The sequence below is a fragment of the Excalfactoria chinensis genome, chromosome 2 (assembly GCF_039878825.1).
Source record: "Excalfactoria chinensis isolate bCotChi1 chromosome 2, bCotChi1.hap2, whole genome shotgun sequence".
Lineage (NCBI taxonomy): Eukaryota > Metazoa > Chordata > Aves > Galliformes > Phasianidae > Excalfactoria > Excalfactoria chinensis.
In genome coordinates, this window is record NC_092826.1 from 12,330,691 (window position 1) to 12,452,586 (window position 121,896).

The 121,896-nt window shown below is 42.0% G+C and overlaps 1 protein-coding gene across 1 annotated transcript; it reads left to right on the top strand.

The window, feature by feature from the left end:
• Window positions 1-18,256: 18,256 nt before the first annotated feature.
• Window positions 18,257-121,690, top strand: SNTB1 (syntrophin beta 1). The gene is made up of 7 exons (XM_072329752.1): window positions 18,257-18,872; window positions 68,844-69,060; window positions 84,485-84,692; window positions 109,952-110,091; window positions 116,348-116,544; window positions 117,943-118,133; window positions 119,204-121,690. Exons 1-7 carry the CDS (start codon window positions 18,347-18,349, stop codon window positions 119,294-119,296), a joined length of 1,572 nt encoding a protein of 523 aa, XP_072185853.1. The 5' UTR covers window positions 18,257-18,346; the 3' UTR covers window positions 119,297-121,690.
• Window positions 121,691-121,896: the final 206 nt, after the last annotated feature.

The following is a 121,896-nucleotide window of genomic DNA, read 5'->3' on the forward strand; positions in this document are numbered from 1 at the left end:
TTGAAATGAGAATAGTGATGTTTTCATACCAGATGATTTATAGCTAGTAATTAAAGGGATCATTAGCAAAGACATGTACAAAAATTCTTAAGTCTCCCATGATCAGGCTGCCTTCTGAACAAGTTGAATTGCCACTTGTGTCACCATGTTTAGTGCATGTTGTTGTTTCAGGTATATGCAATCTTTTCTTTCTACATGCAAAAACATCAGCTGATCAGCTCTGCTGTCTCCCCACATGGCTTGAGAATGAGGCCATCCATACAGCTGTATAGAGGACTTGCTCATTTAAAACTTTGGGTAAACTATGCATTTTCTCTGCTCCAGTACAGCATGATCAGTCCCTTTCTTCTTACTGATCCTTAGTGTGTGCAGAAGAAACTATTCCAGACGGAAACGTTCTCCTGAAAGTATGTCCTGCACATAGCAAATAGGTGTTGCAACATAGCCTGGGCCTCCAGGCACTCCTGCAATACAAACAATAATAACTGAACAATCTGCTGATGTGATAATAACAGTGTCTGTCATGTTTGCTTTAAACTAGATAATGATGGCCCTGTCCTGTGTGAGTGAGAAGGGAAAGAACAGCCACAGTATCCTTATCTGGAGGAACACTCCTGTGTGTCCTCATGTCTTGCTTTTTCAGCAGCTCTTCTGCCTTCTGAGGAGCTGGGAAATAATCTGGCTCCAAACCTGTTGAATTTTGAGAAAACTACTATTAATTTTGTCCAGACTCTTCAGTGTGGTTAAATGTGGAAGCAGCCACACCAGCTCTCCCCACCACCATCTAACCTCTCAGTTGACACATTGACACTGAGGCCACCAAGGACTGTCAATGCTCAAGCATGCTCAGGAGCCAGGATACCCACCAGGCTTGCTGAGCACAGACCTAAATTCAGCAAGGTGTCAATTCAGGATTTATTCATCTCTTCGAACAAGAGCAGTCTTTGTCTCTAGCTATGTTTTCATTCCTGTCCTCTCCTCCAGGCCTGTTGGGTCAGTTCAGTGCTGCTGCTCCATCTGTCCCCCAGATTACTTGCTTCACAGCAGCTCCAGCATTGCCTCAACTCCTTCTCCTTTGGGTTTCTGTCTTCACCTCCTGCCCTCACCACTAAGAACACCATTCATGGTTGCTAATGCTGCAACAAATTCATGGTGTGAAGAAACTTCATTCGTGAAATCAGGATTGAAAGCTGCCTGGGCTGTAGTCACCATGCAGAAGTAGAGTGCAGATGATGCAGCTGCTGAGTCCAGTCCCCGGCTTTGGCATTCTTTACCCCATTCTTTACCCTGTCTTCTTGGCCCTCAGCAGAGAACCAACCTAAATGATATCACAGCCCCTCCAGTGTTGACAGATCACCATGTCACTTCTCAGGAGCACTAACACTTTGCTCCTCATCTCAGTAAGTCTGTTTTTTGGGCTTCCATTCTTTTTCAAAGAAATCTTTTACCTCTTTCTTGTAAGGACACTGAGATATCACTTACCCCAAACTTTATGACTGAAATGTTCTGCTCAGAGAGCACAAAGAAAGAAACAAAACAAAACTACACAAAAGCTGATTTCAGTACAGAATGCAGATTCAAAAAAATGCCATCAGTGAACAAAGCATCGGTGAGTAATGCTAATGAAAAAAATAAAATCCAAGATTAAAGGGATTTTATAGTCTTTTTTTTTTTTTAACCATTGTTGGATAATTATTGCTGTTCCAATCTACTCATTTTACCCTGTTTTTTGTTTTTCTTTAATTGCATGAGCCTCTTTTATTCTTGGCAATTTAAGATTCAAAAACTTGTTTTGGTAAATGGAACAAATTATTTCAGTTGCCAGTCCTGTTCTTTGTAAATATTTGCCTGTAGCACAAAACCAGCTCACATTTTGACAAAGCTGTTGGGTAGGATTGTAGAAAGAGAGTCTCAGATGAAAAAGAAAGTGTGTGGAATATACGGCAAAGAGAAACTTCCTCAATACTGGCTGACACTGTGTTTAGCCATTCCAGAGGCAAAAACTTGAATTTATACTGAACTCACACACACTTAATACTAAGCAGTCGGACACCAAGTGGTCATTCTGTTCAAATAATTTGGATGGTCATGCTCCAAAATTGCCCTGCAGCAGCTCAGTTTCAATGATGTGCTTAGCATAGTGGTGTAGGGAAGTGAAAGGTTTGAACCAAGGCAAAATGCATTCATTTCTTAACTGAGGCAAAACTTCCATTCACTTCCACTGAATCCCACACAGCAAAGCCCACTTTGTCCTCACTTGGAGTTCTGCCTGGGTAAAGAGCACAGGTTTTCACTCTGTGAGCTTGAGCTCCCCATGAGGAATGACAAGCAGTTTTCAGTGATTAACTTGTGTAGTTGATTGCCATGTTCCATCCCCATAATTAAAGAACTATAGATGTTATAGCTCAGGAGTGCTTAATTGCATATCTTCTCATCAATGAATCAAATACCTCTGATGCAGTGAATAATTTGTCTCCACTTTGGAAATGAAAACTCTGAGGTGTGAAACAGTTTAAGAAATTCACAGATGCTGTCAATATTTCTAGTCAGCTACTTAGCATCCTTGCTTTTTTATTTTTTCCAGTTCCCCATTTTGTCCCTCAGGATTGAATATATTTCAGCAACTATCAGACTTTGCATATTAAGGCGAAGGAGAAAGAAGAAAAGAACTGATGTTACATTATTAATGTCACTTCATTCCTATTACTGTTGTTCTACTCTTCAGTCTGAAAAAATAGTTCAGACAAGTTCAGAGCAAACCTTTGAAAAATCAGTCTCAGCCATGTGTCAGCCTTTGGGAGAAAAAAATGGATTTCTTTCCCGTGTGAGTTTCTTAGCTGTCATATTATATCTTCATTTAGAAGCATTAAAAGACCATATGAATGATCTCTGGTCTGATGTATGTTTGAAGTGACCACAGAGAACATATATTTTCCTGAAGAAAATAACCTGGAAATGTAGGAAGAATACCTTCTAGTGAACCTTTGACATTAAAAAATAAATTAAAATAATAATAATAACATGAAAATGCAGTCACATTTCTGCAAACAGGCAGCAGTGTTTGTTTGTTGTTTACCAAAGACTTAAATAGCTTGTCTAAGGAAATTTATCTGCTCCTGCTTGAGCCTGGAAGCTGCTTGCAAACTGACCATTTTTTCTGGGATTCAAGTTTTGCCCTCAGTCACCTGAGACACATTAAATTTGTTCCTTTCCTGACTGGAAAACTAAACCTCTGAAAATTTGTACTCTTTTTATTCAAAATTGGGGTTTTTTGGTTACAAATACGACTTAAAGCTGTGATTGAACAGCTTCTGCCTGTGACCTCCAGAGCAGGTCCCTGTAGGCAGAGCAGGCCCCAGGCCTAGGATGCTCTCCCAAAGGCCTGCCTAGAATCCAGCAAAAGGTTCATGCCAGGACTTGGGTCCCTGTAGAGACAACTCAGACATGAAATCCAGAAAGCACTGATTTTATGTATGAGATCATCTCAGTGCTGGCTTGAATTTCTGAGTAAACAGTGTGCCCATTCCCATTGTGGGTCCTAGGGCAGCAGATGACTGTCACAGCCCAATCTGTGGCAAGACTGCAGCTGAAGCAATATTTAACACCCACAGCTCATGGCAGGTGATACACATGCCCAATGCTTTAACTTTTTTAAAGGGAGAGAAAAGGAAGTACAGCTGAACCGGACTGGTCACTGACTTGAAATGGCAGTTTAAAAAAGAGAAGGAAAAAAAAAAAAAAAAGGAAAAGAAGCATGTGACTGTCTTTTGACTAGCATATGCAGCAATCTGGGACAGATGTCTCAACAAAAAGGTCAACTGGTAGCATTCCTTCACTAAATGGCACTTTGCTAACTGTGGTATCCCCCAACTACAAAATGTCACAAACCACGCGGCTGAGGGCTCTATTACTGGGTAGGGTATAATCTGTAATGCTGTGAAAATAACACGTGGGGGAAAAAAACACTGTAATGTTCTCTAGTGGCTGTGTGGAGTCCATGGTTTCAGCCACAAGCTGGGGGTGGCAGATGACAGCTTTGGTTTCCTGATTCAGCCTCTGCAAATGGTTTGCTTCACAGTCCTCCACACTGCTTGGTCTTTCTGCACCTGTCATTTCTTTTCATGTCTTAGATTTTCATTTTATTTGTTGTTTGCTTATTTCACTGCAAAAGCCTCGCATTCTTCCCATCTTCATCAGAATGCCCCTCTGCAGCAGATGAGTATCGGGGTTCCTGTTTTAATAGGATGGAGAAATTGAAGTGTGGAAATCAAAATACAAATCCACAGTCTCAGATCTCCCCGAATCAAAGCAATATCTTCTGGGGTTGTAGAGCTGTCCTCTCACTATAAGATCATTTCTTTCCATCTAGCTCAAAGATAATAGTATTTCTGTAACTAATTCCTGTGGTTCTTGTGAGAATCCACCATCTGTGTTGAAAATTGAAAGCTGTATGAAATGTATTACTGAATAAAGATGATGATAAAGTCACAGGACAGGTGGAAAAGGACAGGTATTCCTCTTAATTTTCAGATTTTAATCTGTAGCAACATGATATCTGATGATATCTGTCTTGGAGCCTTGGCTCCCACTCTGTTATTGCTGCAGCACTTTTCCAAAGGGACTATGCAGATGGATGCTGCTCAAGGAGGGAAGATTAAAATACGTAGATCACTCTGAAAGTAATTCTACTTATTTATTTTCATGGAAAACAGATATAAAGAGCACAATAATGCTATTTGATAGAGCAAATTCTCAGCTACATATCAGTATTTTTACACATAGTCACTACTATTAGCTGTGCATTCTCACCAGTGATGAATGAGAGCTTGCATGCCACACTCACAAAATCTACACTCACTGAGCTGACCCACTGTTTCATAGCTGCTTTGACAGTGTAGTAGATAGGAAAATACTACCCATGCTGTCCATCTCTCATCAGCCCAAACAAATGGAAATCAGAAGATGCCAAGACCAGAATATATGGTGGGTGTGGTAGGACAGTCCATCCCAGATTGGCAGTGCACTACATGGTCTTCGAACTGGTACTGGGCTTGCTGTTATCATGTTGTAAGAGAAAGTCTGTCTTCTTCTCTGGCTTGACTCTGGAAGTTCAAACCTCCAGCTTAGTCAGCATTGTGATGTAAAAGTCAGAGCTGATGGTTCTTCTGGGCTCCAGGAAATCTAGAAGGTTCACCCTTCTCCCAGACCGAAAGAGAATGCACATCACTTTACCTGCTGAGGGACGTCTTGAATTTTTTCTTTGATGAGGTATTCACTTCATGAACTGTCATTTTGACTCAGTCTCGTAGTGGTGACACCAGATCCCAGCACTGGTAATTATGTGACCCAGGAAACTGCCACCTCCAGTCTTTTATTGGTTCAGTAGGTCCTGACAAACTTGCCTACGTTGTTCTTTCTGTTCCTATGTGAAATGATCTGATGTAAACTTTGTGCTATTCCAGTGTTGGCAAGATCAACATCAACACACTAAAGACAATATTCAGCTCCAAACACACTTCTCAGTTTGCAATCCACTGATTTGCTCAGATGAGCTGATCAAGACACTCTTCAAAGTATGACAACTGTGCAGCTATCTAGAATGTGGCTTGTCTTTCACACTGCTGTCACCACGACTGAAACAAACCTCACTGTGCTGACATACACTGTTTGGTCCCCATAAACATTCAATGAATGTTGGAAGAGCTGGAATGATAATGGGTGCAATTTTTCCACACCTTTGCTTCATACGCACTTCCATGTTAGATACCATTTTGTCAGATTGCACCTCTGCTGCCACCTGTTGCATGGCTACAACATGCAATGGAATACCGGTAGCAAGATTCATACTCTACTGCTAAACCACCATCTGCCTCTGAAACAGTGGGCCAACATATTAAAATGTGAGACATTTCTTTTGGAGCAGCCCTCACACAAGGTATTGTTTTGAGATTGTTACGGAACATGACAATGAGACAGGAAAAAAGTTAGGTTGGTGGGCTTTTTATTTCTTTGATGTAATTCAAGAACAGTGTTCCAATTGTTATGAAATCCCCTTCTGAGATTTTGTGCCTTCTCCTGCTGTGTCCCTCAAGGGTTAAGCCATCAGCTCAGCTCCACAGATGGGACTGAATTCCAAGGAGCTTGTGTAAGCCTCTGGAGACCTAAGAAATTGGAGGCAAGAGTTTGAAATTCAAGGAGGGCTGGGCTGCATCGGAAGGAAGGGATGAGGGAAGAGGATGGAGCTCTGGATGGCAATTTTTAGATCCCAAACTAGCTGTGACATAGACTTTTTGTAGATGCATTTGGTCCAACAGCACAGAGGACTCAGCACCTGGGCCTGTTTCCAGCAGTCTGCTGTCCCTATGGTCAGAGACGGGGCCCATTTCTAGCACAAGACATTGAGAAAATCAGGCAGCTTTGTGCACAGACAGTAACAGGCAAATGCACAGGAACGGCAGCATTAATGTAAATCTATTTTTGTAGCCAGCTGGTGCAAGAATTGGCCTTTAAGCCAAACAGATGCTGTTAAACTTGTCCCAGAGTCCAGGACAAGGGTTTGCTTTGTTTAAAGTTGAAATTATTTCTGGCATAGCTATGTTGTTTCAGAGTATGGAGAGTTCATACTGCTGAACGGCATACCTATGTATAGAAAACCCTTTAATTATGCAGGTAATAATAATCTATCTCACTTGAAATTGGATTTCTTATTTGTTGTTTGTTTTTGTTTGTTTGTTTTCTTTGTTTTGCCCCTGAATTTCCAATATTTTAACACAGCTAATGGCTCTCCCAGGCTGAGAAGTTATACAACAATCTTCTGTGCAACAGAGGAAGTTTGCAAGTAGAGTTAAACCATGAAGATGTACCAGCAAATCCACTTAGTGGAGATAGAGTTTGTAATGGCAAAGGAGGTGTATATCTAAATAGCCTACTCATTATTGCAAACTCCTTCTAATGCAGACAAAACTACTGTTTATTTTGCTATTCCGATAAGCACTAGCTGGTGATAAAATACAGAAGTACTAGACTTGAAGTTGTTAACCTTTGGCCTCTAGTTACTGCGCCACTTAAAATAATAAATCTTCCCAGAGGTTCTATAAGAAAAAAAAATAATGTTAAAAATGGCAACACAACAGTACAGCAGTAACAACAACAAATCAGACACCAGCATGAGTTCCAAACAGTTTCAGCACAGATGAGATAGAGCCTTTCATCAGTTTTGGAAACCTTCCTTGTCCAATTAGAGAACACAGCCGGTCAAATAGTGTCAGGTCTGTTGAGCAAGAAGCAGGCACAGTGTGCAAGCACTTGCAGCATCAATAGGGTCCACTGTTCAGAAAGTATTGCTATTGAAATATTGTAAATGCTAAAAGAATTAACTTCCCGTTCATCTTCCACTGTTGCACACTGTTTATTTTACTGCATTATTTGAATAAAAGCACAGCCTCTCATGTTCCTGTAGGTCCTGTATCACCTAACAAGGGTCTGATTGTTTGCATTTGTTGCTCTTCCCTTCTTCCCTGCTGAGTTTCTAGTAGAGATTTGGACATAAATGAAACCCCTACTCAAATTGTTGTTTCCCTTACAAGTATGTTATATAATGCCAATTTCTACTGAATAGTATTCCGTGCAAAGCCCTTTATGTCACTGTTCTGTTCTGGGAACAAAAGACACTTGTTCATTTACAGAGGAGAATCAAAAGACCATATTCTTTCAGGTAATGGCACGTTTCCATTGATCAGCTTTCTCCCCTGTATATTGCCGACTCCAGTTCTTGCTTCAAAAGAGAATAAGACGTCAGATCCCAGAAGAAGTTAATCACACTTGACTAGCTACACTGTGTCCTGAATTGTGAGTGTCACAAAATAACATAAGTCACTGAAACGAATACTCTTTGATCACTTCATTTCTTTTATAATGTCAACCTTCCTGTTTTCCCATGGCGTCCTTGCAGATTTAAAAAAGTTTCATCTGTAATGAATAGAGTATCATTGTCTGATTGACCGTAAACATGCACCTCCGCGTTAATTAATTTATCTACAGTCCAGAATGGCAGATTCCACAAAAGTGGTTTCATATGTGAGGGGGAGTGTGTGTGTGTATGTGATAGAGAGCAGAGTGAGGGTGGGGGGATAACTCAAAGCTGGGCTTTCATGACATTTTCCACCAATGCTGCAGCTTTTTAAAATCCCCCTGTTTTTGTGGAACCTACATAACACTCCATTATGTGGAAGGGAATCTTAAAATGCATGTCTGTGGGACGTCAATTAGATCCAGGCCACTAAACAGTGTTGATGGACTTGGTTGTGTCTATTGCTTACTCATTCTCTAGCATTTGCTAGCAGTAAGGAGGACAAAAACGATAGGGACAGTGGAGAGTGTCTCTGCCGTGACCTGATGTGGTTAGTACAGCTCCTTTTCAATCCCATCTTCTCTTCAGCTGACACAGAGTCACAAGATCACAGAGCAAGATGAGTACATCTGGAGGCCTGTTTTCCATCCTCCCCCTCAGAACTCAGGGCTAGAGATAAATCAAGATGCTTGGGACTGCATCTAGTTGAGATCTCAGTATTTACAAAGATATAGATCCACAACCTTTCTGGGCCACTGTTTTAATATTTGACTGTCTTTGGAGGGTAACCTTTTCCTTGTATCAAGGAACCCTTATATATACATTGAATGGTCATTTGTTAAACTTTATAACTACCTGCCAGCCCACTTCTCCACCCTGTCCAGGTCCATCTGAAGAGCAGTCGATTCCTCAAAGCTATCAGTTACTTACCCATAGACTCACTGAGATGGGACTTTTTCACACAGTATCACAGTATCGTGCGAGTTGGAAGGGACCTTAGAGATCATCGAGTCCAACTCCCGGGTTTCGAGCCCTCTGTGTAGCGAAGCGGCACTTCTACTCCCTGTGCCACAGGGGGGATTCGAACCCCGGGCCACCAGTGTTGCAAGCAGCAATTCTACCACTGCGCCACCAGGGCACACATCAACATCTTCAACATCTTGTCAACATCTTCATCATTCACGAAGATACTGAACAGCATTGCCCCAACATCAGTAACTGAGATACACCATTAATGACTGGTTGCCAGTTCCTCCAGGCTGCAGACCACTGTAAAGCTCATTTTCACTCTCTTGTCATCCTCTCCTTCCCACTGTATCTCACCACCTTGTCAATTCTAGTGATAATGCAATCATAGGTAACACGGCGAAAGATGTATGGAGAGAAATTACGAGTTCTATGGATGAGGAAAACACAGGAAGGAGATTTGCTTTTTATGATCCTAGATTCCCTTCTACTGGACACCCACTTGTTGGACAGTTTTGTGTCCTCCAAAGCTTCCTAAAATTGATATGATCCTTGAATTTTCTTCTGTTTGGAAAAATCTGAGAATTCCAAGCAAATCAGAAAAGAAGCATGAATCCTGTGCAGTGCTCAAGCAGTGACTCTCAACATAAGCTGGTACATTTTATCCAAACATGCCCATACTCTGAGGCCAAATTCAACTTCAGTTCACCACATCCAAAGCTGGGTTTCAAACAGAATCTGAAAGAGGCACAGGGCTCAGTACCTGGATTAAATCTGCATCCTTGAAGCAGGCTTGAAACCTGAACTCTGACCACTTGCGAGTATCTTTGGGGAAATTCCTCTAGGGAGCTTTTGCTGTGCTTGGATTGTTCTAGACATCATTATTTGTGTTAGTACCTAGGGTGGATGATCTGGTTGCACCAGGGACTCCCACAAGGCGGTTTCTGCTGAAGGACCCATCAACCTCAACTTTTATGAGATACTTCTAAATAGTCATTGAAACTGTTCCTGCAGATGCAGAAATAGTTATATAGAACAGCCTTTTGTCCATAGTTAAGACAGTAAGATGTTTTTTTCATAGATTATGATGATCAACAGCAAATGATCATGTGTGTGCTGAAATGGTCATGGACCCTGATTCAGCAAGACCACAAGCACTGAGCAGGGTGGCATTTCAGGGATCTCGCTTAATGGAGCAGAAAGCATTGCTGCAAGAAGCCTTGCAAGAGGGACCCCCACTGCCATGTGGATAGTGACCAAACCTCCTATTTATAGGACATGATTTCCCACAAGAGCATGAATGTATGCCAAGACCCACTAAATTAGGATTATTTTTAAAATAAAGAAACAGTCTCCAAGAAACAACAGATGTTACACATTTGTTGGAAGGATATGCAGGATTCGAAGCCTCAGGTCTCCCTAGTTATTTCCATCAATATCTATAAACTTGAACACAAATTTTGTATGAAAAAAAAGATAAAAAGTATCCTGCTGACATACGATGTTGCTTTGGGGGAGCTGTATCTGCTCCCTCAGAAGATCAGGGGAAATATAGGGTGGAGGAAACCTGTTTTTTTCAGCAGTGTGGTGCATTTCCCCTTCTCCAGGTCTGCACACTGTGCTTCAGGACTCACCTCTCACTGCCAGGATTGGTGGCAAGGGGTGGTATGTGTCACCCCATGGAATCCAAGTTGTTCTTCCAGACAGCTCCCAGCTCTGCTGGTCCCACTTCCCTACTTTTATTCTATCCTAGCCTGAAAACAACATTAAAAAGTTTGGATAAAAACAAAACAACAAAAAACACCCACATAATTCCCATAGGTTCAAAACACAGCTATCTTCAGTAATTTTGTCTTCTCTGGCCAAATACATACTCCAATTATACAGGCTTATCACTGCTATCATGAATGTATTTTCACTCTTGTAGCAAACACACAGAGTCTGGATTGCCACCCAGAAAAAAAATGAGAAACACTGCTGTAGGCAACTGGGAATCTGTCCAGGACTACCCTTCTGTGTGTTCCTTGTGTGGGATTTGAGAGGTTTACGCTTGTTTGTCTCGGTTCAGATCTAGTAAAGAAAGTTATTCTGTATTTGTATTACCACGAAGGAGCATATTCTCTTAAAATCACCCCCTTTTCCTGCATTTGTTGTGTCTCACTACACATGGTAGTGTACTCCAGAGGAAGTGTTCTAGACTAAAAATGGTGGTGACCACCCCAGCTGTTGTTAGAAAGATTGCATAGGTTCTAGCACTGCTCGCAATTTTTACAACCCATTTTTGATTTCTACCATGTAAATATCCAGTACTGAAAGATCAGCCTCAAAATAGTTTTTCATTAACCCTGTGTTTCAGCACAGTCCTACTAATGTCACCTTCCAAAAGACTGAACTTTCAAAGAGATGCAAAAAAATTTGCCTTTACCATAACGCTGATTTTAAAGACTTCAGTTTATTCCATCCTGCCAGAAAATTGTTCAATATGTGCCATGCTAAATATGATTTTTTTCAGAGCAGGGGGGAACTGAATATACAAAATACATACATATAAATAAAGTAGATGTATCTGGTTAGTATGCTATATATATTAGTCAGATAACAGATCCAGGCTGCACTACAGATGGAGCAAATATGGAACTGGAAGCTCTTATCATTAGGAGTTTCATGTCTAAGAAGAGGTAGGTGCAGTGGTGATTGGGTCAAGTTGGATAGGTGCAGTGACAGTGGCAAGGGGATGTACCCAGGTTAGGTAGGAAGGGAGAGGAGAGGAGAGGAGAGGAGAGGAGAGGAGAGGAGAGGAGAGGAGAGGAGAGGAGAGGAGAGGAGAGGAGAGGAGAGGAGAGGAGAGGAGAGGAGAGGAGAGGAGAGGAGAGGAGAGGAGAGGAGAGGAGAGGAGAGGAGAGGAGAGGAGAGGAGAGGAGAGGAGAGGAGAGGAGAGGAGAGGAGAGGAGAGGAGAGGAGAGGAGAAGAGAGGAGAGATTCTGTTCCCTTCCCACATAACCAAGAGTGTGCATAGTGTGAAAAGGCTAAAAAGAATGTGGTTTGGTAGTACAGAGTGCTAGGAAGAGATTGCATCTAGAGGTTCCTGAATCTTCTGTGACTTTTCCACCTTCTGATTCTTCTCTGAGTATTGTGAAGTATCAGTGTCTAGCTCTTGTTATAGTTTCCATTAAAAAAATCAAAGTACTTTATTAAGTCAGTTACTGTGCCCATTAATATATAGAGAACAATGGATTTGCAAAAGCAGATTTTTTCACCTGTAAAAATCTCTGATTTAAGAAAAGTACAGATCCATTTGAAAATCTCAGTGGTGAACAGATCTATTGTGTTTAAAATATCTGCTTCTACCCTAATTCACACACTTCCCATGGCTTCCTTAGGGCTGGCTCTAGTTTTCTTTCAGATGAGTCCTGCTCAGGAAAAGCTATATCTGACTGCCCACACTGCAATAAAAAAGATATTTTCAGTGTTTTCTTCACAGCTGATAGATTGATCTGGGCAAATGAGCACATTGCTGGCATGCCCCTGAATGTAGCAGTTCCCTTCTTTGTTAACTGCAGGCACTGTAACTGTGCATCTTCTCACAAGAAGCATCCAAGAAACAAAAATACAGCAAAGGTAATTCTCTCTTCTCTGAGATGATTCTTTCATTGCCCTCCCTGGACCTGCACACAATTTACAAAGCTTCAAGGAGAAAAAGAGCACAGACATCATCTGAAGCACGTGGAGGATCTGTACGTCTGCAGAGCTCAAATGCAAAACCTAAAAGAATACAACGGTGCTCCACACACATGACAAAAGTACGAAAGTATTTTACAGGACCTGAAGGTGAACAGCACTGTTCCCAGTGTCTCAGTGATAACTTTATTCTTAGAGGCTGCCTGACCTCTCTGTTCTGTCTAGTAATGGGGATGAAGAAGCAAGATGCTTTGGAGGAGCACTTTAGACATCCATCTCTCTTGGGTTTTGGGGTATCAAACTATTGTTCCTGAACAGATATGTAGGTAGATGAGACCTTGCTAAGGTCTTAGGGAAGTCCCCAGAGACTCATAGAGAGCCTTAGACCACCAAGATCATGTTGCTCCCATCTCATGTGCCTGAGGCTGCTCCTGAGGGACAGATTTGTGCTGGGGTCATAGCCTGAGCTCAACATCTTTGCTGGATCAGCCTTGGAGAACTGCCTCTTTCCAAATCAGAAACTCTGCTCTTATTTGCCTTCTGCCCTAGCAGACCAACTTTTTTTCCTACTACTATATCAGCTTGATTGATGGTCCCAGGAGTGCAATGGAAAGGAGGAAGATGAACTTAATTCACATGTGCAAGGGTAAGGTCAGATGCCAAGGCACATCACAGGGACAAACTAGCTTTTCTAGCCCAGCTCCTTTGCACAAATATTTGCCCCTTGGGGCACAAATAAGCAGCAGGTCACACAAAAGTTCTCATGGCTGGAAGACCCTGGAGACCTCATGAACAGCATGCTCAACAGATGGAACAGCATGAGTGGACGAGAGGCTGGGGGTCTCCATATGAGCCTTGCAGCCACACACAGGGTTTGATGGATGTAGGATGCAAGTATGAAGCCTTTGGGATGTGGGGTCAGAGCTCCATGATTATAACATATAGCATATCACACCCATGCCATATTAGAAAAATAGGTTAAGAACAAGAAAGAGCAAGATGGCCAGAATGTTTTATTTGTTTTAACACCCAACCAGATTTACTTGTTTCCAAAAAACAGGTTAAAAGTAAAATAGATCTGAGGCATGCTGGAAGAAATCTGGAGTTCCATCACCTCCTCATTATTTAATACATGCTCAAGAACTACTGTAAAACTCTGATCATGGCATTTAAAACACCTTGTGCTCAGTGTTAGAAGTGGGGAGAGACTGGTATGCAAGATGTAAAAACAAAATTAAGAAACACCAAATTGGCAGAATCAAACAAACTTGGAATAAAAATTAGCTAAGAAACTAATGCACTGAAAGGGGTCTGCAGAGCAAATGCAGGACACCAAGAAAGGAAAACCTCTACTTTGTTATATTGGCAGCACTGTAGTTACAAACCTTTATTTTTAGAGTTTGTTAGTTTCAGTTCTTCCACAGAACTGCCTGCAGCCAAAGCAAACATTTCTAGGTTTCTGGGCTTGATCCTGTCTGTTTTAAAGCCATTTTCACAGGAGCAAGAGCTAACCCAAGATCTGCACACACAAGAAACCTGAATACTTCCTGGCACCCGCTTCTGTGCTAACCTGTGCCAGAGTTGTATATGCAGAATAGAAATGTGCTCATTTACAGCCTGGCCCGTAGCTCCTTGGCTGTGGGAACACTTTCTCAGTTTGCCTAGCTCGCACGTGACTCAGGTAGGTGCACATACAGATTTCACACACATATTTCTTTCATGTAGGCACAAGTAGGTTCCTGCTTTGAAACACTGAATCCACAAAGTGTTTGCTGGCAAACAGCTATGGGTTCATTTTATTTTTACATGCTGTGATGTGCACAAAATCCTGGATAGCTTCAAACAAGGACAAGAAAAACAATGCTTTCATAGTTTCAAAAAATAATCCACTATGCAACCTCCAGATTATGAAGGTCTTCAGGCATTCTTGACATCTCCATTACCCTGCCAGCACCAGTGAGCAATGATTCCTGAATGCTGACTTTAAAGCCAATGGATTCCCTCAGTGCTGAGGATAGGGTGAATTCCCCAAAGAGATTAAGCAGGTTGCCAGACCCCTACCAGCAATGCCTTTTGCAGTGTATCATCGAATCATAAAACACATAAATGGCTTATGTTGGAAGGAGCCTTAAATATCATCTAGTTCCAATCCTCCTGACGTGGGCAGGGTTGCCCAGCAGCCTGGCCTTGAATGCCTCCAGAGATGGTATGACCCCAGTCAGTGAGAGATGTCCCCCTCATGCGATGGGGACATTGTACCAGGGCTGGAGCCTGCTCTGCTGCATCCCAGCATGCTTACACATAGGAGGGGCTGCCATGGAGGAATGCATAAGGTTAGTCCAGGCACGTTTCTCAGACTTCCTTAAACTTGGCTGCTGCAATATTTAGAATCACTGGAGGAACTGGACTCCCTTCCAGCTCTCATTACTTGTCAGGTTTCCAGCACTGGACTTCCAACACTTCCTTTCCATCTAGATCCATCTACTGAGCTGGTTGGTGTCAGGGCAACAAGATGGAAACGTCATTATTTTATCCAGACCTGATTGAGCCTAACCTCTGTCACCTGAAATGCATTCAAGGATCACAACCCTGTTTCCAATCTAAAGGAATTTGAGAAGAGCTGATGTTGAGTGATTGCTGTTACACTGGCAATGTGAAAAGAGGAACTGCAGTTCCAGATAGATTCGAGTATCTCCCCAAAGTTCTTGGATTATTACCTTTGCAACAGAGTAGCACAGACAGTCCCAGCTATAGAAAGAATCTCCATGTCTCCACCTTCTCTGCCTGGCATTCCCTGTGCTGCTGTCTGAGCAGTGAGCCTGTATATGTGGCCTTGCAATGTTTTTGCTGTCAGGAGGCCAATTTATTTACATAAGATGTGAATGCTGACCTCTGCCTGAAAACAGAAGGAGAAAACACTTCCATCAGGCAGACTGCAGCATGTCTCTGTTCAAAGCTGAGCCTGAAGAACATGCTTAGCACTACACTCACAACCATTTTGGTGTTGCTTTTCCTATATTTTTCTTCCCAAATTCCCCCAATTCTCCCCAAATTCCTATAATTTTCTTCCTATATTTTTCTTCCCATTCCCCTTGCTTAGGCATACAACTATACTGCACAGTATGACTGTAATGTGGGCATTTGCAGGTCATGTCAGACATTTGGCCATTGGGGGAAGTTGAAGGGGGAAGTCTGGACTCATCCATGTACTGAAAACTGCTAGAGAACAACAGCAAGCTTGCACTAACAGGTTTCTCTGTTTACAAACCTGACCATTCAACAGCTGCACACCTGACCTAATACTGTTCCTGTTATTCTCTGTTCCTGGTCCTGCTGCATGATCCTATGCATGATCCAGGAGCCACTCTTGCAGGTGTTTAATGTCAGCTGGGGTGCCAAGAGAGAAGTCTCAAGGCATCTTTTTCTCCCCCTGGCCTAGTCCACAGCCAGAAAGCATTCTTGGGGCTCAGAAAGACTTGAATACACCAGGAAAAATTGGAACCTGAACATCTCAAGATAAAGAAGCAATACATCAGCTACCAATCCTGCTGTCTCAAGGCTGGGAGACAAACTGGGGACTGTCTGCCTTGGGCCTATACCTTAGCATCCCATACACTATCATCTCCTAGCTTTTCTTTCCAAGATTCAAATGACGTGTGTTCTCTTACAGCTCCAAGGTGGACAAGGAGAAAGAAGCAATGAACACTGCCATAAAACCTCTTTGATACCAGGGACCCATATATAGGAGGCTGGCCCTGGGAAATTCTATTAGTTACCTCTGCTGAAATGGGAAATGAAAACAGCTGGTGCTAGCAGGGCTTCAGCCACAGATAGAGCACTTGTCAGTACACAGGAACCCCACAGGACAACCAGACACCCTCAGAAAGCAGAGCAAAGCACACAGTGTGCTGAAAAGGACTGGTGAGGTACTAAACATTTCCTTTTCCTACTGTATTATCTTATTATAACAGGACAAAAAACTATTTGACTATTTTTCTTCTGGAAAACTCTATGAAATTACTTAAAAAATACTTTGTGATGCCTTTCTATTAGCAGCAGCCCTGATTCTTTAGTAATCCATAAAGGAAATACATGAAAAAAAAATGGCTAGAGCTAATCCTTTGGGAAACAGAAATGGCTGCTTTGATAGCTTGGCCTGGTCACTGGACAAAAAAAAGGCCAACAGGGCATTGTACCTGAATTAGGCAGCAAGGGGAAAAGGGTGTGCTACAGCCCAGTCTGCTCTGGGGCTTAGGTGCCCTGTTCAGGTTCAACAGGACATTCTTCTTCTCACTCTGGATTCACAGCTCTGAAAACTTAATTATAGTTTTTCACCTTGCATTAATTAACATGAGAAGTGGAGACACCTCTCTTCATGCTACTCTTCCTCCACCCACTCCCTATCCTTGGTTAACCCATCCCCTGGGGGTTAGCTCTCCCTGGGCACAGTTTTGCATTCCGATGGGGAGGAGACACCTGGGCAGCCTGGGTGAGGCTGCTCAAAAGGGCTGAAGCCTCCTTCTGCTGCCTGCTGGAGGGAAGGGAATGCATTTTGTGTAACCCCTTCCACCCTTGAAGCACAGCTCCTGTGTAGAATCACAGAATCATTATGGTTGGAAAAGATCACTATGACGATCTAAGCTGACCATCAACCCATCACCACCACACCTACTAAGCCACATCCTTCAGTGCCACTTCAACACCAGCAGGGACAGTGACTCCAGCACCTCCCTGTGCAGCCTGTGCCAATGCCTCACCACTCTTTCGGAGAAGGAGCTTTTCTGAATATCCAGTGTGAACCACCCGTGACTCAACTTGAGGCCATTACCTCTCTCACTTGGCATATGCCAAGTGCTCCTGAACTGCTGTAGTTTTCAGTCTAGCTGACAAGGAGTTGGAGCCAGCCTGGATGGAGGGGAAACTGAGGTGGTCTCAGTGGCTGCAGAGACACTGCTTCAGAGCAGCACATCCAGGCTGGCTGATGACACCTCAAAACTACCAGGGTGACCTTTTTGGTCCACTTTCACAACTGAGTTAGGGACTCAAGCCACTCATCAGGCACCAGATTGCATCCTAGGAGGAGAGAGAGCACGGGAAAGACTGCAGAACTGGACTTCACAGGGCTTAAAACTTAGCAAACAAAGGACAAAGTTTAAAAATTTGCAAAAGGGTTCGTGAAAATCATTTACCATCTTCATCCACCAAAGCAGTGAAGCAAGTTTGATTGCACAACTGAAGTAGTCCAACTCTGTACCAACTATTTGTGTTAATCCGTTTATTTATGAGAAGCAATTGAGAAAAATAAACTTGTATTTTTTTGCCAAAGCATCTCTGCCGATAGCACTATTACTCTCCTCTCTCCCACTGCTTTCTTTCCCCTCGCTGCTACACAACAGAGAGGCAAAAGGTGGGAGGGGATGGGGGGGCTGACACCACTGTTCTCAGTGGATCCCTTCGGTGGTAAACGCGCTCAGCTCGAAGGGACGCTCATGAGCACAAAGTCAGAGGATAACGCACGCTTCTCCTCCGCACAAGCCGGGAGCCCCCGCCCCGCTCTCGGCGGCTTCGGACGGGGACGGCGGGACGCGGAAGGTCTGCTACTCATTCTGTGCTGCCCATCCAGCGGAGCTCCCGGACCCCCCGACCGCACGCTCGCCCGCACGGAGGCGCGCAGCCGCTCCGCGGGCGGTGCCGCCAGGTGCGCCCGCCCAGGCACGGCCCCGGGGGGGCGGCCGCGGCACCTCGCCCCACCCCGCCGCGCCGGGAGCTCACCGCCCCCGGCTGAAGTCCGGTGCCGCCGCGCCGTGCCGTGCCGGGGGTGCCGTCACTCGGCGCTTCCAGCATGCTCCTAAGATGGCGGTAGCGGCGGCGGGCGGCGGCGGCGGGGGCGGCCGGGCGCAGCGCAGCGGCTGGCTGGAAGTTTTGGTGCGGGAGCGCTGGCACAAAGTGCTGGCCAACTTGGGCGGCGAGGCGCTGGTGCTGAGCGGAGAGGAGCGCCCCGACGGCGCGGCCCACAACGGGCTGGGAAGCGATGGGGCGGCGTGTCGCGGGGCCGAGGGCGGCGGCGGAGGTTCGGCGGTGCGCACCGCCTTCACCGACCCCCCCGAGCAGGTGCCCGAGGCCGTCTCCAACAAGAAGCGCTGCGTGAAGGTGCTGAAGCAGGAGCTGGGCGGGCTGGGCATCAGCATCAAGGGAGGCAAGGAGAACAAGATGCCCATCCTCATCAGCAAGATCTTCAAGGGGCTGGCGGCCGACCAGACCCAGGCCCTCTACGTGGGCGATGCCATCCTGGCCGTCAACGGCACCGACCTGCGGGATGCCACCCACGACGAGGCGGTGCAGGCGCTCAAGCGGGCCGGCAAGGAGGTGCTACTGGAAGGTACGGAGCTGCCGGCGGAGGGGGGTGCGGGACCACTCCGTGCGCCTCGCTCCGGTCGCCCTTCCGGTAGGGACCCCCGACGGTGCGGGGACGGAGCCCCACGGATGACACCGCGCGGCTGTCGGGGCTCCGCAGTTTGGTCGCGCATCGGACGGCAAAGCCCCGACTCCGGCCGCGCTGCGGAGCCCCGTCTAGTGCCGGCGGCTGAACCGGGCCTCGGCGGGGGGAGTGGGCTCAGTGGAAGCTGTTATACCTCCTGACACATAAACCATCCCCGCGAATGTTTTGTTTCTGGGAGAGACTGAGTTTGGTAAGAAGCAGGTTTAGAAACGGAGTCTGGAGCATGGTGTGCAGTGTTGTATGGGAGTTGTCCATGAAACAACTGTTGGCACGGGCTGAGCAGAGGCAGAATAACTCCCCAGGACACCATGCTCACAAGGAGGGAGGCAATCATGGACGTGCAGTCCTTGTGTTCTCCCCGGGATTTGTGTGGTTGCTGGACCTGAGAGAATGAACAGCTTGAGCAGTGCCCTTGGCACATGTTTGATAAAGTGATTGCACATTAGCCCAGAAGTTCACTTAACCAGAGGTCATTGGCATTTTTAGTGCGCTACTGTGCCATCCCTGTGCCTTCCTCCAACCCTACCTTGGTATCCTGAGAGTGCATTAGGTACCCTTCAAGCACAGTTCTTCACATGTCTCTTATATGTTCTAAGAAGCAGAGGAAGTGCTGCTGCCAGTTCAGGGATACACATGAGCATCAGCTGCGAACAACTGACTGGCACAAAGTTATGGGAAAAGCTTTAAGAAGTGGTTCTGTGCAGTAAAGGTGGGGGAGGTGAGAAAATTTAATCTGTGGTTTTGGCTGCTGAGAAACTGCTCGGTGCCATCCACACTGCAGTGAAACCTGTGGGGGGGATTGCTGTGAGGCTTTAACAAGCTGAGGGCCACCACGTGCCCCGAGCTTCCGTGACCGAACCATGTCTCCTCCCTGCTAACTGCATGCAAAGATTCCTGTGAAGTCCTAATGTAAACTCGCCGAGGTCTGAATGGAGCGGTGATGTCGGAATTGTGCCACTGGTTTGTTTGCACAGTGCGGGGCTCCCGGGGTGCAGGCCAGCAGCAGCTGACCTATGGTGTGATCTAATGAGGAGCACACAGCACGTTGCCTGTGGAAACAGCACCTGACTGTGCTGCTGCTGCTGCATAAGCCTGCTAAAAAACTCTGGGTTGTTCCTGGTAGGAGCACACTTGAAGCTGTTTGAGCAGGGAACTCCTCCTCTCTGCTCCATTGGCCTCTGCAGCTGTTTTCTTGCATTTCTTCGCTTCATGGAGGTGTAGGCTGATGTGCTTCAGTGGTTGTTCCTGCAGTGGAATTTGTAAGTTGTAAATTGAGAGTCTCTTTCAGTAGCCCTCCCTTTAGATGTTTAAAATACTCCACCACTGAAAGCAGTATTTGTCTTGGTTTTCTTCTGCTGTTTTAGGAGAATATCCAAATACAGGATTGTCCCCGGCGTGTCCCCAGGAGGTGCTGCTCTGTGCAGCTGAGGTTGGACTCAGTGATCTGTAGGGGTCCCTTCCAACTTGGGATTCTGTGAACCTATGCACGAGTGGCTTGTGTAAGCAGGCACCTTGGAACAGTTCCCCAGGATTCAGTTTCCCACTTCAGAGACCTTTCTCCGGTAGCACAGCCTAAAATGGTCTTTTTCCTATAAAGGGGAGGAATAGCCAGAAGATTTTTTTCCCCTTTGAAGTACGGGAGGGAAGAGCCGTTGCTTTTCCTCACCTCCCAGACAAGAGGAATGTGCTGCTTCCCGACTTCTTGGAAAGCTATGCATTACAAGGGGCACTCTGAGCTGGGGCTGAGGTGAATCCTTGCACAGTTCCTCTCCGGGCTGTTGCTCTGGTTATCATGGCACTGCCATTGTGTGTTACCAAAATATAACATACATGTTTTCAAGGAGATTCAGAGGCTTGTGTCTCACAGAGCAGAAAAGCTGACTTGGGCTCAAAGAAACTGAAAAGGCACCATGAGGTGCTAAGCACAAGGGACAGATGTTAGGGTGTGAGGGGGAGACTGCAGTGTTACCCAAGTTATTGTGAGCTCCAGGAAAGGGTTTTTGGGTTTTCTGCACGCTGAAGTGGCTAAACGCACCCGACGTCACAGCTTTGCATCCTTCTAAAACTGCTTGCTCAGTGAAACGAGGTATTTACCAGCTCAGCACTAAACTGTCCTCTCTCTTGCATTCCTGGGGGGGGGGGCAACGGGAGCAGAAAGCCCTCAGCAGTCCCTCAGTGGAGAGGCAGGGCTGGCACTGGAGTAGGTGACAGGGCAGTGCGTGGTGATAATATGTGTGACCCTTTTGTGGCGTCGTCCTTCTTACTGGTGTGGCTGAGGTGTCTTGCAGGCAGGTAGGACTTGGTAAGTGGAAGGGAAATAATGCAGGAGGCAGCACAGCCACAGGAGGAGCTGGGAGGCAGAAGGTTCAAGAGGTGATGAGGATGGACTTCTGCTCTAAGAAATGCTGTTTTCTCCTCATCTGCAGGGATGGACCTCTTCTACCCCCAGGGTTTAATTTCCTGCTGGCCTCACAGCACAGCCCAGGTGCAGAGAAGGGACAGGGCAGCTCATGCAGCCCCAGCTGTGATTTTGGATGTTCAGTCTGTGAGAGATGTTTGTAGCATTCAGGAGCATAAAGAATTTTTCTACACGAGAGACCAAGCAGCCTCCTTGTATGCTGGATGTTGTTTGCAGGCATGGAAGGCAGCTTAAATTATCACAGCAGCTCCTGTTTGAACATATGATTTCCCTACGGTTCTGTTAAATTGGGTCTTCTTAAATAAGCACTTTGGAAAATCAAGCATCCCCTCTTATGCCGTATGAAGCATGTTGCACTCAAGTGAGTCTCAGAGTGCAAAAGGTGTTTCTTTTTTATCAAAGCATCCTAGATGAGAGCAGTCCCTTGGCATGCTTGGGAACCAGGCAGGTTGCGCTTTACTTATATTCTCTATGTGTTTTGTGGGGAAAAAATATATATATATATATACACACATATATATAATAATATATTTATATATATATATAAATCAATTTAACCTGTGCTAATGTCAGACAGGATTCCCTTGGCCTTCATGATCTATTTGGATGTGGAGGAAAAAGGATGTGTTATTTTTGCTAGGTGGCTTCAGGATATACTTTGTAAGTAGTATCACTTCCAAACTCATTGAAAGCACGCAAACAGGGTTTTGATGGTGGTGGTAGCAGGTATACAGCAGGAGAAGGAGCATCTTACTGATGTTGCAGAGCTTTTCACTGGTTTTAAGCAATTCCCAATTAAACAAGTATAATCACAAGGTAGTGGCTACAGCTCCCTTGAGATGAGTCTCTTGCAGCCTCTATTGGTTTGCAGAAATCTCCCACAGAGCCTCAGCCACCAGCGTACTGAGTTCCAGTATATGGGCAGTAGACCATAGTTACCTTTTACAACCCTTTGGGAGGAAATCCACAGCTTTAAAGCAGAACAGGCATGGTGTGCTCTGCACTGCAGTAACACGTGCTGTTTTCCAGGCAGTATTTCTGTAAGAATTGTAGCAGTTCTCCCCTTTGGAAATGTTTTGTGGTTGAAACAAAACGATTCCAATAGACTGAATGACTTGTGTGCTGACGAAGTGCAAAGTAGGCATGGGCAGCGTGTTAGTTGTGTTTGTCTATCTCTATTTTCATGTTTCTTTCAGTGAAGTACAGGCAGCAGGAGATTTAGGGGAGTTAAAATACATCATTTATCCAAGAAAATGTGTCCCTTGCAAGTACAGAGGGAAAATGAGGCGCAGGACGCTTAGCGAGTGCCTACCTCACACAACTGCTCACCACAATCATGACTGTAAATCTCAATGACTGCAAATCATATGCATAGTTACTCCTTACAGTTCCAGTAAATGTATGGAAAAAAAATTTATTTATTTTTTAATGTTGTTGTTCCAGCAAAGATGCAGTTAGGGAAATGCTTTGCACTTAGAGGCTGTATCATATTTCATAGACCATGTAGTTGCCCTCGGCATGCATCTGCTTGAAAGTGAAATTGAAAGGTAAAGGAGAAGGTAATCTCATTCTCAACAACAGCAGATCTGAGCAGTCTCTGCAAATCTCAGTTTGGATTGCTTTGGCTGCTTGCAGCTGATGGGGAAGCTTGAGTGGGAGCACTCGATGTGTCTTCCATTGATTAGATTAGATTACAGGCTAATTTAGCAGTCCAGACACTCTGTATCACCTTTCACAGATAAGAATCAGTACATCCTCTTTGCAGTAAATCTGCTTCAAGCCCTCTTTCTCTGTTACTGTAAAGAAAATAAGGCAGCTGTGGATTTATTTGGGCTGGGGGCAGGTTTCTCCCACACCCTGCATTTTGGGAATAAGTCTTTTTTAGAGCTTAGGACTGTTTCCTTTAAGGATGCTCGGTAGATTAAATACATCTGGGGATTCAGGATTCAATTGCACATACATAGCCCAGGTACCTGTTTAGCATTGCAAGGAAAAAAGAAGCCAAAAACAGGTTCTAAAATCCTAGCAGTAATACCTCTGTGGAAAATTAAACTGAAAAGTTTGTCTTCTGTAAAGAGTCTTTACACTGTTGGACAGAATGAAATTAAAAGGTGAAAGCTTTCGCTGTAGTTAATGGAAGAATGTTTGCTCCTTAATATTGCCATGGTATGATTTTTGCTGGAGGTCATTCCCAGCCTCCCAGAAGCATAGGTAATGGTGGGTGACCATGAACGGTGCTGTCCCTGTCCAAACCCATCTGGATGGGAAGCACCCATTCCACATGCATTCCCATAATTCAAACCAGAGTTTGCCTTTGGGACAGCCCAATAGAGGCTCCATTGCTGTGCAGTTTTACATGGCGTACTTTGTAGCGTGATGACAAGTGCTGATCCCAACAGGCTGGTAGTTTTTCAGATACAGGTTTGGAATATATATATATCACACAGTATCGTGCGAGTTGGAAGGGACTTTAGAGATCATCTAGTCCATCTCCCTGGATTCAAGCCTTTCTGTGTAGCAGAGCAGCATTTCTGCCACTTGCGCCACAGGGGGGATTTGAACCCTGGGCCTCTGGTGTTGCAAGCAGCACCTTATACCACTGCGCCCCCAGAGGCACACAAATATATTCTAAATATATATATATATATATATAATCATAGAATTTCCATGGTGTGAAGCATCTCCTATAACTTACCTGTAAATTGGATTTTAATTATAACATTGATTTGTGTGTATTAGAGTTCATAACCACTGGGGAGTTTATCTGTTCTGTATCTGTTCCAATGGTCACTTACTTCCGTGATGTAAGAACAGGTTATTTCCATTCGATTCTTCTAATTTAGATTTCTGATCATAGGATTATTTTGCACTTTATTCTGCAAAATTATGTTTCCATGGCTACTTGTTAGAACGGTACAGCTACTTCAGTAGAAGGGAAATTGGAGGAAACACTAGTTCAAGAGAGCAATAGCATACGTAAATGAAGAAAATGCAGTGGGAACAAAGGTGTCCTGGCAATATACAGGAGACTGGCTTTTTAAGTCTGAAATAGTTCTTCAGGCCTTTCAGAAAAATAGGTGGTGAAGAACGCATGGTAGCTGTGATTTATGGGGACATGGAAAGTCTTTAAATTAGATTATCATGTTACAGGCTGGAAAAGGGTTTGTGAGTAGCCTACTTAACACTGAGGTGCTGGCCTGGATATGGTGGGTGGAGGTGAGTTAGATTCATCTCTAACTACCTCCCAACCTCCCTGTTGCTCTCAACACAGCAGCTATAGCTGGTGTGAAATGAGCTTTGCTCTTTTTGCTTGGTTATGTTACCACTCCTAACTTTGAACTGTGCTGAACAGAAAGAAATCCTGCTGTCAGCATAAGCTGTGTCTGGGCAAAGGGTCTTTCCCAGTACATCTGTTTTTAACGGCAACTGGAGAAACACAGAGTTGTGGTGGATTGGATACAGCTAGAGTAGCAGGAATAAGCTGCTTGTGTTTGTAAGGGTACAAAGTGTGTTGTAGGGATAGGAAAAAATGCCAGGGAGTGGCAGAGTTCAGTATGTGCCTTGAGGAGCATCACTGCAAGATGATGTGCAAACATGTTAACAGTGATGTTTAATTTGGGTTAGGGAGGTTTGTGAGAAACTACAAGGGATGTAGAGATTGGAAAGTGCTGCATGTCATGTGCTACATGTTGGAAGTGGTGTCTCAGCCTTCTTCATAGAATCATAGACCCACAGAATGGGTTGAAAGGGACCTCAAAACTCATCTAGTTTCAACCCCCCTGCTATGTGCAGGGCTGCCAACCAGCAGACCAGGCTGCCCAGAGCCACATCCAGCCTGGCCTTGAATGCCTCCGGGGATGGGGCATCCACAGCCTCCTTGGGCAACCTGTTCCAGTGTGTCACCACATGCTCTTAAATAGCTTGCTGTCAGTTACTGTTTTGCAGGATCAAGAAAACTGTTCTACAAGGCTTGGTCTCCCTGCTTTAAAGTTAGATAACATGTCTCTTGCCCTGTGTGCTGGGCACTTTTTTTAAGGTGAATTCACTGCAATTACAGCCATCCAGCATCCTACAAAGTCTGAGAGTACTGCAACACTGAGTAATGAAGTAGGGCACAAAAGTCTGCTTGCAGGAGCAGTTGGGAAGGGATGCAGTAGGTCTGTGCACCATCTACTCAGCTACCAAAGTGCACTTTCCCCCAGAGCATAAGTTATCAACCTTGCTTACAAAAAGGTTTAATCAACTGTGAATAATCCTTTCAATACCTTCACTGCTAGCTGCTGCCTTGCTATTGGGTTAGGTTTGCTCCTTCATCTAAATTAAATTGAGGGACGTAATTTCTGAATAACTATTTGGCAGACGTGAATTTCTGACTGCTGCTACTGTACACGTCTGTTGTGGTCTGGCTTTGATTTTGTCTGTCTAGAACATGAGCCGCTGAACTGGTTATGGCTCTCACTGTGCGCATGCTAAGGGCACGACTCAGTAGGTCACTGCCAAAGTAGCACATCTGTATTGTAGCAATTGGGGAAAATGGAGTTCCTAATTGTAAGGAAATGAGCCAGAACGGTAGATGTGGAGAAACTGTCTCTGATTAGAAATGATTAACATACGGCACATTCCTTCTGAAAATGTTATGCAGTTTTTTTTGCTGAAATGCTGGAAGTCATGCTTGTTGGCACAGCTCTAAAAGTCATTGCAAATACAGCTTCAGCGATGTTTATTTCCTCACTGTTCAGGGATGTTTTGGTTGAGATCTTCAGATGTGTTCGAGCAGTAGATCTGCTCTACACATCACACACGTGAGTAATGTACGTGTGGAAAGCTTCTGTTCATTTTAACGGCATGAATTGGGGAAAATTAGTGAAATTCTGCTATGGCATTAAGTATCTGAGAGGCAGGATCCTTTTTCCCAGTGTCAGAAAGTTACAAACGTGTATTTACATAAATTATGAAAGCAAATAAAAAAAGAAGAGTATTGGTATATGCATCCTCTTCTAGCAAAATAGGCAGAACTTGGCTGATTTCTTCCAATAGAATTATATGACCTCATGTGACTGCTTTTTGGCGTCTTGTACTCTTACAGGGAAATACAGCCATTAGTTCTACTTTATGCTGTTTTCCATAGGCGAATTCTGACAGTGTAATAACAATTCTGGCTTTTAACATAATCGAGTAGCTGTGAGAGAGTATTGAAAGATATACCATAGAAACAGTGTATCTCCACTGCTGTCTGACAACAGTTATTTCAATATTATCTGTTTCCAGGATGACTTACTGTTCTGACATTTGTGTTTTTGCTCAAGTTCTGCAAGGGGAGAAAGAGACAGCTGCATGAATGTAAAGATGCTGGAGTGTTTTAGTTTTATTCAGAGTGTGGCTTATGAGGCTGCTTATAAGCTAATAGTTTTAGCTCAGACAGTAAGAGTTTATCTGTTTATCCCAGAGTTCAGGATTTAGTCAGTTCAAAACTGCCTGGCAGGAGGGCTGAGCCCTCGGTGAAGCTGGCAGGAAGATGGCAGACAATGCGACTGGCCCTCCTAGTAGGCAGTTTCCTGTTGGTCTTGCTCTTGCTGGGCAGGTGCTGGCAGGAGCCAGCAGGAGCCTTCTGTCACTGACTTGAAGCCAAAGGAGGGATTTAATTATTGGATGTTCAGGAGTATTTTCCAGGAATGAGATGAGTAGGATTTGCCTTCAGTGCTTGCTGCTTAAATTATTATTATTATTTTTTAATTTTCCCTCTATGTCTTTACAGTTTGTTGGAGATGCTTTGGACATAAAAAGGAGGATTTCTAACTTACCATTATTTGCTAAAGAGCATAGTATCTCTCTGCCCCTTTTGGTCTCTTTGTTCTATGGATCTATGCACGCACTGTAGAATGTTCGTAAGTCACTTTGAAAGTAGTGCCTCCTATTTATTTCCGTGGAAAGTACAGTGGATAGAAAGAAGACAATAATGCTGTTTGATAGAGCAAATTCTCAGTTGCAAAGCACTATTTTTCAACATAGTCACCACCATTTTTGCCATCAGTGAACAAGAGCCTGCATGCTGTGCTCATGTACCATCAGAGGTGACCATTGTGCTGTTGCCAGTGCTGAAGCACACCACCACTGCCTCACTGTGCTCACATCCACTGTTTGATCTCTGTAAACATTCAGTAAGTGTCATTGAACGTCAATGGGTGCACTTTTTTCCACATGGAGGAATTCAGTGACGCACCTTTTCCTTCATGTACACTCCCATGTCAGGTGCCATTCTGTCAGACTGCCCCTCTGCTGCTGTCACACAGCAACAACATGTGACAGAATACTGGTGGAAGGTTCAACTTGTACTGCCATACCACTAGCATCTGCCTCTAACGTTGGGGGGCGATGCAGTAAAATGTGAACCATTACTTTCAGAGCAGCCCTTGTAAAATTATTAGGAGGTATCCAAAGAAGAGCTGCCAAGTTGGTGAGGGGCAAAGAGGTCACGAAGTATGAGGTGTGTCTGAAGTCACTTGGTTTGCTTCCTCACAAGCAGAGTGAAGAGGCAGGTGCTGTTCTCTTCCCACAGGTGAGAGTGCCAGGATCTGAGCTGCATTAGGGGGGTGTCAAATGGGGGTTAGGAAAAGGCTCTTCAGGGAGTGTTCTGGCGCTGGATCAAGCTCCCCGGGGCAGTGGTCACAACCTCAAGCTGATGGAGTTCAAGAAGTGTTTGGACACTGCCCTCAGTCTTTGATCTAATTTTTAGATACTCATGTATGAACTCAAGGAATTAGATTCAGTGATGCTCGGGTTAGACTCAGTGATGCTTGTGGGTTCCTTCCAACTTGGGCCATTCGATGGTTCTATGATCATGTGATTGTATGCAATTGTGGCCAGTGTGTCTGTACCCTCCTTAGGCTGCCTGGGTTTTGCAGTGGCAGAAAGAGTTGATGTTATCTCTATGGTGTGAGGATGGCATGACAGGCTGTCCTGACTCTGTGCTGCATGTAGTGCACCATTGGAAAGCGTCTTTCATAGCAAGAGACATGGCTGCTTGCAAGATTCATTAAACGAACTGAGAAAGATATAGTTAATGAAAGGGAAAGGATGTGAGCTTCAAGCTGGAAAGAATCAGATGATGACAGCAATCTCTTTGTGAAAAGCTCCAGGTGTTATTACTATGATTTGCCTAAATTAAGCCCATTTAGAAATTAGATACTGCTAAACAACCTGTCAAAGTATTCACGTAGCACAAATTCTTCAGACAGCTGAGAAAGTCCTGAGCAAGCTGGTGGGGAGAGACAGGAGCAGCACAGAAATCTTCCAACAAACCTCTTGATGCTACAGATGCTGCCTCTGCTGATCCCAGGGTGTTTGGTGCCCTTCTCTTCACAGCAGTAGCTGTCAGGTTGCAAGCTGCTGCCAAGATGCTTATAGACAGGGCTCTTGTCTAGCCTTGGGAAGGAAATCTGTATTCCTGCCTTTAAAAAGGTTAAAAAAGCTTAGAGTAACTTCAGTCTTTATATTTGTGGAATGCTGGATAAGTGTTCAGCCAAGAAGGCAATAAAAAAACCCAGCATTTTAATTCAGGAAGAATGCAAATTAAAGCAGCTAGTTTTAAGAAGTTCCCATTCAATTCAGTGAGCGGCTGTCTGTATAAATAAACCAGACGTATGTGATCTACGAGGGCAGGTCATAAAGAAAACACTGCAGTAACAAACTGGTGGAATTTCCACTTAATGCATTAAAATCAACCCTGAAAGGCTCCATTAAAGAAAGCCATAAATTGAGGTTTTGAGAGGTGGCTTATAAAATATCCCTGGAACTGAAAATGATCCTCCATCAGTTTTATGTTTTCCTTTCACTGTGCTATATCTATTTTAATAAACATGTGGGACAGAGTAGTAAAAGAGCAGAACTTTGTCTGTGAAGCCTTGAAAAAATAAATAGTGCGTCTAGGCATATTATAAATTTCACCCTATAAAAATAAACTTAAATTGATTTTGGGATTTGCTTGTGTAAGGACTGCTATGGTAGGACCACACTTTGTTGATCTTATTTTATATATATATTGAAGTTTTCCGCTGGGCATACATTGAAATGTTAAATATCTTAGCTTTCATTCAGGTGCTGCCAGAGCTTTCTGAGTGTGTGCATAAATAGTATTAAAACCTTAGAAGGGTTTCAAGGTTCACACTCTTAAAAAAGTGTTGAGGAACAAATACCTTTTCATTTCTGAGGGACAGAAGGGAGGGCTGTCTTGAAAAGAATACGCTAGTGTCTGCAGGAAGCTATATGATGGTTTGACTTGAAATGGCATTTTATATTTAAAAAGAAAACGATTTGCTTCAAAAGGTTAATGTGGACTTGTTATTAAAAACTTTTCAAACTAGAACTTTCTGAGTGCAGTAGCAGAAAATTACCAGTGTATTTTCTCCTCCTGGAAAATCTCTGCAACCATGTCATGTTTATCAAAAGGAAATTTTCATGACTAAAAAGTTTTGACTGACTCAGTGCAGTATTTAGATACGCTGTTCTCCTAACTCACTTTGTTCTTTTTCTATCAATACACACACTGTAGAAAGTGAAGAAGGCTTTATATTTGGTACGAGCCAAGACAGGTAGTCTTCTAGTGGAGAAGTCACCAGTGATGTATTACACAAATTCCTGTAATGCATTTATGTTTGATCTTTTCAATTACTCATAGTTATGGGGGTGTGCTGCTTTATTTCTGTGAAGCTCACAGTGGAAACCTTGAATACAGAGGGAAATGAAGAAAAAGAAACCTTTCAAGTCTCTAAAATGTGCCTTAAATAGCTATTCCAGATGTAACTTTAATAATATCGTAATGCAACTGTAAATTAAATTAGACTTTCACTGCAGGTACACCATCTTTTTAGCTCTTGTTCTGCTGAAGAAAGTGTGGAGCTGCATATGAATGTGTGTATGAATGAATCAAGAAGTGTTAATGAGAACTTAAAGGATGAGAAATGAATTCTGTGGGGGAATGTGAGATGCATTATTCTGTTTATTTACTCTTTGTTTTGTTTTTGTTTGTTTGCCTGGTGCTGGTTAAAGAACGCTTTTAAATCTAGCTGTTTAGCTCCAGAGCTGACCTAGGCAGAGCTATTAGCTCAGTCACCAGTACTGTGTGGGCACAAGCTGTAATTGTACATATACATGCAGTGTATACCATGAGTGTGCTTGCATGCTATAAGTGCATTTGTTCATATGTAGTGCAGAATTTGTTTCTTATTAATGCTATGCAGATTAATTGTTCTGTGAGAATATATAGTCTTGACTATAAATATGCTTTCTGTGTAGCTAAAAGAGGTGCTTGCAAGTGGTTCGGGTGAGGCCGTGTGCAATGGTGTGGCCTTCCCAGGCCTAGCAAGCTGTGCTCCATCCACACTGCCCCTCCACCACCTGTCCAGCTGCTTCTTCCTCCCACCCCGCTCCACAAAACCCAGTGAATAAAGGTGTTGTGAAACAGACCTGGCAGCCACAGTCACTTTGTGTAATAATAGTTCATTGAACAACACTCTGGGATGCAGTGTGTATCAAGCCTTGAACCTTTCTGTGTATCTTCTCCCTGTCCCTACATCATAACGCTGACTTTTCTGGGCATCATTCACCTTTTTTCTGGCTTCCAATGGCATCATTTAGGATATGAGGCAGCAGCTGTAAAAGTTTGATGCTTATCAGCCTGATTATGCAGGAAAATCTGCAGTTGTAGCTGGACTAGTAATTGCATAAAGAAAATGTTAGCTTGCTGGCTGCTCAGTGTACCTGAACACTGGCAGATTCCTGCTGGGCTGAGGGCTGTGTCCAGGCAGGCTCCTGATGGCCTGGAGGGCAGCCAGGTTTGATGATTTTCTTTATCTCAGAAGATGTGCAAAATTGCAACTGCAGTTTAAAGAGTGATTGAAAGGTGACAAAAGTGGTAAAGTAACTGACACCATGTAAACTACAGCGTGCTGCGTTCTGTGTCTGAGGTCTTGAGAGTGTGGGTTAGCTCGGGAGCCCTGAGATCTCCACGCCTGGAAATGCATGTCTGTGCACCATGGCTGCAGTGTGCCCCTTCTCTCTTCACCCCCAATCTCATAACCGCTTTGATTCAGATGACTTTCGCAAAGACCAAATGTCTGAACTGTTTTCACTGAAGATAGGATTGGGTAAGACGAGGCAAGAGGAGGACCTGTAGTTCTGTATTCCTGTTACTGTGGGCATGAGAGTGCTGATTAAGCCAAATAAAGCTGTTGCTGTTGAGCCTGTCAAAGTTCAAGGTGAAAAGAAGAAGTGTGAACATTTTTATTAGCATTCCTTCTTCTGAACGTATGCCACACCAAAACAAGCAAGTAAATGGTACAGTAGCCAAAGAGAGAAGTACTGTTCTGCAGATCGTAGCATTTTCCACTGGAAAAAATGTAGGCCTGCTTAATTTCTTTTTAAAGAGTGGTGGTGTCAAATATAGCAATTAAACCCCAGTTTACACATTTGAGATTTGGATGAGCACTTCATGTAAATGCTCTCAAAGCACAACGTATAAAAATGATTATGCTTTATATGGGCAGTTACTGGGGAGATGGGATGTCTCATGCATTTTCCCCATTTTTCCCCCTTCGGCTCCATCCTGCACAGTGGCCGGAGCCAGGCAGGAGGCCCACAGCCAAGTCTGCAACAGAGTGGGCTTTGTGTCCTGAGCACAAACACCACTCTTCTTTCCAAGGGAATGGGCAAAAGGGGGTCTGACCCAGAACCACCGGCTGTTTGTGGCTTGTCTGTCAGCGAGTGCAAGACAAGTGCCTTCTCTGTGTCAATGCTAAAACCAGCCATCCAGCAGGCAGTTGAACAGTTGGGCTTTATTTGACCAAGTTTAACATCGGCCATAGAGGATTTCAGCTGTGTCACAGGACTGCTCAAGGAGCTTCACATGCTGGTTTTCCATTCTTGTTCTTAATTCACAATTTTTACCAAGCATGGTGTAGTTTGTAGCATTTCCTATCTTTAGCAACAGAGAATCAAGAAGTTTTGGGGCTTTTGCAGTGTTGCTGGTGTGGCTTGTTATACCTTTACCTGAATTCCTCATGAGAAGAGGACATTCATAAGCCATTGCCATTCCGAGCACTGCTCAGCAGCTCTGCGCCACCTGGCACTGCCTATCCTCACCCCTCCGCCTGGTACCAGCTACCAAGATTAGTTGGCCTTAAGCTATCTGTAACAAAGCATGCAGTGTTTCTATGGCTAGTCCACTCTTCATTCAAAGCCCATTCTTTTTGTTCTCCTCTAATTCACTTGTTAGAGAGTGTTCCTTTGCTGCTTCTCTGTGCTTGTGGGCTGGGCCTCGGAAAATAAAGTCAGGTAAGACCTCTTTTGAGGCCTGGTTAGATGTCATGTTGGCTTTTGGGTCATAGTTTTTGACTTCCATGCTGTAGAGGGAACAACAGAGGGGAGATATGTTCTTCTTTTTTAAGTTCTTGAGTAATTTTGCAACATGCTAACAGGGAGTGTACTTTAACAAGGAGGAAAAGCTAGAGGCTATGCAAAATGAAATTTTAATCTAGGCTTCCGTCAAGCTGTGAAAAGGCATTTGACTTTATTTTGAGGGATGATGTGAGAGATTTGGACTTTTTTCTTAAAGAAGCATCATCAAACTGATTTTGGATTTTGGTTGAAAGAAGAAATATATGTATTGTCCTTTTTAAAATGCATTTTAAAATAAAACAGAATTGCCTGTATCTTCAAGTGCTTCCTTCTGATGGTTTTACACTATGCTTTTTTACTGATTTTGTAGTTATCACTATTCCCCCCCCTAAAATCTTAATTTCTAGCCCTCAGCATTAGAAATTAATATTCAGAGAAAGGTACATCTGATTTTTCTTTTCTTTTTTCCTTTCTTGAGGGTGTTCACATTAGGCATTTAGGCTGGGCTGGGCTCTTAGGATGGGCAGCAAAGAAGGAAATGGGAGAAGTAGTGCTCAGGAGATGCCGCTCTGCCTCCACACCAGATACAGGGAGACTGGATGAGCTGCCAGTGTCATCTTGTAGGGCTGATTAATGTCTGATGACACAGATCTCCATAATGTTTTTGAAGCTTTTTCTTTGTAACCTGTTCTTTATTTCTCAGTTCTCGCTTAGTTACATCTCCAGACTGGGATTTTGAAGGAAACAAAGAATTTGTGCAGAGTGGAATGTGGCCTCCAGAGCAAAATATGCTGTGTATCTTTGCTGAAAGTACTATAGAGAGGCATACATAGTGTTCGAGAATATTGGCGTGTAATTGCATTATATGTTGGTCTTGGCCAAAATGCTTGCATAAGAATAGCCCATCCCTGTGTTGCAGTGCACATTTTCATAGCTGCCCTAATTTCACTGCATGCAATGCCATGCCAGAAGCAGATATTTTTTAAATGATGTGGGCTAAAGGAACGCTCCAAAAAAGATGTCATCTCCAGTGCTTGTTGTTTTAGTCAAAGCTGGAGCTTGCAGAGCAGACTCACAAGCTGGCAAAAGGGAGCAGAGGACTCCAGCACGAGGCAGAAGTGCTGAGGCTGGAGGAGGAATGCAGGGAAATGAGCTGTCTTCAGCGATGAAACCATGAAACTCCAGCTTGAGCTGAGAGGGACTTTCCTGCCCTCCTCCTGGCCTTGGTGGCTCATTCCTGTCCCCACTGCTCAGCTCTGACAGTTGCTCTTTTTCGGCCAGGTCTCCAGGCTGGTCTGCATACATGGCAACAGTGTCAGTGGAAGCTTGAGTCACTTCAGGTCCTTTTTAGGGGACATTCATGTTCCACGTCTGTGTAAAGCTATTGTGAAATTGCACGTATCATATTGAGGCTTGTCTTGTCATTGCCAACATGTAATGAATTAAATCTGGGCCCAGAAAAATCAACTTCAGATATCTGGTAATGGAGCTGGGCCAGTATCTCTCTTAGTATTGCAATTTGTGCTACTGTTGAATAAAAGCCCCTTTTTTTTGGAAGATGCTATACTTCTATGTGATGGTCTCAAATTTCCATTGTTAACTGTGTCACCTGCAAGTTAAAGCGTGCTTCTTGTCTGCTTTGTATTCTGCATATCTCCTCTTTTATATAACTGTGTATTGCTGCAAAAAAGATTGATGTAAGTCTTTCATATAGGATGTGTCCTGGATTGTGTATGGGAGTGGGAAATTCTGCAGAGGTTAAAAGTGCCTATCTTGAACACAGGTTGGGTTGATTTGCCAGCAGAAGGTGTGATGTTACACTTGAAGAGAAGGACAAAAGACAGAAGACTGGATTCCCAGCTGCCCTGGACAAGAAAAGGGGGCAGTCCGATCTTGTGCCCAGGAGCAAAGCACCGATGTGCTTGAGACTGGAACTGGCGTGTTGAAGTGCTGATGCTGATCTGGATTAAGGGAGAAGGGAATCTAAAGTGCAGCAACTTGTGTACACCTTGCTCAGGGAATAAATGCATTTTAATCACAAATGACCATATATACGAATAATCCCTTAGTTCCTGTGCTTACTAACCATGCATAACCATGTCTTAGAAGCCTTAAGTTCACTATGTTCCTGAGCACGCTAAATTTGGTGTGTACTGAGCAGTGGAAAAGTTAGACTCGTGATTTTTCTGAGGCGTGCATATATCTTGGATCTAGATGGCTTGTTTTCTTCTAAACTGGCCAGTTCTTATTTGCTCTGCCTTGAGGCCATTTAATTAAACTGACTTTCCTACCTGTTTTATAGAGCGATAGCTGTTTGATGAGCTTTCTGTGCTCTGAAACCTTTCCAAATGCTCTAATATATTTTAAGATTTAAAAAAAATATTTTTGTCCCTGTTCTATTAGTACCAAATGTATTCTTTTCATCTGCTTCTTATGACTTCTCTTCAGTCATTTATGTCTCTTTCCTTCCTTCCTTCCTTCTCTTAAGTCACTCCATGAATGATGCACTGTGAACGGTGGCACTGTGTCACAGTTTACTTTAGTGAAAGTGAAAATACTGTGTTTTTCTCCTCTCTTTCCCCTCACTTCTCCTCCCTCTTGTTTAGGGATGCAATGGGATGGTACCGGTGCATTTGGGAAAGAGTGTGTGGTACAGGGCAAAAGCAAGGGACTGCACTGTGTAATTGTGCTTGCTTGATGAACTCATAGGAACATTTTTTTTTCTTTCATTTTCTTTTGCACATGAGTACCAGATCTTTCACACTTTTCCTCTATATGTATTAATGTAGTTGCTCTCCCAAGCTCTTTCTTGTACATTCGAGAGTTATTTTCTCTAGACCACACAATTACTTGTTATACTTCTCCATTTGCCTTAAGCTTTTTTCCCCCCACTTCTTTAAAGTATCTCTGGTCCTGATGTATAGGGAGTGGTATTTGGTACAAATCTTTGCTTCCCTGAAATTGTACTTTGCAAAGTCAATTGGGCTGACTTGATTCTGTGCATGTTGTTGGAGCAAGAGCAGCTCTCTGGCAAAGCCCTTCTTGATATGGAAACTTTTAGCGTTATTTACAAAAGCTTCCCAATGAGTTTTAATGATGGGGACAAACCCTGGTCTTGGCTACACATTTCTGATCCCCTCAAAAAGAATAGAGCTATTGGAAATTCAGAACTTTGGAGAGCAGCAGTTTTGCATAAGGCAGGGAGGTGAGGTTAGTAGACATGAGGAGTCTTCTCTGTCTAATCCAGAGGACCTGCATGATGGTGAAACAGCTGGACTAATACAGTGGTGAGGATGGTGACCTTCTTATCTTCTGATGTTTTTTGCTCGAAAATACCATTCTTAATTTCCATGAAATGCTGAGTTTCACAATTGTTTCCAATTGACACTTAAAATTAGATGAATGGAAATTGCTGCTATCCACTAAAGCTTCAAAGGCAGTAGTTATGTTTCAGTAATTAGTTTGGCTGTTTAAATACCTGCAATTCATCCTGTTCTGGTTTGTAGTTAGTAAAGAATCCTTTGCAGATAGTGATAGCCTGAGGGGAGCATATCTGCCCTGTAAACACTTTTAGCTGATCAGTAGTATGAATGTGTGTGAGATGTCAGCTTTGCTCAAATGCAGAAGTAAAGAATGCTCTTCTAATGTGTGTTCTCTTAATCTGATGCTTGATCAGAGATTTTGGCTTCACAAACCAAAGTATAGAGAGGGTGAACAGGAAACAATACAGGAAAAAAAAAAAAGGGGAACCAGAATATGTTATTTGCAAAATGTATGAGGTCAGTGTCTGCTAAATTTGGTGGTAAGGGTATGCAGTGAGACCAGCATAGCATTTTCTTCATTTTGGTCTCTCTGCTTATGTGAAGCATTCTCTGAAGTAGGCCCTCCATTTGCGAGAGGAGCCTACTGGTGACCTGTTATCCTCTTCTCTCTGCCTTCATGTCTTCTGGGTCACCACTGTTGATATTTTTTTCTGGTCCCCTCTCTGACATCACACAGCATCATGGCAGTAAAGCACACTACAGTTCTCTGGTGGGAAATACAATTAAAATGAAGTCTGCAAAAGTTGTTCTAGCAAAGCTTTGCATCCACTGGAATTCAGTAATGAAATGATTCCTTTTGAATTGCAAGGAAGCAAATATTGTGACTCAGTTCAGTGGGATCTTTAATGCAACAAGTGCAAACAAACTTTATTTGCTCTAGAAAGTTATTTTTTGTTGTGTCTTTAGAAAATATAAGACTGTAGAACATGAAAAATAAATTAAAAAAAGAGAGTAAATGTGTTTTCTCGAGTCTCTACCAGGTGTTGTAACTTAATCCAAAGTCTTCTAAATTTAATAAAATAGAAAGGATTTCATAAAATCATTACGGTTGAAAAAGACCTCTGAGATCTTCAAGTCCAACCATCAGCCCATCACCGTTATGGTGATGGGTTTGATTCCTTTTCTCAGTACTTTTTCAGAACTTGTAGTAACAAGGCAGACCTATGGAAAAATGTTCTGTATTTGAATAGTTTTCAGTACTGCTGGGAGATGCAGAGTGCCCAGCAGACAGACCAGAGATGTATTTTGTCTTGATCCTGTTATTGTGGAGGTATGAGATTACCTCTAAGAAGGGGAGAATCAAAGGGAAAATTAGTCTAGGGCCTTACTCAGCCAGCCTGTCCCCTATTGAATAATTCATATTTGTCAGTACAGTGTTGCCTCAGGGAAGTTTTTGCACTTGATAAAAATAATAGCAAACTTCATGGGGGTGCGGGAGTCTGGACAGCATCGCATCAGGGTATGGGAACAGCGTGGGCATTTGGCCTCCTTGCAACATCCTGTTTCCACAAGTTATCACAGCAAGACTGCACTTTCTTTCCAGCCTTCACTTCCTGAGCTCTCCTCTCCCAATGCCTTTCTGCTGTTAACTCTTTTTCTTCCTGCTTGGCTAGGAAGGGGGGGATTGAGTGCCATGTGCCAAGCTGCCTGTGGTGCTTTTCCATGTGGAGATGAAGGATGGAGGTTGGGAAGAAGGAAAAGCTCATTGTGTGAACCCAGAACATGGCAGCTGGGCCAGGCCACCACCAAATTGTAGATCTTTATGGAGAGGGAGACTTCCTCCTGCGGCTTAGCCTGCTTTAGCATCATGTCCTTAAGGAGAGACAGCAGTTGGTGGACATTCCTGGGGATGCACATAGCTGGCCTGTAAGCTGATATTCAGGGAGAAAAGAATAACAATACTGATAATGTTACGAGGTGATCCTTCCCTTTGTGTCTACTGCATCTGGGCAGTCTGGAGCTAGTCATTGTACCCAGCCACTGTTTTTCATCACCACCAAGGACCAACCACCATTAATTTGAAGTCCTTACTTAAAGCCAGGAATACCCAAAACTATATCTGTGACAAGTATCACACTTAAGTCTCATGTGACAAGTAAATACCTTATGTGGAAGAAGACCTCTTTCTTTAAGCCTGCTAGCTGATAATGTCACAACATGCTCATAGGTCTCTGGTAGGAGAAACAATGGAAACTCGTTGCTTTCTCCATCATACCTATCATCAAACATGTTTTTTTTAACACACTGTAGTACATCTAGTCTCCTGTTATATCTGGAACCTGATGTGCTCTTACAGGAAACCCTTTTATCCTTCCAAGTGCCTTTTTTGTGGTTCCAAATCCTTTTTAAGATGGGGTGACTGAGGATGAATGCAGTCTTGGATTTGCGAACATATTATTAGTGTGTTTCTCTATTTTACAGCCCCTGAATGCTGAGCTGATATTCTCAGAACTCTTTCCACTAACATGCTTAGTTTTCTTTACTGAATTGTAATAGCTCATGTTCATCCCATCAGTAATCCCTTATGGGACTATCTTGAAGTCCACCCAGATTGATTTGAAATAACCTTAAAAGGCTTTTTGTCCAGCATTGGACTGGGAGGCAGATACCATCTCCCTGAAAAGCTAGAACACGAGGGGCTTGGGCAGAGAGAGAATAAGAGAACTGAGAGCTCCTGAATGAATTCTGCAGTGAATCTGTCCTCTGAAGAACTGCTGCCAGCTCTGCTTACACAAGAAAGAATACATTTTTTTCACTTAGCCATGGGTAGCTTCAGTGGCCATGGTGAAAGGCACGTGGGAAGGGTTTTAGTAGTTTTCCATGTCTCTCTGATTTACTTCTATCTTTAATTTTGCTGCTCAGTTCTTCTGTCTCTTAACAAATCCTTAAATCTTGACAAAGACCCATTCCCTGTTGATGTGGCAGCGTATTTGTCCTTTAACAGTATTAGGCCACTGTATCTAAATTACAGGGGGAACAAAACTGCCTTTGAATTCATTGGATGCCACAGCATAATTTCACCCTCTGTGTCTGAATTTCATGGGGGACAAAGATGGAGTTACAGTGATTTGAGATGAGGTGGAGTCCTTGGGCAGATGGTAGTTGTTGGGAACACAGTGTGGCTTTCAGTGCTCTGGCACACAGAGAAGTGGTAGCATATCCAGCAGCTTCCAGGGATTTTGGTCAGCTATGACAAGCTTAGATCTTTAATCTTAATTGCTTGATCTAACTGGAGGGATGTGGGGATTGCTGCATGGCCAGGAGTGGGAAGAGCAGAGTTGCCTTTGCAGAGGTGAGCTGTCTGTTGAGGCTGGTTGCATGAAGCTGGTCTTTGTGTAATCATGATTTTATTCTTGTAAGTTATTTTAAATGAGCTTTTTTTGAACTCACAGAATTAAAATAAGAATAACCAAAAATGGCATTTTATGCTTTTTGCATAAGTTTTAAGTAAATTCAGACTTTTGAAGTGATGATGGTTGCTGGCTCAAAATCTCTACATTAATCAGATTAATCAGATGCTGAGAGCATATTATATCTGAGATATCTGCACTATATAAAACCTTTCTTCTCCATTTCTAATTGAATCCTCATTACCATCCAAAGAATAACTCAAGTCATTAATTAAAGAAAAGAGAAATGAGACAGTTTTTCCTGTGTTTATCTTCTTACAAGCAGAAATGTACCAGATGTAATGTCACAATAAGGACTTGCACGTCATATAATTTGATAATTCAATTCTCACTGTTAGATAACTTTCTTTAAGTAATAACTTGAAGGAAAAAAAAATGCAAATGGGATACAAACATGATAAACATTCAAATAGAGGCTTCCTGCATGTGGATTTAAATCATGATAAAAATCACAAAGCAGCTTTTATATAAATTAAAATGGTCTACCCCTGTTGAGGGGAGCATTAAGGATACGTTAGGAAGTGACTTGGAAAATGCTGGTACTATCAAGCCTGGAACAAGGAGGATTAAATATAAAAGGTCCCCGAGCATCCTTGCTTGCTATCAGTGCTGGTTTGCTTTGCAGCATTATGATATGCCAGTCACACACTGCAGAGGGGATTACGGGGGGGACTTTAGTTTTAATATATAGAAGAGGAGAAGAGAAAGAAAACAGATACCTGGTTTAACACGGATTCCTGCTGTCTTCACTGCACCAGCACCTAAAGCGGTCTCTACCCTTCTGCTCAGCCATTTGAATCTGATAATGTTTGTTGTTAAACAAACCACATTATTTGTCAGCAAACTCTCACTGGCTTGAAGTAGTTTGGCTTTGTTGTTTAATGACATCCCTTAATTAATATGTTAGCCCTACAGAGAAACTCATCAGCTTATCTGCAGCATGACTTCTGCCCCTGTTTGGCCTGCCCTATTTGTATTGAGATACAGGCCTAAAAAAACAGCGGAGGTTGGGGTGCTAGCATCCAAATATAGGCTGAATTGTCCCTTCCTCAAAGCATCCATAGTCTAAATGAACAGCACTGAGGGAGAGGAAAAAGGAATACAGTGTGTGCGTAAGTGAAGCAGTATGTCCCAGCATTCTGTTAGCTCCATCATTATTTTGTTTTTTATCCTCATTTTATGGCTTTGCCCTGTAAGCGACAGACTGCAGGAGCCCACATAACAGCCAGCGCTCCAGCTGCGGTTTTTATGGGAACAGGTAAGGCCACAGGTGGTGCAGTGCCTGCAGACCAGGAGGCAGTCTCCCTGCTCCTTCTCTTCTGCACACATCACCTCACAGCCTATCAGGGACTTTGCTGAGGAACCAGATGCTTCCTTTTCTGTTCAAGGCACATGGGTTCATTACTGGGAAGACCGAAAGGTGGTGATTAAATTATCTCTGGGTTTTTCTCCTCCCCCTTTTCCCTTAGTGATTACAGAGTAATAGTTTGAAAGTGGCCTTTTTTTTTTCTTGTAAAAATGCTGAAGAGAAAAACCCCTGTTCCCATGACTTTACATGATTGTAGTGACTGAATACATTCTTCAGATACACCCTTGAGCACCGAAAAAGGTAAAAACTCACAGCTCTGTTGCACTTCGATTTCTTTTCCAGTGGTGATTCAAATTCAGTTCGTGTCAGTAATAACTGAATCTTTTTATCTGATGGTTGTTCGGTGACCTTCACAAAATGAACAGCTTGTTTGGTTTCCTTGTAGTTCTCAGTGGATAAATACCTATGTTGCAGGACTTACTCATCAGTGAAACTTTTCTGGTTGTTTTGGGCTATTGGGGTATGAGTTTGGGTTTTTCTTCTCTTCCCTGAGAATTTTACCTACTCTAATTCTGGAGGAAAATGAGCATTGAACTCACTTTCAAGAACAGCTACTCTATAGCAATTGAGCTACAACCAGGGCAATCTGAAGTGCTGGTTAAATCAGTGGGGAGAAGCAAGTGTTTACTAGAGACTGGAAAGCTAATGCAAAAATAATATTCTGCTGAGCACAGGAGGGGTGTCGGACAGTACCAAAAAAGCAAAGGTTAATCTAAGAAGACTTTAATTGAAATTATGTTCAAATATGCTGTACTGGCATTGAGTCAGCTCAGGAGGCACAGTCAAAGAGTAAGAAGGAGGACTTTTTCATTCCCCTTTCTCTTTTTCTCTTCTACTGTTTTTCCCCTTCTTCTTTTTTCCTTTTTTCCCCCCCCTTTTTTCTTGTTTTTCCCCTTTTTTATTTTTTATTAATAATTTTTATTTTTAATATTATTATTTTATTTCCATGGTAAGGGTTTGATTCTGGTGCTCCTTTTCCTGTCAAATGCAGGCATACAGCTTTTTTCCATGTCTTTTTTTAACCCAGGAGGCAGCCAGATGTGAGGTTCCTGTTCCAGACCTGTTTGCAGCACATTTGCTGCCTGCATCAGCTCCCTGCTCATAGACTTCTTGCTGGGTTATTCAGAGAACAGAAAATCCCTGTTGTTGAAGCATAACAGGTTATGTAAGGGTTTTGAAAGTACACCCTCTAGCATTTAAAGTCTTTCAAGTTTCTTTAAAAAAATTACAGGCTTGCTGAGTTTTCCTGCCAGGGTCTTTTATACACCAAAATTTAGGATCTTTTGTAACACGATGTTCTGCCCTCTCAAAAGGTGAGTAGCAAGCTTTTTCTGCTGCACTGATCAGTGGTTTCGTACAAATAGCAGAGGGCAGTTGTATTACAGGTGCTGGATAACTTTGACATGAACCTGTGATCAGACTTAGATCTGCAGTGAGTTGACAGATCACAGTCATTTTAGCACTTCTTTATTAAGAGAGACAGAAATATTTTTAGCCTTTTGCCCATAAAGTTTAGTAGGAAGTTTTCTACCTGGATATAGAATTCAAAATGTAGTTTAATTCTTCCTGCATGTTGTGTTTCCAACTGAGAGGCACAAGCTTAAGAAAACATAGACTACTCTAGTGCCACCTGCCAATAATAATAATAACAATAATAATAATAATAATGAAGCCCTTCAAAACTGCTTTAGTCATTTGATTACCTCATGCGTAGTTAATGTTTTATTCATTTCTTATGCATTGTGTTCCTTGCTCAAGTCGCAGGTGATACTCCTCATATCTTGGCTGCAAATTAAACTGTCTTCAATTCTGGGGACTTCTGTCACTGTTTAATATACAGACCTAAGGGCTTTCATATGAGCTGGTGGTAGCGAGCGTCAAGCTGTCTGTCAAAGCAATCCGCAATCCAAGTCCTGCAGGCTGTGTTACAGGCCTCATTTCAGAAAGTAAAAGCTCATCTGAATAGACTTATTGTGTGTACCAGCAATTTAGTGCTGGTAAAATCCACCGCTTCTGTCATATCACCTAACAGTAAATGTAGCTCTACCATAACCTTCCTGTACCATGGGGAACTCAACAATCTTAAGATCCCACTGTGAAATTTAAACAAGTATTAAAACAGCGTGTCCCAGATAACATGTTCCTGTTCTCTTACACTCTTGTCACGTGAGCTTGAATGACTCAGTTGGCCTCTTTGTAATGCACTTTGTTCCTTGATGAGGGAAGATTAATCAAGATGACTGTAACGAAGTTTAGTATCATGAGGAATGACCTAGGAGATCTCAAGAATTCATCCACTTAAAAGCCAACATTTGACATGTTTTTGTCCTAAATAGACTTTCCTGTCTTGGTTGCACAAGTTTCAAGGAAACCCTTTGATATGTCTGTTTACTCAGCAGGTAATGTCTGTTTACTCAGCAGGTATACTTAAGTTTCATCTTAAAAGTGAGATTGTTGATGTGTTGGCAATTTCAATTACACTTGTTGACTGAAACCTTGTAACCAGACTAAGACATCTATGTTTAGGCAGTGATGCCTGTGAAGGCCAAAGACATCTTGATGCCATTGTGCTGGTATAGCTGAAGCTCCCTTGATAAAACCAACAGCAGGATTTGCAGAAACCAGCTAATGGCTTTCCTGTGGAAAAGGAAGTGTTCTTACCTTGTTGGGAGAAAGAGACTGTGGCCATCACTAAGCTGCTGGAGTAACCTGATCAGTCTGAAGTGCTGGATAGAAGGCTTTTGTTTTGGATTTTTGGTTTCACATATGAAGTCTCATTTTTGCTTCAGTGTGCAAATAGTATAACTGAGTCACTGACCTATTTTAAGTTTATTCTAAATACAACTGTCTGGTCTGACTGTGATTTGTAACAGAGACGAATGAAAGAAGAAACAAAAAACAACAAAAAACAACCCTGTCATATGCAACCCAAATGTGTAATGCAATACTTGTATTAAACCTTCCTGATGAGAATGAGGAAAATAAGATTTCTACAGTTGATTTATACAGTCTGATACATACAGTTTATATACACAAAGTCCTTCTGCTTTGGGAAATGACTTTTAGTGTCATGTTGCTTATTTTCATCCTTATTGCAATGAAGACAAAGTCTTTTAATTTTTTTCAAGAAATAGAGTCGTCAACTGACATAGTCTTGAGATGAAAATATACTTGCATATTTTACTTAGGTCAGCATTACATAAGAAACCACCATCAATCTGTAGACCTTCTGATACCTTTTGATATCTAGGAAACACTCCATAAAATACTTGGCTTACAGCCTGGATAATTCAAGAAAACTTTGGAAAATGTTGGGACTAACTGAAACCTTTTTTTAGTCTGTCATGCTCTTGACCAGAGTTTATTTGCTTTTCTGTTAAATATAGCTTTTTTTAAAAAAGAAATAGTTCTTCACATGAAAAGAGAAACATCAGGGACAAATGTAATGACGCAAACAATGCAAAAGTATTTCCTGAGTTATTCCATTGCGTCTGTTAGTTCTTTGCATAATCTTTTCTTCAGAAATCTTATCTAACCAGTCGTATCCAGGCAACATGTTTTGATTCCTTAATCTTGAAAATCCACAGTGTATGAAAATTAAAAATTCCTCAAAATGTGGATTAGTGGTTGGATCTCATACAAAAATGTATGAAGAAGATGTTCTTCACAGCACTGACTCTTGCTGGGAAGCCAAAGTTGGAGCAGCTGTCCCACACTCTCAGATGAAATAGCTGAATTACCTGTGTGAAAAGCGGGACTGACCACTTGCGTGTGATCCTTGTTCTTCCTTACCGATTGGTGAAGATAGTTCTTACCCAAGTCCTTTTTCTTTTCTCAGATCTAGTTTTTGTGCTGAAAAACTGGGATTTGCAAGCACTTGCAGTTCCTAAGGCATCAAGTTGCCTATCGTTGATAGTTTATTAAATTTTGCAAGTTGGAACAAGGGAAATTCCAATTCAATGTAAGGTAGAAGATCTTCAGAATGTGAGGTCAAGCAATGGGACAAGTTGCCCGAAGAGGCCGTATAATCACTGTCCCCAGAGGAATTCAAAGCTTGTCTGGACGAGGTCTTGAGCAGACAGCACTGACTTTGAAGTTGGTGCTACCCTGAGCACGGGGCTGCACCAGATGACCTTTGGAGATCCCTTCCAGTGTATCTTGTGAGATTTTGTTTAGTGTTTAAATAAAAATCTTTTGAATACTGTCTTAGTGAGTCCAGGATAAAGAAGGCAAATGTGGATTCTTTCGATTCATTTATCACTATTACTGTAAAAAGTTAAGCATCCTACTACCAGTCAGAGAAGATGATTCTGAAGAAATGTTTGTGAAACATGAAGAAGGTGGTGATAGGAGAAATTGGTAGAAGGCAAAGTTTTGCTCTTGGAAATGTAGTCATAGAATATTGTTGCAAATACTGCACATCTTGGAAAAGAAACTCATTATCTTCCTTATGTTTGCAGGTTTTATTCTTTTGTTGTTGTTGTTGTTGTTTGTTTCTTTTCAGAGTAATAGAAGTGTTTTTGTAATTAGTTTCTGAGTGTCCAGGCCTTTCTTAAGATCTCTGATTTTTGTAAGCAAATCCATGCCTGGCAGCAGCCTGCCTATTGTATGTGCTAGCAGGGCCTGTATCAAGAGAATAGTTAAAGTCTTTAATCTTGTAAAGAATTAGTTTACAAATGCACGCCCAAGGATTCCCACAGAAGCTGGCAAGCAGTGTTTGCTTGTAGATTTGTTAGCTTGGGAAAGTTCAGCTGAGTTCTCATTTTAACTCTGACTACCACAAAGTCCTTCATATTAGAAACATACTTGGTATTTTGTGACTTGTTGATGATTAATGATTTTTTATCCCTGTACACCAGGTTCATGTATTACCTTTGTGTATCTTAAGGATGACCTTTTAAATCTAAAATATTTAAGGAAGGAGCAGGTTACACTGAAACGATAGAGTTTCCTATAGCTTCTGCTAAAATATTACCTCATTTCTTCAGTTTGGACAAAGTAATGGTTTTCTTTAATAACTCTGAGACTGAGTTTCTTTCTCCTTAAACTGAGAAATGGGCAAAACTTAGTCATCTGCTCACTGATCAGTAATCAAGTGACAAATCAATAAATAATGACAGATCAAACGACCACAGTAATTTGCTGCATGACTGTGAGTGGCTGTAGGAGTTAGGACAAGGTGGGAGGGACACCAAGAGCAAGGCAGAAGCCATCCATAACTCCTTGGCAATCGCCGTGAAAATAAGTGTGTCTATAATATCATGCTGCGTCTGTGAGCAACAAGGCTAAACAAACTGAAGATGATGAAGTAAATTGGATTCAACCTTAGCGACCCCACTGCGACCTCATAACTAATACTTCGTCAGTTCTGCTGCTGTCAGCTGGGTTTTCAGACGGTGCGCCAGGAAGGGGTGTACATTTTGATTTAGCCAAGACGTGTAGCTCTCTGTTGGAGATTAACTGTGATCCTGTTTCTATTGTAACCAAGAGACTGTCTCAATAGAAGGGCTGTCTGTATGCAGAGGGAATTTGCTTCATTGTTGAAACAACTTTTGACTCCTGAATTTCTCCCCTGCAGTACTAAATAAATATCTTGGAGCTCCTGGCCGTTGTGTGATAAATTGTGACAGAAGAGTTAATATCTTGTTTTTATTGCCAGGAAATAAAAACAGTTTTCTGTGCAAACTAAAATAGGCTGAGGTCAACTCAGATATGTTTATGTGTGTTTAGGTAAGGTTGGAAATCTTGGAATTTATTTTGCTTTGGTTTATGCATTACCTGCATTAAGGTAAATTTTGTGTATATTATTCCTGTAATGTCAAACGTTTTGCTTCTTGGTTACCCATTTGTAGCTCTGACATTTGAAGAATCAGATTCTGTGCTCTCCCTTTCTACATACACATTTTAGCATTTAAAATAGAAGAGCCTTAGAGTAACTATTGGTTGACAATGAAGATGAATGTGCTCTGCTCACAGAAAACAAATTCTGAAAGACCTTAACTCGTAGCTTTAACTTTTAACTTGAGCCTTATGATTGTGCACGTGGGACTGGAAAATGTTTCAGCAATGTAAGCCTGGGAAATTAATATGATGAAAGCCTTGGGTATAGGTGCCATTTGTCTAATGTAGCTGTTCAGAATGCGCCTCCCGTGTGGACACTTAAGTTTTTCAGAGGGAAAGTGAGCTGACTTTGCTTTGTGGGCACAAGTCATTATGCCTGAGTACCAATTTAAAGTAAATTCTGAAATAATTTTGTTCTAGGCTAGTGCTTGAAGTGGTGAAAATTAATTGTAATAGCTGAAGTGTTTTTGAATAGGGAATGCAGCCATTTAGTTTCTCCTGACCAGCTAAAACTAATTACTGTCATTTTACCATTAAGAAATTGAACAGGATGGTAGCTGATTTGATGGTTGAGGAAGGTTTCTTTGCAGTTTGGATTTATTTGTTTAAGTAACATCTCCTTGTTCTTTCAAACAGAAGAATTTGTCAGTTTAAACACAGACTATACTACCTAATTACTGTGTTTTTGTTTTTATTAAAAATAAAATAAATATATAAAGATTCTGAGTTTAATTCTTCCATGAGTAGAATCCTCTCTGTTTAGTACAAGTGCATAATTTCTTTGATTTCAACAGTAAGCTCTTCACAATAAATACTGGCGGCAAATAATGTGATAAGTTTACTTGGTTAATTTTACGGAGCTATTTTTTGACCTCTGTATGCTTTGACAGCTCAGACTTTGGTTTTAACTTGGTAATTTTGCTAGGAAGCAGCACTGAGAGAAGCTGTGCAGTGAAGATGCTCAAACTCATATTGTCCAGCATCCTCTCACAGTGGGTGGTTGTGTTCTGCTTATCTCAGGTAAACAGTACATTGTTTGTACCTCCCTTATGATCTTTGATCTTTGGGAAGACAAAAAACATAACATTTGAAAACACTCAGGTTTCTGTGAGAGATTCCCAAGGAAAGGAGGGCCTTGCTGTAGGCCATGAGTGTGACACCGTGATTCTTGGACCATCTAGATGTCTGCTGATTGGTGTATATTTGCTCGGTGATAGGGATATAGAACATTGTGTAATTCTGTGTAAGAAAAGACAACACATAGTTCATTCTTTGATGTTTATAATCTCTTAGATTTATCTCTCCATTCAGTTTTCTTTCTCACAGAGAGTTACATTAAAAGATTATTCAATTTCACACCTGCTGAGAGAAGTAAAAATTAGTGGGCTTTTTTGTCATCAATCTCTTACTGTCTGCGTAAGATACTATCAAAATAAACCTGCTTAGATGAATGTCTGGGTGTCTCTATCCTGTCTCTGTTGGTACAAGCTCCATGTTGGAAAAAAGGTAATCCATACTTCGGGTTTGAAATAGATTTGGGGGAATAAGAGGACTGGAAGGGTTCAATTTTCTTGTTTTAGGATTTGCTAATTGTAATTTGCAAAGCATAATGAACTGCCTTGCCATCTCTGATTATGGTTTGCAGTCAAAAGAATAATGTATATGCATGTGATTTGGGTATGGTAATGTAGTAATCAAGCAAACAAAAAGCAACCAGCGTCAAACAACAAAACCACCTATTTAATTTACTCTTATTTTCCTGCCTCTCAAGTCTGTGCAGCACCACTTCAGCTTTTATAAATTGTAATTGGCTACTATGACCTTGGATTTAAAATATTGGATTTTATGCAAAATCAAATACAGGTTTGTCAAGTGGAGTCGCTTGGTCTTCTGGGTGCAGTTCATCCTTCTGAACTGCAGCTAAGTGCTTGACAGCTAGCTGAGACAAAACACTGACTCTTCCCTGTTGATAGCAGAGGAAAAGAGAAAAATCAGCAGCTCCAAAAGCCGATTTCTTTCCACTTTAAAATATCTACTGGATGAATTGTCCTCTAGAGAGGTCCATTTATCCCTGTGATCTGTAAGAGTTGCTAGTTTCTAAACTTGTTATTTAAACTGAACTAATCCCTCCCTTTATGCCACTCTGTTGGCTGTTCTATTCATTTTAGATTTTAAGCTGTGTTAGATCATGTTAAAGGCCTCTTTTTCCCTCACCCTCCTCTCCTCTTCAGTTCCTAATTTTTAGCCATTTGATTTTGCCAACATGGTCTCTGAAGGAATAGCAGCAGCATGTGTCTACCAAAAGTGAACTGTGCCAAAGCAACAGAGACAATTAAATCATGTCCTCAAATCTTGGGAATTCATCCAACGCCTGATTTCTGTTCTGCAAGTCTTGTCTGTTTGGTCTTAAAAATCTTGCCGTTATACTTGTTTAAGCATGGGACTTGATTATGGTAGTGACTCGAGTCCTGTGGTGTGATGTAGTTCAGCTGTTGCAGCGATGTTGGTCACCCTGCTGTTCCTCTGCCTCTGAACTGAAGGGCATTTCTAGACAGAAGGGCTTTTACAGCTCTTCAGGTCTCAGTTATCTACTTAGCTTCCATCAGGAGCTCCATCTGTCCCAGTATAGAGAACTGCTAAGTATGGATGTCTCCTTATTCCTGGGTACTTTTGGCTTGGACTTGATACAGGCTGAAAGCAGCCTCATGCCTTACACAAGGCAGTCTCTTTCCATTGTGAAGGAGCAAGTTCCTGCTTAGACAAGCTGTTACTTTGGGGGTTGGGCACTCTCCGTCAATTCTTTGAGAAATCCAATGTTCTGGTTTTCTGCTTTTCTTGTAATTGGGCTTTCTGGTTATTTGTAAGGAAAACAAAGTCTGACAGGCTCAGAATTAATGGAGACTGGTTTCCAGAGAATCTTATTTTGTGGTTGATTGACTTCTTAATCTAATTAATCAACCAGAAATATTGTAAGACTGCAGTGGGAACTCATGCCTTGTAAAGATCAGAGAGTCCAGAGACTAGAGCAACATTCATAGTATCCTAATGCAGAAGAAGTTTTGCTGTGCTTTTACAACTTCTACAACAGAGGTATTCTGTGCCATTTCCCTTCTGTAGGTCTCCTGTTGTCCAAGGAGGACTTTCCCTAGGTTACATCATTTAGTAGGTCTTTCCACCAGGTTGTGTTTGAGTATTTATTTGCCAGTCTTTTGACACTGATAAAAGTTGATCAGTGATCTTGGTTATTAGGAGAGGGCTGATAGAGTGTGTTTGCACAAGCCCTTCAACCACACGATATTAACTGAAATTTCTTACTGTAGACCTCTCTTGCTATGCAGTGACAGCTTTATCTTGCTGCTTTTTCTTGCTGTTTTTCACAAGGAGTGGAGTGCCCTGTGGCTGCTCCACAGCTGCCCTCCACCGTGTGAGCAGACACACTTGTTATGGATGGGCTGGTCCAGAAATGCAAAGAGGACCATGGTGAGTTGAGCATCAGTCAACATAGCCTTGCGTGTAGCTTCTGCGTGACCAGTGAGGGAGCAGGCTGTTGATGCCACCAGGGCACGCTTTGCAAGAATATGAAGGTTTCCAGCAGGACTCAATTTCACTAGCAATTTCAGAGCAAGACCTGAGTTGCCTGATGATTTGGTGTTTCAATAGCAATACAATTCTTTGTAAGACTTGTCTCACAAAGGGATACGATATCCCTTTTGTTTTCTCTGTCACAGGTGATGTACCAAACCGTCACATCTTTAACTTTTAAAAATATATAACAGAGCTGATGCTAGTGCTTGTTCACACATGGTGTATGGGTTTGTTCTTACTAGCTGCGTGGAGTGGCTTTGCTTTCCAAACTGCCGTTCCCATCATCCCATATAATTTACCCTGCTGTAGTTAGGGAAGTATAAGCTCTGTGCAAGGAGGCTCTGATGTTGAATGTAAAGCAAGACTTGCAGTATGTTGTGGCTTGGCTTTGTATTGTCTGCCGTGACTTCTCCTTTACTGTAGATCATACTTTTATTGATTGCATGGATTTGTATGTCTTTATTTTTGGTAAATAAAAAGTTCTATTTTAAACCTGTTGGGGGTTGCTATTTAAAAATTGCATAACAGTATTGCTCAATGTGAATGTTTCTTTGTGGGAAAATATAAGTGCAATTTCGGAAAAATATACATCTCTGTCTGAAATGGGAGAGCAGAGTTGACACTGCTGTGAGTATTGGGTTAAGCTTCATGGACAAAGTGATGTGAACGATATATATATACTTATTTGAGCTGTGTATAGCATTTCACACACATGGAGAATGAGAAGAATTAAAGTACATCCCTTAACATTGTGGCAGTCTTCTGCTTTGCTTTGTGTAGTTACTAGAGAGGAACAAAGTATGTAGTATGATGGTTTGTGGGAAGGGAACGACTCCAGGCATCTCCTAAAACCTAGAAATTCCTAGCTTTTCATGGCAATAAAATGTTGCACATATCAGTAGACCTTGTATGGAGTATGCTTCATTTCTAATCTCATAAGCAGACAGTAACTTTTTCAGATGGAGATAAAGGTCCTGCTTTTCAAGATAGAAATTGAAATCGTCTGCACCATCTCATGGTGTGCCATGGTTCTATAGCTTTCTTAATTTAATGTTTGCGGTGTGCATTGAAGCACACATTGTAGCACAGGGGTTGTGTTTCTGTACTTTCTCATCTTTAGAAAAAAAAAGCTTCAGTTTGAAATAGCTTATTTCTAAATGGGTGTGCATTTACAATAAAGTGCTATTTTTGTATAGACTTTCCATTTATTTTTTTTAATATAATCTGGTTATTCTCAGGGTAGAAGTACAAGAGCATGTTTTATAGGGTTGAGGCTTCAGGTTTATAAACAGCCTTTATAGTCTTTAAATAGTATGGGTATATTGATTTATTTGTTTGGATGATACATAGAAATACATGTGCAGGAATATGCTGGGAGAATTTTCAGGTGGAATTTATCACACTGAGCAGCAGCCATCTAAACCTTTCCTGCTGCAAAATATTTGGAGCCTCTGCATTCTCATTGGTCTTCTCTAAGAGAAATAGGTTTTGTCATTAATACTGTAAAGAATTCAGTCACTTGTTTTTTCCTCTTTGTGTCACACGTGAGACCATACACGTCTCACAGAAGCCCCTTCTTCCTATCATTCTCCTCCCTCACTCCTTCCTCCAAATTTACTTTCGTAAGACTTAAGCCGGATTTTGTTGTTTGAGCAGATTGTTTGGCTGTGGTGAGACTTGGACCAATTTACCCGGAACAAGCTTTATTCACTTATATTTATCACAGGAAGAATAGCTAATCTAAAAGTTGCAGTCTAAATTTTGTGATGGGCCTTCTGACAGCTTTGGGGTGCAGGAATTGAAATTTAATTTCCTGCTATTCAAGTTTCTTGTTGTTCTCATATATTTATCTCAGCTACCTGGGATACAAATAGTATCCCATAGAAACACTCAGGGAGGGGCATGAAGGAAATGTTCTGGGGATAACTGACACTGATGGTCTTTATATTACCCAGGCTAGAGGTCAGATCATGTACTTGCACTGCCTGGCGATGGAATGGCTATATGACAATTTTGCTGGAAGGAAAATAAGGTTTTATTTTTCTTCCAAAAAATAAGGAGTGTTCAGAGGTTCCGCTGAGTTTGTTGTCCAACGCATTGTGACTGAATCAGAAGTCCTGATTTCTCTTTCCAAGGAGGTGAAATGCATTGTCCAAGGCTGAGGGTGTGTTTTGCTTCCTCCTGCCTCTCCAGCTTTCTGCATGAGGTTGCTTGGACTGCTACAGCACTCATGGAACAAGCCTGGGTTTAGTGCAACCCAGAAAAGATAGATTTTCTTCATCCCAGCAAACACGAGGTTTATATCCCTGCACTGCAAAAACAAGTCAGAGGAGACAGACCCGAGCGTGAAGAGATCAGAATTGAAAGACAAGATGTGACAAGTGCATGTAGCTGTTGATCAGAATAAAATAGGCATGAAAGGTGAGAATAATAGTGAAAGAAAATGGGCAAGCAATTACATAGACTTAGTCCTGCAGAATTACTCAGCCTTGACCTACCTAATTGGTTGATCATAGGAAACAAATCAGATGGTAAAATGGAGCTAATCTCTGCTCTTCCCCTCCTTAGCTATTATCAGCTGCAAAAACTGTGTAAGCTTTGTGGCAGAGGCAGAGCAGAGGCAAAAAGGGTTGCCCTTAAAAACGGATATAGTTGAGGGGTCACAGGCATGGGACAAACATTTAAACCAAGTGTTTGTTTGATACTGCTGAAGGACTGTAGAATAGTGAATGATGCCCTGTAGGGGAGTTGATAGGAAAAAAAAAAAATCAATGTTTGTATTTCTGATCTGATATTACTGTATCTGTTAAAAGACTGCAGTAGGCAGCACTAATGAATGTGCTGTTTCTGGGTGAATAGTCTGAGCACTTCTCTGTCTGTGGGCAGTATGGTCAATAGGAAGGCATGAGGGCACCTGGTACACGGAGTGTGCAGGTTCAAACACCATGTGCTCGTGTGGCAGGAACAACTGTTAAGTTTAAAGAACAACAATGGTGCATCTAAGTGTGATCTCTTACCTCAAAGGAGAGTGCTTTTAATCTCAGTACATTTTCAGACGACTCAGTTCATTCACAGAAAGTGGCAGCCAAACCAAACCCTCTGATATTTCCTTTGCACCGTAAAGAGCAAAACATCTTTGGCTGCATGTTGCTTTGTCACCTGCTGTAAAACCTGCTTCAGAGGCAACGGTGAACACAGCAATGAGCCAGGTAGGGGAGAAGAAATTGAGATGTGGAAGGAAGGTAAGAGTAAAGGGATTGTTTTTATTATTTTGATTTACAGAATGAAATGAATGAAAGTCTAGTTTTCTGGCTGGCAAAAGCTGTAGTATTAAGACCTTGTTTGTGTAAACACCAACATTTGGGAGTTTGCATGACCTGCAAGCAAAATGGTGCCCAAGGGACTAGCAGAGCAATGGGAGGGATGGCAGAGAAGTGCAGCTTTGTCCTCATGTTCTTGGGCCTGCCTTCTTGGCCTCCCTCCAAGGAGAAATGGAGGCCCTGGTGCTACAAGTGCGTTTTAGGAGATACAGGAAATGGTTTCTAGTCAGAACTGTGGGAGAGGCCAAGGCAGCAGTAGCACAGCCCATGTTCCCCTCAGCCATGTCATTCAGGAGGAGCTCATCTACCAAGAAAACCCAGGTCACACATTTCTAGGTAAATGTAACTGCTTGTTTTTGAGCGTGAAGGGTAGTCATACAATTCTGGTGTTTTTAAAGAATGATAGTTTATGATCACAAGAAGGAAATAGTGAGGTTTTTGGAGCTACCACAGAGATGTCAGGGGGCGCGTGGTGTGGAGAAAAGCCATAGTGGCCCTGTGGGTTTGTCTTTCTGGAAGGTGAAACTTCTCTTAAGTACATGAGGTTTTTTTGTTATTTTTCCTACTCCTGAAGAATCTCTTGAGCTTTCCATCTTTTGAGCACAGCAGGCGCCTGTGCGATTACTGCAGCACAATGCAAGAAAAAGGGGGGGGGGGAGAAAGCATCAATGAGGGGAATCCTGGCAAACATTATTTAAAGCATTAGAAGAGCACAGCAGAATGACTCCCTGACCATCACTGATGAAAGTGCCACTCGTTGAGCTCGTCAGCATCCCATCTTAGCATTTTTATTACCATTTAATTACTGCCGTACTGTATTGCATACTGCTGTATTGAATATAGGTAGCATCCAATGCTCTGGAAGTATACTATAAAGAAAGTGGAGAATATCAAACAGGCAGCCAGACTGTAATGAGTTTTCTCATCCTGTTAGGTAACAGCCCCAATAACTGTTCTGTTCTTTTTTCTTCTTTTTTTTAGGGTACTGTGTTCTTCATTTGATAATGCTTTCCTTTTCCATTAACTCCACAATCCTTTTCTCTAAGTGTAATATTACCACATATTGTTAAATGTATTTTGTTTTCTACTTTCTACTGGTTCCCCATGCATACCAGAGGTATCATAGCGGGCCACGCTTCAGTTTGGCAGGAACACCTTGTCATTTCATCAGAGCCTTCTCTCTGCAGGATGGCTGAGTGGTGCAGACCTGCTGCTGAGACTTGATCTCACCATGGTGGGTGTCAGATGGCTGTGATCTGAAAATACTGACGTGTAGAGAATGCTCTGAATGCCGTAAAGAGATTTTGTCGGGGCGGCAGTCCTTCTATGTAATGGTAGATTGTTAGAATTTCTGGCATGAGCATGTTGGCGTCATTAACCATAGCTCAACACATGCTTCACAGGATGCTTTTGTTTTTGTTGCTGTACTTTCCCTTAGGGACAAGGAATAGCTGTGCAAGCAGAAAAATTCAGCCTGGGAGCCTCCTGCAGTAGTAGTTCCAGCTCAAGGTGCTGCTGGATGGGAGAGGTACGGGAGCTCTTGTGCATGAAACAGGGGAGAGCAGATGAGGAAAGTCTGTCCCAGCAGCAATGATTATCTCTTCTAGAGGGGAAAACACATGAGGAGCAGCTGAAGTCACCTGGTTTGCACAGCCCAGAGCAGAGGAGCTGAGGGTTAGCCAGATGGTGGCTGCAGGTCCTCACAGAGATTGGAGAGCAGTGCTGAGCTCTGCTATCTACTGACCAATGATAGAACCCAAGTGAATGGCATGAAGCTGAGACAGGGCTTGATCAGGTTGACTATCAGGAGGTTTTTCACCCCAGGGCAGTGGTCGTGATGCAGAGTTTGCCAGAATCCTAGAAGCATCTGGACACAACTCTTAAACATATGCTCTGACTTTTTGTGGTCTTGTGTGAAGCCAATATTCCCCTCTGGTAACTTCTGTTAATTAGTGGGCCATTATTTACTCATCAGGGAATTGTTTTCTGACCTTTTCTATGGTGGAAGAGATGGAATTATCTCTAGCATACTTCCACCATCAGCAAGCTTAAAATCCTCTCCCGTCTCTTACAGTCCCTGCAAGGGATGCACCTGCAGAAGTGGTCTTTAACATGCTGGAGATGAGCATGGTATAAGTGAGTTGTTTATCAGTTTCTGACATTTGCTGAAATCTAGAGTTTCAAAGTTGTCCTTTAAACACCCGAGCACAAACCTGCTATGGCAATAAGCCCAAAGGTCAGTTTACTTACATGAACGATCTCTGGAGTGATACATCTGTAATATTCTGATGGCCATTGGTGTGCGAGATGGGAGAAGAGTAACCCTGGTGCCGAGGACACAGGCTGGTATGTATGAGGCTGCACCGAGGTCTGGTTCTATATGACTGAGGTCACAGTTCTTTCTTCTGGTTACAACTGGAGTATCTCTTGGTAGTCTGCTGGTAAACTCTACTTCCAGCAGTTACTTGTCGGTGTTAATTGTTCTCTCAGTTCCCATTCTTTCCTGGCTGCCTCTTCAACTTTAACCATTAGGCCTGATCTAATTCCTCTTGAGTTGAACCCACAGACTCTGGCAGAAGTTTTAAGTGATCCCAGGATGAGAAGCTCCTTGAGGCAGAAATTCTGTTGTTGTTTTATATATCTATATTGCTGCGCCTGTCTGTAAAATAATAATTAAAGAACTGATATCATCTGGTTGTGCTGTCTTTAAGAAGCAGGAGGGATCTGCCCTTGAACTAAATAAGCCTCAAGCAGGTACTTTTCCCAGTGTGCATCCCCAAGCCTCTATAATGGCATAGCAGATCTGGTTGTGAAAGCAATGAATTCACTTTCCCTTTTGAAAGGTACCCTTTCACACTGGAGCATAAAGAAAACCAGTTATTTAATGGTGAGCATAGGCACACATCATCCTTTGCTTTCTTTCTGTCTTTGCCTTGCAAGCATATTTACTTTTGCAGCAGAATTATTCTCAAGACTTAAAAAACAGACATGCAGAAAGTATATGGGAACTGGCCTCATAAGTTCAGCACAGCTTTGCTTGCTCTGCACAGGTACAGGGATTCCTCCATGCATCATATGTGCCTCAAGTCCAGTTCTGTCCATACAGACTCTGCTGTGCATCCCCACCTGGCCTAGTGCTCCACTTCCATCTGCCTGAACCAACTTTTCTTCAGGCAAAGTCCTGTATGCATCAGCAGAACTCTGAAGCAAAGATACCAGTGCAAAAACCTCTTAGCCCTGAGCTGGTGCTGAGAGTTTGTGTTTTGATGGAATCCCTACATGGGAAATGTGTGATAGCAACACAGGGGAAATTCTTGTTGCTATTAATTACAAGTGTGTCCTATCAACTGCATTACCCTACTCATTTCTTTTTAATCCCCATGTTTTTACAGTTGTTTTTTTTACAAACAGCACCTGCTGCAGCAGTCTGTGTTAGAAGGGAATACAATGTAACTGTAACAACACAGATACAAGCTTGATTTTTATCATAGGCTTTTCTGCCTGCTTATTTCCTTGTCATGTGCTTATTGTCTCTTAACTTGTACTTGATTTCTTAGCTCCTTGGGAGGGTACCATCTTTTTGTTCTGTGTTTGCACAGCATCTGAGGCTGTCATGCCCTGGTTCTTCACTAATCCTGGTAAGTGCTCCAGCAGTACAAATGGCAAGTAAATTTGAGATGCAAACAAATCAACATTCTTCTCACTCATTAAACATTTTTTTTTTCCTTTGATGTTTTGAAATGGAGTTGCATTTCATTAAAGCTCAGCTGGGAATTACCAATTTCTCTTCCAACCTCTGTTACCAACCTCCTGTTCCATAGTTGACCATGAAGTACTTGGCAGGCACTTTGCAGACTCTGAAAAACAATAGGTTGTACTATTTTAACCTGGCTTTGTCCTAACCTGGAACAGGCTGAATTGGCATTTGGAATAGCAAGGAAATGTGATTTGATGTGCCAAGTCAACTGCACTTGCTTTTTGGTGGCTGCTATGAGCAACTTTTGTCCACTGAGAGGTGGAGGGATTGTGCTGGCCCCAGCATCTCAGCAGTACCAGGCAATTCTCAGTAATTCTCTGTAATAGGGCCTGAATGAAGCAAGGGATTACTTTGCCCTTAAATTGAAGATTAATGTCCTTTTTTTTTTCTTTCTTTCTTTTTCTGGGACAGAAAACATAGCCTGTTTTCTAGAAAGATAAAGCGTCCACTGAAACAGGATTATATTTATATTATTATTGCAGAGACATCTGTGAAGTAGGCTTTCTGTACTACAGTAAAGAGCCGTGACCCCTCACTGAGTTATCTTTTAAGCTGCATGCTAAACCCACGGAGGTTTATGGCTCAAAGCTAATGGGGATTTAACTTCTCACTGAAAGGAATTTGGAGCCTAACCCTATTTAGATGCTCTTTGCTCTCATTGATTAAATGCTCAGTCCACTGCAAGGAACCTAATGGAATCATAACTGTATGAATTTTCCATCTAACAAAGTGAATGCTGGGAGACACCCCATACAATATTTATTAGAGAAGGAATTTGATCTTAAATGTCAAAGCAGTGTTTTGTTTGTGGAGAAAGAAAAGGAATTTGAGTAAGATCGTATGTTTTCAGAGTGTCCCACAAAACCATTTTGTGGAAATGAATCCAGTTTCTGTATTTTCTAGGATTTCTATTACGATTTTCACTGCTTTCCTTGTTTACTGTGTTCCCTCGCTCATTAATGAAAACTACTTTGAAGAACAGTTTTAAATGGTTCTCTTTAAGAATAATAAAACTGCCAATAAAAAACACCCAAAACACCCCCGAATCTTGCTTTTCACTCCCAAATTGAATTATGCACTGGAAATTCAAGAGCATTACATACCATCATAGGGATCATTGGCACTTTCTCAATTGCAGGAATAACAGCTTCTCAGGGATGAGTATAGGAGGCCTATAGCCTTGGTACGAGACACTGAGTTGTGAGCAGCATGTGGCACACCATGTCCTGTGGCAGCACAGCTGGATTCCAGTCATGGTCTCTTTGGTTGCTGCAGTTCTGAGAATTTTCCATCTTTAAAATGTTGAGTGCTTTTGACGAGTGTGTTCATTCTGTACTTCTTGTTGTTTGTTGTTAAAACTTTGGTGGTTTATTGCTGGAGAAAGCTGTAATCTCTGGCAGGAAAGAGATCTGTTCAAATGGAAGCCTAAGTGGTGAGGTATGAACACGTGCACTAGTGTGTCACTATCCTGCTCTTTTCCTAATCATCGTGTTGCCCTGCCTAAATATACAGCCCTGTCTCCTTTTTTTTTTTTACTGAGGGACAAGAGATGGTGTGATGTAGGGTCTCATCTTCCTTCCAGTGCCTCAACAAGCAGTCTGTGGGCTGACAGCATGGGTTGATTGCTTCTTTAAATTTATTGAACTTTTTTATTCCCAGTTTAAAAGAAGAAGAGAGAGAGAGGTGGCAAGAACACGGGCACTCAGGGATTTGCACTTCAAGTCACTTTGTTAGTGTTAACTTTATATTTATATGTACTTATATGCATTTGAGTATTCTGGGTATGGCCACTGACATCCCCATTTAAATGGTTGCTTGTTAAAACATTCCCAGAAAGAAAAACCTGGACAGGCTGGAGAGTTGGAGTTTAACAAGGGCAAATGTAGAGTTCTACAGGTTGGGAGAAAAACCCCTTCATCAGTATAGGTTAGGAGCTGATCTGCTGGAAGGGAGCTCTGCAGAGAAGGACGTGGGTGTTTTGGTCCAGTAAGAGCCAGCAGTGTGTTCTTACTGCCAAGAAGGTCAATGGTATCCTGGGGTGCATTAAAAAGAGTGTGGCCAGCAGGTCAAGGTTCAGTCTTCTCACTCTGCCCTGGTGAGGCTACATCTGGAGTACTGTATCCAGTTCTGGGCTTTAGTAAGGGAGGTAGACAATCTCTGGAGGTCTCTTCCGACCCCTACAAATCTGTGGTTCTGTGATTTTATTTGTGATCTGATGCCTTTCAGTGGATATTCCAGACACTGAAGATACCAGTTCTTACACAAATGATTGTCCTGAATTTGCTCAGTTTTTGAAACTCTTAGTGTTGTCCACCGGAGAATGAAAAAGATAATATTTGAAATTTTGAAAGCGCTTCCAGCCCTGTTCTACACAATAAAACTGGGGGATCTTTGAAGCATTTCAAGTTATCCCCAAAGAGAAAAGATTGTAGGCAGTGTGGCTCCAGTTTTCACTTGCACTGTGATTCCTTTGGGATGATTAAAAATGAAAAGTCACAGAGGGATGGAAATTAAGTTGAGTGCTGAGAACTCTGACATTGACTTACTGCATGACTTTGAGGAAGGCATTTTAACTTGCCTCTGTGAGCATAAGCATCTGTAAAACAGGTATAATCATACACAGCATAATAATTTCCCTTGGTGAGTGCCATTTTCAGTCTATCTTGTACTACTTAATGATTTGTGTGACTGCTGGAATAACAGCATTCTCTAAAACTCTAATGCCCTTATGTATTTTTTCACATAACCACTAGTGGTTGAAATATTTGTTCTGACACTTGAGATTACTCATGTAAACAGGAAAAATTACAGCATACTGGTGATGCCAGACACCTTGAATTCCATCTGAGCATGTGGGAGATTGGAAAAGGATCTATAAATACTAACAGTGAGGGAAAGGAGCATGCATGAGCAGCACATGAGAAATTCTAAGTTTACTTATTCCTGAGGTTTAGATAATAGTTTAAAATACTGGTTTGCATATGTTAGCATTAGATGCAAGGCAGCTCTTAAGAATCTGAGTGCTGCTATGGTTGACTGGAAAAATATATGCTTGGTTCCATTTCCCTGCTTTACGTGAAGACATGTTTTTATGCTGCACTTTGGGCAGAGTTGCAAGGAGTATCACAGAATCACAGAAGTAGGGGTTGGAAGGGACCTCTAGAGATCATTGAGTCCAACCCCCCTGCCAAAGCAGGCTCCGTACAACACGTTGCACATGTAGGCGTCCAGGCGGGTCTTGAATATCTTCAGAGAAGGAGACTCCACCACCTCCCTGGGCAGCCTGTTCCAGTGCTCCGTCACCCTCACTGTAAAGAAGTTCTTGTGCACATTCGTGCGGAACTTCCTATGCTGAAGTTTCAGCCCATTTCCCCTAGTCCTGTCCCCACGCACTACTGAAAACAGACCAGCCTCAAGTATGTATGACTACCCAGTCCTAATATCACATCACTGTAACCTCAGTTTTTGTTTTGAGCTGGGGAAGCATTCTGCCTTGGAGACAACCAAAAGCTCCAGTTTGATTTTTAGGAAGTGATGTACATGTTCTACAGTGATTTTTTTTCTCAAAATGTGACTGCTAATTTCTACGTTCTGCTCCCAAATTGCATGTTTCAGATGCTTTCCCTCTCCATTATAAAAGATTTGCATAGCTTAATTGGAGAGATCAAAATGTCACATAGCGTAGCAAATGAGCTGTGTCACATTTTACATAAAAATGTAGTACATTATTTAGGTACTGCTTGCAGGTTTCGACAGTGGTCTTTTTTAATTTGCCACTGATTAGGTAAGGGACACTTGTGCAGTGCAGCTGCTCCTTGTTCTCTTCTGAGTACTGTTGCTTCTGAGTATAAGCTCTTCAAGGCAGCAACAGCATTTCTTTCTAGATCAAATTGTAGGCATCTTGTTTATCACCAAACATTGAACTTCTGGGGATTAGTGAATATTTACCAGCTAAGATTTGCTTTTCAGATCATGCAGAGGTGGATATGTCTGCATTTATTTTTGGGAATTAACATAATATTATTGGAAGCCGATGGACCCTTGCCACTAGAATTCATGCATTCATTTTTTATGACATTTCTTAAACCAGAACCAAATAGATCCAGTTTATTGAAACAGGAACTGTGAAACTTAAGAGAAATATAATCTATCGATGGATTGGGAGAGAAACCTGAACACATTCAGCGTATTACACACGTCCAGAGGAAGTCGTGACGGAAACCATTGAGCAAGATCAACTGTAGGCTCTATCTTTTTTATTAATTTGTCATTTTGAAGTATTCTGTACTAAATTATTGACAGCCCATGACTTCTTTTGATCACTCTGCCGACTCAGATGCTAGCAATGTGTTTCATTTAGAGATGTGAATCAGGGCAGTGGTCCAGCCTTTGGTTTCATTGTGATTCACTGTGACAGAATTTTGTGTTTGTTTAGTTTCCATTGAGTTGCTTTGAACAGAAATATGAAAATTTCTCCTTGGCACTGAAACTGTATTTTTGCTCCGTTGAGTGTCTGTACTATTAGATGAAAGTTGGATTTTATTAATGGAACAGAGTCATTTAACTTGCAACCAGTTCAGTGGCTGGATCAACCCACACGATAGCCTGCACAAAATGAAAGAGAAGAAAAATGGCTCATTGAAGACTCTTCTTTCAGTGTGACACAGAAGCATGTGAAGGCCTGGGAACGTAATCTCCAGCTCCACCATTGCAAAGAAAAAGAGCAGTCCCTGGTTCTGGTGGGAAGGAGAAGGCATACCAAGCTTCTTGACTTCTATGACAGCTTTGGTAGCAAAATATGAGCTTTTGGTGATCTGCTGTGAATACTGTAGTGCTGCTGTTTGCAAACTGGTTCCTGTGCCCTGTTCAGGTCATGAAAACCGTGAGGTTTTACAGACTGTTCCTTTGCAAACATGAGAGCAGTCTGTTTTCTCACCTTACCATGTACCTTGGCAGAACCTTGTCACACCATTTACTTTTATTTTTTCTCTGTGATAGTGTAAATAGATAGGAAATGCATATTCTGCTTATCATTTAGTGCTGCTACTTTTCACAGGAAGTTAAGGATAGCGCTGGATTTTCTACTTATAACAACAGAGGCTTAACCTTGTCACATCTGTGTAAAGAGCAATTAGATGGGGGCCTGGACACATTGGCCTGCTGTTTGGACCAAGTGTCTCCTTGCATCATTGACAGTGCTCTCTTAACTGCAGAGCTGCAGACTGCAAAGTGATTCAAACAGGAAATGACTTCATTTTGGGGATGGAAGGGTGTGATGAAGCTTACTGCTGCCTGCTTAAAACAACTTCAATCATTTTCAACCATCCCATTTGAAGCCCACTGGAAGCTTGAAATTGAAGGTCACTTACCAGCAGCTTTTTGGCACCAATTGCTAATGCCTTTCCTTCTGGTGAATTTTGTCTAAAGATGTGTCTGTCCTTCTTCCGAGTCCTGAGTCAAAACTACCTCTTTAAGGAGTGAAGCAACATCTGCCAAATCCAACTGAATTGATTTTAAACCAGCAGAAAGTGGTACGTTCAACTTTGTCTCACTGAAGGGTGAGAAATGGCTGAAATGAAAAGTGGATTTGTATTCTCACAAGGTGTTTATTGTAATTAATTTCAGCATCTCCCTGAAGATCTAATCTCTTGGGGGAAAGCCAGTGGTGCTGCTGGATGTTACTGGTCTGAATGTGATAACAGTTTTCTGTAGGAAACTGAGTGGCAGCACTCACAAAAAGTACTCTTGACTGTTTTTTGAGTTTATGACCATATTAAAGGTTTTGAAAGGGTCGTGTGATGTATCCTCATAGATATGGATCTCATCCATAAACTCTTTTCTTCAAATATTTGGACCTTACTATTGATGATGCCAACAGAAGCTGAACAGGTTTTCCTCTCATTTTTCCATGTGTCTTCACTGTAATGAGTGCAGTTTGAGTGAGTTTCAGAGGAAGCCAATAAGTAAGTTTGGAATTCATGGTACTAAATTGATTTTAATACAGTAGTTCTTTATCTCTGTGAATCTCAATTCAGTTGACAGGAGTGTGAAGTGGTTACATTTAGACTGGCATAATTTGGTCACAGCTTGTGAATTTTTGGCAAATCTTTTTCTTTCATTTATAACCAGCTCTGAAACCATTTGCGGTATAGTGTATTGTTCATTACCAAGCCTATTAAACCACAAGTCCCATGTTTTAACATTTAACATAAGCAAAATGGCACAACTGTGCTGAAGGATTGACTTGCCCACCCAACCTACCCTTCCAAAGCCCACACAGCTGCAGTGGTTTCTTCTAGGTTTGCTATCGCCTATTTTTTCTTCTTCTTTTTACAGTGTCACTTTAGTGGCTGTTGGTCTCTCTGACTTGTGCACTTGTCCTGGTGCACTCACTTAAGCACTGGAGAGTCAAACAGCCCCTTCATACTGAATAAATTCATAGAAGTAATTGATCTGATCACATTCAATACCGCGGGCTTGAGTAACTTCTTAACTGATTCCTGAATGCAATCTTGATACTTCTGTAGTATGGTGAAGGACTTGCCCAACTCCTCTTCTCTGTGTCCACTTTCAGAGCAGATGAATTTGGATTTATGGGAGATTTAGAAAACCTATGTGCTCTGGTTATAGGTATCAGTAATGTGAAAATAGCTTTATGTGCTCTGGATATCAGTAATGTGGAAATAGCTTTAAGAGGCTTCTGTGTGATATTTTCTAGTTAATGTTGGTAGCTGTCTCTGATTGCTTACTTAGGAGAGAATGAATGCATTAAGAGAAGACAATGCTTTTCCCCTGCTAAGAAGACATCCTGGTTCATCTTTACTTGAGAAGCTTCAGGCATGTTGTTCCCCTTACTTTCATATTGTAAATGTACGCTTCTTGTGCTCATTCCTGTAGTAATGAAAGTGCTTTGCTCTGCAGTGCTGGCTTCTCTTCAGCAGTCTTTATTTTCCCTCCTGGGAAACAGTTTCAGTATGTCAGAAAAGTCTCAGTTCCTCAGAACCGTTTGGCCAAGAACCTGACCAAATCTGTGTGTAGTATTTCTCTCATTAAAAGCCTGCTTCTTTCTCTCAAGAAGAAAAGAAAAAAGAAAGTCATCTGTGAAGAGTAACAAAGGATTAATTGTGGAGACTGGGGACTTGGCAGAACTGCATATAAATGAAGTGCTTTTTTGGAAGCTGCATTGCCTGTCTCACAGATGAAAAAATAAATGTGAAGTATTCAATGTGTATCAGTGGATTAATTCATTCAACTGCCACTTCCGCTTCTCTTCTCGTTATGGGGAGGGGAGCTCCGGAGATTGGAATTCTAATTGCTTGACCGCAGTTTCTAATTTGTGGTGTACCAAAAGGGCATGGATCATTAATTAGTACTGGATATAAGGATCTCTGAGGTTGAGGTACGGCATCAAATGGATGAATTTAGAGAACTCTTTACTGAAATTGCAGTCTATCAGTAAACTGAGTTGCAATAATGAAAGCATTCAATTTTTTTCTCAGTCTCTGCAAGTTTCTGCCTTTGCAGGATGTGTTTTGATGGTCTTAAGGAATGTAATGTTTTTATATATTCAATAATTGTGTTCATCTTATAAATATATCCATGCATATCCTTTAGGCATGTGTACACATGTACAATCAAAGTCATGCATAACTTGGAGTTACTGTTCAATTGCATGCCTTATTTCATTTTATTTAATGTTTTGAGTTTTCATTCTCTTAGGTAGCATCACTGGCAGTTTTAAGAAGTATGAGAACTATAGTGTTCTCTATAGCTGCTCGCTGTTTCAGTCAGTACCTGGATTAATGCTGCTATACCCAGAGGGAAATCTGGTGCTTGAGTGTAATGGTCTGAAAACTGAACATTATCAACGTTATTACTTTAAAGTCTAATAGTCTGTATTATATTTTTAATAGTTTAAAAACCTGATGGTGTGACACCAGTTGCACATTAACACTGCTGCATTCAAGATTCTCAGATAGTGCAGTGAGGAACAGGAATATACCAGTACGTACTGTTATCAACTTGTTTTCTACTGGCTGGATTAGGAACTGGTTAATGGATAGTCTGCAGAATGTAGACCTATGGAATCACCATAAATTTCCAGGTGTATCAGGATTTCTGGTGCAGTGGTATAAACACAGTGTTCTGCAGGATTTGTGTCCAGAGTTTAGAGGTAAATAGGAAATATTTGCTGATAAAATGTGTGAATCATCTCAACAATGTTTTAGCTAAAGTCATAAACTGGACCTTAGTTGTGGGCATGTAATTATGGGCATTGACAGGATCAAATGGAAAACAATAGCTCTGAAATTTAAGTAATAAAAAAACAAAACAATTCTAATTGGTTTAAGCTCTGCCACCTGTTCTGTCTCTACATTCCATTTGTACATTTACCTATATCTGTGTGGGGGCTTTTAAAAAATGAAACACATTTGAAAATGCAGGAGCCTTAAATCCTGTTCAGTAAATCTACAGAATTCAGCAACGAATCTGTGCTTTTATTTGGTGGGTATTAGGAATTAAGTAGCAGAAATACACCAGAATCACTTTTTTTTAGACAGAAAACATACATTCACTTAATTTTATTGGTTCTCCTGTAGAATTTTGTTGAGGTACTAAGTTGTCTTTGTAAGGATTTATGAGTGCATGCAGCAGTTCTGAGTAGATGGAGTGTTCTAGAATATCTGAGTTAGGCCTGTAGGTTAAGAGTTAGTGAGCAGGTGGTTTATGTAGGTGCATGTACAGGTTCTCTCGTGTGCATCAGGTTTTATGTAGCAGGTGTACGCGTCTTTGCGGGATTTAGGATGGTATATAAGGAGTGTGACACAGCAATAAATTGAGAGGAGGCATCATTGCATCCATGTTTATGTCTCTCTCCCCTGGACGGTCGAGGTCCCAGGATAAGTTGGGCTAATTGGCGGTTACGTCAGTATTTCATATCAAGATGGTGTTCAACAATGTGTTTTGCCCATATATTAGTGGATCTGTAGTCATGTAAGTCTCTTGGACTGAGTGTCCATCTCTTGTTGAAAGTCAGCAGAAGCAAGATGTCAAGGAGCTCAGAACTCAGCAGGAGCCTTCATAACACTCTTTTCCTCCAGGCTGTCTTCCTGGCTTTTGCTGTATTTGGGACTTGGTTTGTGGAAAGAGGATTAAACTTTGCTCTCTCTCTCTCCTCCTGCTCACACTTCCTCTTATACAGGAGTTCCTGAAATAGTGCAGCTGCCTGCCACGAATTCACCGCTGTACCACTGGAAACTCAGTTTCTTGGCACATGAGAGCAATGACTCTTTTCTGTTCCTGCATCTTGGGAATTAAATTCACATTCTGTGTTCCTGCTTATAGCTTAGGATTAGAGCCAGATTTTTCACTTCAGCTTCCTTCCTTCCCTTGCCCCTCTCTCCTTTCCTTAATTAAAAGATGCTCAGGTCTAATGCATAGAACTGCAGCTGAAAGAGGATGAGAATAGCACATAGGAAATAGTTACACTGTCGTGACCCAAACCTTTATTTAGCAGCTTATTTGTTGGCATGTCTCTGTAGATGAGTTCAAAAGCATATCGGATTACTTTTTTCAAGTGGTTAGTTGATAATTCCCTAATTCTAAAGGAAACAAAGTTATGTTAGCAAAAGAACATTCTTAGAACTTTAGCTTTCCTCCTTTCCAAAAAGTCACATTAATTCAGAGGAAGCAAGAAGAGATTCACCGGATCCAAATGTGTTCAGTCTCTCAGATTCCCAGAGTACACCCCAAATGAGATGCCAAATCTGTACGGCACAGAGAAAAACTACCTATTATCAACGCCTTTGAAAAGGAGGTTGTTTATAGAATTCTCAGTGGTGAGCACTTATCTTGGGACTTAGATGGCCATTCTTGCTCTCCATTCTGAGTATTTCCATTGCTTTCATTTCAAGCATCAAACAGTTCTGTCTGCTTTTCTCCTTCATCACAATGCCCTTTTGTAATTTTCCCATCTTTCTGTTATTAAATCATTCTCGGCCTCTTCTACCAAGCTGACACAGTGACCTGTGTTATTTCCTTGAAATCCTCTTGTGGCATTTTAATAATGTCACCAAATAAGTTTGCATTACTCCTGCCCTTCCAGCTCATCCCGTCACTGTTGAGTGGCATCACTGAGTGACAGGAGCCAGTTAGGCTGCCATGTCTGTGCTGGTGGGACATGTTCATTTACACAAGGTGCTTGAAGGTGAGGTCCCTCCTTGGAGGACCTCCATTCTGTTTGTGGAGAAGGGCAGCTCCCCACTGAGAATGAATTTCTGCATACAGTACAAGTAAGATTGTTTGAGATTACTGTATTCACTATATATATATATATTTGCTACCGTATATGTTGAAAGAGGCTGAGAAAAGATCTAATCTGGCACCATGATTATCACAAAAAGCTTGAACTCAATTTTATTTCCCAAGAGAAGGCTAATAGGTGAATTGATTTTTGTTTACTCCAGACATGTACATACAAGTAAATCAGCTGAAACTGCTTCCCAGCAAGCAGAAGTAGCTCTTGAGATCAGTGACAGGATGCTGACAGGCATAAACCAGGAGTGAGATGTGAGTTCCCAGCACTGGGATATCACTGGAGCATTTTAGATAAGTGAATAATAGATACACTATTCCTTCATTGAACGTTCTTCTTAGAAACTTTCCTGTAGCTCATCCAGCTCACCACTTCTGTACCTAAAAATTGCTCCATGGGAGTTCAGAGCCTGCTGAGCAGAGGTCAGATGGTACTCCTGGCCTTATGCTCCGTGGATTCTAATGTTCTTTTTTGTCCTATTCTGTTCTTTTCCCCTGTTTTGCTCATTGTCATGTGCTGAGATAGAAAGGCTGCAACCAAATCTCAGCCTTTTGTATTTGCACAGCTTTTCAGTGCTGTGATGCTGGGCATACGAAGGCTGCTCCAAAAGTAATGCCTCCTCTTTTATTATGTTGGCCCACAAAGTCAGAGACAGATGTTGGTGATACGGCAGTAAAGGTGGAAGCTTTGCACCGATATTCCATTACATGTTCTTGTCATGTGACAAATGGCAGCAGAGGGTCAGTCTGATCAATTGGCTTCTAACATGGAAGTGTGTATGAAGCAAAGGTGTGGAACTGAATTCCGCTATGTGGAAAAAGTGGCATGCGTTGACACTTGCTGAACATTTATGGAGTCCAGACGGTGAATGTAGCACAGTAACGTGGTGTGCGGTGCATTTCAGCAGTGGCAGCAGCAATGTGGAAAACAGGCCATGTTCAGGATAGCTGCATGTGGCTGTCACACCATGAAATAGAAAGTGTTACATCATGAAACAGAGTGGCCTGCGTGCAAATATTAAGCAGTGCTGAGAGTTGGTGCCAGTTCAAAGAATTCCCAGTGAATGGAATGACTGAACATCCATTCATTCTCCTTTTTTTCTCTTCTTCTTTTTTAAATAGTGAAATACATGAGAGAAGCAACACCCTATGTGAAGAAGGGCTCGCCAGTTTCAGAGATTGGATGGGAGACACCTCCTCCAGAATCTCCCCGCCTGGGATGTGTGTCTGCTGACCCACCTTCACAGCTTTCGCTCTCCATCCACAGGGACAAGAAGACAATACCGCTCAAGATGTGCTATGTGACACGCAACATGACAGTGTCAGACCCTGAAAACAGGTGAGCAGGGGTTTTATTGTAGAATCATAGAATCATTTGAATTGGAAAGGGCTCTTAAGGGCCAACTCATCCAATTCCCCTGCAGTGAGTAGGGACAACTACAGCAAGATCAGGTTGCTCAGAGCCCCATCCAGCCTGACCTTGCATGTCTCCAGGAATAGGGCATGCATCACCCAGGTTTTGACTGGGACTGGGGCTTTGCATTGAATAGCTGTTGGCCTCTCCATCTGTGGGACTGGGGTGCAAGAGCTGGTGATGGGCTCTTGCCCTTGCAGTGAGGAGCGAGTGGGCACTGATTTGAGAACAGAAAGTCCTTGTGACTGAGCTGAGTGGTGCTGGGTTGAGTGCACAGCTCTGTATAAGTAAATGCATGTCAGCTTTTGAGTTGCACTAGAAAAACTCTTGAGAACAGTAATTCAGTGTTTTTGTTAGAAATAGAATCACAGGTTTTTGTTCTTGTCCTGATGAATGTCTGCATATTCTGAGCTGGTTTAGTCTAATCCCAGTAAATTACATTTTCTTTTTGGTGGTTTTTTTATTTTTGTTTTTTGTTTTAAGGAATATTATTTTAAGAATGGGCTGTTTTATCCATTCAGTTCTGGGTATTCAAGTCAAGAATAGGAGAAAAGTTCCACTTACAGGACATTAATGTGGAATTTCTGTGACTTCTTGGTTTTTTCATAATGTTAAAAATAGGATGAGCTTACTAACCCTTATTTATAACATATGTGGAACAGCTGCACACTGTGATAGAAAAGGGACCAGTCAAATCTATAATACTGACTGATTCTTCCATTCACATAATGGCCTTTTTGTTTTTCTCGTGTGCTTGCTTATCAAGAAGCAGCGTAGAATGCTTTCAGTTCTCAGCAGTTATGTATAGGGCTGAGCAAAAAGTACATTTTCATTTGCAAACAGTAATGAGAAGAGGGGAGAGCAGAATGGGGTTCTCCTATATCCTCTTCTGCAGTTCAGAAACTTTATTAGTATCCATGTAATTTTATTTATCTCTCTATATATATGTTTTTGTTTTTGTTGGACCTTCTTAAGGGTTTTGCTTTTCCCTTTGCAAAAACCTCCAGGTTTCTTATTTAGTGTAGCTTTGCTTTGCTGCTGCTCTTCATCTCGCCAGCTGGTTACTGCTACAAAAGTACAGTGACAAAACAGCAATTACTTCTACCAGTCCTTCTCAATTTTGTATCAAGATGACTGTTGATAAGAGCAGCTTTATTCACATAAATCTGTACAGTTTAAGATGTCAGGGTCTGACAGCTGTATTGCTAGTCTGGGAGTTCGTAGTTATCTGTGCAATGAATGTGTTGTAAAAAAGCAGGCAGGTCTTGTCATTTGAATCAGAACAATATCGTGAAGCTTTACACATGTTGACGTGATACTTTCAGCATCTTTCTCTTCTTTGTCTGTATTGTAATCCTCAACTTCTATTACTCTTGGTCCTCAGCCTCATGTAAAAGACAGGAGGACTGATTCAGAGAGGCAAACTCTCGCTGCTGATGGTACTTCTATGATGGTGCTAACTTCTTTGGAGTGTGCTACAAGTGTACATTATTAGGTGTAACCAGGAAGTAATGCGTGGGAGAGTCACACTGCTTACTGTCACAGTTTTCACTTTGTGCTGTTCTCATTTCCTGTGGAAAGAGTGACTTCTGATTTTTACAGTATTCCGACACAATGGGCAGTGCAAGTTGGATTTTTCCATCTAAGCACACGGTACTTCAGAATCATGCTAGCTGCAGTGCAGTAGTAGCGTCTCACACACTTGTGTCTTCGCACATTTCAGTTTTTAAACAACTCTAAATACCAGCACTGGTATTTCTCAGTGGAAATGCTATTATAATGCAATGAGCCTTTCCCACTGAAATCTATCCCAAGATAGTAATCCGATCCCACAAGAATAACTGGATCTTTGTTCACAGCAGGGACCAAACCGTGTCCTTACATGCTTATGACACTTCTGTTTTGTAAACGAGTGACCTGACACATATAGATCTTATAACTGATGGTGTCACTTTGCGGTACAACTTTAGAAGAGCAGCACTGGCATGCTGCCGAAGCATATGCTGACCATAAAAGGTCTCCTTTGGACTACATCTGAACTTATTTTCAGGGACTGCTAAGACCAAGTGTGGATATAGTAAGCATGAGGTGTCCATTGCAGATGTTTCTCCAGCACTGGTCACAGCAGTGTGGTGAGAGAAGGCTTAGCTGGTTTGACTTTCAACACGAGACAGTACCTATTTTGAAGGATCTAGGAGAAAATTCCTGTTTGTTGACACTGAGTCACCTTCATTTCTTAGAAAGTTGGGCTGAAAAGTGGGTTTAGCAGGCATGGAGGCAGTTAAACTTCTGACTTTCCCAGTAGAGCTGGTGGCCTTGCATTGGATTTCTGCTTCTCCTTTTCAGTCAGACTCAGTTGAGAAATTAATTATTTTTTATCTACCCTCTAATAGTTTGGTGAGCTTGTTGTTTCAGCACAGAAGTGAGATTTGGTGCCTTTGGAGCCAGCGGTTCTTGGAAGTCTACTTTGCCCAACCTGCCTGCAAGTTCAGCCTTCAGTGAGATAAGGGATTGTTTTCCCTGTTAGCTGATTAAAACAGCTGTAATACATCAAGGAGAAAATCCCATGTAATACAAACCAGCACCAAGCCTGCGTGTGTAGGAAATTTTGGACAGTACAAACGTGGCAACAGTAGAAAAGATGCAGAGCATTTTATTTACATATATATCAGTCTCATCTAGACACAGGAGACATTGTTATATTTTAGTCTGGAATAAATAAGGTTAACACAATTACCACTTATGTCTGTTGTTTGTCTGTGTTGTCACTAGTGAGTGTCCTTAGTGGAGGCGCTGATGGTTAATGTCAGGACACACAGGGAAGCGTCCCCCCCATTGAGGGGGCATGTGGGAATGGTCACAGCTATTAATACCAATAAGCAGTAAATCCTACTGCGGTACAGAAAGCTTTTCATCAACTTCTGGTGATAATTGTAAGGAATAATAGGGGTGACAGTAAGTAATAGGAAGGTGAGATAAATTGGGATCCAGTTACTGTAAATGCAGATGGAGACTTAAGCTGCTTCATTGCTTTGATTAAAATAGGGTGGGTTTTTTTGCATTAAGAAGTATTGATTCACTAAACTGTTTGCAAGATTTACTGCAAAAATAGTGCTCTTCAAATTGGTTCCTTTTGTACACATTCTTTAAAAAAAAAAAATAAATGTTCTCAACATTGTTTAATAACTTGTTAGTAGTTGTCGTGGGTTAGCCTAAAATCTACCTGCACCCATGACAGGGGGCAGTCGGCCCGCAGGCCGCTGGCCCAGAAGGAAAAGAAAAACAGGGAAAAGGAAATAAATACAGCGGCAGCGATCTAAGGAGGCACACTTATTTACTAAATACTATATCGGAATACAGAATAACACAATATAATACAATATAATTGGAATTAAAGCTAATGAATCGAGTAAAATAAGAGAGAGTGAGTCCTGAAACCGAGAGGCCTACTGTAACTCTAGGCGAAACGACTGGAACGCTCCCACACGGCTCTCCCCCTGGCTGGCAGGATCCAAGAGAGCGAGTCCAGCACTGAAGTGAGATTATATAGTCCTGGTCATATGACTGACTGTGGTGCTCCCTGGGACATGTAGTCTTCTTTCTGTGAGCAGCAGATTCGTCAAAATTATCTATGCTTAACATGATGTTATGATGTGGAATACTGATAGCAAAATTACAACATTGCAAAACCATGACAGTAGTGAACAGCGACAGAGTTGGTAAGACTGAAAATGACCCCATCTGGAGTGCTGAGTCCAGTTCTGGAGCCCCAAACACAAGAAGGACATGGAGCTGTTGGAGCCCAGAGGTGGGCCACAGAGATGATCAGAGGGCTGGAGCACTTCCCTTGTGAGAATAGCCTTTCAGAGATAGGGATCTTCAACCTGAAGAAGAGAAGGCTCTGAGGATACTTTATAGTGGCCTTCCAGTACCTGAAGGGGACCTACAGGAAAGACGGGAAGGAACTTTTAATAAGGGCAGGTAGCAATAGAACAAAGGGAAATGGCTTTAAACTGAAAGAGGGTAGATTTAGACTAGATATTAGGAAGAAATTCTTTACTGTAAGGATGGTGAGACCCTGGAACAGGTTGACCAGGGAGGCTGTGGATGCCCCCTCCCTGGAGGCATTCAAGGCCAGGCTGGATGGGGTTGTGTGCAGCCTGGTCTAGAGGGAGGTGTCCCTGCCTATAAGCAGGGAGTTGGAACTCAGTGACCTTAAAGGTTCCTTCCAACCCAAACCATTCTGTGTGAATTATAACTCGTGTGACACTCATGAAGAAGTTATGTAAACAAGAACAGAAATATCCCTGCGTGTGATTCTGAAGTGAAATGTCAAAATATTAACTGTAAAACAAAACTGGTGAATTTGGATGTATTTACTTCTATTGCGGTAAGGAATGAAAACAAAAGGTGAAACTTTCTTAAAAATAAAAGCTTAATTTCAACCAGATTTAATACATTTTCAAAACCAGTCTTAGGACCAAAAGAACTTGAGTGGATTCCAAACATGATCAAAAGAATGCGAAAATGAAATAAAAATAGAAGCATCTTTAAGTCAGGGAGCTGTGGCACTGTTCTAGAACAGGACTGTCTAAAAAAGGAATTTACTGAGTGTTTTCCTAGTGCATTTTTAGCTGTGAGGCTGAATGATCATTTATATGTGTGGTGTCTGGAATACAAGTAAGAATTCCATGCCTGTTCAGTACAGCTCTGTGAAAGGTGAGTGTGTATGGTTTGGGACCCATCATGTTTCCAGAACGCCCAGTCTTGCTGTTGATGTAAAACACAACTCTTACACTTTGGAAGGCTCACAGGAAAGAATTACAAGACCTTGAGCTTTTTGGTTCCTGCAGCTCTTCAAGATCCTGCCTGTGTAATTTAAGTGCAGCCACACAGGAGGGACACAGGTGTTGGCCAGTGCAAAATAGCCTTGACATGTGGTGGCTCGTGTCTCACCCCAGAGACAGCTTCCTGAGTAGAAACCATGGCCACGCTGTGATGTTGCCAGGCATGTGCAGTCACTGGTATGCAAAGTGAAGACTGCCTTCTTCTTGAGGAGCAGTGTGATTTAGGCATGAAACATTGCAGCAAGTGGCTTTTTTCCTGCTCGTGAGGGAGGGGATGCCCCAAGTCACATAGCTGCTGTATGAGTGGTGGAGAGTAGTGCTGCAGGGAGGAGCGACCACACATACAGATTGAGTTATGGCTGCTCTTGTGGAGTGTAATTCCCATTTGTCTTGCTTTGCTTTCTGTCTCTTCCTCTCTTAAGGAGGTACTTTGATAGCACTGTGCTCAGTGAGGGGCAGCTGATGCTACATAAGAGTGTGCTGGTTGTTTACAGAAGCACAGGTGGGTGCTGAGCAATGGACCTAGGGCTGAAGAAGCATTGTACCATTTTTACATACTTAGCAGGATTGGCCTTGAGTTAGGAAATTTTAGTCCTTTTCCTATTACAGAATCACACTGAATCACAGAATCATAGGGGTTGGAAGGGACCTCCAGAGATCATCGAGTCCATCCCCCCTGCCAAAGTAGGTTCTCTACACCAGGTTATCGCTGTTACTTTGTGTTTTAGATAAGTAAAATAAAGCAAAAAGAATCATAGAATCACTGAGGTTGGAAAAGAGATCTAAGATTACCTAGCCCAGCTCTCCGTGTACCACAGATATTGCCCGCCAAACCATGTCCTTCATTACCACATCTCCACATTTCCTGAACATCTCCAGGGACTGTGACTCTACCACATCCCTGAGCAGCCTGTTCCAATGCCTCATTACTCTTTGTGAGAAATTTCTACTGATATCCAACCTGAACCTTGGCTAAGGCCACTGCCTCTTGTCCTATTGCTGCTACCTGGAAGAAGAGACTGATTTCACCTTGCCACAACCTCCTTTCAGGCAGTTGTAAGCAGCAATAAGGTGATCACTGAGCCTCCTCATCTCCAGACTGGAGATGAGTTCCCTCAGTCACACCTCATGAGACATTTGCACCAGACCCTTCACAGCTTCACTGCCCTAAATGATGGCTTATATTTCTAGAGGGCAGAACAAAAGTACAGTTACTACAATGGGTATTTTACCAGTTAAATAACTTCCCCCCCACACTGCACAGAATGTAGGCGTAGCTGCTTGTACTGTTAACTGAGCTGCTCTCTGGCTTTAGACAAAATCTCTGTGAAATGGAAAGAACACTCAATTTGCGGATTTCTTGTGTGTTCTTTGAGATCCTTGGATGAAAGGCATGTAACACTTAATTATTGTTATTGGTACCCGTGTGGTTTGCTGTTGAATATCAGTAAAGTCATTGAAGAAGTCATTGAGCCTGTGAGAGCCCAAGTCCTGATTTATATCAGGAATTTTTGTTACTGTTTGTTTTTTTGTGTTTTCTTGGTGGGCCGTGTCTATTTTATGTTTAGATTATTGTTAAGCTAGGGAAGAAATCAACAATGCAACATTAAAGTAAAAGAACTTGAAAGGATCTAATTCAAAGCCAAAGGAGAATAAAAACAGCGATAATCAGGGTGAAACTGTGTCCAAGTGTCCCGTCATGCTTAAACCACACTTAACCTGGGCTGTCACCATGAGGTATTACAGAAAGATGATCTGCCACTGTGAAGCCCTTTGCATCCTTGCTCACAGAGGGTAGTGGATTCGGGATCAAGCCATAGCTGGGTTTTTGCCCTAACCTCTCAGAATTTTTATTCTTGTGGATCCAAACCCTCTGTTCATGTAAAGCTGGATGTGTCTTCCTGCGTTCTTGTTTCTTTATAATACCATAACTGCTAATCTTCTTTCCAGATCTGCTCTTTACTGGAAGGGACCAATGAGAAGGAGGTACTTCAGATGTACGTAGTGCCTTCTCTAGGTAGTTGCGGTCAATGCATTCAGGGCTAAGGATGGCAGATGAGAGACCCATATGAGTGTAGTTCTACTCCTCTCACAGAATTTTGGGTCAAATGTTGAGAGTTAACAGCTGGTTCAGGCTGGGCTGTCCTGCACTTCTGTATCATTGTCATTTTCAGTTCTTTGTGCTTTTTCTGCAATATTTTGGAATCTGCAAGCATCTGTCCTGCTTAGGGACAGTTTTCTAACTCTGTAGAAGCAATGACAGCTCTATACAAAAAAGGTAATTTTTTTTTTTTTCTTTCATTATTACAGTTATTTTCCATCATTTGTGAAACCCTCTACCAGCCAAACAGGTCACTGGTTTTGCTCTAGCTCATATGAGCTTATACCTCAGTTTCTCCTTAGCCTTCCTGTTAGACCTCTGAGATCAGGCACCTCTCTTAGGCCCGTTCCTTCTGTAGAGCTGTGTGTTTCAGTCTCTTTTGAGTCCAATCACCAACTGATTTTACTGACAAGAAAAAAAACACAAAAAAACAAACCAAGACCTGCAGATCAGTCTCAAGGAGTTTCGTCTGCACAAACAAAATAGCAGTTCAGCTTGAACTGTGGATCTCCATTTACTTTTATTTACTGCAATTTGGGATTGCATTCCCTACAAAGACTGTCTAATTTTGATTCTGTTAAGTCATATTAAAGTAGTTGAATAGCTTTCTAATGTCCTGGAGACCTGCAGTAGTCTCTGGGCTGTAGCTTGAGAACTAAATTACTGGAGGTGCATGCCAGGACTTAGTCACACAATGAGTTTTTCTATGAGATATTCAGGATTGAAGTGTAGAAATCAATAGTTATAATATGCAGGTAATGACCTTCACTCTTTACAGCTCCTGGTAGGGTCAGATTAGTAATCTCTCATTTTCTTGATAAATACGTCATGTTTTTTTTCCCCTGACATAATGACGAGTGGCTTCCTCCCCCCCCACCTTCTCTGTTGGACAGTCGAGATCCTTGTGTCATTCTCATCTCCAGCACAAAGAGAACGGGCAAAGAACTCCTGCACGTGTTACTGCAAAATAATGTGCACATAATCAACGCAGAGTGTTTTTGTGAAAGGGACTGAATGTGACCTGACAGAGAGAAATAAAAGTGTGTCATGGGGAGTAGGTGGCAAGGAAGGATGTGGGTGATATGGAGGTGGCAGTGACTGAGACTGACAGAACAACACTTCCAGATAGATCTTTGATTAATAGACTTTCAATCAAAGGCCTTCTTTTCTGTGAGGAAAAAAAACACAAACAACACACACAAACAAAACCCACCTTAAATAAGAATTTAATGGGTTAACAAAATAACTCGGTGGATTTTGTGTTATGTTTTTGGTGGCATTGGTGACAAGAGAGAACCAGTTAAGAAAAGGTGATGGAGAAAGGAGCTAACTAGTGAAGGGAACCAAGAGCAAAAACTGCAATAAATTTTCCTTGTAGAATGTTAGTGAAAAGAGAAAAATCGAATCACAAGTGAAATATGCCACAAATTAAAAGACAAGGAAAAGCTGTGTGAGTGTTGCAGGGGAGGACAGAGGAAGGCAAACAAGTTAATTGTGTTTTGTGTGCATCTGTATGTAAGGTATGTAAGTGCTGACATCCATGCCGCCCCTAAATAAAGTTGGAGAGCAATTCTACCAAACAAAGGCAGGGGCTTGCCAAATAAAGGAAGTCAATATGTTTCAATTTCCTGTGATGCTCCTTGTCCCCACAGTCTTTGTGTTACTGATTGCAGCCAGCTATCAATTTTAAAACCCCTTTTCTTATCAGTTTTAAAGCCCCTTTTCTGTCAGGCTGTGACCTTACACTCTGTGCTGGACCTTCCCAGTGGATCTCTGAATTTGGTTTCAGTCTTGCATTTCCAGTCTTGCCTGACATGCTGATAATTAAACAGCAGGATTTTTAGCATCTATATTCAAGGCTACTCTTTCCTACAAGTTCTGTAGTCATTTACTTCACAGCAACTTGCAAATTATGGCCGCTGTGGGCTGCTATCTTTGGTGCCCCAGCTCAACATCAGTAGGTATTGAGGCTGGGCTGTAGCATGTAAGCTGTATGCACAGACATAGCTATTTAAATAGCCAACTGTCAGTTCCTGCTTTAACGCACATTTCCACTAATTGAAAATCCTTTTTCCCCAAGGTAGGAATCAGAGTTACACTGGAGTTGTTCTTTCATCTCATTGCTTACACGGAGATTTTTCATTGATCTCTGAGTCTATTAAAAGGGAAGATGAGCTCCCTGTCTGTGTTGCCAGCAGTGACAGCGCCAGGAGGTGACATGTGCCTGTCGTCACCAAAGAGGCCAGCGGCATCTCTGCAGTGCTGCTGCCCAGGTGTTTCTTCTTCCTTCGCTTTCAGAGGCCAATAATTGATCCAGGGAGGATTTGTGGTTTTGTCGTAGTGGCTGCTAACTTGTTTCACTTGGCAACTAAATGGTGATGCCTGAGATTTTTCAATCATCTAAGCCAAAATGTGGCACTTGAAGCAGTGAAACATTTAGGCACATACTGCTCGATGGAGCTGCACCTGCTGCCTGTCTCTGCCAGCAAGACCTTGTCTTGTGACAGTTCATCAGCAAGGCAGAGATCTGACAGCAGCCTTACTGATTCACCTCCTTTTCACAGCAGTTTTACATCCCTGCTTGTAGATCGTGTCCACATCTTTCCCCTGCGTCCTGCTACAGCTTTGTCCTTTCTCAGCAGACATCTAATTCTTCTCTAAGTCTATGATATCTTGTACAGCTGAGTGAAACTGTCTGCCTTTGTCTCTGAGCTGTCTTATCTGAAGGGTCATTTACTGCTATTACCAGCCACACTCAATTGCTTTTTACTTTGTCCAGGTTCAGCTCAGGAGCAGCATGTTTTGGGGTTGGTTGAGGCTTTACTAGAGGTACATTTTTTCCAACTGAAACAGTCATTTTCCTAGCATTAATAGTTTCCCTTTTACTGTCAGAGAATTGCTTCAGTGTAAGACCACAGCAAACTCAGCATCTTCTGGTCTTACATGTCCAACTTCTTAGTTCCATGTTCTGTTGCCCTTCTATTTTTATGTTTCAACAATAACTGAAGTTTTCTTACCTATATGTATCAAATATATTATGTATTTTAAATGCTGCCCAAGACTGTTCCTTATCACTCAGTGCAGGCCAGGCAAGCCAAAAGGTTGGACACCCATGTTAGGCAGCATTATTTTGAGGTTAAATCCTATTCTTACTAGTACTATTGTAATGAAAATATGAAGGAAAAACACAAGAAAGAAAAAAACAAAAACAAAGGTCTTTTGTGCAGTATGGGGGAAGAAATCTGCTCTGTAACATCCACCAACTTTTTTAAGTATTGAATTGCTTTCATCGTCACAATGGGTAGAAAAGGCATTGCATGACATGCTCTGCAGGTCTCCCAGTGTTGACACATGGTGATGTCAGCAAGTCCACTGCAGAACAAAATCCTTCCCTTACTTGCATGCTGTGCAACTCCACTGATAGCCCTTTTATTAAAACCCAATTCACAACAAATGGAAATGAAATCAACTGCAACAGCTCATTAGTGATATATACACCCTCTGCGTGGACATCAACCCGGTCCAGCTCCCAAGAAACAAGGAGCTACATCTACAGTGACTGCTGTAAGTGGAAAGTCAGCAAGTAACTTAACACAGCAAGCACCGTTGTGACAGCCAGGGGACCTGGAGACTTTCACATAGAAAATTTCTACTTCTTTGCCAAATAGTGTTTGCTTTGTAAAATTGCTTTCACCTTCGTTTAAGCGCATCAAACAAACATGCTTCTTGTATGCCGGGGAATTCATTGCTCTGCCTACTGTCTCTGCAAAATATTTTCCTGGGCGGCTCAGCTCGATATTTCCATTGCTTGATTTTAACAGACTTTATTCCTGGTTCATCTCCTGGTGCTGCATGAGGAATTAAACAAAAACCTTAAAGGTTTGGGTTTGATTTTATAAAAAACTGTAGCTGTGTAAATGGTATCTTTGATTGTGTTCACTAGATCCTGCCAACACTGGAAGACTTCCTCTATTTCTACACTAACATTCTACAGTCAACAAAATTATTTACCGCCGTTTCCTGTGTAGACAATGAAAGGGGAATGGCATGAGCAGTTTGGCCCTCAGTCCCTTTTTAAGTTTGCAAAGTCCATGGCAGAGTGTTTTGTTCCTGGCTATATTGGTGCAATATCAAAGTAGCGTGATGGACTTGAATAACTCTGGCTCCAGCTTATCATTAACTTCAAGGGATTTACTCCTCACTTTAATCAGTCACTGAATATATAGTCTGACCCAGGAAAAGGCACAGAGTGTAACGCAGTGCCTGATTTGGTCTGGAGCCAATGGTGGGGGGAGAAGTGCTTTCAAGAGATTTGATAAAAAGTATTTCTGAGATAATGAACGCTCCTACACAGAAGCCTTATCAAAAGTGGAATGAATATGGTCTATCAAACATTTGCTTTCAACTTCTGATCCTCTGGAAGCAGTGAGGGAAAGAGGCTGGGCTTCTTAGCAAGGTTACAGCATTGGAGGCACTGGGTTTTATGTCACCTCCATGTTCCGTGGGTGGAAAATGGGATGCTGGAAATACTCTTCTGTTCAGAGAAATTCTTTGAGAAGGAGAGAGAAAATTACTCTTTTATTACGAGGTTTGCTGAGAAAATGTGATATCATTCATATGCATTGCCAAGCTGGAGAGGTGCCGCGCATCTTGGCAGCCATCTAGAGCTAACATATAATTCCTTTGGGTTGGTATGGGCTTTATCAGAAATGGCTCCATATGCAGTATTTACATAACTACGGTGGAGTGTGAGAATAAACACAGCTGTGGCATTGCCCTAAATATTTCAGTTCCGTAGGGAATTAAGGGAACTTTATCACTGAACTGCAGATAAACATAAGTCAGTAAGCAGTGGTCAGTTTAGCAAAGGAACAAATCTAAGCTACAATGGCCAGTCTGCTTGGAAGCATTTAAGTACTTTAGTGTTGGAGTTTACTAAGGTCATTGGGGTGGTTTGGTTTGTTGTTTTCTTTTTTTGCTTTTCAAAAAATATGGAAATAACATCAATCAGCTGCTTAACAAAAAGCATCATCCAAATGGACTGGCGAAACAAAGCTAGACTAAAGGGCAGGTTGATAGGGATGTAGTTCTTTCAGCATAGGAACCCACAGCTTACCAGGAGGATTATAGGAGAATTTCTGCCAGGATCTCCACACCACGTGGCCGCAGAGGTGGCAGTTCTGGATCTCTGAGGGGAAATCTGTAAGGTCGGCTTCTTAAAGATAGTTTAGTGCGCTGATCCCATAGCAAATAGTCAGTAGCAATGCTCAGGCAGTTAAGGGTTTAGACTTTAATCCTCACTGTAGGAATAAAAACGATCCCCTGCCTAGCAGCTTGCACAGGAATGACACTTGCTGACGTACTCCTTAGGCTGGACCAGTGCAGTGGATGACAAGATTCAATCTCATTGCTGTCAGTGAAGCATTTACTCCTGTTTTGAATTCAGTTTTGATAAGTGTAGCGTGTTTTGTCCAATCTTGTTGTCACTCAGGTGATGGAATGAGGCAGTCTGTCTGCAGTTGTTATTGAGTCAGCATCCAGCTTTGATTGCTGGCAGGCTATCCCCAGAATAGCCCCATTAGAAGTCACTGAGATTAAGTATTCTTGCAAGCATGATGTGTGTGCATACATGTACTAGAATTTATACACTGATATCACAGTACAGTGCATATGTATTAGAATACATTAAGAGATCTCAAACTGAAATAGCACACCCTAGTTTTGAATCAATAGAAAGACTGTTAGGAGCTGTCTAAACACTCATTATTTTAGGAGACAAAACTGTTGCAGGAATAGATAACAGCCACCATCAAGGGGAATACAGTTGGATGAAAGCTCAAGTCAAAAACTACCTGTTTGTATCCAGTTGCTTAGAGTTGAAGTGCACTCCAAGCTGTTGGGAAGCACGTTGCAGTTGGAACCTCTTTCGGCTCTAGATAATACACTTTTAAACCAGAGGTTGCCACAGCTCTAACTTAAAAGAAATGGCAGGAGTTTGCTATTTCTTTACAACTGCAAAAGCAGCAAATTCTTCTGTGTCTTTACAGTTCTTGTTCAGCACTTTGTTTACAAAGTGAGATGCGGTGACATTGGAGATGGGAGTTCTCTTACAGAAACCACAAGCTTTGTGAAGAGCGTTGTCTGACACTGTGCAGTAACATTTTTCAAGGCTGCTAAAACACTGTTATGCTGTCCAGCTATTTTTTCTCTTTAAAAGAAGTGTTGAAATGAGAGGCAGAGTGCAGAAAATACTGAATGCTATTCCTGGCTTGTTCCCTGCCTCATCTGGATGCTTTTCTGGGTGCTTTTCCCCCTGGGTGAAATAGGGACACTCTCACTGAACTCACTTGTGAAATGCTTTGTGATCTTGTGCCAAAAAGTGCTCTGTAAGTAGTAAGCAGCATTTTGCTGAGAGCCACAGTGTGCTCTGAAAATCCAGGTCTGTGTAGTTTGTTACCATTGTGTAGATGTAGAGATTCAAAGTCAAGCTCATGTGGCACTGGGAGAGCGATGTTTCTGATAAGAAGGCAAAGCAGTGTGGTGGCTGTGTGTGTCATTACTAACAGTCATCACAGTAAGCATTTATCTGCAAACGGAATTTTCTTATTTTCCAGATCTGCATCATATAATAAGGAATTTTCCTTTCAATATCTGAAGTTGGACCCTCAGTGCATTCTGGAGCAGCTCCATAAGAGCTGTTATATTCAGAAAGTGCTGAGTTCCAATGACTTTACTGAGGAGGGTGCACTATTATGTTGGCTCAGCAGTTTCTGGAAAATAATCCCAATTTTTAAACTATATAAGCAGTCACTTAGAAGCCTGAACAGTTCAGTTGCTTTGTTTGGAAAGTCATGACCTTTTCTATCTTTAGAACAGTGTCTGCTTGGAGACCTCCCCTTCCCAAAATGGACAAAAAAGAGACGAGCAGCCTTCATCCTCTCAGCCCCAGAGAGCTACACAGATTGAGTTGCCTTCTGTTCTGGGTTCTGCTTGGTTTTAATCAATTAATTAAAAGCTCTTAATTGTTAGTCAAGCTCTGAATTGCAGGATTTTGTAATTACATAACAAATATTTGTACTGAAATAGTCTTGAACTTCAACTGGAATAAATTCCGCTGAACTAATTACTTTTCTAATAGAGGAGGAATCGTGTGTCCCAGAGAGCAGGCAGAAATGCACAAGACAGAAAGCTGAGGCTGAAGGCTGATGTTGAAGTTGTGTGGGTAACATTCAGGGGAAGGCACTGCGTGTTTATAGTGAAAAAGCACAAATATAAGTGCAGTTCAGTGATGAGCAATGAGCAGAGCTTGGTTTCATAATCACTACATGAAGACAAAACAGGCTATTATTTAGTGGGTTATTTAGCAAATGGTCAAGTAAAAGTGATCCACAAAGCCGTTAGGAGCGCACAAAGCCCCACTACTAATTAACTGCTACTGACTTCAGTGATAGCAGTGCTGAAATAATAGCAACAACTGTCTCTCAGAGCATTTTTGTTGTTATTAGTGAAGGTGTTGTCACAGTTCTCATAACCGCAGTGGACAGGATCCATTTTCCTGAAACTGTATTTGTCTGTGCTTTTGAAACCACAGCTGTGGGATAGAATCCCACAGGATGGTCTAGCAAATATGTTTTGGGGGGAAAATTTCACTCCCTACAAGACTTCAGAAAGCTGCAAAAGATGCATGCCAGAAGCAATCATACAGCTGTGGTTAGTGCTTTCCTGCCATCACTGGTAGCAGGGTCTAAATGGAACGTTGTGGGTTTTTGCTACTTCTGGGTAAGGCCAATTACACTTGGCTTCTAGTTCATGCTGAGTGGTGTCGCTGAAATGACAGTGTACTCCTAAGAAAATTCCTTTGTTTAGGATTTGGGTTTTCCACTTCCCTTAGCTTTCACTTCCTTTATATGTATAAAATAAGCATATTAAGAAACTAAAGGTGTGCTGTAAACATACAGCTAAAGAAGGTGGCAGCTCATTTTCAGCTTCTCCTTCTGCTTTTTGATGGGCACCATGGCAGGGTGCAAAACCTGGGGAGCGTACTGAGCAGGAAGTCTAGATAGGTAGCCACTTGGAAAAACTTTTGCATTATCTTTCAAAGCAATGAATGAATGCTCCTCTTGCCTTTGTATTTGAAACTTCTATTGACTTGCCAGATGTGGGGTTAGATCAGCATTGGCAGACCTTCTCAAAGATCAGTAATTTGCAGTAACATCAGAGCAGACCTGACTTCAGTTAGAGGATCTCGTTCTATTTGGATGTTGTAAAGGTAAGTTTTTAGTGCTAGGTCTTGAAATCAGTATCCTCCATTTTAACTAATAGCTATCACTAAGCGAGGTAATTCATTTAGTCATGAAGCAGTATCTGAGTGAACATAATGTTTTTCCCCCCATTTTTCTAGACTCATTGAAGTTCATTCACCTGATGCCAAGCACACCGTGGTTCTCAGGAGTAAGGACTCAGCTACAGCCCAGGCCTGGTTCAATGCCATCCACTCCAGTGTCAATGATCTCATCCCCAGGGTGATTGCAGAGGTCAGAGACCAGCTGGGTAAAGCAGGGATTGCTGGAAGTCGAGAGATTAGACATCTAGGCTGGCTTGCAGAAAAGGTAACGGAAATGCTCTTGTTTTCATTTCTAAGTTCTCTCTTTCTTGCTGTATAAAGGTCTGGGTTTTTATCTAGCTTTTCTTGAAGACCCTTCTTTTCTTAATGTGACAAATTTCATGGTTTTTTTTTTTTTGGTTTTTTTTTTTGTTGTTGTTGTTTTGTTTTAATGTAACTGGAAAGTTATTTGATTCTTCAGTACACCAAGTAGTGAGGGCTTTCCTTGGAGATCACAAGTCCCATGACCTGACCAGGTGAGGTGTGGGGTGTGCGCCAGAGAATTCTGATGCCAACCTGTGATTCCTCATTTTCTGTTCTGGAGTAGTTTGGGTGTAGTGAGCTGAAGGAATCAGACCTCTGAATGCACAGGGATGGTACCGGTATGAGATCATCTGGTCTTAAATCTACACTTTTAAATCAGAAATAATTTTAGGCACTGTACCAACTGATAGGTGTGAATTGGCTTCTGTAACAGCATTAGCATTGTACCTAGATACACCTTCTATTCAGGTGTTGTGTTGGTGGTCATCCAGAGCACCTCAGCCTCACTGGCTGGGTTGCATGGAGGAAAAGTCGCTATATTACATATCACCCTTTCAAACTAATCCTCCAGCACACATGCAGAAAGCTGACTGTAACTGTCCTGCAAAGGGTACTGTACCCATTAGACATGTTTAGGATTTTACAGATGAAAATACAGGAACTATAGGCACAGCTGACACGTTTCCATTTAGGATCCTTTAAAAGGGCACACCACTTACTTGGATCATGCTATTTGTAACAAGGCAAAGACTGCATAACTTTGCAGACAGGGTTGCATTTAGTATTGTAGAAGAGTGTGAGGATCTGGGGGGAATAATCTCAACTCTTCCTTAAAACACAGAAGCCTCTGTGAGTAAATTTTCATAGCATTAAACTGGGCATCTGTAAAGTGTTGAACCTTGTTTTCTCTTTATATCCATTTCTATAAACTTAAGAAGAGCTGAGCATGCAAGTCCTTTTCTGTTCTAAAATACTTGCCTTTGAAAGGGTAACCACTCTGTAGCAGATTATGTACACCTTATACTTTGTAAATTAACAGATCACTTGAAGTGGACACATTACATGCTTCTGTTTTGTGAATACCCTGTTCTTATTATCAAGTGTGTGATCAATAGTGCTTTGCAGCGGGGTGCATGTGGGGAGCTGTGAGACTGAGTGCGGTCAAATAGCACAGCCACAAACGGGGTGTGCGGACAGGAGGTGGGCTGGATTCTGAATAGATTCTGTTGGGACGTTTATAGTAATCTGTGCTATTTTAAAAAAATAATAATAATAAAAAAAAAAAAGTGCAAGATTTGTTTTTTCCTAATGATGGAAGTAATGTTTCTTCATGTAGAAGAGGGACAGACCCTTAATCTGTCTTCTTGACAGATACTACATGATATCCCATTCACACACTTCTTTCCCCATTTCATTCTGCCTTATAGACTGCAGTCTTGGTTCGTTATTGAGCATGGGCCAGTTCAAGACGCTGTTGATTTTAGTGACAAAACATATGTGTTACTTTTAATAGCACCAAGTTACAGTTCATCCAGTTCCAGGGTGTTTACAATGGCTGTCATCGAGAGCTGGCCTTGAGAGATTTGTAACAGCCTTGTAACCAAAAGTTAATGTTTTCTTAACTAAACTAACTATCCATAGCTTTGCAATAGTAATGGAGTGAGGTCAAAAGATCCCAGCTTCTTCTTATTTAGAAGACCCATGTGAAAGTAGAGAAAATCTCTACATATGGTAAAAATCTATGTTATGTTGCTTTTGTTTGTTACTGAGCTTTGGGCTGTAAATCCTGGATGTGAAAGGCTACCTGCAGAATGGGAGAGGAGGGTGCAAACTGTGCATGGAGCTGTTTCAGAGGTGTTCGAGTCAGCCAGGCTGGGTCTGACCACGAGGCATGTCCATGCTCCATGTGCAGAACACCACCTTAGCCAGAAACGAAATTCTGCAGTGATTTTTGGAGCAACACCAGGAACACTGACTTCCTTTTCCTGGGGTGCGCTTCCCTTCCATGTTCACTATTGCTTAGTTTCTAAATGCTGGAGCTTAGAAAGCAAAACTGTGAGGGAAGGGACCTCGTTATTGGCAGCCACCAAATAAAACATGTGCCTTGTATTACTCCCAATGGTGCCATTAATTTCTTTCTGATATTTTGTGGCATTTTTCCATGGGTAGCAGTTGGAAGAAGTCTGAACTCAGGTTCAGCAAGCTTCATAGGCTGTAATTTTTAAGACAGCTTCTATGGTGTCAGATTATGTTTCTTACATAGCATATCGTCACAGTGACTTCTCAGTAAAGTGGAATGATGCTAACTGAGATGAATTCCTTTGGCTGCCTGGGAAATGTGAAATGTAATCCCATGGAAATTTCACTGTAATTTGCTGTGATTACTCTCTGCTTTCATTAAACTATTTCCTGGTTTGACATTTTTTATATGCCTCTGCTCTAAACTTAGCTCTAAACTTCAACCTTTACGTTACTACAAAAATAGATTCATTAGCTGAGCCTCCCTCAGGTGGGTAACATTAACATAAATAGTAGGATATCTGAAGTACTATGCAATTGCATGCTAATGGGATTCTTCCACTTTCACTGAACTCCGATAAGACTGCCCTAAATTTATGGGCAGGAACGCTCCGTCCTGTAGGTCAGCCTTGTCAGAGGGCAAGGAACTCCCTGCCTTTGCCCCAGGGTGTGCACGTGTGCCCATCAGCAGGTAAAGCACAGGCCCTGCATTACTTGAAGAAAGTAAACTATTGTGTGGCTTTATTATAGGTGAGGAGAAAAGCAGCCAGAAGCGGTTATTAGAGATGCAAAATTCCCTGTTTTAGAGGGAAACTAACCTTGTCCTGTCCTTGTCCTTATGGAAGGGGTTCTGAAGCCAGCCAAGGATTAGGGAGTTGTGTTAAAGGCTGGCAGCCTAAAACTTGCCTGCAACTAACAGAAATGTCAAGTGACAGTTTATAATGAAATGCGTGGACTTGCCATAACCTTTCTTGGATTTCTCTTTAACCAGCAAAACTTGTGGGATTGACAAGTGTGTAAGTAGGAGGGAGCAGCTGCATGTGGGTTTTAATCTTAACCTTTCTCTGGGGCTCCCTGTAAGGATACTTCTAGTGACCAAATACAGAAAGAGAAGCAACGTAATCCTGAGGAGCTTCTCCATGTGCATATTAGTTGCCCTTCTACTTTCCAGTAAGCCTTTCAAATCCCTTTAGAAATGACTTTTCCACTTCTCACCCACTTTTTTTTATGGTTCTGGGTATCCTGTGGGTTAGAGGGGAGCTGAAACAGGCCCTTCTGCTTTTCTCATTACACTTACCCAGCTACTGCTGTGTTCCTTTGTGAGAAGCAAGCTCTGCTCTTGTCCTGGAGAGTCAACTTATCAAGGAAATTATGGTTTATTTTGTCACTTCATAATGTCTGTTCCAGTAGATGGAGATACTACTGACAAAAGTTTTATCTCCATTTTTGCCTCATGCAAACACAGTGAGTTGTTCTGGACAAAGTGGTTTTGCAAAGGTTGTTTTTTCCTACTCAGCAATTGGCTACATGAGCATTGGAGCTTCACTGAGGCGCCAGCCTTGTAGCTAGGTCAGTGAAAACCAAAAAAGCAACCAGAAAAGAAACCTCCATGTCTCTGCTTCTTGTTGTTCTTTCTGTGCTGGTGATGCTTTAAATGCAGACTTGGCAAAAAGAAAGACCGCTTCTGTAGCCGGAGAACATTCTGCTTTTTGAATGCCAAACGTCTCAGCACACAATGGGTTTGCTAAAATGGTCTCAAGGCTCCTTTGAGAAACTTGAAAATAGGGGTGGCTGCAAGTTGGCTTTTATAATGGTAATATTTGAAGCAGCAAGAAAAATGCTTCTCTTGGTTTTTCTTGCTGGATTTTAACTGCGGCGTTTCACTCACATTCACATGGCTTTGCACACTCCAGGAAGATGTATCACTGCTCTCAGAGATCTGATGGGGAGATGAGAACAAGTACCTGATATGGAGGGGAAATAGCCACACTGGCACGATGAATTAGAGGTGTTTTTCAGCTCGTGACACTATCTCTGAAATGAGAAATGCGTTAATATATTGCAGGCTGTTCAGTCTCCTCAGACCTTAGATAACCATATCACTGTATTGAGCTGAAGTGTGGGACATGTCATAGCAGCGATCTTCAGTGTGGAGCTGTCTGTTTCAGCATTGTATTTATCTTCCTGTTTTCCCTGTACTTCTGAGCAGGGAGTGATAGCAGCAAGACTGTGGGACGTGTAAGCTGTCCAAACAAGATTTAGACAAATGACATGAGAGCCTCTTTGAAGGGTTTTTTTTTCTTTCCCCCCAGTATGAAAAGAAAACGTTTCTGTTTTACCATTTCCTCTGCACCTATGTTCATTGGTTAGAAAAACAAGCAGGCGGCAACAGAGCCAAATTGTTATTCTCATCACAAGGCTGTGAGTTTTCAAAGAAAAGAAGCTTCAGTTTCAAAATTTTATATAATTCTTGAATTTCTAGAACAGGCTTTGAGCAGTGACCTTAAAATGTCTTTGCATGAGAAAACCACCAGCCTGTCGTTGTGTAGTTAAAGCGTTTTGACTTTATTTAACAGCGTGAGCATCTGCTTTTAACCACCTTCCTGTGACACAGTATAAAAGCACAGCAGGTGCTGGACAGCATTTAGAAATCCCTGGCATGGCTGCGTCCCTGGCTACAGTGCCTTTGATGCAGATACGTGGCCACATGTGCAGCTCTGGGCTGGCTGCTGCTGTCCTCCTCAGCTCTCCCAGCCCTCCCATCACTGTGGTAGAAGCGCCCATCTGGCCCTGTAATGAGCCAGATCAGATGGTTATGCTGGCAGAAAACTCATTACTTTTGGGGGAAAACGCAGATTCCAGTGCCAGAGTAGTGAGAACACATGGCAGAGGTGTAGGGGCTGGGTGATGGGGCTGCCTCTTTGGGCAGCACGTAGCTCTTCAGCTTTGCAGGAGATAAATCTGGGTTGCACTGATCCCCAGCTCCTCATTCTGACTTGAGAAAATACCTTTGTGTGTTTAGTCTGAAACGGCAGTGAACTTTGGACTATACTATCTTAACCCATATTGCAAATCAGTGTATTATTTAACCAGGTAAATAACCTGCTAGAAATGTTGGAGTTTGCTAAGAAAACTGTAATTCTAGCGTGGTTTCTTTTTTTCTTGTGAGGAAATTGTGTTCATGTAGCTTGGTCTTCTTATAAATTTCCAGTCTTTACACCTTTTTTTTCCTTCATTCAGTCACAGTGTTCTTTAGTAGTTATCCATGCATTCCATCTCTCTTTCTCCATCTCTCTCTTTCCTTCTCTCTTTCTGTCTCTATCTCTCTTTACCCATCTATAAGACAAGCAAGGCAGTTTGGACCTGGCCTGTTCTGAATGGCTAGAAGACCTGATTTGTCATACTGATAACATGCAGATGGTCATAACCTTAACATTAATCTATCCTTCTGTTGATTACACATACCTCGAATTGGAAAGTCCTGTGTGTCCTAAATTAGAAAATGTATTTTTAAATTCTGCCTAATTACTTGCTGTGGAGCCCTTCAGTAGAAATGAAGAGTCCTGTTTTTACCCTCTGTCACTTAACCTTGTAGCTTAGTAATGCCAGAACTTATTTGTTTGCTTTGTCAAACACCACAACAGAGCACTTAATTACATTAACAGTCTTCATTATCTGGGATAGCGATCAGCCTGACCTAAGGAAAGACGTAAACCTGAAGTAGCATGTAGTAATTTCCTCTCCCCGATTCAGTGAGGTCCACACGTCAATTCACAACAGTGACATCTATCTTTTGTTGTTTTAGGTGCATTCAATAAATGGATATGTTAAGAAAAATTCTATCTAAAAACAGTCATTTCATTAATGTAACACATGCTATTCCTTCATGTGCTGATGAGTGCTGAGTTGAGCAAATGATTAATCTAAGTCAGGAGGAACTGCTCAGTACCAAAGGGATTGGAAAGCAGAGTAAGTGTAAAGATAGGGCTGATAAATCATGAAAAATTACAGGATTAGGGTAGTAAATGAGTATGAGAGTGAAAGATCTGAGCTTGAAAGCTAGTCTGCAGTACAGCTTGGTTTTTGTAGGGCAGAAGAAAACAAAACCTATGATCAGATAATTGCAGAGCACAGTTCTGCAGTGGGTGAATACTGCTGTGCCTGTGTTAGCCTTCAGATGTAAAAGCATTCTCTCAGAATTTGAGCTGAAATATAAAATGGGGCCCCACATGTCCCCTTGCCTTTCCCACAAGAGTTGAGTTGGCTCTGGCCAGATTCCAGCAGAAGTAATTACACTGTGCCTGTTCTTCCTTCTACATTTTGATCTAACTGTTTCAGCGGTGCTCATTTTGATTTCATGATCTACATAAACCCCAGAAAAAAAGAGAAAGTTTCTTTCTAATGCCATTCTGTTCTGATTGTAACTTTTCCCTTCCTTCGCCAGGAGAGTGGTGAGATCTGAGCTGTAATGCCTGCTCCAGCAAGGCCTGGGGAGGACAAGAAGTACAGCTGGGATCCCAGGTGCTGCCCCCTGCTTATGGGGCAGAAGGAACACAGGGCTTGAAAGGGAAGGAGAAGAGGATGCCATAAGGAAATGGGGCAGGTTTACAGCCTGCTGGACTGTAGGAGCTGATTCTTTTGGCAGGGTTGTGTCTGCAGGAGCACATCCTGGCATGGTCCTGAGCACAGCTGCTTTTTTTTATGTAATGCCACTCTCCATCTTTTGCCTTGGCAGCTGCAGTTGGATCTATATGCGAGGATCTACCACCGTTCATGCAGATGCTGGGTTAGCTCACCTCAGGGGCTGCACAGCTCTGAAAGCCCATGTCTGAATGTATGTGAATTCAAGTTCAGCTGGGAAAAAAAAAAGTAGGAGTGATGTAGGTATGGTGTGAAAGAAGGCTTTGATCCTCTTCCTCCTGAAGCAGGTGAAAGGCCTCCTTTTTTTCTCTCAGCCTCTGACAGTAAATATTACAAGAAATACAGTGAAAGAACTGGGGACAGCAGTGCTCCTTAGTTCTCACGTGTGACGTAAATGCAACAAATAAACCACACTGTGTAAGGAAACAGAGACATCTCCTGAATGCATATGATAACTGGCCTTCAGTAGGTGCTCTTCTCAGGGGAGGAGTAGAGCTGTGGTGCTAAGGAAAGCTCCCAGCATCTGCTGGCAAATCAATGCCCACCCATCTGTATTCTTTTTCTTCAGTGTTACCTTTATTCTCTTTTTCTGCTCTGTCTCCTGAAGTTAAAAAATCACCTTCAGGGAAATGGAAAAGTCCATTAGAATCATAGAATTATTGAGGTTGGAAAAGACCTTGAAGGTCATCCAGTCCAACCATCAACCCATACTCAGCCTGAAATTAGGAGCACTTTGACCTTCAGCCTCTGCCCGATGTGAGTTCCTCTCACCCCAGTGATCAGATTTTGTTTTTTCTTTAGCACAACACTGCTCCAATTTCAGCCTTTTTGATTGATAACAAAAACAAATTGATTAGAAAGCAGCAGAATAGGCCATTAAAAAAACTATTCCTTCTGCCCTGCAGCCCCACCAAAACCCACAGTTAATCCTTAGTAAGAACGCAGGCAAACATGGTGCTGTTCCTGGTAAAAATGCCCCAATTTGGAGGAATTTATTTATTTATTTTGCCTTTTCTGTTGTGTTTTTAAGTATAGAATCATAGAATCATAGAATTACCCAGGTTGGAAAAGACCTTGAAGATCATCAAGTCCAACCGCAGCCTAACCATAGTACCCTACCTCTAACAACCTTCTGCTAAATCATATCCCTGAGCACCACATCCAAACGGCTCTTAAATACATCCAGGGACGGCAACTCAACCACCTCCCTGGGGAGACTATTCCAGTACTTAACTACCCTTTCTGTAAAGAAGTGTTTCCTAACGTCCAACCTAAACTTACCTTGGTGCAACTTGAGGCCATTTCCCCTCTTCTTGCCACTTGTCACCAGTGAGAAGAGACTTGTCCCACTCTCACTGTAAGCACCTTTCAGATACTAGAAGAGGGCGATAAGGTCTCCCCTCAGCCTTCGTTTCCCCAGACTAAACAGTCCCAGCTTCCTCAGTCTCTCCTCATAGGTCTGAATCTCCAAGCCCTTCACGAGCCATGTTGCCCTTCTCTGGACCTGCTGCAGTACCTCCATATCTTTCCTGTTTGCTCACCACACCATTACACTCAAGTAGTGTTGCCCTATCCTGCTCTCCCCTTGAGCTTCCAGTCAGAGGTGTGTTGTCCCTACCCATAAGTGCTTTTAGGTTAGATTAGATAGTTAATGTTTGAGGGATATTGTGACACAGCAGAGTAGCTGTTGGTAAAAGCAGAAGCAATATCCCTCGTATCCTGTTTTGCCAAACAACTGCTAACAGAGAAAAATAAACAGTTTTCTAAAAATACCTTGAGATGAAGCTGCATTCTCTGTTGGAAAGAGGGATTGACCTTTAGAAGAATAGGAGGGTTAAAAAAAAAAAAAAAAAAAAAGCTGTGATGAGGGATAAGTTACATGCACTATAATTTTCAGTGTGGCAAGATTTATTCAGTGCAGACTCTACAAATCCAGTCCAATTTTAATCCTCAACCTCTGTTTGTGTAATAGGTTCCTGAGGCTATTAACGCCAGCCTTTTACCTTTTACCGTGTCCTGTAAAAATAAAATTATACCCATAATACCATGACAGCCCTTACAAAAATGTGCCATTAGACAATTATATTGCAACACAGCAACTCTGGAGACTGCAAAGAAGTATTTCTCTTACAGCCTAATGGTTGTATCAATGGCATTTTCAACACAGTTGGTTACTGAGAAAGAAAAGAACATGATGATACCATATGTAAAATAGCGTATTTTGAAGTATTGATTTCTGAATCTGGCTGTGACAAGAATGCTTGAGTTACAAGTGAAATCCTTGTAAGAACTGTACTTGAAACAAATCCATGGTTGAAAAGGTTTCTTCTATCATTCCTCTTCTCTCCCACTCTCATATAAGTGTCTGTTTTATTTTTGTTATTTTAAGACAGGAAATGTTTTGACACTGGAGTTTTAACTAAAAGAAATTATAGGGCTGATTAAAAAAGGTTCTTGCATTCCCTTCCCCCAGATCCTTCGATTCTGAAGATTTATTTCCATCTGCAGAATTACCCTCTCTGTTTAACTGGACAGTAATTGATAGTGCATGTCAAGATAATTAGTCTAACTAGTCTCCTAAACCCCAAACCCCACTGCTACCTTTAAGCTCTGCATTGTCTATACTGTAACATAAATAAAAGCTTTAGCAAAGGACTGAAAAAAAATAGCAAACTGTTAGTGAGGGAGCCACCCTGCCCTCTCTGCAGGGTTTCCTCTTCTCATTTTTAATGAGGCCTGTATTAGTTGTCATTTGTACCTTCCCTGATGAATAGTTTGAAAGAAAAGCTTTCTCTGTGCACAGCAAAATTTGTGCCAAGTTGCTGACCTTTGCTTTTGCTAAGACCTCATTTGAGTCTCAGTCCCAAGCCCAAACATATTGTTGGATCAATCATGTTGATTTTTGGCTCTGATAGTAATGCACCACTAATGAGTTGTGTGGTGTACATATTAACCTCAGACCTGGCAGCGCTAATGCCAAGCACGTAGCAGAATCACTCTGGGGCTTCGGAAAAGACATACAGTGCAGGCATCTTAATTGAGGCAGACAATTAAAAACAGTATCACAGGTTCACTGCTTGTAGGATGTAGGATTTAATCAAAGCAGGAAAAACAAACCATCTTTTGTCTGTTTGGAAAAAAAAAAAATCTCAACATCATAAAGGTGCTTTATGAACTGTGAAATAGAGAGGAAAGCCTGAATGTTTAAGCAGCAAGATAATGATTTTACTACCAAAAGGGAATCTACTTTGGGGAACAGCCGTTGAATAACACTAGATTTAATCTTGCTGGAGATTGCCATGTAATGATTATCATGGCATTTCAAGGAATTTGGAAGCAGTGCAGTAAGTTTTGGATTACCAACCGCATGACGTTATTTAGCAATACTTCAGCAAAGTCCTTATATCCTTACAAGTAAAAGTTCCTAAAACCAAGTGTTGAATTCCCAGAAACAGCCAGCACTGCTGATTTTGAAAGCAGCTGTTTCTGATCACTGACAAAAGTAACACTTCCCTCAAGGGAACAGATTTTGATCTCTTTTTATGATTATAAATCTAGGGAGAGACAATACATTGCTCATCAACAATGTGGAAAGATGGACAAAAATCTCAACATGCACAGTACCCTTCTCCTGGCTCATTTCCTTACTTTTAGGATTAGGAAAGGAAGGAAGAGTTGCTCAGCGGATGCATAAGAAAGCAACGTTTTCAGTTTTGATATAAGTCCTAAACAGCCAGCTGCAGGTGTCAGGGAAACAAGGACGAAATAAGTGTGATCCAGAAATCACACACACAGGTTATGGGTTCTTCTTTATGCAATGAAAACTAACCAATAAAGACAAAGAAACGTGACTGCTTGAAACAGAAAATCAAGTGAAATGAATGAAAAAACCTGAAGTACATAGAGATGTAATTTTTGATGTTCCTATTAGACTTTGGATGAAGCAGTACCAAGTCCCAGCAGAAAGTGGACATGAGGGAAGTGGTCACACACCCACATGAAGCATGGGGGAATGTACCCTGTCAGATGTACCGTACGCATAGAGAAATTGGGTGCTGTTGTAACATCCCAGACCTCATGGCAGAACCTGTTAGAAGGACACTGTATTGTTTTTTGGTGCTACCGCACTGTATGAAAGTAATACAGTTTTATCAGAGGTGTTGTTCGTGAGTCTGAGAAATAAGCACAGAATAGGATCCATGGGAAAAAATGCACAGTCTATTGTAGAGTTTTTCTTGCTGAAAATGTCACACAAAATCATGTTTGCACAACATCTTGTGCTATAATATTCACGTTATGTGTTTTTTAATGCACTTGTGCTGGCACTTTTTATTAATGCACAGCTTAGTCTTACTTCAGTATAGGGGATGAGAAGAGTCAGAAGGTGAAAAATGGTAGTACTTAGATGGCACACTGTTGAGTGAGCTCTCTCTCCAGCAGGTGAAATAGAGTGGTTAACTACAGAAGCTTCAGCAGGTTCCAACTTTTTTCTAGCTCCAAGACTGTGGAGAATCATCTCAAAGGTCTGGAGAGATACCTTGGAATATAAATATTTCAAGGTTTTTAAGGGGAGTTTACTCCCCTCCTTTGGAAGACTGTCTAATTTTGCAGTATGCCTGGAACAAGCTGCCCAGAGAAGATTTGAATCCCTGGAGGCGTTCAAGGCCCAGTTGGATGAGGCCATGGGCAGTCTGACATGATGAGTGGCAACTCTAAGCCATTTTATGATTCTATGATTAATAAGCTCAATGTGCAAGAAGGCAAAGAGGCCATTTATTCATCTGTCTACCAGAAGAAAACCGTGTGTATGTGCTCAGAACTGCTGTTCCTAATGCAGTATTGTTCGTGTTGAAGGCAAATGGACTTACCAGAGGTTTGCTCAGATGTTATTTGGATTCCCTGAAATTCAGGTTCTCATACAGTAGTGGTAGCCTGACTGGATGGGAAACACCTGGGTTTTAATCACTAGACACTAAAGATTGTCAGCCACAGGGAGGATTCCTGAAACACAGTGTGAGCACATGGTGTTTTTGTTAGGGCTTTTTTTTTTTCATTTATGCTTTTCTATTGAGCAGAGACTGCTGTGCATGCTTACATTTACTGATCTTGTACTAAAAATAGCTGCAGACATTGGCCAGAGTGGGCTTCCGATGTGTAATAATGGATACAACTGCTTTTGTGTGCTTTATGCTAGAAATGTCAGTGATGTTTATGGAAACAGCTCTAAAAAGTTCACTTTGAGGAGAGGCCTGCTATGGAAATAGAAGATTACCCTTTGTTTATGGAATGAAAAGAGTAAATCAATATGAGAAGAAGCATTTTGTGGTATTCTCTCTGGCCTCATCCCATGTGTGAGGCGCTGCTCAGGGCCCTTTGGGAAGGAAATGCTTTAGAACTTCATGTTTAAATGCAACTGTGTTCATTCCTCTTAAAAGGTGTCCTGCTATTCTGTGTTCCTTGGATCTTCTAATCATAGTGTTATAGAGTCCATTAATACACTCCTACCTAAAATTTCAAAATGGAGTTGTAAGTTTGCAGGCCCCAAACTGCAGCCAGATGTTAACGAGGCCCAAGGAAATGGTAGAGCTGGCTGAAGCTGTTGGTAGCAGTTACTTCAAAGAGGAGCAGCACAGAGAGGAACTATGCAGCTGCACATGATGGTTTGGGAACCTTTTATGTGACGTTCTGTCTTGAGGCCCCCTACTTCCATCTTTTGTGGGAGAGTTGATTATTGAGGATAAGCCGCCACATTGTTCTCTTCTGCCTTTGTTGTTGCAACAGGTTGAAGTAAAAAAAGATGTCTTGGTGGGGACTGCTGTGGAGGTTTTGAAACTCCAAACCTTGAAGGCCATTGTGCAAGATTGCAACATGAATAGTACTGCTAGAAACAGAGCCTGCTCCAAATTCAAACTGTGTGAGCAGGGAGGGAATATGGAATCATGCATTAGTCTCTGTGTTTCTACTGTGATCTTTGTGTCTGTGGGGAATTAAACCAAATGGATGAGTGTAGAAGGAGGAATGCAGGTTGGGGTAGGGAAGAGTGGGACAGCATCAGAAGAGAGTGTGAGCACTGGTGAGGTGAAGCTGAGCTAACAGAATCCTACAGAATCCATGCCCACCATGGAAGGAGTAGCCATGGGATGTGCTGTGGAGACCATGGGGCATACATAGGTGTACCAAGTATTCAGTGGTCTGGGTGGTGTTGGAGCAATCCACTATTGGAAGGGATAAGACCGGCTTTCTCTGAACCCCTTATAACCTTAGAAGATTGATTCTTTGCAGCTGCAAGGAGATTTCAAAGAGGGGAATTTTAGCTTCTCTGTGTTCTTTCACTTCAGATTGGACACAAGGGGCTGTTAGTGCTCATCAAAGGTCATGTACATATCAGTTTCCATTAGCCTGGATACCATTGAGAAAAACTTCAGTCTCAACTCACTTTAAATAATTTTAAACAGCTGCTTGGATAGTTGCAAGCACAATCAGAAGGAATGAGTTGAGGTTATAGGATAGCATCCAAGTGTGTGAGCAGTTCTGAAAAACATTTATGATGAATCAACCACTGACTTATAGCTGTTACACACCTGTAGCCCTCAGTGGACCTGCAGGGGTCTTCAGCGTTAAAGGTCTTGGCATCAGAAGCATTGCAGGCTACTCTGCTGGAAAAGTGGAGTACAGGAATACCAGTCTCAGAGGTAATGTAGATCACAGATTGCTTCTGTACAGGGGAAGCAAATAGCCACCAAGTCATGTGTTATCAGTTTGGTACCCAGGGTTCAGCAGCAGTGAAGGCTGTGTTTATGTGCAGATAACAGCAAAAGGAGTTCATCCCTTCTTCCGTTGATCTGCTGTTCCCCTGATCTGTTTCTCCCCTGATCTGTTTCTCCCCTGAAATTCCCCATAGCTGATTTTCCCTTCTGATTTCGTTTGACTTGTCTGAGGAGGCTTGTTGTCTGAAGATGTACTTCTGAATAAATGATGCTTTTAAAGAGATTCTGCTTATATGCATGAAAATGTGTAATAGCTAGCCTCATTTTCATCTGATGTAATTTAGGAATAAATCTTTTGATATCAATAGAATGGAGTGGGTATAAATATAATTGAAGTCAAGTCCTAGATTTTTAAGGTTAAGCCTAGAAAATGCTGCAATCTATTCTCCTTTCTTTTCTCTTTCAAGCCTACCCACAAATATAAGTGTCTTAATTGGGACTCAGTCTATTTCTGCTCTGTTTAATCAAAGATCTATCAGTAAAGAATTTTTACGAGATGAAAAGGTGAAGTCCTTCTGACCCCCCCACCTATCTTTAGAAAATCTCATTGGCTGCTGTTTCTGAAAAATCTCAGCAGCAGTTGTTCTTTTTTCCACTGGTCAGTTATGTTAAGCAGCGTATCTGTAACTGTGTTTAGTTCTGAACACAAACAGGCAGAAATGAAAGCTTTTTTGGCAAGCAAAGAATATGATTTCCAGCTCATTCTCACAGAATGGTGTTAATTGATAGATTGTTTTCTGACAAATAGTTAATTGTGCCTGGCTATTTTCCATATGGCTAAAGCAAGTAAGCCAACAAGGGCATGGCAGTTAAAATCGCAGAAATGTTGGTATTAAACCACTGGTATGATATCCAGTCCAATTTGCTGTACTTTTAAAAGGAGTTCTGTGAGTATTAGCATATGACAGCATCATTGCAGTACCTAGTTTCCAGGGGTTTTTTGAGCACTTTTATACTGATGTTATCATCTGAGTTACTCTTTGTATCGATGTATATGTGAAGGCTAGCACAAACTGAAAAAGAAGCCTTAATTAAAATATGAAGATTTATCTTCAGAGTAGCAATAAAGATGGAATGAATAATTTTACAAAAATTCTCAGTGTCTTCAGTGCAAATACATTTCTAATGCTGAGGTTAGAATCAGAAGAAGTAATGGATAATATTCATACCTGTTTATCCTCTTGGGCTTTGCACTTCGCTGTAGCAGCAGAAGTGATACTAGATCTCCACAGTTTGTGTTACACTCAGACAGTTCTTAGTGTAAGTGGCTGGCATTTGCTGGCTGGGGTAATTTATTAGCCTGCAGCAGGAAACGTTCTTCCACTGATAAAATCAGTAGGATCTTGAGATTGTGTATCTCTTGTGCCAGAAAGCATTTTTCTTTTCAGATATGTGATGTGTTTGTAAAGAGACAGAAAAGTGTAGTGCAGGTTGCAGGAAGTTCTTTATTTCATTAAGTTAGATGTTTCAGGAATCCTTAGTTCTAAGGAGATGTATAACACCTGTAGCGTGTTATCTGTTTATACTGACTTTGGAAATTAACTTTATTCCTCTAAAGTATTTATTATAAAGAAATATTCAGTTCTCAATAGAATTGTCCTATGAGTAATTACTTTCTATGATTTTAGCAAAAATACGAAACACTGTGAATTAAAAGCAGATAAAGAGCATTAGCTTTCAAAATTACATAGCTTATAGCATGTAATTTGCTGATATTTGTAGGATTTGGGTCTGTAGATTGATGGCCCTAATTGTCTATCTTCTAGTAATCTCAATGAAATAACATGGCACAGCACTAAATCCATTTGTCCTGTGTGGCTAATTTAAAGCTTGGCATAGATAACTGCCAAGTAGAGGCTTCTTTATGTTTGTCTTGTTCATATGGGTCTGTTGAATATTCATGTTCCCTATTAACACACGCCCTTCAACATTTGCTGCATTTTGTCACAGGTCGTAGCTTAATTAAACAAGTTTTTTGCCATAAACTTCAGGGCTGTGATTTTGTCAGGTCTTCTAATATAAGCAGTATCAGGTCTGGGAAGGGAATACTGGAGGGCTGGAAAATGGCAGCTCTCATCTTGACCGTAGCTCTAAGCCTCCTAGCTTGAATCCCTTTACCAAAGGGATAGGTCATCTACTTGGAACAGAGAGATTTTGTGAAAGCTGAGCTCTCGTTTTTATTGTAGGTTCCTGGTCACAACGAAAGGCTTGAAACTATGGAATGTCAGCAAAACAAAAAGACTCGATGGATCAGCAAAAATTAAAAATGTATTTCAAATACCAAGCAAACCTCAGACTGATTTTCAGGCCACACTTAGTATCCCCATGGGAGCTTTGGCTGACTAGAGTCGGTAATACTGGTTTCCCGTTAAAGCTGTTTTGCCATTTATTTTTGCAGCATTTATTTTTGCAGAATTAGCCATGTGTGTGCATTTCTTCATGCACCAGATACACATTGTTGACAGCTATTGAGTAAGTCACAGGACCCAGTGGCAAACTGCAGTTATCCTCTAGATCTGGTCTTTCTCTCCATCATTCTTCCCACTTGGCCATTTCTTCTCCTGAAATTACTTTGGGAGGGTTAGGGTAATGACCATATCTAAATAAGGGCTTTCTGTTAGTCTTCAAGACTGTTGTGACATCTGCACACACCTGCAGTATTCCCAGGATCACAATACCATGTGCTCCAGCATGGGTAACAAATTCCTAATGGTGAAACTTACTATACAATACAACAAAGTAACTAAACTCCAATGTTGCCCCAGTTAGTTGGATATTAAATGATGTAACTGTTCATTCCCTGTATTTACTAGCATCCTGGGATCAACCAGTACTGAGATCCACCATGTAGGCCTACAGGCGGTCTCCAGCTCTCCGTATGGGCTGCCAAGGTGTGGCCAACTGGAAACTTGCTTGGTAGAAGAGGTCTCTTGGAGCCCAGCTACGATTCTGGGGGGGGGGGGGGGGGGGAGGGAAATCATCTTGCCTGTCAGAAGCTTTTGACTTTTAATAAAGAAATTCTAATGAAAATTATGTTTTTTTCTTCCCCAGCAAGAAAGCAGATCTGATCTGTGAGGTTTTTAAGTAGTTTGTGAAGGTCTGTGATTGTTCAGGCACAAACACAGGTATTCTGTATTTATCCATTTAATACAAGGGTATGGACTCTGATAATTGAATGGCATTGAAAATGACAGCCAGGTAAATAAATAATTCAAAAAGACAAATGTATCAGTTTTGTGTTCACAGATCTTTACTTAGGCATCTAAATAATTAGCTTTGGATTCCAAATTATGACTAATTTTCACCAAGTTTAACAGAAGCTTTTGGCCTCTGCATTGTTTCAAAATAAGCTAAATTATTAAGGGTTCTGGGGTTTTTTGTTTGGTTTTTGTTGTTGTTGTTTTTTCTTTTAAAATAATACTTGCAATCAAAATTCCAGTTGATGAAGCTTATAGCATATAGATTTTCCCTCTTTTTTAAAGATAATGCATTTTTGTGCCAGACACATTGTGAATTCACTCATGTGCTTGAGGTCAATATTTGCAGTGCAGTCCATCAGTGTTACTGAATATTGATCAATGACACAATAGACTGAAATGACACAGTATTCTGGACTGTCCTTGAGACAGCATAGTAACAATGACAGAGAAACATCTTGTTCTTTCTGTTTTGCTGTCTTACTTTTTTTTTTCCTTCCAGCACTTGTGATTTATAATGACCCTTGAGTGAAGATGTTGAATCTGTCAGTCTGGGAAAGGTATCAGTCATGAGAGGTCATCATTTCTGAGACTGAATATTAGGAAAAACAACATGATAGAGAATGGCATAAAACATTTTCTGGGACAGATTTCAGTCACTGCGGTTTTAACGTAGACATAGATGATTACCTGTCCTTCACCAAACAGACACTGTAATCTTTTCAAATGATATTTTACATGTTTGAACCATCATTAAAAAATGCAAGCAGCTTTCAAATCAAAACTCCATTTCCTGCTTTTGCATTTGACTGCTGTTGACAAGTGTTCTTGAGTGGATCATTAGAAATCCAAGCACATTCATTCAACTGAAAGATAAAATGAGTATATCTTTTGAGATAATGGGTATTATTGCTACTTTATCCTAATCTAGCAACTACTTGATCAGATGAAGGCAGAATCAATTGTAAATTAACGATCTTTGAAGACAGTGAGTTGAAACTGTGGTGTCTTTAAATCGATTCTGCACCTGTGCAGTTACCATTATAGCCCACTGATGAGGATGAACTGCCTCATAAAACACTGCAGCTTGACTTGAACAGAAAAATCTGCCCACGGTTAAACTGCTGTGTAGCATATCAGATAATAATGTTTGCTCATAGTATCCTCGACTGTACCTGGAGGAAGCTGCACTAAATAACAGTATCCATTCTTGAGCAGTTACGCAGGAGATGTGGTAGATCCTCCAAATCTCCCCATCTTTTTTCATGCCTCTACTTGAAAGCCGTTCCCAAGTATGATTCCTTTCTCTTGGGGCTGATCCTGGTATACGAAATGATTCCATGGACTTGAGACAAAGATGCAGAAACTTTTCTTCTGATTTCTAAGGCAAGTCTGGAGGAAGAAAAGTAGTAGTTTTTCCCCAGTACTAGGATTATTGTGCTGTGGATCCAGACATTATATTGTAGACAACACAGTTGCTCGTATGTCCCAGACATGAGATGTCTTAGAGGTCCAGTCCATCCCACATATTGATGATAGTTGTAGGCAGCTATCATCAACCTTTCAATGATAGTTTCATGAAGGATGTTTCAGAATGGAGGCTTACAGACACCATCATTTGCAGCCTGAAGGATGCAGACATCCCAGATTTAAGCCGCATGTACTCAAAAAACATGAGCACACAACAGCTGCCAAGTTATTTGCTAATAGCAAATCAGGTGATCTTTAAGGTCCCTTCCAACCTAAGTCATTCTATGATTCTATGATTTTACAATCTTCGCTTTTATTCTGAACGTATGGTGGAAGCATTCTAGATTAGAGAGATGGCTGCTTGAAATCCAGGTCCTAGCTGGCCAGGAAGGTGTATGTTATTGCCTGCAGTTTTGCATCGGTTTCAGCTTTAATGTAGCAGCTTTGTTCTCACTCTTCAGACTTTCCATTCACTTGTTCAGTCGGTATAACTGATAAGAAAAGCCAAAGGTTAATGGTGTTTTCTTGCCTAATACTCCATTTTCCTATGTCTCTTTTATAAACAGTACTTAAAATATGGCCACTTCGAGCACAGGTTTTCTCTCTGTCAAACTGGCCTTGAAGGTCAGTTGAACTATAGTTAGCCTGTCCTCTATCTCTTTATCAGCCTCAGTTCCCAGTCCCAGCTGGGCTTGTTCTGACCTTCCCACCTGTCTAGCTTGACATTTATCTTCTGTACTTTTGTGTTACAGGTTGGGCAAGTTTCCCTTGCCACAGCCCTTGGGTGATGGAATATCCTTTTCCCTTCCCTACTCTCCCCAGCCAATTTCTGTAAACCAGTACAATGGGGAAGATAAGTAGTAAAGCGCAGATTTTTCTTCAGAAGTCATTTAGATCAACACTGTCTTTTCAGGAGTGGAGCTTTGGTGTTTGCAATGCTTTTCCATCATAGCCCTAATAAATTACCATTACATAACTTCAGAATTTCTCTCAGCCATTTTGTGGTCTGAAGAAGTCATTATAGAGGAAAATATCTTATACTCAGAAAACACAAGAATGCTTTTGGAAACATAAAAAAGCTTCTTTCATCTGACGTGAAAGTGAGTCAGTGTCTTGAACAAACGATGATCCATTTACCATATCTATGCTCTCTGCCTGTTGCTCTGCCCTGGGTGTATTCTTCACATTGTCTCACTGAAAATGAGTTCATATTGACATTCAAATCTCTCATGCACATTAAAGTGATCTTAGGTCATGGCAAAGATTTCTAAAATGTACAATTTACCTTTTTCTTACTTTCTGCGTCCTCCACAGTTAGATGTCAAGGCATTTATTTATCCAGTTTCCCTGGATTCATGTATCAGGAGAAGGAAGAGGAGAACATCTTTTACTGAGGGTTGTGAGGCACTGACACAAGCTGTCCAGAGCAGCTGTGGATACCCCATCTGTGAGGATGTTAAAGGCCAGGTTGGATGGGGCCCTGGGCAATTTGATTTGGTGAGATTGATGGGTTTTGAGGTCCTTTATCAAAGTACAGTTTGGAAATCAAATTTAATCTGCAATTGGAATGCGGGCTTGTAGCTATTACTGTGCTCTTGGGGTTGACTGTGTTATTTTTTACTAATGCTGGCTTGTGTCTTGTCATTTTAAAGGACATCTAGAAGAAGTTCAGTCTCAAACAAATCTGTCTCGTGAATAGATACCGTTTTCATTTTCATCAGTGCCCAACTGCTGTTGCTGCAGATGTACCCCAGGTTGCACTGGGGATAGCATGAGAGTTAGGATCAGTGTGGTCCTCATGCTGCTCTGCCTGTTCACACAGCATCAGAGCCAAACATATACATCACTCAGTAGCTCCCTGGTGCTCAAAGCATGCGATGTTGTGCCCTTTGTGGGATTTTTTTTTTGTGTGTGCAGTAACTGTAACACAAATCTGATAACAGAGAAAGACACCTTTGAGCTGTCACTGTGGTCACTGTGGTCACTGAGGTTTTTTTTTGTTTTAAAACCAACATTCATACTATTTCCAGGTTGTTCACATCCTTGAACCTGAACCTCTAGGTAGAAACTAGAGGAGCAAACTCCCCACCAGTATAAGGGCAGAGCAAGTCCAAAACCAGCTCATGAGAGGTTAATGTGTACAAGTCCATGGGGCTGGATGACATATATCCCAGAGTGCTACATAATGTTGTTACCAAGCCACCGTCATTTGTATTTGAAAAGTTCTGGCTGTTGGTTGAGGTCCCTGGGGACTGGAAGAAGGGAAACATCACTCCCATTTACAAGAAAGGGAGGAAAGAGGACCCAGGGAACTACTTACTGGCCAGTGAGCCTCACCACCATGCCTGGGAACATCATGGATCAGATCCTCCTGGAAGACATATCAAGGCACATGAGGGTTGAGTGGGTGATCGAAGACAGCAAGTAGACCTCATTGTGGACTGCCATTGTTTAAATGGAGTTTATAAACAGGAGAAGAATCAACTTTTTACCAGGGTAGATAGTGACAGGACAAGGGGAAATAGTTTTAAACTAAAGGAGGGAAGGTTTGGATTAGATGTCACGGAAGTTTTTTACTGAGAGAGTTCTGAGGTGCTATAACAAGGCTGTGAATGCCCTGTCCCTGTAGGTGTTTAAGGTGAGGTTGGATGGGACCCTGGGCAGTCTAATCTAGCACTTGATCTGGAGGCTGGCAGCCCTACCTGTGGCAGGGAGGTTGGAACTTAATGATCCTTGAGGTGTTTTCCAAACCAAGCTGTTCTACAATTCTGTGATTTCCTGTTTAAAACTACTAAGTACCTATCTTATCTGTGTATGTGGTGTGGGAGGTGTTGATATCCCCTGCCTGTGGCTGTCACTTGCACCCACTCTTGCACTGAAAATTGCCTCCCATCAAATGAGCTTGCAGACGTATAAGAGTTGTTGCTTACGGTGCTGTTGGCATGTTGTATTTTTGCTGTTTGTCTTGGAAAAATACTTTGCAGTCCCAGCTGTTATTTTCAAGAACTGCTAACAAGGTTTCTGTAAGAGAATCAACTTTATTCTGAACATGGACGTAGTCCTTCATCGAAAGACCATGAAATGGCAAGAAATACGTAGCAGAACATATCCCAGTCTGTGTCTGACTTTTGGGCACTGAGAGATATTTAGTGAAGGGAGGCCTGAAAATGGCAAGAAAAATGTTTCAGAAAATTCTTTCTGGATTGCTCCTCCTGTGCAGTGTGTGCAGGGCTATTTTAGCTTCTGGATTTGAGGGATGCAGGGGAGGGGAAAGGGTATTAAAACTCTAAGTGTGAAGTTGCTACCTTGTAGTTCTCTGAAAGGGCACATTTAGAATACCTGCTGCAGTGGAGTCTGCTGGCAATATATAATTTGTTTATTAAACAAAGAATGTGATTGAAATGTCCCTTTTGAGTTAATGAAAATGTAAAACAGCTTTCCAGAAAAGACTAAGGCCTCTAATGTGATTTTCTGCAAATCTCATAGATTAAAGGTATTCTTTCATCTATTTCCTGACAGCCTGAATAAGATGAGAAACTGAAATTCAAAGGAAACCCTTGCAAAAGGGAGACCTGTTAGATGAAAATGCAAAGGTCCAAACTGTTTCTAAAAGGGCATATCTCCAGTGAGCTGCCTGTTGGAAACAGATCATTTATACTGACTTTGCATTGGAAGCCTGTGGCAGAGAGAGAACATAAATGTGGATCTCCTTTGGTATGATACCAGACTCAGCTCAGCTAAGCTGAGCTGGCCATGGACAGGGGCTCTGGTACCTGTTGTTACTGTAACAGTATCCAGTAGATCAGTGAAAAATGTACTGAAGCATTTTGTTGTGGTGGCAGATTTGAGGAGCACTGATTTCTTTTTTTCCTCCTCGAATCCATCAGGATAGGATCTAACATTCTGACTATGGAAAAGTTTTGGGTTTGAATTTTTTCTTAGAGCAGATGGTCAGTCTATTGTTCTGCAACACAGATACATGTGCTTTCAATCGCACGTGTGCAATTGGGAGCTGAGATGCATCAGGCCCAGCACTGTCAGCTGGTCAGGGCAAGTGATTGTCCCATTCTACACTACTCTTGTGCAGGGTCTAGAAGATAAGATGTATGAGGAGTGTATAAAATCACTTGGTTTGTTCTGCCCTGAGAAGAGGAGGCTTAGGGGAGTCCTCATGGCAGACTGCAGCTCCTCACAGAGAGTGGAAGGGCTGCAACATGGCCCAAGGGAGCAGCATGGAGCTGTGTCAGGGGAGGGTCAGATGTGGGTTAGGGACAGGGTCTGCACTGGAGGGCAGCGGGCTGGGAGTGGGCTGCCCAGGGCAGTGGGCACAGCCCTGAGCTGCTGGAGTTCAGGGAGCATCTGGATGATGTTCTCAGACACAGGATCTGATTTTTGGTGATCCTTTGTGAAGCCAGGAGTTGGACTCATTGATCCTTATGAAATTCCAACTTAGGTTATTCCGTGCTTCTAAGAATTTTACTACAAGTGACAGAATTCTGCCAAGCTTTGCCAGCCCTAACCATCATCTAGAAGCATGCCTATAAAATGAGTCTCACATGATACTTAAATATACTTAGAGATCTATTTCATGTTACGATATGTCAGATTTTATATCCTTACTATTGGAACAGACCCTTCTCTTAGCTGTCAATAAGCAGCATGCTTTCTCCTCTTGTTTTGAAATTTATTATTTTACTCATGCTTGATATGACCCTGTTGCTTGATCTGGATTAATTTCCCATGCTGATTTGTTCTGAATGTGCCCTGTAGGCTAATGTTGCATTTGCAGACTTTGTTCTTCCTTTGTAAAATTTGCTGTTACCATCTGCAGGACAAAATGTTCTCTTTGACACCTTACAGAAGTGCCGACTGCCTGATGAACAGCACAGCGTCAGCTGTTAGAACCTGATGCAAACCCCTTTGAAATCAGTGAACAGTAATGCAATTCAAGGTTTTTAGGGAAAGGCAATATCTTTTATTAGATCAGCTGTTACACTTGGATAAAACAGACACGCTTTCAGATGCACAAATCCTTCAGGTCTGAAATAGCAGCAGTATTGCTTACACCAGCTTTCCTTACGAATGAAACAGCTATCATCTCAGCAAGGTTTATAAAAATGTGATTCAAAGTGCTTGCATCCCAGGGCTCTTCTCTTGTGAGTGCTTCTTGAAGGTTGTGGGCAAACAATGTTCTCTCTCCCTGGCTACCCATTCCTTATGGAGGGCCGTGAAGGTGTTCAGACGGCTGGAGCACCTCTCCAAGGGAAGGGTGAAGGAGTTGAGTCTTGTTCAGCTTGGAGAAGAGAAGGCTCCAGGGAGATCTCATTGCAGCCTTCTAGTACTTGAAGGGGGCTTATAGGGAAGGAGACCAACCTTTTTCTTGGGTAGATAGTGATAGTTTGAGGGAAATGGCTTTAAATTAAAAGAGTGGAGATTTAGATTGGGTATTTGGAGGAAATCCTGTACTCAGAGGATGATGAGGCACTGGCACAGCTGCCCAGGGAACGTCATCCCCTGATGATGTTCAAGGCCAGGTTGGATGGGGCCCTGGGCAGCCTGAGCTGGTGGGGGGCAGCTCTCCCCACAGCAGAGGGTTGGCTGACCAGCCACTTAATGACAGAACCAGTGTTTGAAAATAATGCACAGGTGGGATAGTTCTGTGAGGAAAGCTTTAAGCAGCTTCCCAAAGTCTTTGGATTGTTTGTTGTCATAGAATTAAAAAAAAGACAGAAAGAAAAAAAAAATAGTAACATCCCATCCTCTGTCCACTTAGTTTACTTTTCAAAATGACATAAGCCAAGAATCCTTGGCTTAAGCTTAAGATCTGCCTTGGATTTTAATTTTCTCCTGCAGCTGGCTTGAAATCTGTCTTCATGTAAAACAAGAATGTTTCAAATATGCTCCTCAGTCTGAAGCTATCATATAAAGCACATGGTACTTCTGGATCTGAAAATCACCACATCGTGGTGTGTCGTTCCCAGCCCAGCCAATCTTTGATTTATCTCTTATGTGGAAAAGATAATTTGTTTTCTGTAGCAAATGATGTACCCAGTGACACAAATCCATGCCAAATAAGGTTGGCATGAAGCATAAAACACATGTTAGACAGCTGCTTCTCTTTGCTGGACAAAGTTTTAATGGAAGAGTCACATAGACAACCAGATTCTCTGGAGAGTCTCATAATTTGTTTAATTTTCTTTAATACAGAGCCAAGGTGTTTGGGTTTTAGATTGTGGGTTTTAGATTGTGAGCTTGTTTCTATGTAATGTGATGTCTTCTCTTGTATGTGAACTAAAAGAAAAGTGATTAATTTGTCTGTGAAAGCCAAGACCCTTTTGTGTTCCCATCTATTTTAAGAAACCAGATTAAACTAAGTTAAAGCCAGAATCCTCACAGTGTGTGGCCATGTGGACAACCGCATGCCTAGGCTGCAAAACAGAATTCCACATCTGGACTTTGCAGCGGGTAAAGGACTTTGATGTCCCATTTATTAGACATTGCCTACAGATGGGTTTGAAATGTGGATGCAAATCCATCTCTGAGTCAATGCTTCAGATCAACCCTATGCTATAAACTGACATCTGTAAAACCACGGCGAACGAAAGAAATGAAAACATAAGCTACAGAGAAAAGAAGCAAACCCATCTGCTCCCAAAGCAGTATTTTTTTACTACCTGTCATTGTTAAATAATAACGATGTTGCAGGGCTTTTTTTAGTAGTTTTGAACCCAGAAACAGCATCAGTAGTGTCTAGCACTCAAGTTAATGTGGCAGCTGGACATGAATAGTATCCCTTGTAAATATACATTTAAGGTCCTTTCATGCATACCACAGCTAAATAACAACTAGCTCTGTCTCAGTGTTCTTCTACTACTGTCTTTATGGAGCAGCCTGTAACGAATGAAAGCTGCAGGGAGGTTTGGAATGGTATTGTCAACAAGAGCAGCAGATTTCATCATGCTTTACTCCATTTCTGCTGCATCTGGCTGTAAGTTCACATTGGAGATGTCAAAGTGCCAAAGAAGAGAAACACTCACTGTCGTGCCCAAGGCTTAAGATGTTCGTGCTGTCAGGCTCTGCACCATGGCAGCTTTGTTTCATTTCATTGAAATGTTCCTCCTTTTCAGGTGCCAGGAGACAACGAGAAGCACTGGAAGCCAGTGTTGGTGGTCTTGACAGAGAAGGACCTCTTAATATACGAGAGCATGCCACGGATGAAGGAGGCTTGGTTCAGCCCTCTGCACACCTACCCCCTTCTAGCCACCAGGTACCTGTGCTTTTTGATTACAGCTACAAAAGCATTGAGAATGGCTGACCAGCTGAGATCCTGTATAGCAGCTGTACATCTGTAGATCACATCTAAAATGCCATGGCTTGGAAATGAGATTCTTCTTGAATGGGGGAATGTGTTTAGCATAACTGTTCCTCCTCTCTTCTCCACTTCAAGTTCTGGCCAAAGCTGATTGCTAGAATTGCACTGGAAAGGTAATCGATGCAGTAGTTTGGCACAGATTGGAAGTGCTGAAATAGTTGAGAGTTTGATCTCCTGAGGTTCCTATCTCAGCATGCAGAACTAAGGAATCTGCAGAAGCATTCACATTTCCAGCTACTTCTCCAGGCTGACAAATGGAAAATTGTTGCCTTGGTTTGAACATGCTGTGTCCATGATCTGGGGCTCCTGGGGTCTCACACGTATGATAAGATAATTTCAGTATGATTTGTGTTCTAGCTCTAGGAAATCTTGGCTTTTTTAGTTTAAAGTGGTGAACTTGAAAGACATATTCTTGAATCGAGGTTGGAAATAACCATCTGCAATGTTTCGGATCTATCCACCAACACTAATTCAGATTGAGTTTTCCCATGGTTGTCATTATACAGTGGAAACTGTCTGTGCTTCTTGATGTGAATCTTAATCATATTTCTCTGCCAGTGTGGTCAAAGGGCTTGAGAAAGAGCTGCTGCTGCATTGTTTTGGCTTTGCTACAGGCCACTATTATACTATTTTCAATGAGTTCTCTTTCAGAAGAGCTGATAGCACATTGCCAAAAGCAGTGGGTCTCTTACTGTGCTCTCATTAGTTAATTCTTGTTCTCAGTCTCTTCATTCCCTCTCTAAATGAGCTGAGACTTTACTGTCAAACCATTGTTTGTTTTTTAAAGTTGCATTTGGTAAATTAATGGTTGTTTTGTCCTGATCAACCTACCCATGATGGCGCTTTCAAACTGATGGGAAGCCGAGTTCTGGTGTACCCTCTTTTACCTTAAAATGAGTGGAGAGCCCAATGCTTTGCAGTTTGCAGCCTGCTGTGCCTGGTGGCATTGAATGTTGACAGTTCCAGTGAAATTTGTCAATTCCAATTGACGCTGGAAACTAGGTAAGGTGTTGGAGCAGGAGATTGTGTCTGGGTGTGTTGCTGGACTTTGATATGATGTTGAATGGCACGTGGTGTTGTGTTACCACATGGTAATTACACCTCTGTGAGAATGTGCCAATGCCAGCAGTGATTTATTGCTCCTCCTGTTACAACATCATGCCTTGCCAATGTGTGTTTAGCCCAGCAGGAAGGGAGTACTGGATAGCATTAGTGTGAAGTGGTTGGAACTGAGTTTGTAAATAGGAATATATCTGCATGCTTCTCTGCTCTTTTTTCAAACTGCTGGAGAATCATCATGTGGATCATGAATCTTGTGTGAGGGGAAGAAACACGGGAATTCCCTGAGAGTGGTGCTTCAGTGGTACATGGCTGCTGCTCGCTGTGGGCCACAAAGGATGGGGGTTGTTCAGCTGAACCTGTTTCTTTACGAGTTCCTCACTCTGTTTTATAGAGTGTAAGTTATCTGACCACATTCCTTCTGTCCCAAAACAAGCTTTGCTGCTTTTCATGGAAAACCACCAGCAGAACATAGTGCAGCTCTTCCCTATTGCTTCAGGGTGTCATCTGCCATCAGATCTTCGTCCTCTTCTTTAAAGTGGCAGAAGATCATACCTGTGGTCATCACAGCTGAGACACGATGATTACCATGACCTCCAGCCCCTCCTGCTGGCTGGACCCAGGTGGCTGCTGATAAAAGCCTGAGCATGTCCTTAGTGAGTCACAGGTGTGAGGCAATCACTAAGTTAAAAATTCTAGCTTGCAGTAAAAGGCAATTCAGCAAAGTCAATTTACTGTGGTGGGTCATCCTCCTGCCAGGAGCAAAGTGTTCTTTACTATCAGGAGATTAGGGCTACAACTCCATGGCCTTCTGACCTCCACACACTGGTGGAGCTGCCCAGATCCCATGATAACTCCTTAGAATTTCAGTGTAATGAGCCCTGCACATGTGTACCTGTCCTACTGCTCTGTCACTGCTAGGAAACACCTGTGCCTTGCTCTGCCGGTCTGTTCTTTTAATCAGCCCCAGATTGGCTTGAGGTTGTCAGCCAGCTCACCCTTCCCCTACCTGCCCACACATCATCATGTGTATCTTCATGCAATCTCATATTGAGCATCTCCAGGGATGGGACATCTGCAGCTTCACTGGGCAGCTTGTTCCCATGCCTCACCACTTTCACAGCAAAGAATTTCTTTGTTATGTCTAATTTAAAACTGCCCTCTTTCTCCATCTTTCTTATAAGTACTTTTTAAGTATTTAAAAGCTGCAGTGAGGTCTCCCCAGAGCCTTCTCATTTCCAAGCTGAACAAGTCCAGCTTCTGCAACCTGTCTTTATAAGGAGAGGTTCTCCAGCCCTCTGATCATCTTCATGACCCTCCTCTGGACTTGCTCCAACAGCTCTACTTTTTTCATATGCTGAAGGTCTCTCTTGGAGATAGGAAATACTTAAGAAAACTTTCTTAATGTGCCAATAGTTTTCAAGTATTCACAGGTGGAACAAAGAGGCCAAGGCAGTGTGTTCTCTGGATCTGTGGTGGACGCAGCAGGATGGGCTGTATTTAAGGCAGAGGAGGTTCTGCAAAGATTCAGTGTGGAGGTGAAGCACTTGATTAGATTCTCTAGAATAAAGTGTACAGTCCTCAGTACTGGGGCTGGAAAGGATGGATGACAGTGCCAGGAGTGTGCTGACACACACACACACGGCATCAGCGCACTGTCTGTGATCTAACAAACAGGTGAAAAGGTAACAGAAATACCAAAGATGACATCTAGAACTGAGCCACAATCTGATAAATACGTGCAAATACTTGAATCCTCAAGGTCTGCAATAACTGATAGATTCCCTAAGTCATGACACCTACTTTTGTGGATGCTTTTGATTAAAACCCTGCAGGATTCTGATTTTTTGTGCTGTCACACCAGGTACTTACACCAAGCAAGTACACATGGTTTGCTGTCCGTATTGACTGCTGTGTTCATGCTCAGTTGATTGTTTTTTCATCCCTTCTGTGCATCGATCATTGCAATTGAGAACTTTTCACCTGGAAAGTTTGCAGACCACATGTTGTAATCTTGGCTGCTCCCATCTTTCAGATTTTTATGAGTCTTTGGGAAAGCATTTTTGCTTAGCTAATGCATATTTGAAAAGCTGCTGAAACTGGAAAACTTCAGTGCCAGATACTGCACAGAGTCATGCTTAATCTACCCAAGACTTAATGAGGAGAGAAAATTGAGAAGCAGTAGAAGGATTACAAACTTATAGTATTTCAATAAGCAGAATTTCAACGTGCCCTTTCTGTTTGTTGATAAGTTTGCCTTCAACCTACGGGTGCTATTAAGATCTAAAAATATTTTCTAGGCAGCTCTGTGTGGAGTATAAATAATAGCTCAAATAAAACTGAGATCTGGAGATGTAAATTGTTCCTTTAAGTCTCTGCACCAGGAGGCACAGCAGCTGGCTCATAGCCCTGACTCCAAGGACCTTTTAGTCATAATCTGTTTCCATGTTTCCTTATGCCTGATGAAGGAATAACAGTGCCTCCCCACAACATGGGAATGGGGGTTTAAGCCTTTCCATCTGAAATATCTGCAATCAAATTGCATTATGTATCATATCAGCTAAGAAAAGCAAGCACATGTTACACTCTGGTCAAAGATCAAGTATCTCAAGTAACTATTGTGCAAAGTTGAGTTCTGTAACCAGAAAATATTAGAACAGTTTGATGCTTGATGCCAGTATAGATTGCAAACATTTGGTGATTATGAGCACAGGGCAGTCTGGGTGACTTACCTACATAAATACAACTTCTTATATAAACATCCCATCGTTACAAACATTATGACTGCTGAAAAGTATCTGAGAGTATTGGTGGATGGGAAGCTGGACATGAACCAGAAGATTGTCCTCACAGCCCAGAAAGCCAAACGTATCCTGAGCTGCACCAAAAGAAGCACTGCTGAATGTGCAGAGGTCCCCAAAGGGAACAGCTGCCCCTGAGCGGGTTTCAAATAGTGAGTCAAGGGTTAAGGAGTGGTTTCAACCTAAGAAAGGTCAGATTATAGTGGTGTGTATGCACTTGTTGCACAGCCTCCTGAGATCAGTCTCCAATGAGCAGCTGAACACTTGCTATGAATGTCAGTCCTGGTTTCAATATCATTTTGAAGAGGCCGCTGGATTTTGCTGTGTTGCAGCAAACGTTTGAAATTCTCATAGCCTTGCAGTGCAGTGTAGGACCTGGAGAGTCTCCCCCAGCATGTCGTGCTGTACTGCACACATCTCACTACTGTGCAACTGCAAAGAGTAATGCCAAAAAGGTCCTCAGAGCCCAAAGAGACAAGGGAACAATTAGAGAACATTTAGCAGGTGCCCTGCTGGCTCCCTGGAGCATACAGAGAGCAGCCCACACCATAAGCAACCTGCTGTGCCCTCTGGCAGCTCTGCAGCTCTGGGTGGGAGTGCTCGGGGACACCTGTGTGGAGTACATCCATGCTGGTGGTGCTGCAGAAATACCAGCAAACGTCCCCCTGCCTGTTTGTGCAGTTTGGGATAATGTGAGTGAGAAGGTTGCAAGAGAAAGGCTCCTGTCTCCATTCTATTCATATGCTGGAAAGCCTGATTGCAATGGATAATGCATGAAGATCTGGGAATTTGGGGTGTTTTTGAAAGGAAATAAAACCTTTGAACCATCTGTGATGCATTCAGTACCTGAAGTAGTAGAGAGTAATTTTTAGCACAGCTCTGTAGCTTGTACAAAGGAGCTGTAGCTGTAATAACAAACTGCACCTTGCCTCCCGGCCCTCCTGGTGGTGGGTGATGGAGGAGGAGGCTCAGAATGCACAGAAATTCACTGGCTCTTGAGTGTGAGCAAACCTGAATGGGGGGGGGATGCCTGCTGGGCACAATGCAGATCCCAGGAGTCAACATGGACTGCCGGGGAGTTTGGGAAACATTCAAATGTCTTGTGGTTAACATTCCAGTAACTAAAAAGATGAAGTTGTTGCTGTTCTTTCCTTTTTGCCTTTCTTTTTCCTATTAAAACAGCTACTTTAGGATGCCAGCTAACTTTCCAGATGGGATACAATAATTTGAGGGCAAACAGTATTCAGTAGATAATGCATAAAGCCTAATGTTCCATGCTCCAGCTTATGTTCTGCTGCCGTGTTACGTACATATTTTATGGTCTCTTACAAATATATTGTTTGCCTACAGAAAAGCTAGCACAGGGTTGAAATTAAGTTTACAGAAGAATTTCCCAGGTCCCATTTTGTGGCTCTTCTGATGGCTGGTGCCTGGAGCTCACAGTGTGAGGAGCTTCTCTATTTCATTATTCTCAGCTGAATCGGTGCCATATCCTGTATCCACAGTCCCATTCTTCTGTGGGAAAAACCCCACAAGGATAGACTTTAATAGAGATGAAATATTATGAGGTGTTGATTTTCTCTCCTGTAAACATTTTGTTCAGTCAGTGTTGGCCGTGATGGACAAACCTTCCAAAATCCCAAGAGAAGAACAGCTTGTGCCAGGCAAAGAAATTTTCATTGCAGCAAAATGCAACAGAAGTTTGGGGTTACAAATAGCTGCAGCACTTTGCATTTTATATGGGAGAAGTATACACAAGGCAGTGTGTGGCATCTGCATATTTTACAGATCTTCAGCCTTCATGGGAATCATTACTTTATCCATTTATTGTAGAGTTTGTCTGCATATGTTTAAGTTTTATGGCAAGAGCAGCTTGACAGTATCCAGCCACTGTGGCTGAGTGAGCGCTTCCATCTGTCACCAAACCCCATCACTACAGCCAGAAGGTGATTTCTCTCACTTGCTTATCCAGGGGAGTGTTGTGGACAATTGATGAGGAAGTCCTGGCTTTCTGCAGCATCCCCACCATCACCTGCCTGTATGGCTGCCTCATTACCTTCTTATGTGGACCTTCACCCTCTTAAGTAGTAACTGTCACTTCAGGTTTGAGTTTAGAGATGTGAGTTCTTACGCTCCCAACGACATGCATGTAGGGATGGACAAAGCAGTTTTATTAAGTCATGATTTAGTTACAGTGTTCTGCAGCGATGGTTCCGTGGCCTCTGTGGAAGCAGATCAGTGCTTATAACATTGTGTTGAGGTCACCAACATATATCCCAATCCTATTTCAGGTTGGTGCATTCTGGTCCAGGAAAAGGCTCACCGCAGTCTGGGGTGGATTTGTCCTTTGCAACCCGTACCGGTACGAGACAAGGCATTGAAACACACCTGTTCAGGACAGAGACAAGCAGAGACCTCTCACTGTGGACAAGGAGCATCGTGCAGGGCTGTCACAATTCTGCAGAGCTCATCACAGAAATCACAACGTGTGAGTAGCAGACACAGCATTGCTTTTTCACATGTCACACTCTGTTTTCCAGCCAGCCCTAGCTGGTATGATACTTGCAGTCAGTACTGCAAAATAAGGACACAGTCATTGTCATTCTGACATTTCATCTTGTTTTCCTCATGTGGCCCCAGATGCGATTCTGCAGTCAGTTGTGTTGGTCTGTGTCATGGAAAAGCAATTTCCAGAGGCTTGTCCAGAATCCCACAGAAAAGAGCACTGTTTCTGAGAGTCAGGATACTTCCGAGAACCTGTCAGAAGCTTTTCCTGCAAAGGAAAGAGGCAGGAGAGGACAAGCAGATTCATAGGCATGGGCTGGTTATATATTCACCCAGCTCTGCACGCTTGAAAAGAGTAAAAAGGAATACAATCCAGATCAATAGCCAGAGTGTGGTGACTGGCCATTTCCCTCCCTGAGCGTGTGCCATGTTTCTGCATTTCTCTTCTTGCAAAATTAACAAAGGTTAGTTAGCCACAGACACTCTGGAATCATGCCCTTTGTGGTCTGGTAACTGCCAGCCCAGAATAGCTCTGAGACTTTTAGGCTACACCTTTTCCTTGAGTGCCCCAAGGATTTAGAAGTTATATCACAGAATCATAGAATAACTTGGGTTGGAAGGGACCTCAAAACCTATTGTGTTCCAACCCCAATACCATGGGCAGGGCTGCCACCCACCAGATCAGGTCTTAAAAGCCTGTAAAAAACCTTGGTTATCACAGGAGTTCACAGGAAGAGAAAGGGAAAGAGAAATTGGGATGTGAACACCCAAACCTTTTTAATTTGGATTATGGCATGTTTCAGAGCTGAGGGAAGGATGCAGACTTTTGCTGCAGTTGCTATTATATACAATTATCTGGGCCCTTTTTCAATTACTGTGACTGTAATGAGGACTCCAGAGTGTCTTTGTGTTTGTCGGAATTCTGCAGGGATACCCTTTCAAGCTTCTAACGTTGTCACACATTGTGTGACACATTCACTGGGTTTGGCTCTGTCACACGAGAAGAATTGCTGTGACTGTCAAAGTTTGGGAAGAAGGAATGCCATATTGAGCCATCTTCAGAAAGCTGCTTTGGATCAGCACGTAGATGTGCACTGCTATAGGAAAAATGCAGCGAGGAAGCATAAGAACTGACATTAGCCATGTTACTGCCAAGCAGAATTGTAACCCTGTACGTAGACCACAGCTAACAAAACTTGCCTAGACCTTGCACAGCAGAATAACTTCAGTTGATTATCCAAATGTGCAGGTTTATCATTCAAACGTAATTAACCTGGTTCTACAACAGCTTAGTTTCCACAAGATACTGTTGACATTGAATGTAAAATGCAAATTGCTGCTTTTAAGAGTGCTCAGGTCTGAATTTTGTTTCCTTGTTCAGCTTGCACATACAAAAGCCAGGAGTGCCGTTTGACCATCCATTATGAACATGGATTCTCTCTTACAACTGAACCACAAGACGGTGCCTTCTCTAAGACAATTGCACAGTACCCCTATGAAAAACTGAAAATGTCCTCAGACGATGGGATAAGGATGCTTTATTTAGACTTTGGAGGAAAAGATGGAGAAATTGTAAGTAGCGCATTTAGCAGAGGGATGGACATTACCATCTCTTTGGTGTCTAAGGCTGTGGAGGTGGAACAGCACTAACAGGAGCGGGCCAGTGTGGTTCCAGTAGCAATATGTAGATGGCCGTGCTTCCAGTGCAGCATGATGATATGGCTTTAGAAAGAGATGATCTAAATATAGAAAAAGGTAAAATAATGCAAGGAGAGATGAAAGATTACTTATATTTATGAAAATATCGGATCTGTGTACAGCCAGATGTTAGAATGTTTATATGTATCCATTGCCCTTTTTAAATGATTGTGGGTAGAACTGAAGAATGAGATGTTATTAATAATTTCAACGTGCACAGATGTACTTCTTCTAAAGTGACAAACTATGGTTTAGATGCTTTTCAGTGTCTAATTGTGGGAAGAAATGGGGACTATAGATGTAGTGCAAACTGTCTGCTTAGACCTTAAGGTTAGCTGTCACATAACCTAAAAATGTTTATTCCTACAAACAGTTTGGATACCATAAGTTATGTGTGCAAATATGTTTTGTTCTAGCCAAATCTTCTTGTGGTTTCTGAGCGTATTGGCTGCTCAGTTTTTTATATCAGCTTTGACAGTGCTGTTGGAGCAGCCATTCACAGTCTGGTCATGGTACTACGTTTTGGCTTCAGCAGTGACCAAGAGCAGATACATAGGGAAAAAAATGAGGACATGATATTGGACACAGCAGTCACACACCATCCCTAAACAGAAACAGAGTCTGAAAACATCGAACATTGAAACTCTTAGAACAGGGCTTACAGCGTTGGAGTCAGTGGTAGCTGCTTGCCCAGGTGGATGTAAGCCCAGGGGCACACAGATCTCATCTGCTCTCAACATGCTTCTTATTTCCTTAGTGACTTAAATATTTGCAGCTGCATGCAAAAAAAAAAACAGAATGTTGTAATAAAGGGTTGTTATTAATAGAAGTCTGTTGAAAATACCAAACAGCAGTTAATGTAGTAAACGCTTCATAAATTACTGGTTGCTTGAGCTGTAATCTAGTCTAATTATTTTCAACTTGATTTCTTCCTTTAATTTCAGCAACTGGACCTTCATTCCTGTCCAAAACCAATTGTGTTCATCATTCATTCCTTCCTGTCAGCTAAGATTACAAGACTTGGTTTGGTAGCATAAATGGGATACACACATCTGTTTCTTCAAAGAAAAGTGGAGCAACCACGCTCATCTGAAGTACAGTCATCACTGGCAACCTGTAGCAGCAAGCAGCCTGCACCAGACTGGGGTTCTATCCCAGTCCTCAGTCATTTCTGTCAACTTTTCAAGGCCAAATTATGATCAGCTGAAGCGGTGGCACGACAAGGAAAACAGTGTAAATAGTGGGATTTTAAAATCCAGTATCAGACAGTAAAAGAGTGTAGTACCATATGTGTAAATATTTCAGAATCATCAGTTGTGCTTGTTTCAATGTACTGGCTAATACAGAATAAGTAAAGGGCTAAGCTGAAAGGAGTGGGCATTGGCTGTGATACAAACTCAAGGTTCTTTGAGTGGAAGTTCTATAAACAAGATTGTCCCAATACCTAGAAGTCACGCGTTGGTTCTTCTAACCTTCACAACACTTGCAGAGTTTCTTGTGAGAAGCCATCAGAACACATTGCTGCATACCCAGCAGAGCATGCAGACATGCCTCTGTGAGTAGTGTGCTCCAAAGCAATACCGATGTGGTCAGTGACCAGCTGCACAGTCCCTGCTGAGGGGAGTTCTCAAGTTAAATGATAGAGACATCTTGTGTACATTCCTAGCAATGGGTGTGATGCAGCGCTCCCTGTAGGGATGGCAGCAGGGCAGAGGTGGGAGGGGAGCATCCTCTGTATGGACACACAGGATGTGCTTTCATAGTGGCTTTCCAGAATGGTTCTAATGACCTGGAGCTTCAGCTGCCCAGTTTCCCAGGCTCAGGTAAGAGACAGCCGAATCCATTGGGCCATGTGACTTGAGCTCCTGCCTGCACATTTCCACTTCAGAGTTTTCCAGCAGGAAGCCAGGCTAGAGCACACTAGGAGCTTCTCGTCTTCCTATTCCAACTGTGTCAACCCCTGAGCTTTACCAAGTCTGGTTGTACGGCCTTGATTTTGCAGATTTGTGAAGAGGAAGACTTTCTTTTGCAGTAAAGTTGCTTTTCTTTGTGAGGCTGTGTGTTCAACTTGGTCCTGGAACTGTTCAGTTGGCTTCATGTGGTTGGGTGGGAATAGAAATAGAACAGGGACTGCATTTACACTGTTCTTAAACTGTCAACAGAACAGCTTCATGTTGAGTTGGTTTTCCTTTGCTTTTAAAGTTTTGCCCTAAATTGACACTTTGAAGGACAGGAATTACGTAGGAAGTAATCAGAAGTTACAGAAATTTGCTTGTCATACTATTTCTATTTTATTCTTCGGAAAGCCAATGACTTTCAGTGTAACATCACTTGGCTGGCAAAGAAGACTGAAAACACAGTTTGGTTCCACATTGCTTCTAAGCTATGTCTTGAGATTTAAACATCACAGTGCTTGTCAGAGGGTAGGAATTAGACTGTGGTGGTTTCCATAGGTATCTTAACCATCAAAGCTAATTGAAAAATTAGAATGATGAATTTGCAAAGAGTGAAAGCTGCTGCTTCAGAACAACAGCTGCACTGACATTTGGAACAGCAACCCTGCTCCCAGTGCCTCTCTCCAGTGAAACGTCTGAAGGCGATTTACCTATCTGTGAACTTTGTTTTTAACTGTCATGGTACGTGCACTTAGTAATTAATGCCTTGTGTAAAGTCACAAGTTAGGAGCTATGTTGCATAACTTAATAATTTCCAAATGCACATTTGTCGCTTTGCTACTGCTGCCATCCTCACATTCCCTTGCAGCAGCTATTTGGGTTTCCTTTGCTTGAAGCTTCGGGGGTAGCATCTTCTGAGAAGCGGTGAGCAGTCGGTACGCCAGAGGCTGGGCTTTTGGATATGAACTCGGATCACATTGCCAAGTAAATTTTTGTGTGATGATGGCTTTAAAAGGTCATTCGGGACACCGTTTGCAAAGTATTTCATTGCTGTTTCAGAGCATAACTTGAAAATCTGGACACAGGTTCCTATAAAGTTCCATAGGTTAGAGCGAGAACTTGCATTCTGTGGGATAGGTTAAATGCATATGTAAACTGTACTGCACTATTTCCTTATTCCTTTAACATTTACAAATCACTGGAATGTTATACTTAACATGTACGTGCATTGTAAATATCTCAAATTCCTATATTAGTACCAACAATGACATTACACAATATGTAATCTAAGGTGCTCAGTACTATATGAAGTATAAGTGAATAACTAAACAGTTTGCAAAGAAAGTTCCTATTATATATATTTATAGAAAAATAATGATAATTACAGATGCTATTTCTTCATTTTCAGATTTTGGACTGATTCATATTTGGATGGGATAGATAAATGAAATACGGACTTACTCCACATTTATAAAAGTATAGTGAATATTTATATTTTAGAGGAAAAGAATATATTTAATAAAGTCATTTATTGGATTTTTTGTGAGGTGAACTTACTTCATACCCAAACAAGCCGTGTAGAAGGTTGTCCTTCAGTTCAGGGCTGGGGAAAAGATGTTCTAAATCTCATCTGTTCTAAGTTCAGTAACCTGAAAGAACTAATCATTACATTGATAGTGTTGACTTTGAAAGTAATTTCAACAAAGTATTAATGCAGTGTCAGCAGCACATTGCTTATACTT

Coding starts and splice junctions, on each gene's coding strand:
- SNTB1 (XM_072329752.1), top strand. CDS start 18,347: ATGGCGGTAGCGGCGGCGGGCGGCGGCGGCGGGGGCGGCCGGGCGCAG. Junction 110,092..116,347: donor TACCCCCTTCTAGCCACCAG/GTACCTGTGCTT, acceptor ATCCTATTTCAG/GTTGGTGCATTCTGGTCCAG. Junction 116,545..117,942: donor CATCACAGAAATCACAACGT/GTGAGTAGCAGA, acceptor TTCCTTGTTCAG/CTTGCACATACAAAAGCCAG.